Source organism: Bos taurus, chromosome 19, assembly GCF_002263795.3.
Source record: "Bos taurus isolate L1 Dominette 01449 registration number 42190680 breed Hereford chromosome 19, ARS-UCD2.0, whole genome shotgun sequence".
Lineage (NCBI taxonomy): Eukaryota > Metazoa > Chordata > Mammalia > Artiodactyla > Bovidae > Bos > Bos taurus.
Window position 1 is genome coordinate 33,153,482 of NC_037346.1, and position 117,320 is coordinate 33,270,801.

Below are 117,320 nucleotides of genomic sequence, written 5' to 3' on the forward strand. Positions count from 1 at the left end.
TTAGGATTCTTCAAAAATCCTTTTCCAACACTAGATTTATAGTGGAGAAAGCCTTATGGGTTTCCCCGGTGGCTCAGATGGTAAAGAATCTGCCTGCAATGTGGGAAACCTGGGTTTGATCCCTGGGTCAGAAAGATCCCCTGGAGAAGGGAATGGCACCCCACTCCAGTATTCTTGCCTGGAGAATCCCATGGACAGAGGAGCTTGGTGGGCTACAGTCTATGGGGTTACAAATGACTGAGCGACTAACACTTACTTACTTATGAATGTGTGAGAAAGTCTTCACTTAAAAGGTGGATTTTATTCTCCATGTCATCACACTAGAGAGAGGCTCCATGAATGTAATAACCATGAAAAGTCTTGAATCATAGCTCATCCCTTATTGTCAACTGAGGACTCCTACTACCAGAACAGGGGCACCCTCTAAATATCCCCAATGTGACACAGTTCTGAAACAGAGTGGATATCTTATTAAAGATCAGATCTGAAAAATCTCACTAGAAAAAGATCTTACCACTGTAGAAACTGTAAGGAAATCTCTTCACCAAAATACACAACTTCCTGGATAGTAGGAAATTCATAGTAAATAAATACCTCTTTTTTTTTTCTTTTTGGCTGCTCAGCTTATGCGATCTTAGTTCTCTGACCAGGGATTGAATCTTATGATTCTTAATTAATGTACAAACACTGACATGATCATTCAGCCCACTGTGATCTCAGAAGATTTTCACTGGGAGAAATCTAATGGAGTATGAGCAAAGCCTTCAGCCAAGGGTCATACCTCACTGTGTTTCCTTCATTGCCTGGATATCATCATATTTAGATGATGGAAGGAAATTTTTAAGTGGTGTTGAATGTGAGAAATGCTAAGATTTCCCTCCCCTATAGTCTGTCCCCAGATCGTCGTGAAGTTGAACACATCAGAGGAAAGAGGAGCTGTTTTTTAATGTATAGTCACAAAAATCCAGACTTTCCCTAAAAACAGAAATACATTTGCTAAAACTAAAATTACAACATTTAGTTTAACAAATAAAAATAACCTTTTAGTTAAAAAAAATTTATATCCATTAACCTATAGATGTGTTTCTAACGTTATATTATCTTCCCAATCTAATTACTAAATCTATTTACTCCAATAAATAAATAATAGCCTTTAATCTCATGGTAAATTTTAAAGTTTTGTTTGGCTCCAAAATATAGTAATCAATCTATGTTCTTATCTAGTTCTCTTCATTCTCCAACATCAAGGTGGTTATCAATTTTTAAAATATTTATTTATTTATTTGGCTGTACGGGATCTTAGTTGCAGGATCTTCAACCTTCCTTGCAGGATACAAACTCTTAGTTTTGGCACGCGGAATCTAGTTCCCTAACCAGGGATCAGACCCAGGGCCCCTGCATTGGGAGCAGTCTTAGCCACTGGACCACCAGAGAAGTTCTTCAATTTGTTGCTTTTTAACATCACCTGTTCTGCTTTATTTCTGATTGCATTTTTTTTTTTTAGTTTCTCATTCTCTTTTAAAATGGAAATCATCCCTTTCTCTATCACTCTGAGCATGCCACACACACTTATTGTGAAGTCTTTATCAATCTATTCCAAAGTGTAAATTTGGAGTGAATTCACATTCTATTTTTTTATTTTCTTGGAAAGCTTTTGATTTATTCTTTCCCTGTTACTCTGGGCTCACACTTCTCTGCCTAGCATTCCACACTTGTTTGCACCTGACCCTTGGCCCAGCTAAAGTCCTATAAACGACACTTTAGGCCTCCCCTGCCCCATGCTAGTCTCACAGTCTCGCAGAATCAGGAAATGGGCCAACTGGAGGCTTGGCTGTGAGACTCATCTGTGTCTCATGGTTTCGGAAATGCCACCTCCCCAGGTGGCAGTCAGCAGTAGTTGTTTATTTTTTCCAGCTTCCTTTCAGGACCTGCTCTGCCTCTCAGTTCCAGCAGTGAGCCTTGTGTGGAACATCTTTAGTTCTCTTTATCCCGTAGGATTCAAACTCTAGTCAGTTCTCCTGACTTCCAGACCAGAGCACAGCACATCCCAGGCTGCAGTCTGCTCTGCTTTGCATTTCTGCAGAGTGTATTTATCTCTTTTCTGCTTGATCTTTTCAATCTTCAGCTATTCATCTTATTCTTGGGTTTATCTAGGAATATTGGGTTTTCTATTTCATTATTTTTTCTGTCACTGCTGTATGTTTGGAGCAGAGAAGGTACCTCAAGCATGAATTCTTTCTTATCCCTGGCCATTCTTCTCTGCCCAACCAAGTCTTTATGTCCAGTGGCTACTAAGCAAGGAAAGTTTTATGTCTGTTGATCCAGTGGTGTATCTGGGTACGCGGACTACCATTTACCACATAATCAGCTGCCAGGTCTTTGATGAGACAGATGGGGAAAGTTTACCACAGGTTGATTAGTTCTGAATGACTTAGCAGATTATGAACCAGTTCTCTCCTTCATGTCCAAACCACTAAGAGAGAGGTTGGATTACAAAACCTGAGAGATCTGTTCCAGATTTTAATGACCTCCCATCTGTACTAAGTCATCACTTCAGAGGATATACAGAGCACCCAGGTTGTTTTTGAGAGTTGATTCAGTGAATTTGTAATTACTACCAAACTTGAGTATGAGCTTGTTAGCCGGTCTCATCCTAGAATGTATACCACAGAGCACGTTATGGCCTCACTACAGAATTTCCAGGCCTGTGAAGGACTAGGGAAAAGCTGAACACATCTAACCTCTAAAGCCAGACCACCTACAAGCAAGATGCCTCTTATTTAAGAAGGCCCTTTCGGGACTTCCCTGGTGGCCCAATGGTGAATACTTCACCTTCCAATGCTGGGGGTGCATTAATGTTTGGAGGAACATACATGCTCTTCTAGGCTAGTGCTTTACACACACTAGTTCACTAGTTCAACCCTGGTTGGGGTGCTAAGATCCCACATGTCTCATGGTCAAAACCACCAAAAAACATTTTTTAAAAAAGCAGTATTGTAACAAATTCAATAAAGACTTTGAAAAATAGCCCACATTAAGATCTTAAAAAAAAAAAAAGAAGGTCCTTTCCCCCAACTCAAGGCAGGCCCTTTACCCACCAGAGTGAGGGAGCGCCCCCCACCCACCCCACCCCACCGCCCTGCTGCTTCTGGAAGAAAACAGACCCAGCACAGGGCTCAAAAGCAGGTTTTGGAATCTAAATGTGAGCCTCAGTCCAGCTCACCGCTGACTGACTATGAAACTGACAAGTTAACTTTCTCTGCCTTCATTTCCTCATCTGTCCAGAAAGAAATGAAAGTGTCAGTTGCTCAGTCATGTCTGACTCTGTGACCCCATAGGCTGTAGCCCACCAGGCTCCTCTGTCCATGGAATTCTCCAGGCAAGAATACTGGAGTGGGCAGCCATTCCCTTCTCCAGGGGATCTTCCTAACCCAGGCATCAAACCCGAGTCTCCCGCACTGTAGGCAGATTCTTTACCTTCTGAGCCACTAGGGAAGTCCCACGAGAAAGGACTAATAGTAGTCTTCCCTCCTAGAACTCTCATGAGCACTAAGTGAACTGGTGTGTGTAAAGCACTAGCCTGGAAGAGCATGTATGTTCCTCCAAACATCAAAACACCCAGAATCACCATATGATCCAGCAACCTGGGTACATATTCAAAAGTATTGAAAGCAGAGACTCAAATAGGTGCTGTACTTACACATTCACAGCAGCTTTATTCACTGTAGCCAAGAGGTAGAACCAACCCAGGTGTCTATCGATAGATGAATAAATAAACAAAATGTGGTCTATCCATAAAATGCAATATTATCCAGTCTTAAACAGGAAGGAAATTCTGACACAGGCTGCCCCATGGATGAGCCTTGAGGATATTGTGCTCAGTGAAATAGTTCAGTTCAGTCGCTCAGTCGTGTCTGACTCTTTGTGACCCCATGAAACGCAGCACGCCAGGCCTCCCTGTCCATTACCAACTCCCGGAGTTCATTCAGACTCACATCCATCGAGTCAGTGATGCCATCCAGCCATCTCATCCTCTGTCGTCCCCTTCTCCTCCTGCCCCTAATCCCTCCCAGCATCAGTCTTCTCCAATGAGTCAACTCTTCGCGTGAGGTGGCCAAAGTACTGGAGTTTCAGCTTTAGCATCATTCCTTCCAAAGAACACCCAGGGCTGATCTCCTTTAGAATGGACTGGTTGGATCTCCTTGCAGTCCAAGGGACTCTCAAGTGTCTTCTTCTCCAACACCACAGTTCAAAAGCATCAATTCTTCGGTGCTCATCTTTCTTCACAGTCCAACTCTCACATCCATACATGACCACTGGAAAAACCATAGCCTTGACTAGACGGACCTTTGTTGGCAAAGTAATGTCTCTGCTTTTGAATATGCTGTCTAGGTTGGTCATAACTTTCCTTCCAAGGAGTAAGCGTCTTTTAATTTCATGGCTGCAGTCACCATCTGCAGTGATTTTGGAGCCCCCCAAAATAAAATCTGACACTGTTTCCACTGTTTTCCCATCTATTTCCCATGAAGTGATAGGACCAGATGCCATGATCTTAGTTTTCTGAATGTTGAGCTCAGTGAAATAAGTCAGACACAAAAGCACAAATAGTGTACGATTTCACTTATATGTGCTGTGTGCTTAGTCGCTCAGTTGTGTGTGACTCTTTGCGACCCCATGGACTGTAGCCCACCAGGCTCCTCTGTCTGTGGGGATTCTCCAGACAAGAATACTGGAGTGGGTTGCCACGATTTCCTCCAGGGAGTCTTCCCAACCCAGGGATTGAACCCAGGTCTCCTGCATTGCAGGTGAATTCTTTATCCTGTGAGCCACCAGGGAAGCCCAAGAATACTGGAGTGGGTAGCCTATCCCTTGTCTAGCAGATCTTCCCAACCCAGGAATTGAACTGGAGTCTCCTGTGTTGCAGTCGGATTCTTTACCGGCTGAGCTACCTAGAATGTTTGACCTCTCTATCTAATTCATAGCGACAGGGAGTCAAAGGGCAGGTATTGGGGCTGAGCGAAGAGGGGAAGGGGAGTTAGTGTTTAATGGGTAGACTTTCAGTTTGAGAAGATGGAGGAACTCTGGGCACACACGATACTGATGGTTGCACAAGACTGTGAACATACCGACCACCATGGAACCATACAATTAAAAGAGGTGAAGATGGTAAATGTTATGTTCTGTGTGTCTTACCACAATTTTAAAAGCAAGGAGAATCATATAACATTTGCTATAAAATGACTGTTTGTTTCTTTGATCGCTCTTACTGATCAAATCTTCTCCAGATTCTGTGCTGGGACTGCTGCTCCCACGAGGAATGAGACTCAGGCCCTGCCCTCAGCGCTTGCAGTCCAGCAGGGGTGAGGCATCTGCACAGCGTGTCCTGGGTGATAAAGGCCGGTCAGCGACTTGAGGGGCACCAGGAACAACTGGCCAGCTCTTCTTGAGAGACCAGTGAAAGTCAAAAAGCCTTTCTGGATAGCCTCGCGTGTGACCTGAATCCTGAAACTTGACAACATGGCCGTCAAGCTCTGGGATTTGGGATGGGAGGTGGAGAGAAATCTGGGCACTGGGGTCCTGGTGCATGGGTGGCCATGTGCTTGGTTCTCCTGGGCTCGAGGTGTCCAAAGAGGCAAGACCACGCCAGCAGACAAGGCTCAAGAACAAGGCAAAGACCGGACCACAGAGGGCTCTGGGCTCTGGAGAACCACCCCTCAGCAGCGCCAGATTTGTTACTCGGTTTTTCATTGTTATTTCTCCTGCATTGCAGTCAGATTCTATACCATCTGAGCCACCAGGGAAACCCTGCAGACAAATAGCAACTGGTAAAAAGCCGAAAAGTCTAGTGTTTTCAAGCCTGCTCAGAGAGAATGATCCGCATGGATTTGTGAGACATCAAACACTTATTCAGACCCAAATTGCTCATCCTCAGAAGGACTACTGAGTTATTTGCACACAAACCTCAGTCTAACATAAACTTGTTACTTTGTGCAGCTCCAGGGGCAGAGAAAATGTTTCTCTCTTCCTTTTTCTCGGCAGTGTTTCAAACTGAGCTTTATTGATTGTGACTTGTATTCATTTCAAGTAGCTTTCAAATAAAAGACTTACATAACTAGTTTTACTTAATGTTCAAGAGGGTGCATGTTCCCAGTGAATCAAGAAACTAATATTTTTACGCTGGAAGCTACACACCAATCTAGACCTCATTGTCGGGGACTACAACCCGAAGTTCTCCGTGGGATATGAAGGAATCCCCATCAGCTACAGCCAGGAAATGTTTCCTGTGAAGTCAGAGCAGCACTGTTGGGTTTCTAAGAGAGAAAGCAGACTGTTGGCAGCCTAATGCTTTGCTGGATGGTAGTACTTCTGGTATAAAACAAGCTGCTAGAAATCCTCCCTGCAGCCCACTTCCTGCAAACAAACACGTTCTAGGGGTCTGCCCAGTCCTAGTTCACTAAGTCCATCCAGAACAACTCAGTAGGTGCTTACAAATTTGCCTCATGTTAGGAAAGGTATCAAACAAATCTTATTTCTCCCAGAGATTTTAGGGAATCGGCACCAAATAATTCAGAAAATCTGTTTGTTGCAAACAAGTCAGTGCCCTTTGGGTTTTGAATTGAGTGAAAGCCGTAGAGCATCTCTTTTGCAGGCTGCCTGGCTATGCACGAGGCACCTGCATGTTCTAACGTTGTTCCCATCATGCACTTGAGAGTCTGAGAGTTGGGGTCCATATCACTTTGTTCTCTTTGAAACTTCAAGTCAGCACCTCAGCTAATCTGTCAATGTCAGGAGCAAAAACTAGCATCCACACCATGAGCTTCCCAAATGACAAATGAAGAAAGTGAAAGTGTTAGTTACTCAGTCATATCCAACTCTTTGGGACTCCATGGATTGTAGCCTGCCAGGCTCCTCTGTCCATGGGATGCTCTAGGCAAGAGTACTGGAGAAGCTTGCCCCCTCCATCAGGGGATCCTCCCAAGCCAAGGATCAAACTCGTGTCTCCTGCATTACAGGCAGATTCTTTACTGTCTAAGCCACTACAGAATCTCCAAGTGACAAGTGAGAGGAGAGCAGGTAATTTTGCTGCCTTTCGTCCCTGGTTGACAAACACTCTGACATTGCTCTCAGTGTCTGGAGCAGTGATTCTCGACTAGGGATGACTTTATGCCCCAGGGACCGATGGCAATGTCTCCAGACATTTTTGATGTCATGACTAGAAGTGGGTGGAGGGAGGCTACTAAATGTTCTACACTGCACAGGGAGCCTCCCTCCCACCCTCAAAAAAGTATCCAGTTAAAATGTCAACATTGTCAAGATTAAAAACACTTGAGTGCCTCCCATTTGGTCCTCTCAGAAAGTCAAACTTTTCTGCCCACCAAAATCATACTCCCCTTTGATAGCAATGGGAGTTATAGCAAGGTGCAAGACTGGACTACATTTCCCAGCCCCCTTTGCAGTTCAGTGTGGTCATGTGATTGATTCTCACCAATAGAACAGCACCTTAGCGCTATCCCTCCCCCTTTTGCAGCTGCTGCTAAGTCGCTTCAGTCAAGTCCGACTCTGTGAGACCCCATAGACGGCAGCCCACCAGGCTCCCCTGTCCCTGGGATTCTCCAGGCAAGAATACCAGAGTGGGTTGCCATTTCCTTCTCCAATCCCCCTTCTGCTGGCAAGATGTAAATGACAGCCAAGCTATGCTGGAGCCTCAGTTTGGATCCTGGATCCCTGAATCACTATATGGGAGAGAGCCACTGTCGCTAAAAGCACACACTGGAGTCTGTTATGTGACTGAGACGTTTCTGTTGTGTTTGAGTCAATAAGCATCTTTAGGTCTGTTTGTCGCAGCAGCTGAGCTCATCCTAGCTAAAAGCACACATTCCCCCAAAAGTCCATTTTGGCCCTAGGAGCCTTAGGGAGACGAGACCTCTGAATGAATCTTTGCCTTGGAGTTAGTGTGGGCACCCCCCACCCCCTGCTCCCGCAACGGGGTGGGGGGGTGGGCAGCACCTGTCAAAGCCCACTGCTGGGGCTCCTGCCTTGCTCAGCACAGCCTCAGCTCCAAAATCTGTGGGGGTTTGAGCCCAGCTCTGTGTGATTCAGCTGCATCATAACAGTTGGGGCACTTGAGTTCACAGTGGCAGAACTTCAACTGGGACCAGCTTAGGCAGCAGAAGGAAGAGGCAGCTCAAGTTACCAAAACTCAAGAAAAGCAGCAAGTGGACCTGCCCCCGGGACACCTGGAGCAGCGGGACTCACCTCCTCCACCTCCTGCCTCCGCTGTTCTAGGGAGTTGGCTTAGTTTTGGATTTCTGCAGTCAAGCCTCTTCACACAGGATGGAAAAGGTTTATTCATCCTCGAACTCATATACGCATTTTGAAAAACTCCAGGAGGGTCTTGGGTTGAGCATTCATGCTATGGCTGGAGCTGGGATGTGTTTGGGAAGCAGTGAGATATGGGGCTGCCCCCACATAAACAATCCCATACAAGCATTCTAGTCAGTGGAGATCCACTCATCTTCCCAGTGACCCATCTTTGTCCCCACCCATGATGCTCAGCCAGGGATCAGGGTGTAAGCACAGGGAACGTATCACAGAATTATTTTCCTCACATCTTCACCCCCAACCCCTACCACTGCCAGTTAGGGTTGTCTGAAATGCAACAGGAGACAATTAGAACAGTGCAAGATGTGATCAATCATAAAATATGATGGCACGTGAAGTCTGCTATGTGACTAAAGTTGGAAATTTTTCAGCAAGATAAACTGACTACCATCTGTCTCAAGCAATCCTCTCCTGTTTCTACTGGCTCATCCTAGTTTATTTCATTCATAACATTTATCCCACTCTGGTTACTTGGTTTATCTGTTTACTTGTTTATTGTCTATCCCTCCTACTAGAATGCAAGCCTCTGGGGGCCGGGATCTTGTCTGTCTTGGTTCCTGCTGTGTCCTCACCCAGCCAGGTGCCAGACGTGATGTGTGCAAGAGAGCATTGCTTCTGCCAAAGCTTGGGCGTGTGGGGCTTTGCTGAGGGGCATTCCACTTGTCCTCTGTGTGTGATGACTGAACTGTCTGCAGGCACTTCGTGGAATCTGCTCCTGTTTGCATCACCCCTTGTAGAGAAGTTCCTTGAAGTCTCTGAGACCTGAAAGTGTGTTTTCAAGTGTAATTTCCCATGTTTTTGTAGTTCTGTTTTATTTCTTTCTCTGGTCGCCTAGAAGATGGAGATTTCTGGTACAAACAGAAGAGTCAAAATTAGAAAGTTGTGAATCCATATAACAGTGATTGCCCTTTGGAGATGGTGTTCAGAGTCTCATCTCCCAAGTTTTTTCCATTCATTCCATACATTTTTATTTCTTGGCAGGGTCTCCATTCACTCTCTTGAAATCAAACTTTCAAGTCCTTCCAGTGACCTGTTCTTCAGCATTTGTCACCACTGACTGCTCTTTCTGGAACTTTCTCTGTCCTTGACTTCCACAGCAGTCATCCAAGACCCTGTTTCTTCCTCCTTTGCTGTCTTCCTCTGACATCTCCTCTAAGTTCCCCTCAAAGTTTACCCCCTCCTCCAGTGTGTTAAAGGATGCAGTGCCCACTGGTCTGCTTGTCCTTGCCCTCATCCCCAAACTCACTTGGGTTCAGTTACTGCTTAGTGTGGGGTTCTCAACCTCACACTCTGGTCAGATCTTGTGCTGTGCCAACATGCGTCTCAGACTCAGCATGTGCAGGACAGAAGTCATTTCTTCCCCACATTCTTGCTCCTCTAGCTGCTTCTCTTCCACTCGGCATCTTCCTTCCCCTCTTCCAGCTTGTGACCAACCTTGTCCATTCTGCATCCTCAGCGTCCCTCTCTGACCTGCCTCTCCTGGCCCCGTTGCATCCTGCATCCCTGTTTCCATCTATGAGCCCAGCCTCCTCTCCTCACCCCCAGTTCTGCACCCAGTGGCTCCCCCCACACGTTCTCCAGAATAATCACCCCACGCAGCTTAGCCCTGTCACTGTTCCCTCTCCGCCCTGAGCTTTTTAACACTTCAATACCCTTAATGCAGGATTAAGCCCCATGTCCAGGTCACCTAAGGCCATTTGTGGCCAGACCCCTGCCACCCTTCCCAGCCTCTGCTCTATCCCGGGCACGCTGTATCCCAAATCTGTAGAACCGTTGGCACGTGCCCCATGTGCCAAGCTATAGCCGCTTCCTCTCTACAGAATGCCTCCCCTTAGTCAGTCGCCTTTAATAACCAGTTTATGGGGACGCCTCCTCGGGGCCCTCTTCCCCCTTATGACTCACTGTCCCCACCCTGTGTTTATCACCATCACAAGCCCTATTACACTTCACTGCATTTATCTGATTACAAGTCTGTCTTCCCTGATGGACTATAAATTTCATGACACATGATAGGCTTTCAGTATGCATTCCATAGGTGGCTATCACATAGTAGGCTTTCAGTATGCATTCCATGGATGGATCTCACACACACAAACTCCACAAAAGGGCCGCTTTGTTGTTTTGTCGTGGCTGTATCCTCAGCCTGCTTTGTAGCAGATAGTCAACATATTTGTTGACTCTGTGAGTGAGTACAAATAAAAATACTCCAAGGGTATATAATAGACACATGTCCTAGAGGCTGACTTTCTGGGAGTCTATGAATTGATGGAGTTTTTCCTTCAAAGGTCAAGGAGACCTCAACCACTCCTCCTGTCTGTCCCTTGATGGCCAGAAACCAGCCGAGCAACCAATGGCTTCCTCCCGGGCCTCTGGATGACTCACAGGACGCCTTTCTTGAGGAGGAGTGGGAGGAGATGATGGTTAACAAAAATAACCACAGACACAGGAGATCATCAAGCCTCCGTCTGTGGAGTGAACAATGGGGGGCCCATCCCAAGGTCTCTCCTAAGAAGGGCAAAGCAGGTGTCTGTCCTTCCAGCAGCAGTGAGATTCAAACATGTACACGGTCCGAGAGTCAGCCAGCCTTCCGGTAGAGAAAATAAAACTGCCATGGCTCCCAAGGCACCCGCTGCTGGTGTTACATGTGAGCATTCTTTGTAAATTGTGAAGGAAACACACACTGGTTATTATTAAAGTTAAGTTGATTTTTCCCTCTTTGTGTCTTTTTTATTTTTACAAAAGGTTTTATCTCATTTGATAATGACATCAACCAGGAGAAAAGGGCAATTTTTTAAAAACTTAAAAAAATTTTTTTTAATTAAAAAAAAAATTTTTATTTTGTACTGGAATATAGCCGATTAACAATGTTGTGATAGTTTCAGATGCACAGCAAAGGGACTCAGCCATAGATACACATGTATCCACTCTCCCCCAAAGTCCCCTCCCATCCAGGCTGCCACGTAACATCAGCAGAGTTCCTTGTGCTATGCAATAGGTACTTATTGGTTATCCATTTTAAACATAGCAGAGTATGAAGATGTCCATCCTGAACTCTCTAACTCTCCCTCCCTCCACCCTCAGTCCTCTCTGGCAACTGCTAAGTTCAGAGAAGTGCAATTTTACAGGTGAAGAAAAAGACTCAGAATCAGTATTTTGCTTAGAATATGATTTTCTTTTCTTTTTTTTTTTAAGAACATGATTTTCAAAGTGGTCCAAGGACCTGCAGTAGCAGCATCACCTGGGAACTTGATCAGCACATACATGTGGGCCCCACTTGGACCCACCGAATCAGACACTCTGGCATGAGGCCCAGCTGGGTGTTGTCACAACCCTCCCCTCACCCACCCCTTGACTCAGATGCATGCCCAAGTTTGAAAACCCTTGACTTGGAGTCGTGCAAGTAGCAGGTAACAGACCTGGGCGAGAACCCAAGGATGTCCTCCAAGCTGTTGTTCCTTCCTTGTCTGTTAGTAGCTAACCGTTTCCTGCTCCAACTTGCTCCAGGAGGCCCTGCACACACCCCTTCCAGCTACATCTTCACTTTCCTCCAGTCCACTCTCCCCTCGTTCCCACCAGCCTCCTCTGTTCTTTAGACATGCCTCTCTTTTCTACCCAGGACCTTTGCACAAACTGTTAGGTCTTCCTGGAATGCCATTCCTCCTGCCTCCATTCTCCTCACATCTCAAGACAAGCATCCTCTCTTCAGAGGGACCTCCTTGGGGCACCTCCCAGATCGCTAGGTCCCTCTGTTTATTTTCATCACAGCATTTGACACCTTCTGAAGTTACCTTCTTTGTTTGCTGGGAAGTAAACTCCCTGAGGCGGGGTCCCCGTCCTTCCTGTTTGCTATCTTGTCTCCAGAGCCCACCCCAGTGCACAACACACACTCGAGCATTTATCACATAAACAAACCACAAACTGGAGGCAACTCTGAAGAGGGAAAAGGCCATTTCCTCTGTTCCCAACTCGTGAGAAAGGGCCAGCCTAGGCACTCCCTGGGGAGGGAAGCAGGGAGGGCAGTTAGCGGTTTCCCTGAATACTGGGGGGCACCTGATGAAGTGCCCACCCAGGACTTGGTCCCCAGGGAGAAGCACATCAATGAATTAAGTGCAGTTTCCACAGATGGGGGAGGGGAAAGAAGCTGGTTCCAGATAAGAAGAGTGCAGGGGGGGAGACTTTCCCTAAGACTGGGGAAGGACAGTGCTTTGATTATTCTTATTAATGGTTAAAGACAACATCCTCTCAACAAATACTTCAGTGTACAGTACAGCGATGTTACTATACATATATTGCTTTTCTTCATTGGAGGACAATTGCTTTACAATGTTTTGTTGGTTTCTGCCACACATCACCATGAATCAGCCACAGGTATACATGTGTCCCCTCCCTCCTGAGCCTCCCTCCCACTCCCACTCCATCCCATCCCTCTAGGTTGTCACAGAGCACTGAGTTGAGCTCCTTGTGTCACACAACAAATTCCCATTTGCTATTTTACACATGGTAATATGTATGTTTCCATGCTCTTCTCTCAGTTCATCCCATCCTCTCCTTCCTGCGCTGTGTCCACAAGTCTGTTTTCTATGTCTGCATCTCCACTGCTACCCTGCAAATGGGTTCATCAGTACATTTCTAGATTCCATATATATGTATCAATATATCAATATATATATCAATATATATATGTGTCAATATTTCTCTTTCTCACCACTCTGTATAATGGACTGTAGTTTCATCCACCTCATTAGGACTGACTCAAATGTGTTCTTTTATGGCTGAGTAATATTCCATTGTATATATGTACCACAACTCCTGTATCCATTCATCTGTTGGTGGACACCTAGGTTGCTTCCACGTCCTAGCTATTGTAAAAAGCGCTGTAACAAACATTGGGTATGTATAGATACGTTGCTGTACAGCAAATCTCTAGCACATTTTATCTCGCAGGAGTGAAACTAATGCTGTCAAACAACAACTCCTCTCCTCCCCCTCCCCCAGCCCCCGGCAGCCACCGTTCTACCTCCTGTTTCTATGACCCTGACCACTCCAGGCACCTCATATATCTAGAACCGCATAGTACTTGTCTTTCTGTGGCAGGTTTATTTCACTTGCAGAATATCCTCAAGATTCATTTAATGTTGAAGACATGACAGGATTTCTTTCATTTTTAAGGCTGGATAATATCCTACTGTATGCATAGATTACATTTACCTTATACATTCAGCCATTCATGGACATTCAGCTTGTTTCCACCTCTTTGCTCTCGTAAATAATGATGCTATTAACAAGCGAGTACAAATAGTTCTTTGAGATCCTATCTTCAAGTCTTTTGGATAAATACCCTTCAGTGAAATTGCTGGATCACATGGTAGTTCTTTTTTTTTTGTGAAATAAGTTTTATTTGTTTATTTGTTTATTTTTGGCTGTGCTGGGTCTTCATTGCTGGGTGCGCTTCTCTCTAATTGCTGTGAGCGGGAGCTACGCTACAGCTGTTGTGCATAGGCTTCTCATTGTGGTCACTTCTCTTGTTGCAGAGCACAGGATCTAGGGCCCGTGGGCTCAATAGTTGTGGCACACAGGCTTAGTTGCTCTGTGGTATGTGGGATCTTCCCAGATCAGCGATTGAACCTGTGTCTCCTATATTAGCGGTGGACTCCCTACCACTGAACCACCAGGGAAGCCCATGGTAGTTCTATTTTTAATTTTTTGAAAACTTAGCTACTAGGGTGGGTTTTGTTGTCTTTTTTTTTTTTTTTATGATGACCATTCTAACAGGTTGAGGTGGTATCCCATGGCTTTGGTTTGTATTTCTCTAATAATTACTGGTGTTGAACATCTTTACATACACCCGTTGGTCATTTGTATGTCTTCTTTGGAGAAAACTCTATTCAAGGCTTCTGAAGGGACCACTCTTTTTTGGAAAGGAGTTTTGCAAGAGGTAGAAACCCATTGGTGTTCCAGTTACACGAAGTGCTCTAAATGGGGGGCAGCCAGTGGTTGCCCAAGATGGGAAGGACCAGGTGACACTACCCTAGTGCCCAAGCTTGAAGGAGTATAAGAGTTGGCTCTTGCCTTCATGGGGACCACACAGGCCACGTCAGCTAGAGTGCAGCTGAGATGCTGTGGTCCTTACTCCATATTCTGGATGTATAAATCCTTGGATTCCAGAACAATCTTAAGGAAGGCAAGGCACTGAATTTGACTGTAACTGTGTTTTTGTTTAAATTGTAATAAAATTCACATAACATAAAATTTACCATCTTGGCCATTTAAAAAATTTATTTATTTATTTGGCTGCAATGGGTCTCAGTTGCAGCACATGGGATCTTCCTTCTTCATTGCATCACTGGGATCTTTACTTTTGGCATGGAAACACTTAGTTGCAACATATGTGATCTAGTTCCCTGACCAAGGATCAAACTTGGGCCCCTTGCATTGGGAGCACAGAGTCTTAGCCATTTGACTACCAGGGAAGTCCCAAGATATTCTTTGATACAATTAAAAACAACCAAAATTTAAGAAAAAAAAAAAAAAGATACGCTTTAAGAGCACATACTTCCCTGGTGGCTCAGATGGTAAAGAATCCACCTGTAATGAAGGAGACCCTGGTTTGATCCCTAGGTCAGGAAGATCTCCTGGAGAAGGGAATGGTTACCCACTCCAGTATTCTTGCCTGGATAATTCTGTGGACAGAGGAGCCTACCAGGCTATAGTCCATGGGGTCACAAAGAGTCAACCATAACCGAGTGACTAACACTTTATCACTTTTATAAATGCAATACAACTACCTAAAGTACGTGGAAACAGAGGAAATGGGTAAAACAAGAGTGGGCATGTTTTGCGAAGTTAAAGGAGGACAAGGAGGACATGTGAACTCACTAGTCTCTCTAGCTTTGGATGTGTTTGATTTCTCCATTATGTAGAGAAACATTAAAATAATATAAAGAAAGAAAAAAATTTTTTAAATAAAATAATATAAAGAGATAGGGGGTCAGGCAATGGCATACAGGGATGAAACGTCGCTTATTGCCATTGGTCTGGTTTGGCTTTGTTTTGTTTAGGATGGGGAGTTCGTGGGCGCTTGTTACATAACTAAATAACCAAATTAAAGCAAGCCATGCATGGAGAAATGGAGAAACAATCAGGGAAGTAGAAGGAAAGTGTGCAGTCAGCCTTGTACATGGTTCTCAGAGGCCCTGAGTGGATGGATTCCAGGACGTGCCCTCCTGGAGCTCCGTCTGCAAGGCGAGTGTTGGAACTTCTGGAGCCCTGGGTGCTCGTTCTCCTGATGCAGCCAGCCCTTCTCCCTCCTGGGTCACTTCTCTCACTTGCCCTGCTGACAATCTGAGAGTGTTCTTGCCAGCAAAGGCCTGGGTCAGTTATCCTGGGACTTCCAGCTTCCTAATGAGAGCTGGTCCCATGCCGGGTATGTCACCGGTGGTCTGCTTGCAATTGGGGATTGAAACACAGGGTTTCACGTTCGCCCCCAGCACACAGCAGCATTCAGGGCCCTGAAGACCTCAGCACGTGTGGGAACAGCTGCTGACAGAGAAGTGGGCTGGCGGTATCCTGCAAGGGAGAAGGGTCTTCCTTTAAGAGAAAAGTGGACTAAGAGATAGGGCCCCGCATTATGCGTGCATGTGCCTTCCGCGTTCTCTTGGGGCCAGCTCTTCAGGGACGCCCTCAACTCCTCTGAGCACAGGAGTGGTCTGGCCCCTTGGCAACCTTATCAAGAACTTAGGAGAGAAAAACTCCTGATTGCTTCCTCCCTACACCCAGCTCTTCTGGCTCTTCTCAAAGTGCGGTCCCTGAGCAGAGCCACCTGGCAACATGGGATCCCTGGAAACTCATTACAAAGGCAGCTGGTCCCAGTTTCTTTACTGAGTCAGAAACTCTGAGGGTGGTGCTCGGTGGTCTGTCCCTTGACGAGCTCTCCTGGGGACTCTGATGCCGGCTCCAGTTTGAGAACCGCTGGAGGACGTACATCGTGTCCCATCCCTGGGTCCTGGCATCACCTCCGTCCCTGACAGTACTCCACGGGTCTTTGCTCCCAGGACCTACAGTCGCCCAGTTTGCCCCCAAGGAACCCAAGCACCAGCAGGTCTAATTCCTCACTTCTGGGCCCCAGTTCTTGAGCTGCTGGAGCAAAACCTCATGGAAGCAGGATGCTGCACCAAGCTCCTGTCTCCCACCTGCAGAGGGCTCTGGTCATGCCCGTCCTGCTGGGCTCCCCTCCAGCTGCCCAGAGAGCTCCCTTTCCTTCCCCCAGTTCTGGTCCTACTTCCTCTCTCTCCACAAGCCCCTGCCCTGCCTTCCAGGCATCTTAGCAGGTAGTTACTCACCCAGCTTTTCTTCCATCTGCAAACTATTTATGTCTTTCCTCTTCCTTTCCCAAATCAGAGCCAGAGTCTCCCTGAGGCTAGTCTGAGACTCATCCCTCCAGTGACATCCTAGTGGTGGGACGTGGCTTAGGTGTGCTTCTTCTCCTGTGCCCTTCCTGGCCAACTCCTCTCCCTACATTCAAGGACAAACAGCACCAGCATAACATTTTCAAATAAAATTTTTTACTTTTATTGACCATCTATATTCTCTAAGGAGAAGAAGGCGACAGAGGATGAGATGGTTGGAAGGTACCACCGACTCAATGGGCATGAACTTGGGGGAATTCCAGGAGATGGTGAGGGACAGGGAGGCCTGGCATGCTGCAGTCCATGGGGTCTCAAAGAGTCAGACATGACTTGGCGACTGAACAACAACATGTTCTCTAAAGCAGTGCAGACCTGGGTTTGAATTCTGACTGTCAAGGAAGCACTAGCCAAACTCTGTGTTTTTTAAAAAACATCAGTTTCTTCTGTTCTAAAAAGGACTATCAAAACATTTTTGCATGATTATTAAGAAAAGGCTTCAATATTATAAGTGTAAAATGCATTGCAGCAATAAGAGCTTGACATTGTGGATAAAAATATTTTATCCATGAATTAGATGTTTTTACTTAAACATTTATATAATCTGAAAGATCTTTAATTTTAACTTCAAATCTTACAATAGAAGAAACTGAAGTGAATGTTCAAAGAAAAATCATGATGAGAATTTTGTAATTCCTGGTTTGATGGTGAGAAAAGTCCAATGCGTCTCAAGTTACCAACATTAGATGCTTAAATATAAAAGAACAACCAAAAGGCTAGATTCCTGGGTTCCCTCTAAATAAATGCTCCAGCTCACTTGTAACAAACCACCACCAAGAAGGAACTGCCCCGAGCCAACCAGCCACCAGCCAACTCGATTCCCTGCAGACTGATTTCCTGGAGGTCACCTGTAGCTTCCATGTTAACATGCCCCGCTGGCATCTTAGTGCTCTAGTTCCTGAGCACCTGCCGTGCACGGGGGTCCACACAGTTTTCATTTAGCACATTTATGCTGAGCTCCTCCACTGGCCACCAGTGGACAACCAGCCCTTGAGGAGATCCCAGGCCAGGACAGCAGCATCGGGCTCAAGTAGTCAGACTAGGAGAAACACGAGATGGACACCTATCCAGCTGGTGGGAGGCAAGGGAAGAAGAGGAGCTGAGCAATGAAGGGAAGGGGGGGATGCTCCAGGCAGAAGAGCACCTGCCAACAAACAGTACAAACGAGATGCACGGTCGCAGTCCCAGGGTATTGCAGTCACATGGAGGATGGCGAGGGAGGCATTGAGGAAAGCTTCCTCAGGGAGGACACACCTAAACCAAGTCTTAAGGGAGACTCGTTATCTGTTAAGGAGGTGAAGGAAGATACTGCAGTGTGTGCAAAGGCACAGGAGACAGCATCTCGGGACAGGAGGAAGTAACACAGGATGATGACAGCGTCGCACGTGGGGGAAGCAACGCATGTTGAGTAGTTTTTTGTTTTGTTCTTTAATTTTTTTAAATTTAAACTGGGTCTCTGTTGCTGCATGAGGGCTTTCTGATTGCAACAAGTGAGGGCTACTCTTCATCTTGGTGCATGGGCTTCTCACTGTGGTGGATTCTCTTGTTACAGCATGGGCTCAGTAGTTGTGGCACACCGGCTCAGTTGCTTTGCGGCGTGTGGCATCTTCCCAGACCAGGATCGAACCCATGTCCTTCGCGTTGGCAGGTGGATTCTTATCCACTGTGCCACCTGGGAAGCCCCCATGTTGAGTAGTTTGGACAGAAAGGGATATAAGTCACTGAATCCTCTGTGTGTGAATGTGTGTGTGTGTGGTGTGTAAGTATTTCCCCTTTAGTTAGAAAGAAGTTAAAAAGAAGGCTGTTGTGATGTAATAACTGGGGTGAAAACGACAACAATGTGTGTCCAGCAAGGATCCATGTTTCAAGTCACATTCGTAGCTGGGCTTTCAGGTCAGACAGACTTGAGTGTGAATCCCTGCCTGGCCCATCACTAACATGTCCCAGAGTCCATATGCTCAGCTGTGAACTCAGGCCAGAAGTGAGACTGACCTCACAGCTGTTTAAAAGGATGAAGGTGCACCGTACCACCAGACACAGCCCGAGATGGAGCCTGCAGTGAACGCGCACAAACGAGCGCCACCCCCTGGGCATCTTCACCAGGACTCACCAGACGCAGGTGCTCCGAGAGCACAGCGGCTCCAGGGTTTCCGGCAGCTCACAGGAAGCAGAGCCCGCGGAGGGCAGGTTGGGGAGGAGGCCTGGAAGAGAGATGTGCTCGTTCGTGGAGTATGAAGCGCCCGCTGGCGGAAGAGAGACTCCTTCCTCAGGAGTGAGGGCCTGCCTCACTCCTTCCCATCTCGACTCGTGTGCCAAGAAGCCAGAACCCCTGTCCACCTTACATCCGGATCACTTCTCAGCGCTGTGTTTGTTCCCTCCAGGCTTGCTCATTGCTTCCGATATAACCGGTAGATTCCCCAGCCGGGTATCCTCCACCCTTGGTGATGTAAACCCGCGACAGGTACAGCATCCCCGTGGGACTCGGAGGCCAGGGGAGCCGATGCATATATGCTGATGTTCACACTACGTGTGCCTGAGTAGAAAGCCGTACATCTCTGATCCAGGAGTGTCACGTCTTCCATTGGCATCCAAGAATCAGTGACAGGTTAACTTTTCAGCTTGTGAATTGGAAAGCAAGACTTGGAGTCATGAGCGTGTGCATGTCTCGTGAAGCCATGAGGATAAATAACATTGCCAAGGCAGAGGTCTGTGCCTGCACCCAGGTGGCAGCGACGAGGAAAGGACTCCGCTAACACAGGAAGCCCCCAGAGGGCGTCCCTGGAGGAGAGCAGTATCCCCATAGGCCAAGGGAGTGCAGTTTTCTTCGAAACAGAGTAGGGAATGGGATCAGATGCTGCTTAAGAGTCAAGGAAGACTGAAAGTGGCCACTGAATTTAGCAACTGGGTCACTGGCAAGAGACAGTGTGTGAGGAATGAATGGACGTAAATACTAGGCATTTCCAAGAAACTTGGCTCAAAAGGAAAGAAGAGAGATGGGGCCTTGGTAACAGAGAGACGGGAGCAACTACAAGTTTCCTTTCTAAACAGATGGAAGAGGGCTTCCTTGGTGGCTCAGTGGTAAAGAATCCACCTGGCAGTGCAGGAGACACGGTTCCACCCCTGAGCTGGGAAGATCCCACATGCCGCGGAGAAACCAGGCCCATGCGGGAGCCCGAGTACCACAACTAGCGAGTAGACCCCACTCTAAGGATCGCCTGGGCCACCTTCCACCAAGATGGTGTTGTCCCAGCCCCATGCCCTCCGGCCAGTCAACGTGCCAACTCCAGCTGCAGTGTGCCTCCAGGTGGAGGGAGCCCACCATCCTTGGGAAGGGGCCAGGTCAGCAGGTTTCCTGGTGGCCACCTTGCCTGTGATCCTGCAGGTTAGAGATGAGAGGCACCGAAGTGTCTCCCAGCTGGGGTCCTCTGGAGATGCCCACACACAAAGGGTGGGGATTAATTTGGAAGATGTCACCCAGCCCTGTGAAACCAGCCTTCAGGAAGACTGAATGCTCTCTGCCAGCAGAGCTGGGCATTCGGGAGCCAGACGTCCAAAGGGAAGAGCAAGCCAGTGAGAGGCACACAGGGCCGTCCTCCAGGGACTGGGGGTTGACCCAGCAGTTACTCACAGAGTGGGACACGTGTATCCTCTCGGAGTTTCTGACACCACCACCCCGATCTTAACTCTCCCAATTCGTGGCACAGTGTTCTCATCCCACACGGAAGAGACATACCGGATGCTCCAGGCTCAGGACACAGCAGACCCCAGCTCTCCTGCCCCACAGCCCATGCTGTCCCAAAGCAGCACCCAGGCCCTGGGTCAGAGGCAAGAGACATGACTGCTGCTCCTCCTGCAGCCCCAACCTGGGACCAGGGCAGTCACCCCAGGCCTCTGGTGGTCCGCGGTCCGGCTGGGGAAGGTCCCCAGGTGCCTGGGCCTTCTCTCTGGCTGGGCTGTCCTGGGCGTTCCAAGCACCGTCTGAGCCAGGGGGTGATCGGGTGCACTAAAGACAGGAGGGTTGGTCTGGCCAGGTGGGGGTGGGGTGGGAGGTAAATGGGAACAGTAGGACATGCAGTCGGGCCTACTTGCAGGCATGCTCCTGCTGCTTTGCATGGGGTATACCCCCAGGACCCTTCTCTGGAGGTGTACTAGCAAAAACAAGAGAAAAGGACTCTTCTTTGCCCCTGGATGGTCCAGCTCCTTTGAGACTGGACTGATGCAGGCTACGGGCTCGGCCTAACACAGCCTTGCACCTGGTTTCTGCACCACCACCGGCCCTCACTGGCCGAGTCTCAAAGGAGTGTCCATCAGAATCAGCCAAGAAGCTAAAAATGCAGATCGCCAGGTCCCACGGCGGAGATTCTCACTGACCGGGTCTGGGGCGAGACCGGGAGTCGGCGTTCTCAACAAGCCCTCGGACGACTTGGGAGCGGATTCTCCGCGGCGCCCACTTTGAGAAACCCGACTCTGGGGCTGAGACCCCAGCCCCGCTCCGCCTCGATTCTCCAAACTTTCAGCATGTCTCCGGGCGCATGTCCCCCCACCCCGCTCCGTAGGTCTCATCCACGCGCGATCGTGTAGCATCTGGGGAACGTGGTGAGGACCAGGAGGGGGCGCAGGGCGGGCGAGCGGAGCCAAGGGGCGGCGAGGCGAGGAGGGGCGCGCCGAGCCCGGAGGCGCGCGTTGGCGGGGCCGGGGGCGGGGCGGCCGGGCCGGGGCGGGGCCGGCGGGCGGCGAGCGCCGGGGGAGCGCGCCCGGGGAGCGCGGAGGAGGAGCGCGGCCAGCGCCCCCGCCCGCCCTCCCGCCCGCGCGCAACAGTTCCCCCAAAGTTGCGCCCGGGAGGCGCGCGCCGGGCGGCCGAGGGGCGGGCGGGCGGCGGCGGGGACGCGGAGAGCGCGGCAGCGGCGGCGGCGGCGGCGGCATGGGCACCCGGCAGACCAAGGGCAGCCTGGCGGAGCGAGCCGGCCCCGGCGCGGCGCCCGGCCCCCGGCGCGAGCGGCCCGACTTCTGGGCGTCGCTGCTGCTGCGCGCCGGGGACAAGGCGGGGCGCGCGGGCGCGGGCGCGGGGCTGCCCCCCTACCACCGGCGCGTCGGCATGGTCCAGGAGCTGCTGCGGATGTTGCACCAGGGCCGGCGGGAGGAGGCGGGGACGCTGCTGCAGCACCTGCGCCAGGTGAGCGCCGGGAGGGGCCGCGGGGGCGCCCCGCCCCTGCCCAGGAGGCCCCGGGGCACCAGGGGCACCGCCCGGGCCCCTTCTCGCGGGGACCGGGCCCGGTCTAGCCGCAGGTGCCTCGGCGCTGCCCCTGAATTTGAGGCCTCGGGGCAGGGCGGAGGAAGGCTGCCCGGAGAGGCCCGGCCGAGGGGGACCTGTTGGAATAACGTCCCCGTTTCTCTCCTCCGCAGGTAGCGGAGGAGGCTGGCCCCGGGCGGTGGGCGGGAGGGGACGCCTGCCTGCGCCAAGGTGCTTCTCTTACCCCCTACCCACTGGCAGTCTCTCCCATCAAGGGTCCTCAAGGAATGCGCAGTTGTCAGCTTCCCCAGGGGGAGTCCAAGGGCACAGCTCTGGGACTGGTGAGATTCCAGCCCCCAGGGGCTTCTCTCGTCGGGAGGCAGCCTGGGTGAGAGGGGGTTCAGGTGGGAGACACGTCTTCTCTCCTCTGACTAACTTTGACCGGAGCTCAGCCTGGAGCCGAGCTGTGGGGCGAGGGAGCTGGCCCGGTTCCCGTGGGACCGGCTGGCCGCAGGGCCTTCCAAGGCTGCCTGCACCCTGCCCTCAGCCTGATCGCCCTGGTTAGGGACTGCCTTGGCACCTCTGGCGGGTCCCCTCTGCTTTGGGTCTCCCTGGAGCCGTTGCTGTCCACTTCTCTTGGGCTTGTTTTCCTTCTTCACTTTTTCATCCCTTCCGTGGATTCTGTCCAGTGGGAGAGAGGCAGGAAGGCGCCCCTCCTGCATCCCTCGGGGTTCTCTTGGCCGACCTTTGCAGGGGAGCTGAGTCAAAGCCCCATATTCTGGCTCAGTGGTGGAATCCAGTGGGGATGGGGAAGGGGCTCTGAGGTGGCCTGTCTGAAGTTCTCCCATCACTGTTGAAAGAGGCCGTCAGAGAGCCTTCCTGGGGGGAGCTTCAGAAATCAATCAGACCCTCATCCCTCCTGGAGTCTGTAGCACCCCCCTACCCCACTGTGTATCTGGTGTGTGGTCACCCTGGAGTGTGTGTTCCCAAGGTGTGTGCGCACAGGGAGAGGGAGGCAGAGGCCTGGGGGCTTGGGAAGCCTGGGGTTTCTGCTCTCCCCTTCACTTTCCCAAACAGCATCCAGAAGGCAACCTGAGAGGCCACTGTTTCCCCAGGTTCCATCTCTGAACTGAATCTTCAGAGAAAGATGACATTCCACACTTAGTAACTTTTTAGTGGTGTGTGTTTCTTTGTCTTTCAAGAACTGAAAGCCAGGGTATGGCCTCTGCGGAAACTGTTTTGCTTTCTATCAGAATAATGGGTTTTCCAGACCATCATATCCATTTGCAACCAGACGGTGAGATGCTTTCTCTGATCGTATGCTGTCTCCCGGCACTGGGGTGGGTGCTGCAGAGGGTACAGGACCATGGAGGGGCTGACGGTGGGGGTCAAGGCACGCCCCCCTGGGGCTGAAAAAGCAGAGTGCAGCCCCTGTTCTCGAGGGCCAGTCAGGGCCAGTCGTTCGGGTGGGGCCTACAGGATGAGTGTGATTCCACATCCTGGAGAACCTGAGCTTCCCCCTGGTTTTTGGAGAGTAGACACATCCCTGTGTCCCCCACAGGCTTCCCTGGTGGCTCAGACAGTAAAGAATCCGCCTGCAATGCGGGAGACCTGGGTTCCATCCTTGGGTCGGAAAGATCCCCTGGAGAAGGGAATAGCTACCCATTCCAATATTCTTGCCTGGAGAATTCCATGGATAGAGGCCTCAGTCCATGGAATCACAGAGACAGACACGACTGAGCGACTAATACTGTCTGTGTCACCCACAGCGTCCCTGAGATAGGGAGCATTTCCTGACAGATGGTGTCTCGTTGGTGTCCTGACACTCTTCTGTCCTGACACAGTGGCACAGCTGATGGGGGTCGGAGGAGGTCAGCCAGGCTTCCCCTTTGCTGCGAAAACAGCAGAATAACTTGCCCTCCTGCTCCAGGCACGTCCTGGGCTCTCGTGACCTCTGGTTGAGGTCTGTGGGCTCTGCAGAGCCAGCAACGGACCTGCCTAAGGTGCAGATCAGGGCCCTCCAGGGAGTGGCTGGGAGCCCTGGGCAGCATGGAATGGGAGCCCCAGTGTCCAAATGTCCGTGGGAAGCAAGAGGTGGTTTTCTAGGACCCTGAGGCTGTTTGGAGGGATGAGGAGCTGCATCTGTGGTGTGCACAGAAGTGGCTCTTTCCCCCAAATCTTGTTTTCCTTTCCAGTTTCCTCCTCTAGGCCGGGGGTGGTGATGTTCAGAAAGCGAATGAGCAGTCACTGAGAGACAGGAAACACCCAGGGCTCCCTAGGGTCGGACCAGCAGGGGCGCATCAGTAACAGGAGGCGGAGGTGGGTGTGCAGAGCTCAGGGCTCGGTCATGCTGGGACACCGTTCCTGCCCCACAGAGCACAAGGGTGGGCATCGGTGAGCAGGTGAACAGGCAGAGGGAACGGGAGCCCAGACGGTCACGGTCACGGCCATCCTCACCTTCTCCTGTGTTTGTCCATGTGTGTGGCTGCCCAGAGCCCCGTGGGAGGGGGCTGGAGGTTGTCCTGGTCTCTATGGGCCGTGAGCTCTTTGTAGCCCTGAACGATCTCTCCACACTCTTCCCAGAACAATGCGCCAACATTCACAGTCCTGCAAGAATGTTGGAGGGTTCACAGACCCCAGGTTCAGAATATACCCCCGTCTGGGACCTCTCCTTCCCCACCTGTGTGACTTGCGACTGGCTCAGGATGTGGAAACAGGGGCCTGGGGACCATGTGTGACAGTCGCAGTGGGCTGAAGGATTGTGGCTGCCGGTGCCTCTGCTTCTGAATCTAGGAGTCTCTCTGGTCTTAGATTTGGGGGAGTTTCCTGACTGGAGACTCTCCAGCCTGTCCCTGCATGTCCCTTGCCCAAGCAGTATAGGGAGGCCTCCTTGGTGTTTAGGATGCTGAGCTGTGCAGTGGGGAGGGAAGCAGGCTCCCAGGAAGCTGCCTGCTGAGGGAAGGAGCCAAGGGGAGTCCCCTTCCCTTGAGGAGGTGTGCCATCTTGAGAAGAGCCTAGGGCCAAGGGTCAGCTCGGGCAGCTTGCATTCTGGTCCTCAGTCTGCTCCCACTTGAGACCCAGCCGATAACCTGTGAGTTGTGTTCCTCGTTTCCCTGAGGGTATCTGAGGTACTGAGCAGACCAGATGCTACAACTGTGTGAGATTGCGTCGGCTCTGCAAACCTAAACCCGTTCTCACGGCAGCAACGGCAAGGAACAAGAGAATCTGCTTGGGGTCTGGCTGGCCTGCTGGCAGGGTCTCGGTCCCCTTTCTCAGGCCGGGCCCGGGAAGTTTTAGATTCTGTCTGTCTGACTAGGGCTCAGTCTGGGCCAGAACTCACTGAAAGTTCAGAAGCAGTGTGGGGCAGTGCTCCGGGAGTTGGGGGGTGAAAGAAGCTAATTGTGGATGAAAGAGGCTGCTCCGGTCCCCTCCTCCAGACCTCCCTCTTCTCCAGGTGTTGCTTCCTAAGTCTTCGGCTCACATTTGCAGTCTTCAAGGTGCCCTGGGAAGAAGGACCCATTAGTCGTGGAGAGAGGGCGAGTGCCAGCCCATGTAGGAGGTGGGGGTCATCTCTTGGGTACAGGGGTTGCTCTGAGTCCCCAGGTCCCAGACTCGGTCGTCTCCCAGCCTCATGGAGCACCAGAGTAGGGGCTCAGTTCCCCCAGCACACGCCAGGCTGAAGTGGCCCATCTCCCAGCTTTTCTGTAAAGAGGATCTGATTGGGTTGGTTTATACGATGCAGCCTTGTTGGGCAGGGCAATTCTAGGGTCAGCCTGATGCTGTGGCTCAGGCCATATGACCAGGGTGACTGGGCTGGCCTCACGCTACACCTGGGAACACAAGCCACCCCCGCAATGCAGAAAAGAGCCCTCAGGAACCTAGGGTGCTGGCTGCCCCAGGGGTCTGGATAAGTCTCCCTGGGGACCCAGAAGCTCGGCAGAAAGATGAGCAAGAGGTTGCCTTTTTCATCTGACAGCCCCCAGAATAATCAGGGAGTTCCCCACCCTTAGCCTTGATCTTATTCTTCTCCACCTGGGATGCACGTCTTCATTTCCATGGAATGCTCCTTATGTTTCCAAGGCCACCCTCCTGGGCCACGTCAGCCCATGGACTCTGAGATTCAGTTGCCCGTTAGGCTATATGGATTTAACCGTCCGTATGTACGTCATTTTTCCCGCTGTCCATTTTGTTAGACTAAGTCCCACATTTCCTGAGAGTGGAGACCCCCACCACCACCTCTGTCCCTGGCAGGCAGTTGACACCCACAGGTTGTGGCGAGCTGCAGTGAGTCGTGCGCCAGGGACACGCTGTCTTGGTGTGTCCCCAGCAAGCCCTTGGGTCTGGGCTGTGCACCCCGGGGCTTATTTGCCAGGCCCATGGGTGTGGTCGAGAGATCTGGCAAGTTTGCTTTCGTTTGGTTGGATTCCCAGGAGCCCTGTCCACAGGGCTTGGCTGTTCCTGGCAGCCCGCCAGGCAGTGGTGTTCTTGGAGAGAGGAGTGGCATGGTGCCCGGGCTCCGTGGGCACCACAGGGACCCCATGGCAGGTGCCGTCTGGGGCCTCCGCTGAGGTGGCAGCACGGAGTGGAGCCTGGCGGGAGGGCCCGGCCTCCACGCTCCTTGTGCTGAATCATGTTGATTCCATCCGCAGAGAGACAGCTTCCTCCCTCTGTAAGCCCTGCTGCTCTCTGGCCAGGCTGGGCATTTCCAGTGGTGCCAAGGCAGGGGGAGCCCCAGACCAGGGCCTGCTCTGCTGGTTTCCAAGGCCAGGGATGCGGCCACCTCTGTGTGGCCAGGAGTGACGCCAGGGCCTGAGGCTGAGCCAGCTGCCCTGACTGCAGGTCTGGTGGGGAGAGACCTCCTTCGGGCTCCCCCTGCACCCGCCAAAACACTCCCCCGACCTCCTGCAGGCAGAAGCCACCTGCAAGAGAGTTTCCAGGTGACTCAGGTCTTGGTCTGGCTTCCCCATCAGGATGCTTGAGGGGTGGGGTCCACATCTGAGGAGATCCCCTCCCCAAAGTGGGGGTCTCAGCCTGCCATCCACTTCCTTCCCCTGGCCTGCCAGCTGTGTCCTATCCACTCTCATTAGGAGAAACAGGGGTTGGGGTGGGGGCAGTGGTCAAAAATGGCAGGCTCCATCGCTGCCCCTGGAAGAGGTGGCTGTCCTAATGAGCACAGTGACCTTGGCCGGCCAGGCAGGGGTGGGGGCTGGCCTTCACAGTGCCTGGCTCTCCTCCCCACCCCACTCGCTGGCCCAAGCGGCGCCCACGTGGCTCTCTGGGAGCATTTCCCAGCCTTCTTTTTTTTTTTTTTTTCAACTTTTATTAGCTCAGACTCCTGGCTGCTGCAGCCATATGGAGTTCTGCCGACGGCTGCTGTTCAGGCGATGTGGCATTTCGATGTTTCTAACTTCATCTTCACCAGTATAGACAAGGAGTCAGGCAGGAGTGGAGAAGGGTAGTGTTCACCTGCAGGGTGGCCTCACGTCAGGCCTGAGGGCTGTGCCCCCAGCCACGGCTGCCCCCGCCCACGCTGTCCTCTGCATCCCAGCTTTTCTCGGCCTCTCCCGCTCCCCCTCCCACCGTCTCCTCTCTGTGTCTCTCCCTTTCCCAGGGTGAGAAGCAGACTTTGCATCTCTGTTGTTCAGATCATCTTGGTCAGCTTCCCAGGGCTGCCCCCACCCCCTAGCCTTCATGGCAGGAAGGCAGCCGGGGACCGTGAGAACAGGAAGGAGTGGGGGTCATTTCGTTGTCTAGTCTGGTAGGGGCCAGCGCCTTGAGTGGGGGAAGTTCTAGGGACATCCCTCCTGCCCGTGCCCTGCTTCCCGGTCCATAAAGCATTTTCTCCTGTTTATTTAGCTCTTTAAATAGTCCTATGAGGTCGACAGGATCTCACTTAAAGTAAGAAATGGTAGGTTTTCTTTTTTAAAAAAAAACAGTGCATCATCATTGTTTTGAACAATGCTGCTTTTGAACTGTGGTGCTGGAGAAGTCTCTTGAGAGTCCCTTGGGCTGCAGGGAGATCCAACCAGTCAATCCTATAGGACATCAACCCTGAATATTCATTGGAAGGACTGATGTTGAAGCTGAAACTCCAATACTTTGGCCACCTGATGTGAAGAGCCAGCCCATTGGAAAAGACCCTGATGCTGGGGAAGATTGAAGACAGGAAGAAAAGGGGACGACAGAGGATGAAATGGTTGGATGGCATCATTAACTCAGTGGACATGAGGTAGAGCAAACTCTGGGAGTTAGTGAAGGACAGGGAAGCCTGGAGTGCTGCAGTCCACGGGGTCACAAAGTTGTCATGACTGAGCAACTGAACAAGACAATTGTTCAAAAATGAGAAAATACAGATGAGCCAAAATAAGACCTCGAAGAGATTTGTCTGTCGTACAGTCTGGTGTCTGCCCCTCCAGGCACTGCTCTAGGCCCCGGGAGGCAGGAGAAACGGGAGTAAAATTGTTCCCCACCTCATGGACAGATTATGAGGATCAGGAAGCCAGCATGTGCTCAGCAGGGCCTCGAAAAAGGGCTCCAAGTTGTGGCAGCCTTCTCTGGGGACCGGGGGCCCCTAACTCTAACTCGCCAGCCCCTTTCCCTTCTCTGGCCTCAGTTTGCCCACCAGCACAGTGAGAGGCTGTGTGGCTGAGGTAACCACTGAGGTTCCTGACTGCCTCACAGCTTCTACCAGGCTCCTGTGGCCTCAGGATGGACCTGTTCATTCACACGTGAGCCAGAGTCCCTGTCATGCTCTGATGTCACTCCCTTGTCCCCAGTTTGTGCAAGAGCTAGGACTGATCCCCACATACAGGCACAAACCTCTCCTCCCTCAGGGCTCCCAAGTGGACCAGCTCCCAGGTGGGGCTTTGTCTCACCTGCCCTGACAGCCCCTGCAAGTGGCCCTGGTACTCAGGCCTGAGCCTCTCCTGCCCACACCCCCTCCTCATGCCCTTGGTCCCCATCTGTCCCCCAGCACATTCTCCAGGTGGCACTTTTTCTTTTCTTTATTTATATCGACTACACTAGGTCTTTGTTGCTGCATGGACTTTTCTCTTGCGGAGAATGGGGTACTCTCTAGTTGCAGCGCTTGGGCTTCTTGTTGCAGTGGCTACTCTCGTTGCAGAGCACGGGCTCTAGAGCACAGGCTCAGTAGCTGTGGTGCACGGGCTTAGTTGCTCTGTGACATGTGGGATCTTCCCAAATCAGGGATCAAACCCACATCTCCTGCATTGGCAGGTGGATTCTTTACCACTGAGCCACCAGGGAAGACCTAACTGGTACTTTTTTCAGTGGCTTATTTGTTAAAATAAGATGTTGAGATGGTGGTGGCCAAGATGAATTAATATTGGAGAAAGAGGAGAGCAGAACCCAGCCTGAAGAGAGAGTGGTTCCTGTAAGGGGCATGTTTCATGAGCTCACTGCCGCTCCATGGAGCGTGGCCACACCCCTGCTCCTGGCAGCCAAGGACTGGAGCTGTGAAGGCCATTCAGTGAGGAGTGCAGAGGGCCCAAGGATGCCGCATCCCCTCAGTTGCCTCCAGGGAGATGTAAGGCCACCCCAGGCCCACACAGTGCCTTTGTGAGAAGTAGGAGACACCTGTCTGGTTGGTGGAGACACAGTCAAAGCTCAGCAAGTTCAACTCCACCCAGACACCCTTGTGCAGTGCACACCCTGCACAGCTGTACTTAGCTACCTTGGTGAAGTCATGCAGAAGTCCAGTCTTTATCAGCTGAAGCCAGTCAGGAGGCTCAGCCTTTCTCCCATGTGGGCCCTCGGGCACAGCCTTCCCATGTCACCTGAAGCAGGTAGCAGTGCAATGCCAGCCAGAATGGGATGATTTCTGCCTCTGAGCCGGATGATTGTCCCCTTCCTCCTCAATTGGGAAGCTGAAGCAATTGGGCACCTTCTTCCAGCCTAACATTCCTGCCTCTCCCAGTGGTGTCAAACAGAGTCAAAGATGCCTTCAGTGAGTCTGGAGTCAGGCCCATAGGACTTAGGAGCACAGGGACCTTCAAGACACCTTCTTTGCTAAGCTCCCATCATCTCCAATCCCCACCCATGTCCTGGGGACCCAGGAATTCCCCTCCAGCTTCCCAGACTGTTTATATCCCTGTCTCTGTGGAAAAGGAAATGGCAACCCACTCTAGTATTCTTGCCTGGAGAATCCCCTGGACAGAGGAGCCTGGCGGGCTGCAGTCCATGGGGTCACAAGAGTCAGACACAACTGAAGTGACTTAGCATGAACGCATTCTGGATGCTCCCGTTTCCTGTAAATAACCTCCATCCACCTCTCCAGATAAAAGAACTCCCTTCAGTTGGGTTTTCCTGGAACGAGCCTGTTTTCTAGACTTCCTGTCATTCCCACTTGCAGACCTCATCCCCATTTTCTCCTGGAGTTGTGGAGTTTTGGGGTAAAAACTCCCACGGGGTTTCCAAGCAGCTGCCAGCCTAGGGACCATCGGGAGGGGAAGGTTCTCGGAGATGGAAACAGACACGGAAGATTCCAAGTTACCCGTTGTGAGAATTCTCACGTCTCCAGAAATCGCCTGCTGGCTGAGAATAGGCGCGGTTAGGCACGGGGAGCTTGATAAAGGTATTTGTGCTGTGACGTGTCTCATTGGGAGGATGATCCATGAGCTAGGGCTCAGACGTGGGGGCACTCTGGGGGGCACGGGGCTCTGGGAGGTGGGGGAAGGCCTGGAATAGGAGAGCGGGCAGTGGGGTGGAATTAGAGAAACAGCTTTTGGAAGACTGGTGGCAGCTGGCCAGGAAACCCAGAGGAGTGGGGGCAGCTGGCTGGGGACGTGCGAGCAGGTGTGTCACACGTGGGCCCTGCTCTGGAGGGAGTCTGGCTGCTGAGGAGAACCTGTGGGCACAACCCAGGGACCCTGGGATGGGAGAGAGCCTGAGACCCTGGCAGGAAGCTCTGGGCCTTCGTGGGCCTGTTGCTTGGGCCCTTTCACTCCACCCACCTCCACCTGCACGGCCGCCCTCCCAGAGTCCCTGGAAAATGAGGACAAACTCTGTGACTCCCGGAGACGGGCGGAACCGCTCCCTCCCCAGGGACGCTGCCCTGGCCCTGCAGTCTCTGGGACTCACCGATACCTCTCGGTGCTGCTGGCTGTGGCCCCAGGTTCTTCCACTTGTGGGGCAGTGAGGCCCCGAGGAGGAGTGGGGTGGGGCGGAGTCTGCCGGCCAGAGCTCCTTCCCTGGTCCACTCCTGCCCTCCCCACTGCCCAGAGAAAAGGCCTTGGGGAAATGGGCAGGGCTCACCCTCAGCCAGGAGCCTGGGGGGCCTTTTCCTCCTCTCCCTGCACTTCCCCCCGAGCCCCGCACCTGGGTGTGAGCTGGATTCAGCTGGACTTCCCATCCCGTGTGACTCATCTCTGCTCTTGGAGGCTGTGCCTGGGGCCTTGCCTCTGACCTAGAGATTGAAAGTGGTAAAGACCCTTTGGGTTCCCTGGTGGCCTAGTGGTTAGGACTTGGGGCCTTCACTGTGGAGGCCTGGGTTCAACCCCTGGTTGGGGAACCATCTTACATGCCAAAATAAAAAAAAAAAAAAAGTAAAGTGGTAAAGACTCTCAGTGTGCGGGGGCGGTTGATTTTATGTGCCTTCTTGGTGAGGTCATGGTACCCAGTTTCTGGTGAGATGTGAGTCTAGATTTTACTGCAAAGATATTTTTAAGATGATATTAGCATTAAGTCAGGCTTTCCTGGTGGCTCAGATGGTAGAGAATCTGCCTGCAGTTTAGGAGACCCAGGTTGGATCCCTGGGTCAGGAAGATCCCCTGGAGAAGGGAATGGCTCCTTACTCCAGTATTCTTGCCTGGAGAATCCCGTGCCTGGTGGAGCCTGGTGGGCTACAGTCCATGGGGTCACAGAGAGTAGGGCAAACTGAGTGACTAGCACACATGCAGCAGCAGCGTTACATCAGTCAACCTTGAGTAAACAGGCGGCCTTCCACACGTGGGTGGGCCTTGTCCGATCGGTTGAGACCTTGAGAGGAGAGGCTGGGGGCGGGGGTGCTGTATTTAGACTGAGGAGGTGGTGGCAGCAGCTCTTCCTGGGGTCCCAGCCTGCCGTCCAGGTTTCAGATTTGCCAGATCCCATGGTCACTATTCCTTACACCTCCCTCCCTCCTCTCCCTCTCATCCACTCACACCCTATCAGTTCTGTTTCTCTGGACAACCTTGACTTACATATGTTCTCCAAGGGCTGGCAGCTGTGGGAGGTGGAGTAAGAAATTCCAGGGCCCACTCCACCCCTGTCTCTGCCACTTGCTCACAACCCTCAGGTCCTTGACTTCTCACCCTGAGAAACAGGCTATTTCCATGAGATGTGTCCTGCTTGGAAAGCAGGTTGTCAGGGAGCCAGATAGAAGGAGCCTGGAAGTCACCCCCGCCACCTCTTTGTCACCTACATTTCCCTCCACAATGGACCAAACCTTTCATTTAAAATGGACAACATTAACCACAAGAGAGACAAATGGGCTTAAGTGCGCTTCGGAAGGCTTCAGCGACAGATTATTTCCTAAGTAGAGATCTGGAGGATGCAGGATGGATGACAGAGTGCTGAGAATCCATCGAGTGTAGGAGCCGGTAGACCTCAGGGACCCGCTGGCCCCAGTCTTTCTGTAGAATCCCAGACCCACAAGATGCGGAGCTGGTTGGGACTGGAAAGGAAGATTGGGGAGTATAATAGTGGGAATGCCACCAACCTTTCAGAGTCATAAAGCACAGTAGCTGAAAGGTCCGATGGGGGGAATGCAGTGCTATTTGCTGAATTTCTTCTATGGGTTCCAAACCCTGGTGATCCAGGCCTCTTCTGCTGTTCTCTCCCACTTTCTGGGAAGAAAGAGCTGGTGACAAGCTCACTTGTAGGTGGGGGTGCTGTCGTACAGCGGGACAGGAGGGTGCCCAGGGCCACACTGACCTAGGGGCTAACTCAAGCCTGGGTCTGGGGGCTCCTATCATGCCCCAGCAGAGCCTGGGTGGACCCGTGACCACAGAGAGCAGAGCAGACCCCCTCAGGCCTACTGGGCCTCCAGCTGATTTTATGATTTTCTGAAGAGAAAGCATCCTTTTGTTATTTATTTGTTGCTACTGCTGCTTCTTGGATTTTAATTGAATTGCACTTGGCAGTGGTCAGACATGTGTTTTCCAGAGGCCTGCTTTGTGCAAAGGGTGTCTATTTTAAAGACTTCAAAGTTAAAACACAAACAGCATGCAGCCATGAAGCCACCCTGCTGCATCCTGGCGGGGAGAGCAGACCCGCGGGCACTTGTCACGGTTGAGGAGGGGTGCCTGCCCACCTTCAGACCCCACAGGGCCAGTGGTCATGGGAGCACAGGAGTCACCAGCCACCCCTGGGGGATGAGAACGGGCCCATGAGAGCCCGTTCATGAGAACGGGGGATGGGACCAGAGCCCATCCTTGCCCCTCAGCCAGGTGGGTCAGCAGGCAGGGGGCAGTTTTGACTGGGGCCTGTGGGGAGGCCTGCCAGCAGTGCCCGTGGGTATCTCCTGGGCTCCAGCTCCTCCCCTGCACCCGGCAGGAGTGGTCTCGCCAGCAAGCAGGCCAGCACTGGCACGTTTCCTTCAAGGAGAGGCCAGGGCAGAGATTGCTTTCGTGACTTTTGCTTTGCTGTTTGGTGTTTCCAAAGTCTGAGTGTGTGGGTGTGGGTGTGGGCACACTCAATACCTCTTTCCCCGGGGACACAAGGACAAGGACAGCTGCCTGCCAACCGACTTCGGCCTCGTTGTTGTGTCCCTGGGAGGTTTACAGGGTCCTTGGGGCCTTTTTGTGCGGACACCACACGCTCCACACACACACACATTAATATATACACACATACAAACTGCACAAACATACACAAACACCCCATTTACATATACACACCCATCCAAACACATATACACACATGTACATACACACTTGCCCTACACACATATATGTATACACACATATATATACACACATGTACGCACAGTGCTCATGGGTGCTTGATTTTCTCAGTTATGATTCACTATATTGAACTGAAAAACTTAAAGCCTACCATTTCCCTAACATTTTAAGTTTAATCTACAAATGCCATTATTTTGTTTATGAATCTAGTAGATTTCAATGGTCACATTTAAGGGTAGGAGGCTTATAACTTCATTAACTAAATGTATTTAGATATCTTAGTGTTCTTACAAATTTAAATATGTCCAGTTTTCCTAAGTTTGTAAATAGCCATCCTAAAAAGCAGGACTTTCCCAAGCTCCTAAGCAGTTCTTAAAATGTAACATATTAAGCTTATAAATAGGGTAGATATGAAGTTCTGTTAAACATTTCAAAACTGTCACAGACTTGGCCAAATCCTCCCTTGGCAGGCTGCTTAAAATCATAAGCCCAACTTCAGTTACTCACTCACCCCTTTCAAATTGGAATGCAGGTCTCATTTGTTAGGTTCTCTGACTTACCTGATTCTCTGTGTATGGGAGCTAAATCCCTTCCGTTGTGTCTTTGCGATCCCATGGACTGTAGCCCACCAGGCTCCTCTGTCCATGGGGTTCTCCAGGCAAGAATACCGGAGCGGGTTGCCGTGCCCTCCCTGAGGGGATCTTCCGGACCCAGGGATTGAACCGGAGTCTCCTAAATCTCCTGCTTTGGCAGGCAGTTTCTTTGGGAAGCCCACTTGATCCTCTAAAAGGTTACAAATGTGTAAGATGCCAGATTGACACATTTCTGAGGTATCTGAGCTACTTCACTCCCGTTATGTTCTGGTTGATTCAACCCTGTCTGAGTTAAGGACACTGTCAAGGGAGCAGGGGAGCCACAGGCCCAGTGCCACCTCCAGGGGGTGGTCTCCAAAATCCTCCAGTTTCCTCCTTCTGCAGTCCTCCACCTCCACCTCCCACCCCCAGACTTTTCCTCCTCCAACTCCCCATCCGGGTGGCTTCCTCTCTGGGTTGGGTTCTGTCTGTCGTTGTTCCTCTCATGGTCTTTCCCAGAGCTTTCCTCCCTCAAGGCCCCACCTCTTCAGCTTCCTCCTGGATGTCCTCCTGGACAGCGCACGCTGCACACCCTTGGCTCCAGGATCTTGCATCCAAGGCCACACTAACGATGATTCCCAGGGAGCCAGAAGGGAGAGAGAGTCCTTAGAGAGCCCTTCCCTCCTGGTACAGAAATCCTGCCACCACTGAGCTAAGAGATCTCTCTGCTTCTTACATACCTCCAGGGCCTGTGAACTCATCACTTGATTTTTTTTTTTAGTTGTAGTAAAGCATAGATGACATAAAACTTCCTTTAACCAACGTTGAGGAGTACAGTTCAGTGACATTAAGCACATCCACATTGTCATGCAACCGTCCACCTCCAGAACTCTTCGTTTTCCCAAACTACAACTCTGTCCACATTAAACACCAGCTCTGCACCACCTCCCCCAGCCCCTGGCAGCCTCCATCCTACTTCCTGTTTCTATGGATTCAGCTCCTCTAGGGACCTCATATGAGTGGAATAATACAGTCTGAGACCCTTCTGTGATTGGCTTACTTCATTTAGCATGATGTCCTCAAGGTTCATTCTGTTGGAGCATGTGTCAGAATGTTTTTTTCCTAATAATCTATTTAATCATTTGTGGCTATGCTGGGTCTTTGTTGCTGCACGTGGGCTTGTCTGTAGTTTCAAAGAGCAGGGACTACTCTATAGTTGCTGTGCTTCGGCTTCTCATTGCACATGCTTCTCTTGTTGCAGAGCACGGGCTCTGTAGTTACGGCTCCCAGGCTTTAGAGCACAGACTCAGTAGTTGTGGGGCACTGGCTTAGTTGCTCCACAGCATGTGGGATCTTCCCAGACCAGGGATCGAACCCAAGTCTCCCACACTGGTGAGCAGATTCTTTACCACGGAGCCACCAGGGATGCCCATTGATTTCTTTTACCACTTGTTTTTTTAAATATTCTTTCTTATATTGGGCTTGGAGCCATCTCAGGGAGCATCTCTGACCAGCCCAGTCCCGCCTCTGGGAGCAGACAGCAAGGGAGAGTGTGTTGGGGTACACTCATCCAGAGAGGACCCAGGACCGGTGAAAACAGCAAGGATGTTTCTGCTGGTGATGCTCCCAGGTGCCTGCAGCTGTGCTCTTGCCCGAGGTCAGCAGCAGTCAGAGGAGAAAAGGGCTCCAGCCCACTTGGCCTGACCTTTTCTTTTCATCCAGGTGCATCACTGAGAAACACGTCACCTCCTTTCCATCTGTTGTCTCCCAGGACTGCTAATTTGGTGACTTGTTATTGTCTAGTTGCATCTGACTCTTTGCCACCCCGTGGACTGTAGCCCACCAGGCTCCTCTGTCCATGAGATTATCCCCGGAAGAATACTGGAGTAGGTTGCCATGTCCAACTCCAGGGTATCTTCCTAACCCAGGGATCAGACCCAGGGATCAAACCCATGTCTTCCTGAATTGGCAGGTGGGTTCTTTACCACTGAGCCATCAAGAGAAACTCTTTGGTGACTTGGAACAACAGAAACTTATTCTCTCACAGTTCTGGAGACCAGAAGTCTCAAGTCAAGCCCAGTCTCCCCTGAGGCTGACGGTTGTGGCTGCATCACTTCAGTCTCTGCCTCCATCTTCCTGTCCCCTTCTCCCCTGTATCTGTCTCTTATCAGATACCTGTTGTTGGGTTCAGGGCCCACCTGGATAAGCCAGGATGATCTCATCTTGAGGACTTTAAGGTAATCAATCTGCAAAGACCCTTTTTCCAAATGAGACATCATTCACACATTCCAGGGACTGAAATTATGGACTTGTCTTTCAGGGGCTACCATTTAACTAGTGCATCCGTTTCGGTTTCTTGCACTCTGTGTGTGCTTGGCCCCAGGTGTCTCCTCCATCCCCATCGGCATTTTAAGATCTGCCCACCTTCCTTTTGTATTGTTCTCATGGCAAGAATACTGGGGTGGTTTGCCGTTCCTCCTCCAATACTTTGGCCACTGATGTGAAGAGCCGACTCACTGGAAAAGACCCTGATGCTGGGAAAGACTGAGGACAGGAGGAGAAGGGGGCGACAGAGGACGGTTGGATGGCATCACCAACCCTATGGACATGAATTTGAGCAAACTCCGGGAGATAGTGAAGGACAGGGAAGCCTGGCGTGCTGCAGTCCACGGGGTCACAAAGAGTCAGACACGACTGAGCAACTGAACAACAACAGCCACCTTCCTTGGAGGCCATTGTCTTCATTCAGCGAGCAGCTGCCTGGTGTCTGCACGGGGTCCCTGCCTGTGGAGATCCTCTAGCTTCTTCTCCTGGTGGGTACCCGACAGTTCCAGTCCCTCTCCTGGGAATCCTCAAGGCGGCTAGAATGTCAAGGGGGAGGGGAAACAGAGCTGGCTACCCAGGCGAGGCCAGTACCCAGTCTGTGTCCTTCCCCAGAGGAGTGACCTCTGATGCACTGGGCCCAGGAGGAGACCAGCAGCCTGCCGGCTCCCTGCTTGCCCTCTGGACTAATTACTGTCCTCAAGAGGACCCTGTTTGCTCACAGCCTCATTACCCACCCCGAGCACGAGAGCACAAGCGCACAGGCTCCGGCGGCTCCAGTGCCAGCTGTCCGCTTTTGCTGGTTAATATGCGGACCTGGCCGCCCGCTCCCTCCCCAGACTGTGTTACTGCAGAAGCCGCAGCTTCATGCCTGGAAGAGAGAGACAGAAACAAGCTCGCTTCCTGCAGGGCCTCCCTCCTGGGAACAGGCTTGAAACCTGGAACTTAAAAGGGAAGGGGGTGGTTGTGGTTTAAAATAGCATGTGCGTGGCAGCCTCCTGTGTGGCTTCCCCCAGCTTTCCCCTAAAGTACCTGAGGAGACACGCCAAAAAAAGATGAAAATTCCTGAAAACAGAGACAGGTGGGCAGCTTAGGAGGATCTCCCTCTTGCTCTGTTGAGACAGACGGAGCCACCCGGCTCCCCCAGGAAGCCAAGGTCTCCTGGGGGAAAGGGAGCCCTTCTCCCCAATCTGAGGAAGTCAGGCGGCCACCCTTCCCCTTGAGAGTGACGGTTTGGGGGTCGACAAAGCACTGCTGGAGTCCTCCCCTGCCTGCACCCTCCCCGTGCTTCTCTGAGTGTATTCAGAGAAAGTGGCCCTCAGACGCCACCTCCACCAGGCAGGCAGAATGGGGAAACCCGAGAGCCATGGCCACCGGAAGTCCACTGTGGCCCCTGGGCTTGGCCAGGGACAGGGAGGTCCTGGGATACTGACCACATAGTGACTTTCCGCAGACCTCATTTTTGAAGTATGGGAGACCCAGTCCATGGTGATGGGCAAAGACACCCCTCCCCAAGGTCAGAGTTGCACTGGCTCAGTGTCCCGAATGTGGCCTTCAGCCAAGCTGGCCTCCTTACAAACCAAAACCTGAGAGGTGGACTCAGCTCTTCCCCCAGGAAGGCAGCCATGGGACAAGGTCAGAAGTTCGGCGTGTGGGTGTGGTTCACCACAACGAACAGTTATCCCACGCATGTTGGGTGTCCTACAGTTCAACTCAGTTCTGACACTCACCCAGCGAGAGTGTCCAACCCCGCAGATAAGGGCTCGGTCCCACAGGACAGCCCCCACTGCAGACTCTAGTCACAGGTCCAGGTGGTCAACTGTGCGTCTGACCGCCCAGCTCTCGGCCGTAGGTTCCCACGACCCTCTCCTCAGGTCAGATGAATTCACTTCAGTGGTTCACAGAGCTCAGGAAAACATTCTACTCATTAGTTTAACATAGTGGATGTAACTCAGGAGCTGCTCGACGGGAGAGAGGCACAGACCCAGCTGTGGGGAGGGGCAGGACCTTCCACACCCCCCTGGTGTCCACTCTCCACACCTCCCGTGCTCACAGACCCAGAAGCTCTCTGGACCCTGCACTGTGGAGATTTTCCTGAGGCTTCATCAGTCATGCTGACTGATGACCTTGCTGGCCACTGGTGACTGACTCTCTTCATCCCCCGTACCCTCCCTGGAGGCCAGGGGCTGGACTGAAATTCCCAACCTCTAATGACAAGAGCTTCCCTCGTGACTCAGATGGTAAAAACATCTGCTTGCAATGCGGGAGACCCGGGTTTGATTCCTGGGTGGGGAAGATCCCCTGGAGAAGGAAATGGCAACCCACTCCAGTACTCTTGCCTGGAACATTCCGTGGATGGAGAAGCCTCGTAGGCTACAGTCCATGGGGTTGCAAAGAGCTGGACACGACTGAGCGACTTCACTTTCACTAATGACAAGATTGGTTCCCCTGGCTACCAGCCCCATTCCCAGATGACCAAGGGACTTTCCAAAAGTCACCTCGTTAACAAAAAGCATTTTAAAATGTCATCTCATAACAAAAGTCACCTTTGTCTCTCTCATCATTGAGGAAATTCTGAGGGTTTAGGAGCTCCGTGCCAGAAAGTCCAAGTATGTATGTATTGTAAATCACAGCATCACACTAGACTTGATAGGTGGGGGGATCTCACTAGATCGCCCCTCCTTCAAGGGTGAACAAGTGGGGAAAAAATCCTGTGCGTCAGGGAAATGTGTGGAGGCCGGACCCTGACTCTGTAATGATCTATGGCAGGTTCCGGAGGAAATGAACTTTGTGAAAAAAGCACAGAATGTCATGAAAAGAGGCCAAGCTGAGATGGAAAGAAAACAACAGGGCGAGATGAAAAGGGAGATTAACGAGGAAAATAAGAATTGCAAGGATTCAGAATGCTAGCCAGCACACAGTCCTAACTAGGGGCAGTGGGAATGGGGTTGACGCTGCAGGACACGAGGTCAGTGACTGAGCAAACCCGGGCCCTCCACGGGAGGGCGAGGTGGGTGGAACACGGGAAGAGAGAAAGTCAAGAGATACTCAGAGCGCGGCTTTCCTGGTGAGGAGACAGGCTCCGAAAAGTCCATGTCCGTAGATGGAAAGACCCCGACATGGAAGGAGAATTTAAAGAAAATACCCACAGCTAGAAATACCCATGGTGGGAAAAACTGTAATAACCAGGTGGGACAGGCAGGAAAAATAATTGCCACGTAAATATGCCCCCTTCTGCTCCCTCCTTTCCCAGGAAGGTGTCTGTGTTTGTCCCCTGTGTCTTAGGATCTTTTTTAAAAAGTTGTTGTCTTTGCTGTTTAGTCAGCCAGTCATGCCCGACTCTTTGCAACCCCATGAACTTAGCCCGCCAGGTTCCTCTGTCCATGGGATTTCCCAGGCAAGAATACTGGACTGGGTTGCCATTTCCTTCTTCAGAGGATCTTCCTGACCCAGGGATCAAACCGGAGTCTCCTGCGCTGGCAGGCAGATTCTTTACTGCTGAGCCACCAGGGAAGCCCATTAAAAAAAAAAAAATGCACATCACATAAAATTTACCACCTTAACCATTTTTATGTTTCAGTATCATTAAGCTCATTCACATCATTGTGCAACCATCACACTATTGTTTCCAGAACTCTTCATATTGCAAACTGAAACTCAGTCCCCTGAAACAGCAATTCCCCGGAAGCCCTTGGCCCCCACCATTCTATGCGTCTATGAATGCATAGACTCTGCATCTATGAATGTGACTGCTTCACATGTGTGGAACCCTGCTTTTGTGACTGATTTCTTTTAGCATAAAGTCCTCAAGGATCAGCCACGGTGTAGCATATGTCATATTTTGTTCCTTTGTATGTCTGAATAACATTCCATCGCAGACATATCCCACGTTTTTATGCATGTGCCTATGGAAGTTGATGGGCGCTTGGGTTGTTTCCACCCTTTGACCATGGTGAATTGTACTGTCTCCTAGGGTACCGCCTGCTTCCATCCCTGCAGTTCCCCAAGTGTCTTTGGCATTAAGAGCCCTCTTTATACGTTCTATCTCTTTTTAAAATTGAGATATAACTGACATATGACAATTTTAAGGCATATACTGTATTGATCTGATACATTCATACTGCAGTATGGTTACCATTGTAGCATTAGCAAACACCCCTGTTTTTGTCCCATAAATAACATTTCTTCTAGTGTTGGTAACACTTAAGGTCTTATCTCTTAGAAAGCTTGATGTTTATAACACTTCTGGTGTCTTTCATGGCTGACCTGCGTGCATTTCTTTAACAGTGTACTGTGGACTTACTCATCTTCTTGTTGCAAGTACGAACCTTCAGCACCATCTCCCATTCCCCCACCCCCAGCCCCGGCGCACTGCGTTTTTCAGAGTTCAGTTCTTTTTAGATCCACATTTAAGTGCAGTCATGCAGTATTTGTCTTTGTCTTTGCCTTATCTCACTGAGCATGATGTTCCCAAGGTCCATCCACATTGTTGCAAATGGCAGGATTTCCTTCTTTCTTGTGGATGAATAGTATTCCATTGTATATAGAGACCACATCTGCCGTATCCAGTCATCCCTTGATGGGCATTTAGATTGTTTCTGACTTGGCTGTCGTGAGTAACTTCTCGGTGAACATGGGCGTGCAGACATCTCCTTGGTAGTATGTTTTTGTCTCCTTTAGATGTACATCCAGAAGTGTGACTGCTGGGTTGTATGGCAGTTCTGTTTTTAATGTTGTTTATTTATTTCTGGCCACACATGTGGCTTACAGGATCTTAGTTCCCTGACCAGCACTTGAACCCGAGCCCACGGCAGTGAAAGCACTGAGTCCTAACCGTGGACTCCCGGGGAATTCTCTACTTTTAATTTCCTGAGGAATCTTTACACTCTTAAAATTATGGAGGGCCTCAAAGAGGTTTTTTTATGCATGGGTCATATCTAATAAAGGCTGTCTACCTAGAAGAAATCAAAACAAACATTTAAAATATTTATTTATTCACTCATTTAAAATTAATAAGCTCAGGACTTCCCCTGGTGTCCCGTGGTTAGGACTTCTCCTTCCAGTGCAGGGGGTGTGGGTTCCACCTCCTCTGGTTGGGGTGCTGGGATGCCACGTGCCTCATGGCCGGGAAACCAAAACCCGAAACAGAAGAAATATTGTAATAAATTCAATAAAAACTTGAAAAATGGTCCACATTAAAAAAAAAAATCTTAAAAGACTTTGATGTTTCTAAGCCCAGAAGAAATTCTTTAAAAAAAATAAATAAAAAAGTTAATAAGCTTGCATGTGGAAAAAGTAAATTTTTGTGAAAATATATTTTCCAAAAGAAAAAATACAGTGAAGAGAGCCACACTGTTTCAGAGTGTTGTGAATCTCTCGTGTGTGGCTGGCTTGGAAGACAGCTGAACCCTCATACCTGCTGCTCTGTGTTTAATCTCTTGCAGTAGGCTGTTTTGGTTGAAGTCGACAGAGAAAATTTTATCATGCCGATTTGGAAAAGAGGACCTCACAGAACCCCTGAAAGGGTCTTGAGAGTCGCCCCTCATGCTTTGAGAAACGCTGTGTGAATCTCTGGTTGCTTTTTGGAAAGCCATACCCCTCACCTTTCCCACTGGAGTGAGCCCCCAAACCTGGTTCTTCAAGCTCAGGTGGGGGCCCCACCTCTTCGAGATGGCACATGCTGGCCATTGACCCGCTTGGTCCCAGGTCAGGGATAGTCTCCATGCCAAGCTGCCCACAGCAGTGACTCTGGGGTACCTGCTGATGTGCCCAGGTTTCCTGATGAGGAACCTCACATGCACAGGTCCTAGAGATGGCACCATTTAGACCCATAATGAGGAAGCCAGGATTCTCCTCACTGCCTGGTATTTGCAAGGCAGACCAGCCTCTCCCAGGCCAAAGCTATGCCCTGGGCAGCCTGGAGGAGCCGCATGTGAATGTGATTCTTGCACCCCCCATCCCCCCACCCCCACATGCAGCCAGAGCAGAGCGTCAAGGTCCCTGGTGGGCAGGGTCAGTAGGACTGTCAGTGCGGTCATGACACATTTGTCTCCAGTACACTGGCTTGGTGGGGGACATGGAGAGGACACCAGGGATGCCGGAAGTGGCCCAAGGTCCTCGGGATGTGTGAGGTGCTCTGAAGTAGCACAGGCACCCCATGGACCTAGGTGGGGTCGAAAGTGTAGTGTTAGTCGCTCAGTCGTGTTGGACTCTTTGCGACCCATGGACTGTGTAGCCCACCAGGCTCCTCTGTCCATGGAGTTCTCCAGGCAAGAATACTGGAGTTGGCGGCTATTTCCTCCTCCAGGAGGTGGGGTCCAAGTAAAGAAATAAAGCAATAAAAGCGCAGCAACCTCTCTCCAGCCCCGTCTGGTCTTTCCCTGTTGCAGCTTCTCATAACCCGGCGCCCCGGGACCTCGGGAGCCCCACCCCAGCTGGAATTCACAGGGCGGGGTGGCCGTGACTCACTTACCCAGAGCGCGTGATCAGGGCCACGTCTGCCTTCCTGGGGAGACCCCCTCCCCACCCCCTTCCTTCCTTCCACCCTCGGCCCCCTCCCCAGCGACAGTTTCATGACTCCAGATAAGAGCTGCCCAGAGAGCCACTGTCAGCAGGCTGGGAGGGGTCCAGACTGACAGAGAGGATGGGGACGTGGCCCTGGGGGTGGGGGGCCTCTGGGAATGAGCAACTTACATCCTCCCACACCTGCCCCGGCGTCCTGGGTGAGTAGGTCGGGTCTTCTTGGTCCTTCCAGGATGGGATGACTTCTACTGGCCTGGAGAGGACGGGGGTGGGAAGATAGGGTAGGGCTGGTAGGAACCCAAGAAACCCAAGCAGCCATCTGGTCCAGGTTTTTCAGAGTTTGGCATTAGAACTGCCTTAAAAAAAAAAAAAAAAAAAAACTGAAGGACAGCGAGCAGAGCAGCTCTTCTGAGAGCTGGGCCCAAAGATTTGCTGACCCTTGGCCTCCCTCTTGTCTTATCAGCCCCAAGACCTGGGGACACGGTTTGGTAACTGCTGGCATAGTCCATCTGCCCATTTCACAGGTGGGGAAACAGACCCCAGGAGGGAGGAGGTCTCTCATCAACATATGGACAGTCTGAATTCCAATTCCTACCTTCCCAGCCTCGCCTGCCACACAGAGTGAAAACGCGCTCAGTCGTGTCTCTTTGCAACCCCAGGGACTGTAACCCACCTCCACAGGCTGCCCCGGGTGTGCTGGGCGGGGCTCCAGGGCAGGGCAGGGGGACCTCGCTGATCTCTGGCCATCCTCCCCTCTTGCAGGACCTGGGCATGGAGTCGACCTCGCTGGACGACGTTCTGTACCGCTACGCCAGCTTCAGGAACCTGGTGGACCCCATCACGCACGACCTCATCATCAGCCTGGCCCGCTACATCCACTGCCCCAAGCCGGTAGGGAAGCCATGGTCTGAGCCAGCCAGGTCTGGGGTGTGAGGCGAGCGCCTTCCTGGGCAGAACAGCCCGGTGCCTGGGGTGGGGGGCTGGTCAATGCTGCCCAGGCCCCTCATGCAGGCACCTGAGGCCCAGCGTCCATAGTAAAGGCTACACGCCTGCACCCTCAGTACTGGCTTTGTTTGGCCCACCAGGTGCATCAAATCTGGATTCATTGCCAACATTTCAAAGGATTTCACACAATCCCCATATTGGCTGCCCTTGGAAAATGGGGTCTAAAGCCTGGAGCTGAGTAGCTGCCCCTGTTGTCTGGGGCCAGGGCTGCCATGTACAATTGTATAGTTTGCATCCTGCACAGAGACACGTGCACAGAGTGGGTGGGGCAGGAGGAGACAGCTCAGTCCAAGCCCTCTCTCTGCCCACCAGCCATGGGCACAGGGGCAGGACCACGTCCACCGAGAGGTGAGCTCTGTCTAGTTTGCACAAAGGTGCTGTGTGAGGGTAGCCGCGGCCCTGCCCGCCGTTCAGTTCACCACACTCCCCACCACATCCACTGGTCTTCCTTTCTGGACCGAGTGTCATTTTACACGCACCCGCTTCACTCAGGTCCACTTCCTGCCTGACTCCGCGGCTCTCCAGGCTCTGTGGGCGCGGCCCAGCCCCTTGGGGTGAGAGATCCGTTCCCCTTCCCGCTGGCTCCACAGTCCAGGCCGGGACCCGGGCAGGGAGGGGACAGCCACAGCAGGAAAGCTGCCCACTTAGGCTTTACTCTCTGTTTTGGTGTCTTCTCTCCCATCCCTCAATTTCCAGCAGTTTCTAAAAAACATGCTTCCTTGTAGCAGGAGGAAGAAGCAGGAAGCCAGGGCAGGGTGGAGGAGTACTGGGATGGGCCCCACTTTAGGGTAGAACCAAGATCAGAGCAAGAGGTGGTTCCCAGGTCCACCCTGCACCTGGCCTGGGTGCCCAGGGGCTGAACCTTGCTCGAGGGCGGCACCCCCATCTGGAGCTCTGTCTAGGGCCTTTTCTTTGGCTTCCAGAGTGTCTGGTGCCAAGACTCCTAGGTGGAGGGCTAGACGAGGAGGGCTGGGGGTCAGTTGGGGCAGGTGTGGGGGCGGCCGCCGCAAAGCCGGCAGGTTCTGGTTATCCAGGCAGGGGCACAGCAGAGAAGGGTCGGGCACAAAGTTGGGAACAATGGACCCTGGGCGATTTGCACGGGGCACCTGTGTTGTCCACCTGTCAGCACGTCCCGGCAGTCCTAGTTCTCTAATGTGTCGGGGCCGTGTCCAAGGCCCTCCTCCTCAGGCTGCTGGAAGAGCCTCCAGCTGGACTCTGGGCTCCGCTACTGACTCTAGGCTCCGCTCCTGGCTCCATGCCCTCTCTGCCCTTCTGTGCAGAGGTAAACTGCATCACCAGGAACCTCCTGAAAAGCCTTCTGTACGGTGCTGTGATTTAAGGAACTCGCGGATCCCTCCTCTAGACCCACCTGAATCTCCCCTCCCATCACTCCCCACTCTGCTCCAGCCCCCACGCTCCTCTCTTCCTGCGGCAACCAGATTCTCTCCAACCTTCAGGACTCTGCTGCCTCCTGCCCCAGCTCTCCTCTCCTCCTTTCAGACTCAGCCTAAGCATTGCCTCTCAGAGGCCTTCTTAGCCCAGCCTCCCTTCAGTAGGTCTCTGATCAGCATCTACCTCACGCCCCGTTTATTTTCTCATTCCGCTCACTGGCCTCTGAAATTATCCTGCTTACATGTTTGTTGGCTTAGTGGCTGCTCTGCCCACTAGAATATAAACTCCGGAGGGGCAAGAGAGGACGTCCGCCTGTTCACAGTCATCCTGCTCCTGGCACAAGCAGGTGACACATTCCACTGTGCATTAGAGGATGAGATGGTTGGATGGCATCATTGACTCGATGGACACGAGTTTGAGCAAGCTCTGGGAGATGGTGAAGGACTGGGAAGCCTGGCATGCTGCAGTCCATGGAGTCTCAAAGAGAGATTTGACTTAGCGACTGAATAGCAACAATAAGAGATTATTTCCAGGGTTGTGGGCAGGAAGAAGGGAATGGACCATGGACCGCGGCCACTGAGACACCTGAGACCAGCAGCAGGAAGTTGTTACTGAGGAAGGGCTGTGGGCAGAGCTGTTTGCTGGAGCCGGGAGGAGAACGCCTCTCCCAAAATCACCCTGTATCTTCCTTTTTTTTCTTTCTTTGTTTCTTTTTTTATACTTTATTGTGTTTTCTGTTGCTGCATAACAAATCACCCTAAAATGTGGTGGCTTAAAGCAACGGACTTATATTGTTTTACCATCTCTATAGGCGGGGGATTCAGGAACAGCAGCAGCTCGGGGTCTAGCTGGGGGCTCGGGACACTGGCCGAGGCTGCAAGTGTCTGGAGGCTGGAAGGGGACTGACAGGATGGCGCGCCCCCCATGGCTAATGGCGGGAGGCCTCAGCTTTCTGCCCGCGGCCCGTCCACTGCTTGAGCTCCCTCATGTCAGGGCAGCTGGCTTATCCCAGAGCGGGTGATGCCCGAGAGCAAGGGAGAAGCACAGTGTCTTCTGAGCCAGCCTCAGATGTCACATGCTGTCACTGCCGTAGTGGATCGTCCCATCAGCCCTGACGCGGGTGGAAGGAGGCTGTACACGCCCAGGAGTCCGGCATCTGTGGGGCTGTCTTGGAGGCTGACTGAAGCAGGGCAGGAACAAGAAGAGTTAATCCCAGGCCTTTCTCTCCTGCCCTCAGACCTCCCTCCCATTAGCTGATCACACTGGCAGTCAGGAGCAAGAGGGCCAGTGATGCGGTCTGTCCGTAAGAGCTCAGCCTGTCCAGCACAGAGAACAGAGAGTGGATAGGGGGAGGAGTAGACAGAAAGCCCAGCACAGTCTCAGTGTCTGGAGCAGCGTCCAGCACACAGTAGGCAGGGCAGCCGTGTTTGATGAATGAATGAGGAAGCCTTGGGTGCAGAGTGGTGGAAGGCTCTGCTTGTTTTGCCCTGGGGTCGGGGGTGAAGACAGCAGATGGCATCGGAAGGGGCCTGACCCCGTCTGGAGGGGCCTGCAGGTCTGCCGTGGGCCTCTCCCCTGACAGGTCAGTGAACCCCTCAAGCAGGGTCTTTTCTGGGGCCTCCGGTCAGCAGCACTGGGCAGGTGCCCAGTCACCCCAACTTGTGCCACACCCCTCCCCCTCCTTCCTTTTCCACAGGTGGGAGGAAAGCCTAGAAAGCAGATTCCGCAACCTGCCTGCCACAACCCTCTGCTGTGGGTTAAGACTCTTTGCAAGTAACAGAAGCCCATGCAGGCTGCCTCAAGCCAGGAAGAGGGCTTATCCTTCCTATACTGAGGGGGCTCGTGGGGCCCAGCGGCAGCACAAGCTGGGAAGAGGCCCTGGGACCCCAACCAGCACAGACACCTGCCCCCCACCTCTGCTCCTGCCTGCCTCCTCACCCCCTCTCCCCATGTCTCAGGGTTGCCCGGGGCTCCCGAGTTGACTTGTCAGGGTTGAGCCCCTGAGGAGTCTTGTCTGAAGTCAGGATTCCAGCGCCCCCTTCTGGACCGTCAGCGGTGGCTTGGGAGTGGGGTCTGGTCCCACAGAGGGGCTGCTGGGCCTCACGGCTTTCAAAGAGGCCTTCTTCCTTGCCTCCCCGCTTCCCTCCTCCGCCAGGCCAGTCCTGCTTAGCTGTTCCTGCAGGCAGAGGCCTGGAGTGGGAAAACAAGTGAGCTTGCTTGAGGCTTTCCTAGTTGCAAAGGATAGAAGCACCCTGGACTCACTTTGGAGAAAGATTCATTACCTGAGGGCAGAGCAGAACCCAGCCTCAGAGTGACTGCGGGGTTTGTGTCCTGATGCCAGCCTTCACCTCGCCTGGCCGGCCATCCCCTCGACTTCTTGTTTCCGCATTTGTCAAGCCGGATTACAGGGGCACCCATCTCATGCGATGGCTGTGATTACAGGATTGGGATGAAGGAGAAGCCAGAGGCAGTGCCCAGTGTCTAGTAGATAATATAAGTCACTGAATCTTAGTTCAGACAAGCGGAGGCGCTCTCACCCCTGACGACTCGGGCTCACGTTTGGCCTCAGGCCCCGTGCAAATTGACCACCTCTCCAGTCCCTGCTTAGTAAACAAGAGCCCAGGCCCAGCTTGGAGGCCTCGCCCTGTGCGCGGCTGCCCCCTGGTGGCGATGCCGGCGCAGTGCGGCGGCTGCTTTGCCGCCTCTTTTTCTGTTTCTTTGCCGACAAAGGTCCGTCTAGTTAAAGCTATGGTTTTTCCAGTAGTCATAGATGGATGTGAGAGTTGGGCTATAAAGAAAGCTGAGCACCGAAGAATTGATGCTTTTGAACTGTGGTGTTGGAGAACACTCTTGAGAGTCCCTTCGACTGGAAGGAGATCAAACCAGTCAATCCTAAAGGAAATCAGTCCTGAATATTCATTGGAAGGACTGATGCTGAAGCTGAAACTCCAATACTTTGGCCACCTGATGCGAAGAACTGATTCATTGGAAAAGACCCTGATGTTAGGAAAGATTGAAGGCAGGAGGAGAAGGGGACAGCAGAGGATGAGATGGTTGGATGGCATCACCGATGCAATGGACATGAATTTGAGCGAGCTCCGGGAGTTGGTGATGGTCAGGGCAGCCTGGCGTGCTGCAGTCCATGATGTTGCAAAGAGTCAGACAAGACTGAGCGACAGAACTGAACTTTCTGTTTCTTCCTTCTGGCCAAGAAGTTTGAGGGACAGTCTGTGGCTCCCAATTTTGGAACCCCTGAGAAGTGGTCAGAGGTTAAGGTTAGGGCTAGGAGCTCGTTTCTCAGTTTTGGAATAGCCCGGGTGGTCCCGGGGGTGATCCTGGGCAGACTACCACATCCCACCCCACTGGTCCACCTGGCAGCACAGGGGAATCTCGGCTGAGGTCGGGAGGGGAGGCGTTAAAAGTCCCAGTGCCCACCCATCACTGGGGATGGCCCAGGCAGCTGTGTTCTCTAAAGCTCTGGGTGATCCTGATGTACAAGGGTCCTAGGGACAGGGAACTTCCCTGGTGATCCAGTGGCACAGACTCCTTGCTCCCAATGCAGGGGGCCTGGGTTTGATCCTAATCAAACTAGATTCTGCATGCCACAACTAAAGATCCCACATGCTACATCAAAAGTCGAAAATCCCATATGCTGTAACTAAAACCCAGAGCAGCCAAATAAATAAATAAAGAATTGTGAAAGGATCCCACATGCAGACCCTTGGCTGAGATGTGCCACCCTCCCTTCTCCCTTTGGCCTAGAAGTTGGCCTTCACCCCGGCCAGCACTATGACCACCATCCCTGAGCCTGTGCTGGCCAGCACCTCTTCACTGGAGTCTCCAGTGAGGTGTCTGAGCCCACCAGCCCCTTCTTCTTGGTGCCCAGGGCTCTGCTTACTCCTGCTTCTCTGGCCGAGCCTTCTCCGTTATTTCATGTCCCCTGGGCCTGCCCTCTGCCTCTTTGATATTTGACTGATCCCCCTGTCTGCCTGTTCTGCTCATTCCTTGGCCAGGGGTTTAATCAGATGCTGGTGATTGTGTCCAGGCCAGACCTGTCCTCACCCCCAGCCCATAAATCCAATCACATCCCCCAGCTAGAGGCCCCATAAGTGAGATAAGTTGCTCAGTCGTGTCCACTCTTTGCGACCCCATGGACTGTAGCTCACCAGGCTTCTCCATCCATGGGATTCTCCAGGCAAGAATACTGGAGTGGGTTGCAACTTCCTTCTCCAGGGGATCTTCCCAACCCAGGGATCGAACCCAGGTCTCCTGCATTAGAGGCAGACGCTTTAACTCCATATGGCCCCATGTGAGCTGGTTTCTCCCCCATCCTACTTAATCCTTTACAGACAAGGATCAGCAGCACAGAGAGGTCAAGTGATGTGCCCAAGGTCACACAGAAGGTGACAATGCAAGGATTTGAATCCACACAGTTTGGATCAAGTCTATACTCTTAACTACTCAATACGGTAGATCCCACATTATCCTCGGGGAATATGTTCCAAGACCTTTGTGTGTGCCTGCTAAGTCGCTTCAGTTGTGTCCAACTCTGCAACCCTATGGACTGTAGCCTGCCAGGCTCCTCTGTCCTGGGATTCTCTAGGCAAGAATGTTGGAGAGGGTTACCATGCCCTCCTCCAGGGTATCTTCCCAACCCACGGCTCCAACCTGAGTCTCTTACAGTCTCTTGTGTTGCAGGCAGATTCTTTTCCACTAGTGCCACCTGGAGGCACTCCAAGACCTCCAGGGGATGCCTGAAACAGATGGTACCGAACTGCATAAAACTGTGTTTTCTATACTAACGGTATAGGTAATATATACAGTGTGGGTTACACCACACAAAGGAATGATTTATGTCCCCAACAGGACAGAACGGGGCAACATGAGAGTTCATCACGCTTCTCAGGACAGTGCAGTTTTAGACTTATGAGTTATTTCGGGAATTTTCCACTTAATATTTTCAGACCAAGGTTGACCACAAGTAACGAAAACCTCGGAAAGCCAAACGTCAGATGAAGGGGGAGAGCTGTGTGCTGCCTCTTGCTGGCAGAGTAATGATGACAATGGTAACAATCAAGCTGGTCTTCACCGAGCACCCACTGTGTCAGGTGCCCCACTGGGCACTGGCCACTGTAAGGTTTGACCTACCACATCGCGTTGCCATCTGCAAGTGGGTTTGCATCGACACCTGGCACTTCGTGGCCTTGGTCCTGGGCCCTGGACCGTCTGGTGAGCGCACAGGCTTTGGGCCACTCAGTCTCTCAGGCCGGAGACTCTCTGTTGAACTGACTTCCCTTGGACAGAGCAGGAGTCTCTAAAATCTGCCCTCTGCGTCCTCTAACCTAGCGTGTTTGTTTGCTGGGGCTACCGCGACAAAAATACCACTTAAACAGCCCAAATGTGTTTCCTCACAGACCTGGAGGCTGGAAGTCCAAGATCAAGACATTAACAGAGTCGGTCTCTTCTGAAGCTGCCCTCCTTGGCATGCGGATGGCCGTCTTCTCCCTGTGTGCTCACATGGTCTCTCCTCTGTACACAGCTGTGTTCTGGTCTCTTCTCATGAGGACACTGGTCATATAGGATTAGGGCCCATCTCGATGAACTCATTTTATCTTAATTACTCTTTCAAAGCCCTGTCTCTGAATACAGCCACATTCTGAGGTGCTGGGGATTAGGATTTCAGTTTAAGAATTTGGGGGGACACAGTTCAGGCCATAACACCCAGGGTCTCGAGCTCAAATGCTAGAGGACCAGACAGGAAATGAAGGGGGATGAACTGGGTGGGGGAAGACTTGGCCCTGCATTCCTTTATTTTCCCACTGCCGATGCGGGCAGAAGAGACGTGGTAAAGGATGTCACTGTCCTCTTTGTCTTGTGAAATACGAGGGCAAGGACATTTGCTCCCAGCGTCCAGAGCAAATGTCCAGCACCTAGGAGGGGCCCAGTGGGCATTTGTAAGGAAAGCCAGTGAGCAGGACAGCCCTGGGCATCAGGAAGCGGCAGGGACCGTGGTGACCCTGGCTAAGGGGTCACCTGTCACATCACCTGAAATCAGGCTCTTATAGAAATCTCAGGTTTATTCCGGAGAAGGCAGTGGCAACCCACTCCAGTACTCTTGCCTGGAAAGTCCCATGGACGGAGGAGCCTGATAGGCTGCAGTCCATGGGGTCGCTACAAGTCAGAAATGACTGAGCGACTTCACTTTTTCACTTTCATGTATTGGAGAAGGAAATAGCAACCCACTCCAGTGTTCTTGCCTGGAGAATCCCAGGGACATGGGAGCCTGGCGGGCTGCTGTCTGTGGGTCGCACAGAGTCGGACATGACTGAAGTGACTTAGCAGCAGCAGCAGCAGGTTTATTCACGACAGCAACTAATTCACAGAAACCAGTGTGCAGATGAGTCAGCAACCCGTGCCCCCTGCTTCGGGCAGCCACGGGGGGCCAGCGCAGCAGGTCTCCACACCGAGCTCAGCCCGGGTCGGGTGGCTCTGCTAGTCCCGTAGAGGAAGGAGGCAGGGAGAGGGGCCTGGCTCCCCACCTGCTCCAGCGACTCAGGGACCTGTGGTTGGTCTGCAGGAGGGCGATGCGCTGGGCGCCATGGAGAAGCTGTGCCGGCAGCTGACGTACCACCTCAGCCCCCACTCCCAGTGGAGGCGCCACCGTGGGCTGGTGAAGAGGAAGCCCCAGGCCTGGTGAGTCCCGCCCCCGCCCAGCCTCCTCCTCCAAGGGCAGCTCCCAGTCAGCTGTGCCGGGCTGGGCCTGCGGGGTGCAGCACCCCCTCCCAGGGCAGTGGGGAGAGGACACGACCTGCTTGCAGAAGAAGGATTGATGGGGGTGGGGAGGGCATTCCAGGTGGGCATGAGCCCTGAGAGGCACTGGCATCCAGGCCCTGATCTATGCAGTGGGGGCTGAATGTGGGCACTCCTCCCACCCATCACCAGCCCTCCTGATGTCTCCCAGGGTCCCAGACCCCAGCCACGTCCCTGGCTCATGCAGCTCTGAGGACCCTCAGAGGTTGTGTGGCCGCCTGCACCCTGGGGGCAGAGGGGACACTGGGGCAAAGAACCAGGGCCAGGACAGCATCATAAGAGGAAGCGGAAGGGAACATACTGTGGATGAATCACAGGGCAGAATGGCTGGGGTCCTGGTGCGCAGGCTCCTCTCCAGCTCCTGCAGACGGGATGCGAGAGGAAGCACAGAGAAGAGCTTTGGTCCCCCTTCCCTTCCGGACACCGCCCCCACTTTCCAGCCAGGGGAAGACTCCTCAGGGCCCCTCCCAGAGGGAGAAAGTAGGCACAGGGGGCTCCAGCTGGGCCAAGGTGAGGCCAAGTGTGGGGAGAGTGCAAGACAGGACCCGTGGAACCCAGAAGGCCAGGAGATTTGAGCTGGTTGCAGAGGGAGAAGCTGGGCTGTGAGCTCTGCTGGGAGCCAGGGCCTTCTGTCTCCCCAGGGCACGGGCATGCTCGGTCCACTCTCCATTCAGAAGCCTCCCTCCTGCCGGGGGCTCCCCGTCCCCCTGACTCACACCTGCTCAGCCCCGAGTGTAGGTCTGTTTCCCCCAGGGTGGCCTTCCTCCTGGCTCACAGACAGGCTGAATTCCAACAGCCTCGGGGCCTTTGCCCCTGTGGTCCCTCTGCAGGAACTCCTAGTGAGTTCTTACCTCGGCCTGGTTCTTTCTCCTATGAGGCCAACAGGAAATCCAAGCTGCAATCTGGGGCCCCTCCACCTCCCTGTCCTGCCAGGGGTTGGAGCCTTGGGTTTACCTGGGTACCTGGAGACCAGGAGATCTGGGTCCGGAGCAAGAGGCAGGGCAGAAGAGCAAGGGGTGGCGGAGGTGGGGAGTGGAAGTGGGTAGAGAGCCGCCCCCACCAGGCTCCGGGCCCCTGCACCCACCCCCAACCCCTGCCTGCTGTCCTGAGGGCTCTCGCTAAGGATCCTCCTTCTGGCCTAAAGGTGGTCCCGAAGAAGGGGCATCCGAGATCTTATTTTGCTCTTGGGTGGAGTAGGGAACTCGCCCATTCGCCACCTCCTCTAAAGGGCACTGTCCTGAATGCATTCCTATTTCACATGACAACCTGTGGTACCCAGTTGGCTCCATTTTTCAGCTAAATAACTGAGGCACAGAGGTTAAGGATCTAAAGGTCACGAGTAGGAAGAAAGGAATCCAGGGCAGACCCAGACATTTGGCTGTTGAATGTACCCTTAGTCACTGAGGCCTACCCTGGGGTCTCCCAGCCTCTGCCCGCTGGGCAGCCAGGTTGAGAGGTGGGGCAGTGCAAGGGGCCTGGGGTCCCCGGCCTCTTGAAGTCACAAGGATGAGTGGAGGCTGGCTCCTGGAGGTGACCCACTTCGGCCTCCTGAGAAAAGCCTCCTGCTCTCGCTCAAGCCCTGCTGTCCCATTTCCCCTTCAGCCTCAAGGCAGTCCTGGCCGGGAGCCCTCCGGACAACACCGTGGACCTGTCAGGCATCCCGCTGACCTCCCGTGACCTGGAGCGGGTGACCAGCTACCTGCAGCGCTGCGGGGAGCAGGTGGACAGTGTGGAGCTGGGCTTCACGGGCCTCACGGATGACATGGTTCTGCAGCTGCTGCCGGCGCTCAGCACACTGCCCCGGATGACCACGCTGGCCCTCAACGGCAACCGGCTGACGCGGGCCCTGCTGCGTGACCTCACCGACGCCCTCAGAGACCCCCGGAAGTTCCCCAGCGTCACGTGGATCGACCTGGGCAACAATGTGGACATCTTCTCGCTGCCCCAGCCCTTCCTGCTCAGCCTACGCAAGCGATCCCCCAAGCAGGGCCACCTGCCCACCATCCTGGAGCTGGGCGAGGGCCCGGGCAGTGGGCACGAGACCCAGGATGAGACCCTGGGCCCAGAGGATCCCGGAGGGGGCCCCGAAACCCCGGCCAGAGACCAGGAGGGCAGGGAAACTGTAGGTGCAACCCAGACGTGACAGGGGAATACAGGCCAAAGTCACTCCTCCTGGGATAGGATGGCTGGGGCTCCTGAGGAGGAGCTCCACAGTGGGCCCGGGCAGGGCCTCCCCCCACCCCCATGGGAAGCCGGATGGTGCCATCTGGGAAAGGAGCACTATAACTCCTCTTCGGTCCTTTCCCTCTCCCCTGTCCACCCACGTCTGCCTCTGGCTCCTGAGAAGTCATCCCTGGCTTGAAAGGAATCCACCCTTAGCCTCCCTAGACCTGTGGTTGCAGCAGGTTGAGGATGCTGGAAGCCTGAGCTACTGTGAATCTGGAGACCTCTCCTCCAGGAAAGGAGTGTAGCAGGGGCCCTCCATCTAACCCAGGACTTTCCAATCCTGAATTACAGATATTCAGGCCAGCAAACCCCAGCCAGATGCTGACTGTACCTCAGGTCAAGGGCTGGGATAGGGGACTGGCTCCTAGAGACCCCCAGGAGTCCCCTCCCCATCTGGACTAAAGGGTCTCTCCTTGTGGAGCCCTGGGCTCCTTGAAACAAACTTCCCATCATCTACAAAGTCTTTCAGCCTGTGATGTGACCCCAGGGCCTACCCAGGGGACCAGCTATTCCCTAAACCCGCCAGTATTTATGGCAGCCTGCCTAGCAAGCCTGGGGCAGACTAGCGCATGCACAAAATATGACCCACTCAGAAAACAAACCCCATCCTCTATGCAGATTGCCAGACCTTCCCATGGGTGATTGTTGCTAGGGTACAGGCCACAGTGAGCCTTGCTTCCTTTTAAAAGGACCATTTCTCATAAAATTCCTTCCCATGTGGTCCCCAAAATTTGAGCACATTCCCCAAACCCCAGGACCACAAAGATGAGGTGCCTCCGAGCAACCACAGCTGGGAGGAGGAGAAGAAAATCTCCACCCCACCTTCCCTACACCCAAAGCCTCCCCATTAAGGCCCAATCAAAAAGCCCAGCTGATTGCTGAATTGGAGAAAATTATCCATGTACCCATGATGTTGGTGAACCAGGGCCCCTCAGGTAAACAGGGTGAGGGAAGCTTCTAATCTGATGCCAGGGAGCCAAGACCTTTACAGACCGGGGCTTCAGATGCTGCAGTCGGTGCGAATGGGGGTGGGGCTTCAGGAGAGAGGACGCTCAAGCCAGTGGACAGAGCCCAGAGGAACAGGACTGTGTATAGATGCCTTAAACGCTTGGGGATTTCTGCCCCAAGTCTCAAGAGGGGAGAACACCTTAAACTGACCATAAGGGAAGGTTACAAGGAGTTAACTGGACCACTAATATTGACACGACTTAGAGACCGAACAATATTTGTCAGCAGTGATCAGACTTGACTTTTTCTTCAAAAATATACATTTCTAAGAACTTAATACAAAAGAGCATCCTTTTATTACCTCTATGGTAACTGCATGGAGATACAAATTTCAGGAATTTTCTCTCTCCCAGTATAACAAATGCATACAATACTTACAAGTACAAAAAAGCTACTTTTGCTTAAGGGACAATACTAGGAAACTATGAATTTAATGACTCCGCTGTCCTAGAAAAAAGGTGCCAAATCCGTTTCTTGGCTCTTTAACATTAAGAATGTCCTCTTTGATACTCGGCACAAAACAAAACATTGAAGCCTGTATTTTCCATGTCCAAGTTGATGGCTGCCACTGGTCCTTGCAACTTCCAAATTCTGCCCCTGCTGCAGCTTAGCCTGCAAGGAAACTAGTATCAGTGAATCTTACTTTATACTCCCCAGAATAGTCATTCACAGCATAAAGATATCCTCAGAAAACCGTAGGTTCACCACTACACAATCTGCCGGTAATTCCAGCTTCTTTTGGGTGATTTCATCATTGATATCCTTTTCTGCAAAACCATTTTAACAAAACTAGCTGCTCATCCATTCTACCATGCAGAATGGTCATGGTCCAGATCAGTCTTACCTTGTCTTGGGCTGGGGTGTTCCTGCCATTGCTGCCGGCTCTAAAACTCTGCTGGTCACCACTCTTCAGAGCTCAGACCCTGGAGGGATGAATAAGGCACCTGTGGACAGACAGCCAAGGGCAACTGGAAGCAGTTCCCACTGTGCTGACAGCCACGACTATACAAATGCACATCCATCCTCTCAACAGTCCTTAGGAACTGAGTCATAACTGCCATCTTTAGATGTTTCAAATTCCATTCAGTCACATTATTTTAAACATTACACACCTAACGCTTTCGATTTCCAGAGCATCTCAAAGCAGAAAGTTTGCTCAGGGCTCTACAGCCACGACATAAAAAGGAACTCCTGGGCTCACTCTGCAATCTAGTCCACACACAAACCAAAATCATTCTCAGATACTCGGTCGATAAAGGTCAAGGTACTAGGTCAGCCACGTCAAACTGCCAACATATGGTCCAATAGCAACTTAATGATTCAACACCTCGGCCTCCTCAACTACAGTCCAAAGTTTACTCACCTCGGTCCAGGCGCCCATACTCGGTGGCTGGTGAGCACGCGCTGGCAATGCATCACTAGCTGGCAACCTGGGTGAATATAGAAATTACGGGTCACAGTCCAGACCACCCAACTCCTGGGCACCGGCAACTGGTGAGGATGCCTTGACTGCAGTCAGTCGGGAAAACTATCGTCAGTTATCGCTTCTGACGGCACTTCCTATTAGTGATCTCATCAGAGCAGCCAAGCACCTCACCACTCCTATTACCGGCCCAGGGACCTGGGCTTTGGCTAAACCCGCCTGAAGGCATCTGTTTCTGAACACAGACGCGGTTTAGACAAAACTCGTTTCAGGTTAGGGGCCGCAACCTAATCGTCCCAAACAGGCCAAGGGGCCGTGCATAATTATATCAAATGCATGAAAGTGACAACGACAAGTCATCAAGCAATATCCGTGCGTTTAAGGGTGGAAGAACCTTAGACACAGCTAAGTTAACGTTATTAAGTCCACAGAGACTGGTTCTTACCTCGAGGAGGGCTGCTGCTCCCGTCTACAAAACTGAGTGGGCCGCCATCTGAAACAAGGATCAGGACGTGCATTAAGGGCAGACTCTGGCAGCTACGGGCACCTAAAGCGTCAGGTGTCAGCGACCGCATCAGATTAGCGTAAAAGTCGTCAGTTATCGCTTCTGACGGCACTTCCTACGGGATCATCAGGACAGCCGAGCAAGCCTCCCTCGCGACCCCCCTACGAGCCTCGCCCCGCGCCCTCGGGTGCAGGCAGCTCCGCTTTACCCAGTCCTCCTTGGGGTCACTCACTCCCGGCTGCGAGCCCGGGGGGAGAGGTTCCCAGACCGCGGAACCCTGCCAGACAAAGATGCACGCGCTCCTCCATTTCGGTCCCTAGATATGAACACAGGGCCAAGGCGCCCGCCCCCAGGCCCGCCTGGCCGCAGCCGCCTGCCGCACTCCAGTTACGCTTCCCGGGAACATCGGTCGAGAAACTAACAAGCTCTGGCGCCCTCGCGGCCGCGGACAGGCCCTAACTGAGTACCCAAACCAGCTCGCGACACCAGCAGTGGAAAGGCCAGAGAGTCTGCGTCCCAGCCCCTTAAGGAGTCGGAACATTCCACTCCTCAGGATGGGAGGGGAGTCCTGGCAAAGACTCACGGGAACTTCCGGTCCTTTTAACGGCACAGACGCCGCCGCGCCGGCCGGACTCCCCCCTCCTCCGGAGCTCATGGTCTCTTCCGAGGCCCAAGAATTCTGGGTCACAGGCACGCGGCTAGCCCCAGAGCGCTTGCGCAGAGCCAGACTGTCCCGCCGCACCGCCCCTGGGTGGTCGGGAGTAGAGATTCGGCCATCGCGAGCTTCCGGTTGCTTCTCTGGAAGGTGGAACGGCGGAGGCTACAGACCGTGGTTCTGCGCGTTACATGCGATCACGCCCTCGAAACCCTACAGAGGCTGGCGCGCGGCAGGCGTGCACACACTGTGACCGCTCCTCGTCCTGGGGACCGGGGCCGTCTGCCCTCCCTGCACCAGCCCTTCCAGCCGCTGCGCCCCGACCGCCCCCCTCACTCCCCTTCCTCCGCCCCCGCTCCGCGCCCCCCCTCGCTCACCCCCAACCCCCGCTCCTTCGGGACTCCTCCAGCCGCGCCCGCGTTTCACCAGCGGTGAAGCCTTCCTCCCTCCCACAGCGTGGGAACAGGCTCGGGTCTGGCCACTTAAAAAACATTCAGCCCGACCACGCACGTCCTGTGAACAAACACACAGGACCCCAAGGGAAAATGCCGGAAACGCGGTGGTGACCCATCGGTTACTGAACGGGTCTTAGAAATAGGCGTGGGGTTTTAATGTAGGGAGGGGGGCTTCTAGAGGGGCCCACGCCTAGGGGTCAGACACCCACGAGGTCCACCGTCATGCGCGAAGGATTTAGTGTAAATGCCAAGGAGACCAGGAGGCGTCCGGAAATGCTTGGGGATGCCGGCTAGGGACCCCGAGGGCGCCCGGAGCCTCGCAAGCCTTCAGAGGCCGGTAACCTTGCTCTCGTGTCCCAGGGAGGTCCCTCCGGCTTGCAGGGGTGGGAACTGCTCAAGAGGAATCGGTAATCCACAGCCTGAATGAAGTTCAGCCCAGGAGCGGGCTAAGAGACGTCCTGCAGGTGACTTTAGCAGGTGTCTGGAGGCTGGAGTAGAGGTGGCCCTACTGGCCTGTGTCCACCACCTCGCTTCTGCGGTGACAGCAGGCACAGCGCCTCGGCCAGCTGCCTGCACCCCAAAGAGGGCAGTTGGGGGGCTGCAGGTGAGGGTCCCTGTGCCCAGGAGACTGAGGGAGCAGCCCGGCCCCAGACACAGGTAAACTCGCAGAGAAATGTCAGATGCCAAACAGGCCAAGGGCCCAATACCTTTACTCAACTAACGTTTCCAGGAGAGTTAGCCACAAGAAAATATTTATTCATTTTTGCCACCAAAGACCCCTGGAGCCCCAGAGCCAGCAGGTGGGACTGGAAAGATATCCATCAGTGGGATTCCAGGGGCTGCAGGGGCACATGGTCTTCCTCCACCGCGCTGTCCTGGCTGGACTGGGAGGCCAAAGCCGGGCTGGTGATGGCGCCTGTAAAGGGATGAAGACCACGGTGGCCTGGTCCTCAGGGTGTGTACCCCAGGAGGCAGGCGCCAGCAAACAGGAGGAGGCCACAGCTATGGCACCACCCCTGCCTGTAGACAGCAGGCGAGAAGTCCCCGGCAATGCCTCCCCCCACCACGTGCCCATCAGGGGCCTCCTCCCAGGATCTGAGAGTGCCTGCAGGTGACAGGCTTTTGTGTTAGAAACCGGAACACCTGAGATGATGTGCTGAAAAGCCAGAGGGTGGCGAGAGTCAGGTGCTCAGAGAAGAGAGGAGACCCCCCACCCCAAGGAGAAGCTGGGAAAGGTGGATGCCCAGAGAATGGAAGGGCACTTGGGACAGAGCCAAGGAGAGAAAGGAACAGGGAGCACTGTTGAGGGACTGCTGTCACATGGAGGGAGGTGCAGGGAGGGGGCTGGACAACAGTTTGGGGCCTTGACCTGAGGAGGAGGAATGTGGCCTTCCAGGCAGTGGGAGGCGTTGTGTGCTGGGGGCTGTGTGTGGTTTTTGTCTGTATCAGAGGGACTGGAGTGGGATGAGCCGGGAGCCAAAAGCCTCCTCTAAGGTCTGGGTGCAGATGTGGGAGGGAAGGGGCAGGGCAGAGGGTCCCAAGGACACTCAGCACCAGGAGGCAGGGGGTGGTAGAGACCCACAAGTCCTCCCGCCTGGGCGAAGAGGGGCGGGCTGACAAATGTGGTCCTGGCAGGGCAGTCCCAAGGCTGTTCCCGATGGTGATGTCCAGTTAGAGGTCACAGCAGGCAGTGGGGTGTGGAACGACAAGGGGATTTTCAGAGTCTTGAAGGGAGGGGACAGCAGGGCTCAGAGGGAGGGAAACACACAGACGAGTGGGCAGGAAGTTATCAGTGAGGGCCGTGTGGTCAAGGACCCAGGAGCCCTGGAGGCCAGAGGAGACTCCACACACAGGTTTCTCGGGCGATGGGGAGGCTGTTGTGGGGAGGGGGCCAGGGCACAGCAGGTGGAGTCTGGAAAGAGCATGAGAAAGGAGAGAAGGGCAGCCAGAAGTCTTGAAGTGGGAGCTACAGAGGATTCTAAAGGGGCCTGTCCTGCAGATAGCCAGTCCTCAGAATAGGCCTCTGGTGGGGATCATTCTTGGAGGGGGGCCAGCACCACCCTAGAATGGAGGGGCCTTTCTATGGAGGGGCCTTGAACAAGCCTGGGCCATGAGGCAAAGGCAGAGGAAGTGGCTTCTCAGTCAGGTGTGGGGGTGGCCAGGCTGGCCTGTCGGGGTGGAGCCATTGGGCACTGGGGGCTCCCTAACTTGTTCCTCTGCTGGGTCCGCCCAGAACCCATTGAATGAATGGAGAGTGCAGCAGACAGACAGAAACCTAGACAGGAAGAAGCAGGAGAGGAGGGTGCACCAGGAGCTAGTTGCCCAAGTGATGGTGAGGAGGTGGGGGACAGACTGGGGAAGGCACCACTTTATGGGACAAAGCCACTCCACGGATGGAGCCTGGAGCCCAGACTCTCTGTGCTGTGGGTCAGGCAGACACTGACACACACCCCACAGCCACTCACCAGGGCCGCCCCGCCCTGAGGGCTCCTCGAACACCGTGGGCAGCGTCTGCTCCCACGCAGCCCAGTTCACTTCCTCCACCCTGCAGGAGACAGGGTAGCTGTGAGGCTCCAGGAGGCCAGGGGTGCAGGAGAGCGGCTGCCCCAGAGGAGGGCAAGGAGGGCGAGTCTTCTCTGCGGGACTCTGGACCATCCACCAGCCCACCTGAGCCTGTGCTCCCAGCTCTCAGACCGTTGCCCCTGCCAGGGGCCCACAGGGAGGAACGGGCGTCTCTCCCCTCTGGCTCTTCACAGTGACCTGGATTGTCCCCAGCATCCAGAGAGGAGTTTAGAGGAGCTGGGTCTTTGTGGACCCAGGCTCTGGAGTCTTTTCACAGCTACTCCACGTCTTAAGACCCACCCCCTTGCCGGGCTATGCCCTCAGAAAAGTGTGTTTCTGGCCGTGCACTTGTCACCAGGCTCCCTCTCTGTGGGGAGAGTCTGCTCTCGGGGGAAGGGTTGCAGCCTCAGGGTCAGGATCGGGGTGGAGGGTGGAAGGGCAAAGCCAACCAGTCACAGCAGGCTTAGCACGCTCTGACCCCAGGATGCCTCTGGCTTTTGACCTCCTGACTGTACCCCATTTCAGGCCTGAAGGAGTTAATCAGGACCATCGGGGAGGGACCTTCAGTTTCAGTCAGTGGATAGGAAGATGAACTGATAGAGCGGCAGGCCTTGGAGCTCTGGGTCTAATGAGGTCTAGCAGCACTGACCTTGCCGGCCCTGGCCAGAGTCCTCGGGCACGCAGACCTTGCCTTTCCCTCCCGACCTGGCTTTCCTTCCTAGCTGCTCCCCCGCTGGTTTTCAGCAGGGCCCCCAGGCTGCCCCACCCCCCTGCTCACCTGAAGCACCAGCGCTCATCGGGGCTACCATCTGGCCTGGAGCCAACTGTCAGCTTCACCCCTGCCCGCTGCTGCTTCCTCCTGCACCACCAGTAGCCCTTCTCCATCTCTAGGACAGAGATGGCTTTCTGGGAACAAAGGATTCATCAGACAGCGTGGCCGGCACTTCACAGTGTAACTCAGCATCTGTGAAGTGCGTGCATCTGAATCCAGCCCCACAGTTCACATGCCTGTGTGTCAAGCCCTGCATCCCCTGAATGTGTTCCCACTTAGAGACTGAGGATGATGCGTCCTGGGTGATTGCTGGGGAGCCCGCAGGTGATGCATGCCCTGCAGTGACTTGCAGTCACATAACTACAGCTTCTAGAACTCCAGCAGGTGCAGAACTTCACAGTGCCTGCCCCTGGCACTCAAGCCAGGTGGGGGCGGCATGGAACTTTGCAGGTGAGGCTCAGAGAAGATAAGTGGCTTGCCCAAGGTCAGCAGTGAACTGGTCACACAGTTCAGCACCCCCTCACCCACAAGGCTCTCCCCGCAGCACCTCTCCAGACTCACCCTGACCCTCCCAGGTCTCATCAGCTCCCAGCTACCCCAGCCTCTGCCCTCCCCCTCAGCTCCTCCAGGCTAGGCCAACCCAGGCCCCTGCATCCCACATGTGTCGCCCACCAAGCTAACCCCACTGAACACTCGATGAGTACAGAAGCGGGATGCACGAGGGTGGAGTCTTCATCTCGTTCTCTGCCATATGCTTGGAGCCTAGAACCATGTCTAGCCCTGCACTGGGCACTCGGAAAACACTTAGTACTAACGATGATGGCAGCTAACACACAGCACCTAGTATGTGCGAGGCACCTCCTAAGACCTGATCTGTCCTCAAATCAGCCCTGTGCAGGAAGGAAGGAATGGACAAGGGAGATCCCACTCGGGGGCTCAGGACGCAGGAGGCGATGGGGACCCTCCCCAGGTACCTGCAGCTTCCAGATGCTCCAGCTGTCAGTGGCGACGCTGTTGACGGTCTCGCTCATGAGCGCAATGAGCATGTTGAGCAGCAAGACATAGGTGAGAAGCACATAGGCCAAGAGCAGCAGCAGCACCACACCGCGGAAGTGCAGCTGGTCTTGGAAGGCCAGCTCGCCCATGCCGATGGTGAACTTGAACAGCTCCAAGGAAGTGTCCAGGATGCCCCGGTATGGGGCCTCCTTGTCCTCCTTCCCCGCCACCTCTGTGGTGTTGGAACCCGCAGGGGCCCCGGTGTCCTGGGGCTCCCGACTCAGGCTCACTAGTGCTGCGCGGAGGGGAGGGAGGCAGAGGGTGCTCAGCCCAGGGGAGACCAGCGGGCAGCCTCAAGGGTGGGCAAGGGCTGGGTAGGGGAGTGAGGGCCTTTACCAACAGCGAAGCCGAAAAGGAAGACTAAGTAGACCCCCAGGAAGCGGAGCAGGTCCCGAAGGATGACCTAGAACATATGCCCCAGAGTTGGTGGGGGGGGCCAGGTCACTAGGTGTGACTCCAGACCCTGCCTCAGCCCTGCACATGTGCACACGCACATGGACAATGTGTGCATACACAGGCCCTGTGGAGCCACAGTGAGAAGGGGGGTCTTTAAAAAAAGTCTATATCAGATCATATCATTTTCCTGCTCAAAACCCTCCAGGGCCAAAAAATTAAACCACAGGCTCCAGCGGCTCCACGTCTGGACATGCCCTCGAAAGAAGGAATGGAAAACAAGGATTCGAACAGATAACCTGGGCACCCGTGTTTGCAGCAGCGTTGTTCAAACAGCCAGAGGTGGCAACAACCCAACTGTTCACAGATGGATGAACAGATAAACTAAATGTGGTGTCTACATACAGTGCAGTATTATTCAGTCTTAAACAGAAAGGGAATTCTAATGTGTGATAGCAGAGATGAACCTTGAGGACATTATGCCCAGGGAAATAAGCCAGACACAAAAGGACAAATACTGTATGACTGGCACTTACGTGATGAGGCACTCAGAATAGTGAAATTCATAGAGATAGAAAGTCATAGTGTGGTTACTAGGGGCAAGGAAGAGGCAAGTAACGGGGAGTTCGGGTTTCGTGGGACAGAATTTCAACTGGGGAAGGTGGACAAGTCCTAGAGATGATGGAGATGGTTGTACAACACTGTGAATGTATTTAATGTCACTGAGCTTCCCGGGTGGCTCAGTGGGAAAGAACCTGCCTGCCAATGTGGAGATGTGAGAGATGCGGGTTCCATCCCTTGGTGGGGAAGATCCCCTGGAGGAGAACATAGCAACCCACTCCAGTATTCTTGCCTGGAGAATCCCATGGACAGAAGAGCCTGGAGGGCCATAGTCCATAGGGTTGCAAAGAGTTCGACATGACTGAAATCCTCCAGGGGCCTCCCCGAGGTCAGCAAAACCACTCCCTTCCCCCCACTTCCTCCCATACCCTCCCAGCCTCTGTCTGTCCCTAGCCATCCCAGCTCGCTCTAGCTTCTGGCCTCAGTCCCTTTGCCTAGATTTCTACTTCCTTGAGTCTGTGGTGGCTGGATCATTCTCTCAGATCTTAACGTACACGCCACCTCTGCAAAGAGACCCGCAGAACAGCCAGTCTACAGGGCCCATCACTGTCCCTCACACCCCCTTACATGTTTCCTTCAGAAACATTAGTGTAATGCAGCATTCTCATTTGTTTTCTTATGCTGTCTCCTCGGCTAGAATGTCAGCTTCAGGAGAGCGAGATCTATTCTGTTTGTGAACAAAATACTGTGTTCCTGACACTTAGAACAGGGCCTGACCCATACCTAGCATCCGCTTCCTAAATGTTTGTTGAATGACTGAATGAATGCAGGCACCTCCACATGCCCAGACGACCCAGGGCACAGGCACACCGGTGAGCTTCTGTGCTTGGTCCCTGCTACTTCAGCAAGCAAGGACGCGCGTGCTCCTGTGTGGACACTTGCCAGCACACACGTGCATATGTGCTTACCTGTATGGAGGGCAGCCTGTATGTGCGCCCTGATGCTGACACTCGGTGAGCCTGCCTGCTGAGCCCAAAAGGAGTGCCCCTGGGGTGCAGTGTCCAGCTCTGCCAGTCTGGCTGCACGGGGCTGCCCCTGCCTCTCACCTTCTGGATCATGACGCTGTAGATACCCGTGTACTGGAAGCCACGCATGTAGTAGAGCAGGTTCAGCCAGCCCAGCACCAGAGAGCACACGAGCAGCGGCAGGTATCCCTTGACGGCCAAGAAGCGCAGCACCTGGGACAGCACGGTGAGCAGTGCCTGGACCAGGCTGGGGGGGCAGGGTCGGTCAGTTCGCGGGCCTCCCCTGGCCGGGGCAGACCCCCCTTGCCCCTCAACCCTGCCGCGGTCTCAGAGATGAGATGTCCTCTCCGTGTCCAGACTGGACTTGAGCATCCTGACCTCCATCTTGGGTGAGGTCCCTGAGGGCCCCAGTTCCCTCCCCTGTAAAATGAGTGTGACAGTAACAATGCCTGACTTGGCGGGTGTCAGCGAGGATTCAGTGAGACACAGTAGGTAAAGACTTCAGGCTCCACTGAGGCAGAGCGAGGACTCGGTTGACGTGACTATCTCAGTGATGAGCTGGACCCAACAGCAGCCCAGCTCCTGGGTCCGGCCTGCATGCTGGTCCCAGCCCCTGGAGCTCCCTGGTCCCCAAAGCTAGCGTGGTGCCCAGGCCAAGATGGGGGAGGAGGGGTAAGGCCTCACGTACAAGAGGATTTCAAAGTAGCTGTCCATGAAGGAGATCCAGATGAACAGACGACGCCTCCAGAAGTACCACAGCTGCAGGGGGGCAAGGGGGCCGGGAAGACAGGCTGTGACACGTGGGGGGTCACAACACAGCCCCACTGCCCTCAGGGCTGGATCACCACTGCCATGCTCTCCTCCCGCCGGCCTGTCACAATCCGAGCAAAACCACCTCGGGGGCTCAGGTGGCAGCTTTGACTTTTGGGGTGCTTATGAATCTGGCTGGTAGCTGAGAAAGCTCCAGACCCTGTTTCCAAACTGTCAAGACACCCAGACAATGCCAGGGACCCCCTGGCTCCCTGTGGATCCAGCTGGAGGGCTCACGCTCCATACGATGAGGGGGGCTCCTTTCCCTCCCCCTCCCTGGCTGCCCAGGGACCATCCAGTGCTCCAGCCACCCTGGCCTCCCAGAGAGTCTCCACACCATGGCCCAGTCTGTCTCCTGCAAGCTGGCAGCATCTTCCCCTGAGGATGTCCTGCTCAGGCCCCCAGCCTACCCTTCTGTGCTCCTCAAGTGAGGAATGACCCAGCCAAGGGACCGTGGGTTGGGGGGCATCTAGCTCCATTCACAGGAGAGCAGAGCTGGCACTGCTAGGGGATCACAGGAGTCATTTGCTGCCCTCAGGGCACCCCAGCAAGAACAGTAGGGTTAGGGCATTCAGCCCAGAAGGCAAGGCTGCCCTGAAGCTGGTCAGCACGGGACCAGGTATGGGGCTCAGTCTCCTGAAAATGCAGGGACTTGGTTAACCTGTGCCCAGGCTCCTCAGAGCAGGATTCTGGGTTTGGAGCGGGGTGGTCGGAGGAGCCCTCACCTGGCCCATAAGGAGGTTGACCCCCCCGAGCAGGAGCAGCACATGGCCCAGCAGCAGCATGGTGTTCCCAGCCGTCACTTCCAGTGGGAGGAAGTCCTGCTCGAAGAGACACTTGGCTCAGCCTGGGGTGCCCTCCCAGCAGCCCCCCACTGATAGCTAGGCTGGGGGCCCATTCTGAGTGTGAGCAGTGGGGAGGCCCCCAGAGCAGCAGAGCAAGCAGGGGCTCTGGAGCCAGACTGTCTGGTTTCAGGCCCCATCTCCTGAAGCTGCTTAATCTCTCTGTGCCTCCCTTCCCTCACCTGTAAACCAGCGATGATGAGAGTTATCATCTCAGAGACTTGTTGTGAGATTAATTAAATATGTTAACACATGTCAGTCATGTGGAACACTTTCTCACATATGGTGCACACTCACTAAGTCCTAACTATTGTTGTTACCACTATGCTGTTACTTCCATACTGTGACCAGCTAGGTTAGCGCGTGGCTGCAGCACCCAGCAGTCAGCATCTGCAGGGTGGGTGCTAATCCTTGCCCTGTCTTCTGCCAGGGTTGTTTCCAGCAAGCCTCCCCAGGACGTGCCCCTCCCCGCCTTGCCTTTTCCAGGGCAGGCTGGTAGTAGGTGACAGCGGTGAAGATGAGCATGTAGGTCAAGTAACACAGGAAGTTGAAGAGGAACCTGGGGATGAGCAGATTCGACTTCGCCTTCAGCAGTTTGTTCAGCGGCTCCAAGACTACCATCCGGTGCCGGAGCTGGGACGGCAGGTGAGAGTCAGAGGCGCGTTTGGTTCAGCAAGTACAGTTGGGGGCACCAGGGGAGGGGGAGAGGTCGGGGAGCCCCGAATGACCCCTCCCCACCCTCACAGCTACAGAGTGACCAGTCCTGAGCAGGTGCTTGGCAACAGAGAGGACACCCTGGCGTGATCCCCAGGTCGGGTGGCACCAGTGTGTGGCGTGAGCATGTGCCCAGGGGCTGGGTGAGGACATGAGGCCACACCTCCACATCCCGGTTTCAGGGCCCACGTGGTCCAGCAGGCTGGCCCGAGCGGTAGACCTTGCAGGAAGCTCTGCCAGGCCCCCTAGGCACACCCCCGCCCCGCAGGCTCACCGGGCTTCGGGAGTGAAAGGCGATGATCTCCAGCACTGAGTTTTCCTCCCAGCTGTCCACAGAGGCCAGGTCATACAGCGACACCCGCACGGGCCCATAGGACCACTCGGTGAACTTTCGGGAAAGGGACTGGTATGGCTCCGGAAGCTCCCGCTGCAGGATGTGTCTGAAAATCTACAGGGCCAGGCACGTGAGCTTGAGCTTGACCCGCATGGCCACCACCCTCACTGATGGGAAGCCTTGGACTCAGTGTCCTGCAGAGCAGACACACGCATGTGCCCTGCACACACATGCACTTGCACATATGAACTGTTACACACGTCCACATACTAAGGCACTCCCACCTACCCACCTATGCCAGGGCCTGCCAGCAACCTTGGCTCTTCCTTCCCCATTCCTGCCCCAAGGCCTCTTTCCTGGACACTCTTATGGCCAAGGGACCCCCAGTTCAGGGGTCCTTAATGCCCCATGACATCAGAGGCTGCCAGCTACACACATGTGTGCATGACTGTGGCCAGAGTCTAGAGCTCTCAGCAGGCTAGAAAGTGTCCCTGACCTGAACAGGTTCCGAGCAGTGTGGTTTTACAAATGAGGAGTGGGGGCGGGGGTTCCTGTGTTGGGGAGCTTCCACAGGTCACACAGCCATGCCTCTAGACACAAAGGGAGGTCCCCACACCCCAGGGGCCTTGGAGGGCAGGAAGAAAACGTAAAACTCCCATTTATGTTCAGTTTGGTCTTAAACTTTAAAGACACCTATGTTCTAAGCATGGGGCCCTGTGTCAACTGTGTAGGTTGTACACCCATGAAGCTCCCCCCGATAATAAGGATCAGACAATGAGAAAGTGTTTTGAGGAAAAAGTAAATCTAGATTATGTTTATTCTTTTTTTTTAACCACACAGCTTGTGGAATCTTAGTTCCCAGATGAAGGATCGAACCTAAGCCCTTGGCAATCAGAGTCCTAACCACTGGACTGCTTGGGAATTTCCTCATGGTTATTCTTTGTTAGAGTAACTTATAACTTCCAGATAAATCACCTTTAGGCATTAAAATTGAAACTACAAAAGAAAAGTCTGGAAGAAGATATGGCTATGGAATACACACACATGCATACACACACACACACATGTATACTCATGCACACACACAAAGTTTTAAAATCTTGTAGGAGTTAAGCAATAGCAAAAATCAAGAAAAAGATAATTATACTCAGCTAATAAAAATGTAAAAATTCTGTGTAGCAAAAAATGCCATAACAATTTTTTAATGTTGAACTGGGAGAAAAATTTGCAACTATGACAAATTGTAAACAAAATGCTGTTATATTCATGATCAATAACACTTATGGGGCTTCCCTGGTGGTCAAGGGGTTAAGAATCTGTCTTGCAATGCAAGGGACACGGGTTCGATCCCTGGTCCGGGAAATCCCATATGTCGCTAAGCCCCATGTGCCACAACTAATGAGCTCTGGAGGCTGTGAGCCCCAACTACTGAGCCCACACGCCACCACAGAAGCCTGCGTACCCTTGAGCACACACTGCTCAACAAGAGAAGCCCCCACAATGAGCAGTTCTTGCATTTCAGCCAGAGAGTAGCCCCCACTTGCCACAACTAGAGAAAGCCAGTGTGCAGCAACAAAGACCCAGCACAGCCAAAATTTAAAAAAATAAATACATAAATATTTTTTTTAAAAAGAACACAACAATCAATAGGAAGAAGACACAACAGCAAAGAATATGAGACAGCTATTTGCTAATCAAGAAACCCAAATGACTTTAAAAAGAATCCCTGGGATTTCCCTGGTGGTCCAGTGGTAAGGACTCAGGCTTGCACTGCCATGGCCCAGGTTCAAGCCCTTGTCGGGGAACTAAGATCTGGGAAGCTGCACAGTGCAGCCAAAAATATACAATCCCTGCTTTATAATGTAATATATTCATACTGCAGCTCCTGGATAATTTATCAATAATAAACACACATGTAGGAGAGGTGCATGCCGAAACTGCTCTGAGCTAGACACCACCCCAGGCTCTTTCTGCAAAATTCCTGGCTGAGTCCTCCTGCTTCCTGGAAAGCGTGGCCTGGCCGCTCACCTCGATTTTGCCCTCCTTGGCGGCCAGCTTCAGGGGCGTGAGGCCCTGCAGGTTGGTCATGTCCTCCAGCTGCAGGCCCCCCACCTGGAGGAGCCTGTCATACATGTGGGTCACTAGCATGCTGTTCTCTGGAGAGTTGTCTGCGATCATCACCAAGGCATGCAGCACCGTGTTGCCCAGCGAGTCAGTGGCCTGCAGGCTAGCGGGCTGGTGCGTGTTCTTCAGGAGGTAAGTCACCACATCCCACTGCTGGGTGCAGGCAGCCAGGGAGAGGGGCAGCTCGCCTGGGGGCCAAGGAGACAGCTTGGGCCTTGGATCTCTCAGCTTCCACCCATTGGCTCGTCATGCTCCCTGGACCACCTTGAGGCAGCCAGAGGAGGAGATGCAGTATTATATCAGGGTCCCCGGCCCAGCCAGGCCAGGCAGTGAGTGCGAAAGGTCCTGGACCCACCCAGGCCAGGCAGTGAGCGGAGAAGGTCCCAGGCCCAGCTAGGCCCGGCAGTGAGCAGAGAAGGTCCCAGGCCCTGCCTAGGGCAGCTGCGCCTTCTCTCAGGAGCTGGTTGAGGTGGCTCTGTCCAGCTCCGACCCAAGGGAGAGGACCTGGAGCTCTTTACCATCTAAGGGATCAGAGTGTGGGCTTGCCCACCAGGCTTCCCACCCCTTGCCTCTGTCTCCTTTCTTTGCCAGGGCCCAGACCCACTGCCGCTGGGCACAGATGTCCCTTCCTCCATGCCCTGTCCGGTCGAGTCTCATCACACACCAGTGCTAGCCTCCCGCTCCCCTGGCCCTGGTCTGAGCTCGTGTGTAGTGAGTGAGCTTCCTTGGCCAGATAAGGGTAAAACATCTCTTAGACAAGCTGCCTTTGCAGGTAGCCGAGCAATTAGAAGCATGAGGGGTCAAACAGGTCTGGGTTTCAGGGTCACATTAACCCTGTGACCATGGGCAAGGCCTTATCCCCTCTGAAGTCCACTTTATCCAAAAAGGCAGCTCACCGAAGTAGAAGCAGGTCTCTTCCCTCCTCTTCTGAAAGAACTGGCCGCAGGCCCGGGCATGCACATCGGCCCCATTCTCCACCAGGAGCTTCACGCAGACCAGGCTCCGCTTCTCGATGGCGATGTGGAGGGCGCTGTGGCCTCGGTAGTACTCATCCATGCACTGGGCGTTGACCAGAGGATGGGGATTGCCCGAGTCCCGGTCAATCTGCAGCAGCGGCTCGATGCAGGCGTTGGCCCCATCCCGAAGGTTCAGCAGAGCCTTCATCAGACAGGTCTTCCCTGTGGAGCCCTCTGCGGGAGGAGGGGAGGGAGCACTGTGGTGTTCAGGCCGCCCACCCACCCATACAGGGAGCATCCCAGCCATGCTGCAGGGTGACACGGCTCAAGCCAGAGGTATTAGAATACCAACAGGTATGGCTGCAATTTTCTTTATTTTTTAGTTGGAGAAAAGCTGCTTTACAATGTTGACTTGGTTTCTGCCATACAACAACTCCAATCAGTCATAATTATATACATAAATCCCCTCCCTCTATAGCCTCCCTCCCACTCCCACATTCCACTTCTCTAGGTCATCACAGAGCACTGAGCTCAGCTCCCTGTGCTAGACAGCAGCTTCCCACTAGCTGTCCATTTTACACATGGTAGTGGATACACGTCGTAGACACAGAGAATGGACTTGTTGACACAGCAGGGGAAGGAGAGGGTGGGACAAATTGAGAAAGTATCATTGACGTGTATCCACTGCTGCCTTGTCCACTTAGCAGCAGTGGATACACGTCAGTGATACTTTCTCAATTTGTCCCACCCTCTCCTTCCCCTGCTGTGTCAACAAGTCCATTCTCTGTGTCTACATCTCCATTCCTTCTCTGCCATTAGGTTCGTTAGTACCACTTTTTTAGATTCCATATATATGCATTAATATACGATATTTGTTTTTCTCTTTCTGACTTACTTCACTCTGTACCACAGACTCTAGGCTCATCCACCTCACTACAGCTGACTCAAATTTGTTCCTTTTTATGTCTGAGTAGTATTCTGGTATGCTATACTTTCTACCCTATAAATTAAGTTTCTAAGATGTGTAGGCAACGTTCTCTACACAAGAACGTTTGGAGCAGTGTTTGTTAAGCGGCTTTACCGCTTAAAAACTGTCTCTTCTGGGCAAGTCATTTGGCCTCTCTTAACCTCAATTTTCCTCACTGTAAAATGGGACCATCCTAGGGTTCTTGTAAGGATCACGTGGAATTATATACAAAATTCTTTAGTACACAGAAGTGTTGAGGCCAAAAATTACAAACGATATAAATGGCCACCAGTAGGGGGTTAGTTAACTGAACTGTGGTCAATGTGCAGGGTGGGAAACTCCGCCGGTTGTTACGGTGACTGAGTTAGAGGCCTGTGCACTGAGATGGAGCGTGCTATAAGATGTAGTAAGAGGGGGAAAGCACATTACAGATCAGCACACATGGCACGGCCCCACTTCTATAAATATACACCCCCTGGATTTAAAGTTTAAAAAGATGTATTCCATATCATTATTAGGAGCCAGGATGATGGACTGTTTCTACCCTCAGCTTTATACATTTCATTACTATTTGAGCCTTCTAGAATGCACAAATGTTCTTTTCTTCATCAGCCCAAATATTACAGGTACTTATATTTGGGGCAAAGAACGCTCTGAGATGGATGAAGTGTGTGGTATGTGTGTCAGATCTTGGTGATGCTATTACTGAAAAAGGGGCAGGGAAAGGCCACACTGAGGAAGCCTGGGAATATCCGTTCGCCACTGACATGGCTGACGGTGGCCGAGGCAGGCCCAGGTCGGGAGCCGGTGGGGTAGGTGGACAGGGTAGCGGGCTCTGTTGGCAGGAGAGCTGCTAGGAGCACTGCCCCTCCTTGCCTCTCAGCTCCTGACCATGGTCGAGACCCACCCAGGGAGCTCAGTCTCGGCCCAGCTCATGAGTCCCTGGCTCGAGCAGTAGCCTACCTCTGTACTCCGAGTCTGTGAGGTACTTGCTGGTCCGGCGCAGGTACTCTGGTAGCCCCGCCAGATCCTCGGGGGCCCCCCGGGCCACAGCGCTGAAGAGCCGGTCTCGGCCAAAGCGGTTTGGGTCTGGCTGGCTGTGGGAATGTGGTTTGTGACTGATACTGCAAGAGAGCTCTGGGCCCCCAAAAGAGGGGAAGCTCTTCCCCTTCCCAGGGAGCCCCATGGGAGCCTCTTGAGGGCCTCTACCCTCCCTGTAGCTGAGTGGTAAAGAATTCACTTGCAATGCAGGAGACACGGGTTCAATCCCTGGGTCAGGAAGATCCCTTGGAGAGGGGCATGGCAACCCAGTCCAGTACTCTCGCCTGGAAAATCCCATGGTCAGAGGAGCTGGCAGGCTACAGTCCATGGGGTCACAAAGAGTTCAGAAATGATTGAGTGACTTAGCATGCAGCATGCACTCTCCCAGGCTGACCAATGAGACCCCAGGTGCTCAGACCCCTGGAGGAGGAGGCTGTCCGGGGCTGTGGTCTCTGCGTCCCCCGAGCTCAGGCATTTGGGAGATCTGCTCTCACTCTCTAGGTGCCCTGAGGGTCTCACAACAAGCTCACTGTCCATTTCAGCACAGGAACTCATCATGGGCCTTGAACTGGGGTTTGGGTCAGCACAGGGCTACCGGAGGTGCCCACAGACTTGGGGGCTGTCTGCACCACTGGTCCCCACCAAGGAATCAAGAAAAGCCCCTCGTCTTCTCAGACCATCCATGGACTAACAACAGAGCAGCTGCCCCCCCGACCATCACTTCTGTCCTGGGTGAGCAATCTCTATCAGACAAACAAGGAGATAAAGTAACCTTCCCAAAGTCACATGGTGCAGAATTCATGGGGCAGGGGGGTGGGGTGGGGGGCGAGGGCTCAACTAACTCCAGACCCCGACTCCAGAGAAACTCCAGCCTGGACAGAGTTTCCTCAGAGAGATGGGTCCCAAAATGGAAACCAGACACTCAGAATTTTACTGAGAAGCCACACTTCGGGGAAAATCCCCAGAAGGGGCTGGTAACCCTTCTGAGTCTAGCAGTGCTGTGTGGGGTATCCCCGCCTGGACCCGTCCCTACTCACAGAGGGCCAGCTCGCCTCTGGGCTCCTGGCACCATGACCAGTCAATATGAAGGGACAAAGGGGGGACTAATTGACATTTTGGGGACCCTCAGGTCTACCATGGAGTGGATCAACCAAGAAAGGGTTGGAGGCTCTGATGAGTGGGGGGTTGCTGGGATCAGTCGTGTTTTAAGCTGTGATCGCATGATTGACGCACCATCATTCACCCAGCAGACCACGTGGATGCAGCATGACCAAGAGGGCTCTGCGGCTGACTGGGGAGCCCGGGGCAGTCTGGCTAGGGGAAGTGGCTATTTGGACAGGCACTTCCTGTCACAGGGCAGCATCAGAGTCCTGGGACAGGGAAGCCCATGGGGCACAAAGGGCACCGAGGGGCTGGTTCTGCCTCGGGCTGGTGGCCCAATCCCACAAGCTTTGCGAGCATCCTCTCCTGCCCTGGTGTGAATGTGACCTCGGTCCTGCAGCACAGACAGGAAGGGGGCTCTGGGCTGGGAGGCCAAGGCGGGCGGCAGAGTCCCAGGGGTCAGTGAGGCGGGAGGGAAGGATGGAGGAGTTTCACTTGCAGAGTGCTGTCTGGCCCATGCAGATATGGCAGACCTCACCCTGGGGCATGCCAGGTGCACCCCTCCCCCACACCCACAGGGCTCCCCGCCAGAGTGGTGCCCAGGGTCTGAATTAGTGGACATCACAGGAAAGTAAGAGTGGAGGTGATTCCAAGAATAAGCCCACTGTCCTTAATCCCCAGAGTCCACGTCCCCAGGGCAACAGGTCCAGCCTCGGAGGAGCCTGGGAGCATGCGGGACATTCCTGGATGTCCTTGACTCTTCTGGACTGGGGTGTGGATCCTGCTACCACCCCTCGCAGGGACTGTGACAAACAAGGAACATGCCAGGCTCAGTTGAGTAATTGGAGCTGAAAGAATATGTCCCTACCAAGAGAAATGCAACCCCAGAAGACAGAAAGGCAAGAATGGGGAAAGTTTTGGAAGCAGCAACCTCAGCGAGCAGAGCAGAGTTCAGCCTGTCGGCCCTGGAGCCATCAGAGCCAGACCGAGGACCCCGCAGGCTGTGGGGAAGGGGCGCTGGTGTTGGGCCAGGCTACCCAGTTTGCTTCTGCTAGAAGTGAGGCCCCAGGCTCCATCCACACTTGCTGCCTCACCTGGCACCTGCCGCCCTTCGGAAGTTGAGGTTCACTCTGATCTGTGGGGAGGAGTTCCGGTCCTCACTCTGAAACCGGGACTCCATGGGGGGTGGTTCAGAGCTCCGGCCCCCATTTCCTGTGTCTCCCTGGGCACCATCTTCATCGCCTCCATCTGAGGTCTCGAGTCTGAAAGCAGGAGAGCTGGAGGGCGTGGTCATCCTCAGGGAAGACGGCTGCCCCTTCTGACTGGAATCTCTGTAGGGGTGGCGGGGGACAGAGATGTCAGAGGAACCTCCTTCTCCCAGTAGGAGCAGGACTAGAAGAGCTGGCTGGAGCCTGGGACCAGAGAGGCTCATTAACAGAAGCTGGGTACAAGCAGACTTTCCCTGGTGGCTCAGCAGTAAGAATCTGCCTGCAGTGTGGAGAAGCAGGTTCAATCCTGGGATCGGGAAGATCCCCTGGAAGAGGAAATGGCAACCCACTCCAGTATTCTTGTCTGGGAAATCCCTTGGACAGAGGAGCCTGGAGGGCTACAGTCCTTGGGGTAAGCACACACAAGTAGACCAGCCCCCAGGGCAGGGGCTCAGCCCAACAGGAGCAGGGAGAGGAGCCAGAGGAGGGAGGACCGAGAGGGAGGCCCTGTCAGAGAAACAGGGATGGATCATCACTGTCCCTGAGTGTCCCTCTGGGACTTCCTGATCTTTGAGAAGCCACAGTCCCTGGTCCCAAAACGTTTGTGTTAACAGCACAACCCTTTCTCGACACAACCTCCTGCCCAGCAGTCAACATTCACAGCAGATGAAAATGCAGTTTCGGGTGGGGGCAGGTCACTCCACCTCCCACGCAGAGTAGGGGCGCTCAGGGGAAGTCTTCGGAAAACCACGGGCCTATCAAAGTCTTTATTTTGCTGCCAGGACGACCAGGGCTCAGAAGGGGGAAGTGACTTTCCCAAGGTTCCAAGCTGTGGGCAGCGCCTCGCCCCACCATGCCGCTCCTCTTCAGTTCTCAGAATCCTTCAGGGCCTGTCTGTATTTTCAGCCTTAGTGTCTCTTAGGGGCTTCAGAGCCAGAGGGAGACACCTCGCTGCGCCCAAGCTGCCCCAAGCCTGCAGCCCCACCAGGCCCCAGGCTGGGCGGGGAGTTCAGCTCCAAGCTCCACCTCACCCTCAAGGGGAGCGCTGAAACCACAGCCGCCATCACATGGTAGGGTGGGGCCCCAGTGTGGGGTGGGGGAAGCCCCTGGGCCCCCCATTGGGTGAGCAGAGAGAAGGGAAAAGAGCCCAAGGTGGGGAGAGTGGAGAGAACAGTGTGGGGAGAGGGCGCAGGGAGCAGAGCTTGGGGACTTGCGGACGGGCAGCGGAGGGCAGCAGTGGCAGGGTGGACAGTGGCTGGGCCTGGACCATCTTCCTTGCAGCTTCAGCCCCCGGAGGGGGGGCGGCGACGCCGGGGCATCTTCCCACAGAAGCAGGGGAGGCGGGGGCCTGTCTAGTCCTCACGACGCAGTGTTGAACCAGCATCTTTCTGCGCACCCCGGGGGCGTCTTTCCCATGCCACTCGCCATTTAACCTGGCTAAGGTCCCCACCCTCGCACCGTTCTGCCTCCTGGCCCACGGCTCCCAAGCCTCCGCAGCAACAGCTGTCCTGCCCAACAGTCCCTGCCCTGCCCATCGCTGCCCCCCACCCCCAGCCTGGACCCCCGCCCCACCATCTTCCCAGGGAGGAACGACCTGGGTGGTCAGGTGAAGGAGGGAGCCGGAGCCCCGCGGAGACCCTGGCTCAGGGCTGGGCTAGCAAGAAGCCCACTTGGGCTTCCTAGCCGCCACCCCTAGACCTGGGGGTCCGGGCCCCTGGGACGCCCGCATCATCCCAGACTCACTAGCTCGGCGGAGGCAGCGCGAGGAGCGTCCGGCTTGGGGCTGCAGAGGAAGTGCAGCCGGGAGGGGCACTTGTCGGCGGGGAGCCCCGAGAGCCGGCTGGGTCCCCCTGCGTGCCGCAGGTTCAGCCCGCCTGGCTGCAGCCGGATCAACGCTCTCGAGGCAGGACCTGCTGGCCGGGATACTGACCATACGGACCGAGGGCCACACCCTCTCTGGGGAGACACGCCCCGCCTCCCGCCTCGCCCCACCCCCACTGCCTGCCTCTGAGGCCCCCGGATGCCGGGGGTGGCGCAGTCAGCGGCCACCCTTGGGTGCGGGGTCCTATTCGGGGGAGAGGGGAGCTGGCGGGTCCTTGGGTCAGGGAGGGACTCGGCCCCTACACTGACCCCCACCCCTCCTCTTCCCCACCACTGGTCCCCCAGCGGCCATGTGGCTCAGACGGGGCAAGGAAAGCTGATTTGGACGCCCCCAGAGAGGAGGGACTCCGCCCAGCACCTGCCCGTGGAATGCACCCCACCACCCCGACCTCCCGACCTCCTGGGACGTTTCCCCAGTCCCCGAGATCCCCAGCCTGAGGGCAACAGCCTTCCTTCCCTGAGCTAAAGGAGCTTCCAGCACCGGCCAGCAGGGGCGGCTATGCTTCTGAAATTAGACAACTCCCTTCCAAACCAGCCCTGGTCCAGACTGGGGACACAGCCATCATCCTAGTAAGTAGCCAGCCCTAGGTCATCTCCCTCTCCCTCACTCCTAAAATCCACCCCATCAGGAACCCCACACCCCTAAACCTCCCAATTTGTCTCTATCTCTGCCTGGTCCAAACCACTGTCTTTCCTGCCAGGGAGACCACAGCCAGCTTCAGGCTGGTCTACTTGCTTCACTCCTGCCTGGCACTCCTCCATAATCCATTCTCCTTACAGCAATGAGAGTGGTATTTCAAAAATGAAAACCAGATCACCTCACTCCCTGGCTTAAACAACCCCCCATACCAAGCCCGTGCAGCAGGATACCCTTCTCCACACCCCATCTCTTATTGCAGTCCTGCCATTCACATGACATTTCAGTGTATACACCTGTGCTGTCCAATGTAAGGTCACCAGCCACAGTGGCTATTTAAATATGTCAACTATAGTAAAATTAAATTAAGCATTCAGTTCTACAGTTCCACATTTCAAATGCTCATAGTCACATGTGGTTAGTGGCTACTATAGAGGACAGCACAGATACAAAACTTTTCCATCATAGCAGAGAATTCTGTCGGACAGTCCTGCTCTAGACATTCTGAACACATTTCAATCTCTCCAGTATACCAGTATACCATGCTCTCTTCTGTTGCCTTCAAGTCTTTGCATAAGCTGTTGCAACTGTCAGGAACACACACACACACTGCCTTGCTTTAGCCAATTCCTACCTCTCTGTTTAAACATCACTTCCTGGGTTGCCTTTCCTAGACCCTGGATTGGTTTGAGGGTCCCCTCTCTGTGTTCCACTAAGTGTTAGTTGCTCGTTTGTGTCCGACTCTTTGCAACATGATGGTTTGTAGCCTACCAGGCTCCTCTGTCCATGGGATTCTCCAGGCAAGAATACTGAAGTGAGTTGCCATTTCCTTCTCCACAGGGGATTTTCCCACCCAGGGATTGAACTCAGGTCTCCCACACTGCGGGCAGATTCTTCACTGTCTGAGCCACCAGGGAAGCCCCTGTGTTCCATGATACTTTGCCTTTCTCTGACAGTAACTCATTGTCCATTATGGTTAACATTTAATTGTCTGGCCTCATCTTTAATAATAATAAGAGCCTCCTGAGCAGTTACTATATGCCAGATACTGCTCAGTGCTTTGCATGTAATTCTCAGAGCAACCTTATTTCACAGATTAGGAACTGAAGCTGGGCAAGACTGGACATACTGTCCAAGGCCACAAAGCTGGGAGGTGACAGAACAAGTATTCGAATCTGGAGCCGCGCCTTTACACACCAAGCTCTCCAAGAGGTGAGATCTTGCTTATTTTGCTGTATCCTCAGCACCTAGCACAATGCCTAACCCCAGGTGGTACTCAAGAAACCTTTGAATTATTATTGTAATGCAGAGGACATTACTGTGCTGTTGGGGGAAAAGTAAAGAGTAAGTGGAGACTCTCAAGTCCTTCAGTGACAGTTGGGTAGACAACCCTAATTGCAAGTCAAGTTTATAAAAAGTCCTCAGATTATCAATCATCAGGAAAATGCAAATCAAAACCCACAATGAGATACCACTTGACACCACTAGGATAGCTATAATTAAAAAGACAGATTATACACTACCTTTAAATCAACTAGAATACAATAAAAAATTTTTAAAAGACAGATAATGATATGTATTGGTGAGGATATGGAGATATTGGATATGGATATTGGATATGGATATGGATATTGGAACTCTCATACACTGCTGGCAAATTATACAACGGTGCTGCCGCTTTGGAAAACAGTCTGCTTGTTCCTCAAAAAAATTAAACATAGAATTACCATATGACCCAGCAATTCCACTCATGGGTATATACTCAAAAGAAATGGGGAATGTCTAGAATAGGGGACTCTGTGGAGATAGAAAGTAGATCCCTACAGATGTGGGGAGTACTGGGGAACTGAAGGGTACAGGGCTTTTTTTTTTTTTTTTTTGGCTGTGCCTATGTGTAACTTTTGAGGATCTTAGTTCCTCAACCAGGAATTGAATCTGGGCCGCAGCAGTGAAAGCACTGAATCTTAAATACGAGACCACCAGGGAACTCCCAGTACAGGGCTTCTTTGGGGGGAGAGGGTGATGAAAGGGTTCTAAATTTGATTGTGATGATGGTTGTAGATATGCCAAAAACCATTGAATTGTACACTTTATGTTGGCAAACTATATCTTTAATTTTATCTTTAAAAAAAAGAGGTCCTCTGAGCAGACTGCCTGTGTTTTTAGTCAGAAATGAATCAAGCAGAGAAACACAGCTTTCTCAGTCCCAATGCTACTGAACTCATATTTGAAGAAGCTTCATCCAGTCCAGTTTCCATTGGAGGAAAATCTCCCCCAAGCAGTCTTTATGTTTGGCCTTTCCATATGTTTCAATTCCATGTGTTACACTTAGTAACTTTTTATAAAGACATGTTTTTCCACTTGAATTTGTTTTCAGAATCAATTTTAAGGAAGACAAGTGATTCAAAGCAAGTTCAGCAGAGATATTCTTTGGAGAGGGTGGGAAGGCAACTGCCTTTTTGATGTGTATCATTTGAACCATTTGAGTTTTTCACCACTGACTTAACAAAAAAAGGGCATCTCTTGCAGAGCTAAAAATGAAAAAAAAAAAGACACATAGTTGAGGCTTTCCTCAACTATGCAAGAAGTGTCTAAAGCCTGTGCATAATTAATGTAAATTCTAAAGAGATGTGGAAAGAGAAGTGCAGAGTGGGAAGGCCAGAGCTGCTCTGGCCTTAGAGAGAAGGAAAGGTGGAACTTGGGGGAAGTCAGTGCACAACCAGAGTTTGCTCCTTTGCTTCTCCCAAGACTTGGTCCAGAGCCTGGGCTGGGCCGGTGTCCTGGCTAGGTGGAGCCTCTCTGAGCAGCTCTGTGTCTGAGACTGACAGAGAAGTAGAAATAAGCCAGTTTAGGAGGCTGAACAGGCTTCCTGGAACAAGGGAGGAGACTAGAGTTGAGCAGGCTGGTACTGGAAGAGAAAAATACTAGCTGAGGTAGCCAGGAAGGCCAAGAATGCCTCCTGCAGGAGGGATGTCCTGCGAAGTCCTGCGAGTGTGGGTGCAGTCTGCCTGGCCTGGGAGATCCTCGCTCTCAGCAGAAGCAAGCTGCCCCTTCTCACGCAGTCTCTGCCCCCGCCCTGGGAGCACAGCTCAGCCTGGCCCAGATGTGGGCCCTCTGTCCCAGGACCCAGAATAGCCACAGCCAGGCCCCGGGCCAAATCTGGGAGCCCAAGTTCACAGCCTCTGGGGAATTTTCCGGACCTTGGGCTGGGGCTGGGCCCGTTCTCAACAACCCCCAGCTACTGGCTTATGGATATCCGATTTTACTACTGCAAAGACCAGAAGGGAAGGATATTCTGCCGTCTGGGAGACAGGAGAGAAAGGGGAGTGGAGAGGCGGAGTCGAGATAACGATGGGGCATTGAGAGGAACCGCTGGTCAAAGGTCCTACAAAGTCAAGGCCGGTAAGGGAGACACAGCCTGAGACCAGAGATCCAGACAGTCTGGCCAGAACCAGCGACAGCGATAGGAGAAAGACCAGACACAGGCAGAGTCAGCCTGGGCCAAGGAAGCATCACATAGCCTGACTGAGGCAAAGGATTACCCAGGGTGTGTCCAAAGTCGAGCCGAAGAACACGCGATAGAGCACGGAGGGGTGAAGGCGAACCAGGAGACCAAGCACAGAGACGCAAAGGGCCTGCCTTTACGCCTCAGCCACGCCAACACCCAGGACGCCTCTGCAGTGCGCCTCAGCCACGCCCACACCCCACGACTCCTCCCCTCCGCGCCTCAACCACACCCCTCGTGCGAAGGCTCGGCTCCGCGCCTCAACGCCCCACTCACACATACCCAGTTTCCCGAGGGAGTCCCTCCTCCCAGTACTCCACCCCCCCCCACCCCCCGCCCCGTTAATGTCACCTCCGGCGCCAGCCCAGGTGAGGCCCCGCCTTTTTCCCCACATGCCGCAGGACGCAAGTGTCCGTGGTTCCCTGGGGCTCCCCAGGGAAGGAAGCTGTAGGAGCGCGGCAGTGCTTCCCAGCCGACTGCCCCACTCCCCTCCTCAGTCACAGCACAGCGAGGGAGTCGGGGCGTCCAGGCTGGGGCTCCTGCTTCTCTCCAGGGGAGCGGGTGTGCGCCCGCTGTGTGGTGCACCCAGGGCTGGGGAGGCACCTGCCTCGCACTCTCTGGACGCGGGTAAGGTTGGAAACGCGCTCTCGAGCCGGGCCTTCACAGCATTTTCTTTTTCACTCCTGACCATCTTGGGAGGTAGATCTGTGATCTCCATTCAGAGAAGGGATCCAAACACGAACTGGCTTGCTCTGGATCACAGCATAGTTCGCAAGTGACGGTGGTGGGATTTGAACACAGGCAGTCTCGCCAACTTGCCTTCCCATCTCTTTTTTCAAAGTCACAAAGGTTTATTGTATAACTTACACCCTTAAAATTTTTAATGTGCTTGGTAATTTTTAAGACTGTACACACTTTTAAAGCTAACAGTTCTAGAATTTTGACAAAAGTATATAACCATATGACCATCACAGTGGTCAAGATACAGAACGTTGTCATCACCCCAAAATGTGCTCTGGTGCTCCTTTGCCAGCCCCTCCTTCACTGCCATACTCTGATAACCAAGGATGATTTCCGTTCTCACAGCTTTGTTTTCAAGAATGTCACGTGAATGGAATCGTGTACTGTGTCATCCTGTCTTCTTCTAAGGGCCCACATCACATGTCTTGCTCTTGCTGCAGTTCCCCCTGGCAGTGTCTGACCCCCCTCCCAGGCCCCTAGACTTTGAGGAGAGTTTGTCCTCACTGCCTGGGGCTGCTGCAAACCTGGAAAAGGAAGGATGTTGTAAAGCTGTCTTAGTCCATTCAGGCTGCTGCCGCAGACACGGTAGCTTATAAACAATAGAGGTTTATTCCTCTTAGTTCTGGAAACTGGGAGTTCAAGTCAAGTCCCCAGCATGGTCACACTGGGGAGGCCCTCTTCCTGGGTGGAGCCAGCACCTCTTCCTGGTGTCCTCATCCTAACTCACGGAGTCTCCTTTGTAGGAGCATTGATATCATTCATGAGGGCTCCATCCTCCTGAACTAAGCACTTATCAAAGCCCCCCCTCCTAATACCATCATATTGGACATTAAAATTTTGACCTGGGCTGGAGGACACACAAATATTCAGACCATAGCAGAGGAAATGACAAGGTGACTCAGGAATCAGGGACAGGAGCTCAGAACAAGACTTGGAACATTTCAGAAATACCACTCACATTTAGACTTTGTTGGGTAAGTCATGGAGAGTGACTTAGATTTGAACGTTAGACCCTCCCTCAGACCCGCATAGTGCCCTGGGAGCTGCCTCTTTGCTAAGAAACCATCTCAGAGGAGAAAGGTTGTTGGCCAGAAACGTTGGGTGTCCAGGCCAGCACGGCTTGCAAGCGGCCCTTAGGTCCAGAGAGTTGGAGAGAGAACAGGAAAGCTTATGCATCAGGGTTTCCTTTGGTTCTCTGCATTGTCTCCTTTGGTCACAGGTCTACTTTTTCTGTTTGCTCTTTGGAGAACTGCCTTTCACGAGAGAGGCTTTCCTTGAATGTCTTTCACCAAAAAGCCAGCTGTGTGGATGGGGCTTCACTGAGCACCTCCAAGTTTAGCAGACAGGTGTCCACTTCATTGCCCCCCTCCCCAGCTCAGCAGGGGCATTAGGAGGTCTCAGCTTCTGCACTGAGTTGCATGTGTTCATCCACCATCCAGGGCCAAACATTGCTGGCCGTGCCCTGCCTGGTTTCCCCTCCCACTCTCTTTGTCCATGTTGACATACTTTTTAAAAGTTTATTTTTGGCTACACTGGAGCTTCCTTGATGTGTGTGTGCTTTCTCTAGTTGCAGCAGGTGGGCTTCTCATTGTGGCGACTTCTCTGGTCGCTGAGCCCTGGGTCTAGGGCTTACAGACTCAGTAGTTGGTGGCGCATGGGCTTAGTTGCCCCAAAGCCTACGGAACCTTCTGCGTTGGCAGGCAGATTCTTAACCACTGGACCATCTGGGGAGTCCTGCACCTTTTTTTTTTTTTAATCTTCTATGATCACTTTAAAAGAATTTGGAAAGAAACCATTTTAATACTGGAAGACCAACTATGACTGTGATGTATTATGTCTATTTTCAAGACAGTCTGGAGTCATCCCCATGTCCTCACCCCCAAAAAACGAAGACATTGAAATTGAGGAAATGTGCAGACCACCTTTTGGAGGCGTTCATGATATAAGGAAGCAGGGAGTGGCCAGTACCTGGAAGGAGATGTGGAGTCAAGGTAGGAGGGATTACTGTTTAAAGATCAGTTATCCATGTAGTGACAGATTCTGTTTATACGCTAATGAATGATCCAACAATGGTCAGTGCAGGGGGAGGGTACCTGCACCAACAGAGACCTCGAGAAGATCAGAGGGGGCCCCAGTGAAGGGACTCATCTGTTCATGTAGTGAGAAAAGAAGGCAAAATGGGTCCAGTGCAGACAGGTTTCAGGTCAAGGGTGGGAAGGTTCAATGGCCTGTGTTTTCTCTAAGAAACGTTAAGCCAAGGCCACCATCTGGGAATGAGGGTGTGGCAAGTTTGAAGATATAGAACCTATTACCTCTTAGAGAAATGGAGGAGGACTTGAGTTTTGTTAACATTAATTGAAAATGAGGAGTCTGTCCGCCATTGTGGACCCGAGAAGTGAAGAGCGAGAGGGGAAGAGGAGCGTGCAAGCGGAAGAGACGAGCCCCTTCCACCAACTCCCGAGCGCGAGGCCGTCTTTATGGCTTCTCAGCGAGCGGCGGCGGCAGGAAGAGCCTCTCGGCCGAGGGCGGCAGCCAACTACAGTGAGTGCACAGGGAGAGGCCCAGGCGGCGGCGGCGGCGGCGGTAGCAGCAGCAGCAGCAGCTCTCGGGTTGCGGTGAAGAATGTCAGCCACTAGCGTGGATCAGAGACCTAAAGGGCAAGGAAATAAAGTTTCAGTACAAAACGGTTCGATTCATCAAAAAGATGCTGTAAATGATGATGATTTTGAGCCATACTTAAGTACCCAGACAAATCAGGGACTTAGAAGATTAGTTTTTTGGCATTCCACAGAGATGCTTCAAGTCTGCCTAGGGGAGACCTGGGGAGGGTAACCTGGATCCCACCTGTGTAGCAACCAGAGCTGTGCTTTGCATTTTATGTGATTTATATGTTGGAATTCTGCATACAATTTCACATAAAGCATTGGAAAGTCGTGTTTTTTTGTTTTTTTTTTTAAGACTGTAAGGGCATTTACATTAGTGAATCCAGTTTTTAAATTGTATCATAAAAGTTTCCTTATGTTGGGGCAAAAACATCTATAAAAGGTTTGTTTTAATGGGATGTTTAAATGAAAGGTCTTATGCTTTCTATTAATTAAATCACTTAAATCAATGATGAATCAATGTAATGTGCTGTTTAAAGAGATGTCTTAAAAGTTTGATACCAGTGAGACTATATTTTACCACCTCCTCCTTGCCAGTACTAATGAATAGGTTTTTACCAGTTACCTTTCTGTAATAACTAAAAATAATGATCTAATCAGGGTAAATGGTACTAAGACTTTCGCGGTGGCTCAGCAGGTAAAAGAATCCATCCACCAATGCAGGAGACAGGGGTTTGACCCTGGGTTGTGAATGTCCCCTGGAAAAGGAAATGACAAGTCACCCCAGTATTCTTGCCTGGGAAATATAGTCAGAGGAGCCTGAGGGGCTACAGTCCCTGAGGTCCTGAAGAGTCGGACACGACTTAGCAACTGAGCATGAACATGAACACTATAGAATATTGAAAACTGGCTTTATTGAGAGCAAAATTGAAAATTATCTGAAATCTTAAAGATAAGCCTTACAAAATTTAAATTTGTTGTGGTTACTTAGCTGAAATAGAAAATACAAATTGACCTTTTAAAGTAGATTAGTGAAAACTTGTATTGGTGAAATATTTGACGTAATTATTGGGAGATTTAAAGTTATGCAAGTATTTATAGCTTCTTGCACTGACCTAGCCGAAATAATTGTTTAATTAAATTTTCAGCGAAAAACACAGTATGTCTTTAAAATGAAATCCCTTCATCTGATTTTGCTATTATAAATAATAAAAATTATATTCTTTAGTCTGGAAAGGTTTTTACTGTTTGTTTTATATACTTAGAGCTAAATCAGTTCAAACTCAGAGATGCTTTAAAAACAGATTGTTGGTCTTTTACTTCTGTGGCAGTTTATTTCTTCTATTTTCCTAGTGCTCAATATCTTAGGAAATAATTTTCATAGTAATTTAAAAAGTAAATGTCCTTCAAGACTTAAAATTAGTTCTCTATAGTTCCTCAAAATAGTCTAACAAGGAAGTTGATTGAAAATTCAGGTTTAATTACTGTTAAAATATGCCATGTGATTTATACGTATAAATTTGAAGAATAAATTGAAAAACACCAAAAAAAAAAGAAAATGAAACCAGTCAACTTGACTGTGTGGTACACTCCCGCTGGAAGGTGGGGGAAGACAGGTGCAGGACTCTTCCAGGCTTGGGGTTTTACTAGGTGACTAGGAAGGAGGAAGAGGTGTGTTTCCAAGGGTGGGGTTATATGGAGGAATCAGACCCTCTCCTACCTCCCCACCATCCATACACTGGGGATGCGCAGCAGCTCCTAGGACCCTGGATACCCCAAAGCTCAAGGGGTTGCTGGCCTCTCTTAAAAATAAGCCAGAAACCACATTACAGCTGGTGCACAAAACTGCCTGAGCCTGAGAAACAGGGAAAATGTCAGAGAAGGAAAAAGATGAAAGATGCTCTCCAAAGGCTGAATAGGGGGCCTTGCTCCTGTGCTAAAGTCATGTCCAACTCTGCGACCCCATGGACTGTAACCACCATGCTCCTCTGTCCATGGGATTCTCCAGGCAGGAAACTGGAGTGGGTAGCCATGCCCTCTTCCGTAGGGATCTTCCTGACCCAGGGATCAAACCCACGTCTCTTATGTCTCCTGCGTTGACAGGCAGGTTCTTTACCACCTGCTCCACCTAGGAAGCATGAAGGAAACTCAAGCTGACCCTGCCAAATTAAGGGGCTCTCCTGCCAGGGACTGGAATGGGGCTCTGAGTTCATGTCTGTACCTCAGACTTGCAGATGTGCAAAGGCCTCTCCTTGGTATCTACCAGCTCTGAACTCACACGTGCCATAGTTAGTTTAATTCTGACTTTATTATTTTTTAATATTAATTTATTTTAATTGGAGGCTAATTACTTTACAATATTGTAGTGTTTTTTTTGCCATACATTGACATGAATCAGCCATGGGTGTACATGTGTCCCCCATCCTGAACTCCCCTCCCACCTCCCTCCTGACTTTATTATTTTTAAAATTTTATTCATTTGATTTTGGCTGTGCTGGGTCTTCATTGCTGTGTGCAGGGCTTTCTCTAGTTGCAGTGAGCAGGGGCTGCTCTCTGGCTGTGGTGCACAGGCTTCTCATTGTACTGGCTTCTCTTGTTGCAGAGCAGGGGCTGTAGGTGTGAGGGCTTCAGTAGCTGTGGTGCACGAGCTTAGTTACCCCAAGGCATGTTCAATCTCCCTGGACCAGGGACTGAACCTGTGTCCTCTGTGTTGGCAGGTGGATTCTTCTCTTTTTCTTTTGGCAGGTGAATTCTTAACCACTGGACTACAGGGGAAGTCCTAATTATGACTTTGAGGGCTGGTTTTATGGAAATATTTCTTCTTTTTCTTTGCTCTTAGCTATATATATAATTTTCACCACATGGCTTGTGGGATTTCAGTTCTAATTAGAGTTTTCATCTTTTTTGGATATATGCCCAGAAGTGGGATTGCTAAATTAAATGGTAACTCTATTTTAGTTTTTTACCCTTCATACTGTTCTGCATAGCAGCTACACCAATTATATTCCCACCAACAGTGTACAAGTGTTCCCCTTTCTCCACATCCTTTCCATCATTTGTTATTTGTAGAATCTTTGATGATGCCCATTCTGACCAGTATGAGGTGACAGCTCATGGTAGTTTTGATTTTATTTCACTAATAATTAGCAACATTATTAATCAGCACATTTTTCATGTTCTTCTTGGCCATCTGTATGTTTTCTTTGGAGAAATGTCTATTTAGGTCTTCTGCCCATTTTTTGACTGGGTTGTTTGTTTCTTGTTATTGAGCTATACAACCTGTTTATGTTTGGAAATTAAACCCTTGTTGATCATATCATTTGCAAATATTGTCTCCTCCTCCATAGGTTGTCTTTTCTTTTTGTTGATGGTTTCCTTTGCTGTGCAAAAGATTGTAAATTTCATTAGGTCCCATTTGTTTATTTTTGCTTTTATTTCCTTTGCTTTTCCTCTCCTCCATTTTTATCACCTTCTACCAAGGACTCCTATTGTCTGTATGTTACTGCTTCTACTTTTATCCTCTGTATCTTTTAGCTTCTCTTTTATATTATCTGTTCCTTTTTTCTGTTTTACTTTTGGGGAATTTCTGTCATTCTAGTTCATTAACTCACTCTTCAGCTAATTCATCCATTCAAGACATACCTTGAAAGTACATATAACACGTGTGCAGGCTCTTTAGGGTGACCCTGGAACACAAAAGGTAAGGGGCAGAAGGTGGAGATGCAAACTTTGTGTGGGACATGTCCCACAATATTTGAATATTGTTCTTTAGTCCAACTATTATATATTTAACCTAGTATCTCTTATTGGTTCTTTTTGATGTTTTTGTGTTCTTGTTTTGTAGTTCCAATTTCTTCCTTGTATCTTTTAACATGTTCATTAGTCTAATTTAAAAATCCTTATTCTGAAGATAATTCAGTGTGTAACTTCTCTCCTGAAAGTGGTGATGCCCTTAACCCGTGAGATCTAACACTGTCTTCAAGTCAATGTCTCCCAGCTGGTGTCACTGAAGTCAAAAGTGAAGTACTGAGAGCAGAGAAGGCTGCCGTACTACATCCTCTGGGGCATATTCTGTTCTGTCCATAGGTCCTGACAATTTCAGTGCGTGGGGAGCAGATAAGCCCCAGAGGGAGGCACCAGAGAAGCAGCCAGCCACTCCTCACCCCACAGAACAAGCTCTCCAGGCCTGCCTTCACACTTTGCTCTCCAGAGGGAAGCAGCATTAGAGGGACTCTGCCTTGCAACGTCATCCCTAAGGTCTGGGTGTTTGGAGCAGGAGATGATTAGGCAACTGGCAAAATCAGTGGGTCCTGACCTGTTTTTTCCAGTATCTCCCAAACACAGGAGATCTGGGCTGCCCTGATTTGACTCCAAAGACCTGGAGCAGAGATTAGAGTCCCTGCAGGTATGGGGCAGGTCCTATGGGTCCTAAGGGAATGGTAGGGGAGTACAGAACCCACTCCTCCATTTCCTTGTCCCCAGCACCCTGTAGACTCTCACACCCTCTCCTCTCTTGGGGAGGAGCCCGCAGGGTGCCTGACTGTGACCTGGCTTGGTATTTATCACCATGTCTGTTTACCTGTCTGTTCTGCTCCATGACAAAGCATATTTGTCTGGGCAGCCTCAGCACTTTGCTTAGAGTAAGAAGGACCAATCCCCGCCTCCCTTTTTTTCCTTCCTTTTTTTTTTTTTTTTTAAATTGAAGTATAGTTGATTTACAGTATTGTGCCAATCTCTGCTATACAGCAGAGTGCCTCAGTTATATATATACTTTTTCATGTTCTTTTCCATTATGGTTTCTCCAAGGAGATTGGATATAGTTCCCTGGGCTATACAGTAAGACCTTGTTGTTAATCTATGCTATATATAATAGTTTGCATCTGCTAATCCCAAACTCCCAGTCCATCCCTCTCCCTCCCTGCAAGAAGGACCAGTTTTATTTCTACAGACCATGAGGCTTTAGAGTAAGGCTCAGAGTAACATTCTCATCCTCAGGAGATGTTGGGCTCAGATTTACACATAGCTGTTTGGCCCACCTTCCCAGATGAAAGGGGTTATATTTGCTGATTTCTGGGCAAACCCAAAGCGTGTCCCATAGAAGGTTCTGCCTCTTACCTTCTGTGTTCCGGGGTCACCCTGGAGAGCCTGCATACGTGTTATATGTACTTTGAGTGTATATCTTTAGGCATGGGCCCCTTATTTCACTATAAATTTTCACATGTGTGCGTGCTAAGTTGCTTCAGTTGTGTCCAACTCTGTGACACTGTGGACTGTAGCCCTCTAGGCTCCTCTGTCTATGGGATTCTCCAGGCAAGAATACTGGAGTGGGTTGCCATGCCCTCCTCCAGGGGATCTTCCCAACCCAGGGATTGAACCTAGGTCTCTGATAGTCTCCTACATCGGCAGGTAGGTTTTTTACAACTAGCGCTACCTGTGAAGCCCATAAATTTTCACATGAGAACACCCATCTTAAGACACCCGCTCACTGAGCCCACTGGTCAGAGCTTGGAGGCATGCTGCACAGCGCTGGCCTGAAATAGGAGTGGGGAGGGCAGAGCTGGAAGTGAGACAAGTGACTTATTTTGGGTGGGTGATGTGAGTCTGCGGGGGCGGGGGTGCGGTGGGCAGCCCCTTAGAGGAAATCTTTAGCACTTTACTGGAATCGGGCAGTCTCCACCTGCCTTCTTGTGGCTTTACAGAAGACAGGGGGGAGGTAGCAGGTGTATCAGCAGCTGGGGGAGGACCTGGAGGAGTGGAGGATGAGAGTGCAGACTCCTCCAGCCCCCACTGCCCCCCCCCAGCCCCCACTGCCACACCTCAGCCCCTGCTGCCCCTCCCCCATCACCACCTGTCTTCTGGCCTCTGGAGTTCTTTCTCTTTCTGAGCCCCCTGCTCAGGCCCTTGGGTGACTCAGGGCCTTCTTCCTTCCAGAGGTCCTGGCTGGCATGGGGGCAGGAGCCATACATTCCCAACTTTGCCAGCTTCTTCCAGGAAAAGCTTGGGAGAGGAGTAGAATTATCTAACAGGCCATAAGAGCGTCTGAGTTAAAGTATTGGCTGCAAAAAGAGAGCAGACTGCTTCAGCTTCTAAAGGAGATTATGCTCAGGCCTGATGTTCAGAAAGACAGCTTTCACAGGAGTGGAGGGGATGGGGTGCTGCTTCTCAGAAGCCAGGGGCAAGCAGGAGGGTTGGAGCTGCCAGCTAACTTGCCAAGGGGTTGGGGGGAGCCTGGTGTATGCAAAGGCTGAGGGTTCTGGTTGGTGGGCGGGGGGCATTCTCCCTGAGAAGTGAGGCCTTCTGTGGAAGACCCCTCAAAACCCTCTTTCCCCGCAAACACTGAAGCATCGCCTTCTGGACACAATGGTCAGTAGTTTCCACTCTGCCTCAGGGTGAGCAGAGCAGGTCTGAAGACTGGAAGTTGGAACACGGGCAGGCTCAGCAGACCCTCCATCCCAGTTCCTGCTCCAGAGCCTGCTGTGGGCGCCACGAACTTGCTCCTGCTTGAGGGGCAGGGTGCATGCCCAGCACCTCCATTCCTTCAGCACGTCATCTGTGCCTCCCAAACACTGGCCTTGAGGGGAGGGAAGTCTGCTAGTTTTCAGCTTTGCTCCCTCTCTTCTTTGGCCTGGAAATCCTAAAGAAAAAGATTGCCAGATTCTTTTTCAAATTCCAAACTTAGGTTTTTATAAAGATACCATAAACAAAAGGCGAAACAGCACTCTGAAAGACACTATTTATTGCAATCATAAAGAAAAATGATTACTTTTTAGAATATATAAAGCAACATTACCAGTTAGCAATATGAATAGGCAATGATGTGAACATGTAAAGTGAAGTTGCTCAGTCGTGTCAGAATTTCCTTCTTTTTCAGGGCTGAATAATATTTCATTGCATATGGTACAGTATTTTTGAAGGGTGACTTTGTAGTAATCACAAATTTCAGTGATGGCATTCTTTGATATCATTCCACTTCTAGTTATAACCTGAAAAAATATTTGCACATTTGAGATGAGACATTTACAAAGATGTTCATTGCAGCATTATTTATTTTTTGGCTGCACTGTGCAACATGGCCTTCCCTGGTGGCTCAGTGGTAAAGAACCCCCTGCCAAAGCAGGAGACATGGGTTCAATCCCTGGATTGGGAAGATTCCCCTGGAGAAGGAAATGGCAACCCACTCCAGTATTCTTGCCTGGGAAATCCCATGAACAGAGGAGCCTGGCAGGTTTCAGTCTATGTGGTCACAAAAGAATTGGACATGACTTAGTGAATAAACACCACCAACAATGAGGGATATGGGATCTCAGCTCCCTGACCAGGGATGGAATCTATGGCCCTTGAAGTGGAAGCATGGAGTCCTAACCACTGGCACTCTTTCCCTTGCTAAGTTTCTGCTATACTGGCCTTCATACTGCTTTTGAACTTAAGCTTTCTTCTCTTCCAGGACCTTTGCACACTATGTTCCCTTTGCCTGGATTGCCCTTCCTCCAGATTTGTGAGGCAAGTCCATCATTTCCTCCAGACCTTGCTCAAATGTCATATTATTTGCGGGGCTTTCCCCGATCATCCAGTGCCCTGTATTCTACTTTGTTTTCTCACTATAGCACTTTCCATTGCCTAAGAAATGATGTACTTATCTATCTATCGGTCTCCTCTCCTCTTTAAGTTTTGTAAGGACAGACTTGGTCAGCTTTGCTCATTGCTGCATTTCCAATGCTGTAAACAGTGAAAGTGTTAGTCGATCAGTCGTGTCTGACTCTTTGCAACCCCATGGACGCACGAGGTTCCTCTGCCCATGGAATTCTCTAGGCAAGAATACTGGAGTGGGTAGCCATTCCCTTTTCCAGGAGATCATCCCAATTCAGGGACAGAACATGGACTTCCTGCATTGCAGGCAGATTCTTTACCATCTGAGCCACCAGAGAAACAGAGTAGATATTTGTTGAATTAATAGATGAGTGGATAAGTAGTCTTTCAGTGGTTTCCTCTGGGGAGTGAAAGAGGTAAGAGATTTTTCACTTTTTACTGGATATTCCTGTATATCATTAGATGTATTTTTATTGAGTTTGTATCACCTTTTTATTTTAAAAAATCAGAAAAAAAATTAAAAACCACATCCAAAATTTACTAGTATTTTCTCTGTTAACAGCTGCTTGAAGACAAGCTATAGTAGGTACCACCTGACTAAGAACAACTTATAGAAGAAACATCTAACCTGGAAAGTTTTATCCATCTCCTTGTGTTTGAAAAATATTTTCATTTATATTTTTCTCTTCTGTATTCGTGTTGCTCTATTTTTTTTAATTATTTTTTTTGATTGCACTGTCTTGATTGTGGCATGGGAGATCTTTAGCTGTGGCATGTGGGATCTAGTTCCCTGACCAAGGATCAAACCTGGGTCCCTTGCATTGGGAGCGTGGACTGTTAGCCACTGGACCACCAGGGATGTCCCTGTGTTGCTTTATTTTAGCAGTAGCATTTCCAGGCCCAGTTTGTGGCAGTCTCTGAGGCCATGGCAGCAGGTTTCTGTCCTGCAGAGGCCGGGAACAAAGCACAATCAGTAGTGCTGGGCAAGGAGATGTGGATATGAGGAGTTGTGGCTTAAACAAGGCTTCTCAACGTGTGAGTGATGGTAACTGATTGAAAAGGAAATTGAAAAAAAGAAAAAGTGAAATTGGACATTGGAACACACTGGACTGAACCACACTAAGCTGGTTCCTCTAAGGCAGAACTTCTTGGAGCCTTCAAGATGGCCCCAAAGGGGAAGATAGCAGACAGCTAGCTTCCTGAGCTCCTGTGACCACAGCATCCTTCTCAGAGGTTGTAACGTTTAGAGGACAAAGCTTGCAAAACACACGTAAGTTTCTGCCAGTAAAGATGTTTCTTAAGAGGAGTCCTGGCTGGTGGTACATGGTCCAAAGAATAGGTGCTAGAATAAGCTACAGGGGTTGGCAGAGACCTATCAGCTGGAGCGTGAACCTCACCATTCAACTTCTGATGACCACAAAAAAGGTGGGGGGGGGGGGGCGGGAAGAGGATGGTGATAGGATCAAGGTACAAAGAAAGGAAAATCTCAAAAAACTTATTTCAGCAGTTAATATCATTACACTCAGTGCAAGATCCTTTCCCAGAAATCAACATTTGTCTAAAGCTTCTATTTTTTTAAAAAGAAAATATTTATTAGTATTTATTCAGCTGCATCGGGTCTTAGCTGCAGCATGTGGACTCTAGTTTCCTGCTGCTGCTGCTTCTAAGTCACTTCAGTCGTGTCCTACTCTGTGCGACCCCATAGACGGCAGCCCAACAGGCTCCCCCGTCTCTGGGATTCTCCAGGCAAGAATACTGGAGTGGGTTGCCATTTCCTTCTCCAATGCATTAAAGTGAAAAGTGAAAGCAAAGTTGCTCAGTCGTGTCTGACTCTTAGCGACCCCATGGACTGCAGCCTACCAGGCTCCTCCATCCATGGGATTTTCCAGGCAAGAGTACTGGAGTGGGGTGCCATTGCCTTCTCCGCTAGTTCCCTGACCAGGGATCAAAACCTGGTCCCCTGCATTGGGACCTCAGAACCACCAGGGAAGTCCCTACAGCTTCCATTTGGAGTTGGCTGGGCCTGATTGAAAGGGCACCATACCTTTGCCCCTTCGGATTGAGGGATAAACGGACTATATCTAAAATGCAGCCTGTTGAAATTGGGTAAGTCTCATGAGATATAGTCTCCATAAAGAATGAAACAGACACTTCTGCAAAGTAAGTCTACTGAGTGAGTGTGGCCCGACTTCACGGAACAGAGACTGCTGGCCCCAATTCCCAGTTGATAGCACAGGTTGGTGAAGACCACACAGAGGTTTCCTTGTTCAGACCTCCGGTTGTGTGCAGTTTGCTGAGATCCCTGAATACTTTGAGGGATCCCCAAGGACAGGAGGAAATCCCATGAGAGAATTAGAGCAACAGCTGAAAACTTTTTCCCTCAGGGAATTCACAGAAGTGCAGACCTCAAAGCCTGTCAAGTCAGGGAGTGATTTTGGGGAAAAGGACATTCTTATCCTATTGCCCAAATCAGCACTAGTCTTCACTACAGCTATTCTGGTAAAATGCTTTTCTCTCAGGTTACGTGTAGAACTTTTAATCTTCAAAATTCAGGTTTAGTTGCAAAAGGCCTATTTAAAAATTCAAGCAAGACTTGTTCAGCAAGCACTAGTTTGGGGACATCCTGAAGGGTTAGGGGAAGGAACCGATGAAAACTTCAGGCATTTTCTGAGCTCTGCGAGAGTTGACACTTGGATCCCAATCCCTGCCTGGCCTGTAACAACTAGGGGCTTGGGCAAGTCAAACACTGGACTGGGAAGGATATAATCTTCCAACCTGACAGCAAATCTAATCATTCCCTTAAGTCTAAGGAAAGCTTTTAAAAGGCTTAATGTTTCATTACCACCTCTACTGGTTTAATAGTTTCTTTTTGGCTCAAGTTTTTACCACCACTCAAGCTGAAGCATTAACAGGCTAAAGTGCTTATTTCCAGTCTCTAACTTACCCAAGAAAATCAGTCAAGTATTCCAATTTAGTGTATGTTCAAAATTAAGTGGGTTTCTAGGACAAAAGTTCAAACAGCTTTTGCTGCTAAGAGTTCCTGAAGTTATGCACCAAGCTCTTCTCAGGTACACCTCGACTCCTGTGAGGCTTGGCTTTCTACATTTGTATATCACATCTCTGGGTGATTCTTACCCCTCATGCTATGCTTGTGGTTACACTAGTTTTAGTACCAGAAGTGATTTTCTTAGCAGTGTAAAGCTGAGAACCAGGACTTCCAACTCTTCCCCTTTACTTCCACACCCAGCCCCTCCCCTTCCTATTTCCAGTTGAGAACCACCACTGAAGAAATTTATGAAGCAGGGGAATGGTAGAGGCCTGTGCCCCCAAATATTCTTACACCACCTTCAATTAGCACTGGGAGTATACTTCCTAATGCTTAATTAACCGTGTTACACCCTCACATCCAACTCTGAAATCCCGTGGAGCCCACTCCACTGTCCCATGAAATTTTCCAGGCAAGAATACCGGAGTGGGTTGCCATTTCCTTCGCCAGGGGATCTTCCCAACCCATTGATCCAACCTGCATTCTTTGGTTCTCCTGCAGGCTTTTTACCCCTGCGCCACCTGGGATGGGAGCATAAAATCTGCTGTGTAGGGCTTCCCCAAGATTCTTACCACCCAAGTTACAGAATCTCCTTCACTGGAGCAATCTCACCTCTACAAGGAGGCAAAGCTGTTAAGTCATTAGGAACCAACGTTAGTAACCACCTTAACTCAATTTTTCTCCTTACCCTTGTTGACCAAGGCTCCATTTGGTTCTTGGCTCAGTTTACTTACGAGAAAATTATGGTTCTATTATCTAAGGCTAAACACCTGTAAGTGTAAAGCACCAGAGGAAAAAAGGACAATAGCCAACCAATAATTACAAGATTTCAGAACACAATTGAACAGCCTCAAAACTTCATTTCTCTGTAATAAGTCTTGTTACCCACTATTTGAGGAGGCAGGAAAGTGCTTTCCCTCAATATGCCTCCATACTCTTACAATTTGAAATAGTTTTAATTATACTAGAATCCTATTAATGACCTTGAACAAAGTTCTATACTTTGCACACGGGATGTTTGCCAATGACTTAAAATTTGGTCGCACAAACCTCAAATGCCTTCTTTGAATACCATTTTAACCTGTTGAGTACCCACCATTACCATGTAATTTCACAACAGACACCAAAAATGCATGCAACAAAACTTTTATTAATATTTTGAACAGGTTCAGCTATTACTGAAACTGGTAATTTCTAAACTTAAATTGGGGTAAATGGCTAGAGTGCAGAAGGATGTCATCATTGAACATTATGAATAGAAGACTGAAGAATTAACAGCCACCCCTCAGACGAAGGACCAGGTGCAGGGTCGACTCTTTCTGGATGTTGTAATCAGAAAGAGTGCGGCCATCTTCCAGCTGCTTGCCGGCAAAGATGAGCCTCTGCTGGTCAGGGGGAATGCCTTCCTTATCCTGGATCTTGGCCTTCACGTTCTCGATGGTGTCACTGGGCTCCACTTCCAGGGTGATGGTCTTGCCGGTCAGGGTCTTCACGAAGATCTGCATACCACCCCTCAGACGGAGGACCAGGTGCAGGGTCGACTCTTTCTGGATGTTGTAATCAGAAAGAGTGCGGCCATCTTCCAGCTGCTTGCCGGCAAAGATGAGCCTCTGCTGGTCAGGGGGAATGCCTTCCTTATCCTGGATCTTGGCCTTCACGTTCTCGATGGTGTCACTGGGCTCCACCTCCAGGGTGATGGTCTTGCCGGTCAGGGTCTTCACGAAGATCTGCATACCACCCCTCAGACGGAGGACCAGGTGCAGGGTCGACTCTTTCTGGATGTTGTAATCAGAAAGAGTGCGGCCATCTTCCAGCTGCTTGCCGGCAAAGATGAGCCTCTGCTGGTCGGGGGGAATGCCCTCCTTATCCTGGATCTTGGCCTTCACGTTCTCGATGGTGTCACTGGGCTCCACTTCCAGGGTGATGGTCTTGCCGGTCAGGGTCTTCACGAAAATCTGCATACCACCCCTCAGACGGAGGACCAGGTGCAGGGTCGACTCTTTCTGGATGTTGTAATCAGAAAGAGTGCGGCCATCTTCCAGCTGCTTGCCGGCAAAGATGAGCCTCTGCTGGTCAGGGGGAATGCCTTCCTTATCCTGGATCTTGGCCTTCACGTTCTCGATGGTGTCACTGGGCTCCACCTCCAGGGTGATGGTCTTGCCGGTCAGGGTTTTCACGAAGATCTGCATTTTGACCTATAAGGTTAAAAAGGAAAAGGTTAAAAAGGAAAAGGTTAAAAAGGAAAAGGTTACTGTATCATTTTCAGAATCTTTTACCGCTTTCATAGTTCATTGGTTATTTAAAACTAACAGATTATATTCTAAAACGCTCATTGGTTATTTAAAACAGATTATATTCTAAAACGCCTTATTTACGTCAAGATCTCTCACAAATCTCTCCTATTCTTTTACTAGACAATGTATCCATCACTGGAGGCAATATTCCTTAGTCAAGATGTCTCCCTAACAGGCTGGAGACTCGAAAGTACTTTCCGAGATTATCATCCAGAACTGTTCAGGTACTTCGTTAAGATCCCGCCCAATTCCCCCCAAACCTAGTCATCATGTCAGCATTTAGATAAGAAACTTTTTTAAACGCAAGTGGGGACCTACACCTCCTCCACGGCAGAATTCGAATTAAAAACGTTTCCAGAAGCCCCCGCCGACTACCTCTCTTCCACCTTTCTCCCCTGAAGCAGACGCGATGGAATCTCCATCGGTTAAGTGTCCGTTGACCTGTGCCGGCGGGCGCGCGCGCCAACCGCCCCCGCTCCCGACACGTAAACACGGCCTGCTCTTCCGGAAAGGCCGGGGCCGCGTCACCTCGCTTCCCCTCCCCCACACCCACCCCCACCCGCCTCGTCTCGCGGACTCCCAAGGCCTCTGCGGCTAGCCCTCACGGAAGCCCCCTTCTCCGCTCCTCCCGACGCTCATGGCTGCGGGCCAGTACCTGTGAGTGAATGCGAAGATGCCGCAAATTCAATCACGCCGAGTCACCTCCAAGACGACACAGGAACCCAACAATGCCAGCCGCGTCTAAGCGCTCCGGCTCGGCGGGGCCGATATTTATACAACGTCTGTTGCGTCATTTATCACTCTTACGTAGGCCTAGTGTCCCTGCGCCGCTGAAAGTAGTTCTCCCGGCCCCACCTCTCGCGACGCAGTTATGTCCTTCGACTGAGCTCTAAATTCCTCAGAACCGAAAAAAAGGATCCTAACAAATCAGCTCCCCTCTCCTCCAGATGATCCTTCTCCTCCTTTAGGAAAAGGTAGGAAAATTATCGGGCGGATGAATTCGAGTTAAGGGGCTCTTCCTCGAAAGCTCTGGAAACTTCCTTGCAGCGCCGGCGCTGATTGGTGAGGGGGTGTGAGGCGAGCCCGGCTCTGATTGGTGGGGAAGGCAGCGGCTCGGCTGTTGCTGGGCTCCCGCTGGGGTGATTCGGCGACGACGTTGCTTAGTAACTGAGAGCGCGTGCGCGGCACAGGCGCGCCTTCACTAGAGAAGCATACTTCCGGCTGGGGGTGGAGGAGGGGTCTTTTCCTCCCGCCTCTTAGGCCCGGACTTCTCAAATGTGTTGTTGGGTTTTGGGTCAAAATATAGCGGGTTCTGCGGTGATTTTCCCGAGAAAGTGGTGGTCTGGAGATGCCCAGGAGGTAGGCGGCGGAGCCCGCAGTTTTTCTGGTGTCTGCTGTGAGGCACAAGCCCCTCTCACGTCGGCCGGTTTTATTTTTTACGTCGGCCGGTTTTATTTTTGTTGTCTGGAACACAGTTGCGGAACTTTAGTCACGTTGTACAGTTAGGGTGCTTTGGTCGTGCTTTGAGGAGACGAAATCTAGACTTGGGACTCCGTGCTGGGCCCGAGTATCCCCCAAACCCCTCCGCCCCACCGACCGAGGAGGACCCCTCCTCCACCGCGGAGGCGTTCCCCTGACGAGGAGGTTCCTCCCGACCTCCCTCCCTCCACGCGGGGCACTCCTCCCCGCAGCGTCTCCCACGCGGAGGCCTCCCCCCACTCCCCATTCCTCGCCACGAACCGTCACCCCCCGCGGTGGAGGCCTTCTCCCCCTTCCTCATTGCGGAGTCCCCACACTGCTCCACTGCACAGCCCCCTCTCCCCCCAATCCCCGCTCCAGGTACCAGGTGGCCATGCTTAAAAATGCCTCCGCACATCCCTTTCCCTCACTGCTGTTTGTCCAAACCCCAAGTGAAAAATGATGTGGATCGGGGAGCCGACAGCCCACATGGAGAGACAGAATTCACACACGAGAGAATTCGCGACACTAGCGTTTTTAGTGTCCCATCAATAGGTTGGTTGTGCCAGCGACATTACGGGTGGTTTAACCAGCTAGGACCCCGCCGCGGGTGTGGCCGCTGGTCAGCAACGAGATAACCGGGGGACCGTGACTAAGACAGACGTGTTTGGGTCCGCAGCCACGCAGCCCGGCGGCTGAGTCATGCTGGTGGGGGTGTAAATAAACATGGGAGTGGTTGTTGCGTAGCAGCAACCTCGCGAAGTTAGGAGGTGGTCTGGAGATGTGCACCTTACTACAGAGTGGCTAGTTATCACGTAGAAAAGGTCGTGAGTCTAAATGACAATCCTTCAACGCTTAACAGTAAGAGGAGGTACAATGTGACAAGCATTTGAGTTAACGCCCAGACGGTAATAAATTTATTATGACTTGCTAAAATCTATTTACATGAATGGTAGGAGATAGAAATAAACAGTTTCTTGAAAATAATTTGGTCGATGATGTAGTTGATAAAACGTTCATGGTAAAAAGTATGGATTTTCGTTTTTGTTAGTCTGACAGTCAGTAGTCTGAGCTTGTTTCACTAACTGACAGCTCCTCTTAAGTCATCCCTGTGAATTGGTGGAATGATCTAGAATGGAGATCTCATGGTTTGATATGGGTACGGGGCCTGAAATTCTAGCAGTTGCCAGAAGTTAGTCATACAGCTTCCTGGTTTAATGTTTGAACAAAGGGCATTTGGTAACCTCAGCACAGAAAAATGTTTTCAGAAAACAGGCGTATGCGTGCCATGTTTAATAGACAAGATGAGTTTTTTTTATGGTGTGTTTTTTAATGAAACTTTTAATAATAGCGTCATTTCTGGTGATTGTAAAAGGTAGTCTGTAAACACATTAAAGAACAGACTGACAAAAATACCTGAAATCACAAATTTGAAAATCTAGCACAGTACTTGGCCTTGAGCTTAATAAATGTTTGTTTAGTGAACTGTAGTTTCCCTTTTGTTCAACTTGGGGGAAAAAACTGTTGACAGCCTTAGACACTTAAAACACAAAGCAAAAAGACTATTTATTTAATAACCATGTGCAAATGGTTTTGCCTAGGCAGTTCCTTTGAAAGAAAGAATTTGATTCTAAGATTCAAAGTGATTTTTTACTTAGCTAGATGTCTTTTAATAAAAATCTGTGAGAAAACTGTTTCCAATTACAAATTCACAATTGTTTTCTTGACATTATCAGCTGACATTTAAAATACAGAGTTATTCTGTGGTTTGTCATTTCCTTGTTTGGCAGTGTATTGCAACAGAATTATAAGACTAATTCTGATTTCTTACCAGCAAGTTAGAAACTTTGATGTTGAGTGCCCAAATGAACACAGAGCAAAATTCTAAATTGTCTTAAAAGTGGTCCTCAAAACTTTTTAAATTTGTCCGTTTAAAAATAGCTATTCAAGGTATTTCTCTGGTGGTGCAGTGGCTAAGACTCCAGGCTGCCCATGCAGGGGGCCAGGGTTTGATTCCTGGTCATGAAGTAGATTCCAGTACCTCAATAAAGACTGAAGATCTGGAGTGATGCAGCTGAGACCCAGAGCAGCCAAATAAATAAAAAATTTTAAAAGAACAGCTATTCAAAAAGATTTTCACTGTGAAAGATTATATACGTATATGAAAGTTGGAGATAATATAACAAACACCATATAACCACCACCCAACTTTGTTAATCTTAACAAAATAGCAAAAGCTGTTTTGCTTAAGCTTTTAAAAATATTTTAGTGAAAAAAACATAGGGTATAAAGTTTACTATCTTACGAGCTATGCACTTTTTAAAAAACATTTAAAAAAATATTATTTATCTTCGGCTGTGCTAGGTCTTTGTAGATGCGTGTGGACTTTGGTTGTGGCGAGCAGGGCCTACTCTCTAGTTGGATTGTGTAGGCTTCTCCTTTTGGTGGCGTCTTGTTGTGGAGCAAAGGCTCTAGGCACTTGGGCTTCAGTGGTTTCAGCCCACAGACCAACTATACACTTATAAATGTACAGTTTAGTAGTGTTAACTGTGTTCACATTATTGTATAACATATCTAGAATTTTTCCTCTTGCCAATCTGAAACTCTATACCCATTAAATAACAACTCCCCATTTCTCCTTCCCCTAACCATCATTCTACTTTGTATGATTTTGACTATCTTAGGTAAGTTATGTAAGTGGAATCATACAGTATTTGTGAGTGTGACAAAATTTCCTTTTTTAGGCTGAATAGTATTCCTTTGTATGTATGCAGCACATTTTGTCTATCCGTGTATCTGTCTATGCATATGTGGATTGCTTTCACCTCTTGGCTTTTGTGAATAATGAGCTGCTACAGTGAACATGGTTGTGCAAATATCTCTTTAAGATCTTGCTTTCAGTTCTTTTGAATATGCACTTACAAGTGACATTGCTGGATCTTAAGGTAATTCTATTTTTAATTTTTTTGAACTGTTTTTCACAGAAACTCCACCATTTTACATGCCTCCCCAGTGTACAACTTTGATTGTTCCACATCCTCACAAACATTTGTTATTTAAAAAAAATGATTGTCCCCATTGGTCTAAGATGACACCTCACTGTGGCTTTGATTTGCATTTCCTTAATGATTTTTTAATATAAAAATAATTACAGATTCATAAGAACTCACAAAAATATAGAGACGTCTCAATGTACCCTTCACCCATTTTCCCCCAATGACAGCAGCTTACACAGTTGTAGTACAATGTCAAAACCAGGAAATTAACATTGGTGCAACACACAGACCTTATTCAGACTTTAGCAGTTTTACATGTACTTTAGTATGTGTGCAGTTGTATGCAGTTTTATCACGTGGGTAGTAGATTCATGTCACCCCACCACAGTCAAGGTACAGAGCTATTTTCATCACTATAAGGATAACCTCTTATGGTCAGTCACAGCTGCTCTTACCCCTTCCCCACAAGCCCAGGGAGTCATCAATCCATTCTGCATCTTTTATAATTTTGTCATTTTAAGAATGTGGCATAAATGGAATCGTACAGTATGTAACCTTTTGACATTTTTCATGTAAATTTCATCTGAATTGTTGAATATATGAAGAGTTCATCCGTTTTTGCTGCTGAATAACTTTCTGTGGTATATGTGTCCCACAGTTGGTTTATTCATTCACCTACAGATGGACTTGAGGGATGTTTCCAGTTTTTGGCTATTACAAATGTTAAGTAACAAAAACTCAACTGAATAAATATAAGGATCACATGAATGTATTCAACAATTTGTAAATCAGGAAACATCCCATCTAGCAATAGAGCTCTGTTGAGCTGCAGAAAAGAAGATTTTTAAAGGCAGAGAGGAAGCAGAAAAAAGGAAAGAATTAGCAAAGAATACCTTCTTTTTAGGCGAGGCTGCCTTCCTTGCCTAAGGGGAAGGGCAGAGGTATCCACTGATCACAGGGGTGGATCCTAGTGCTGACCAGGACATTCCAGGTTGTCTGGTTAAAGGTCAGTTTCCTGGGGAAGCTTGTAACTGCAGTTGGGTTAGGAATGAAGTCTTAGATTGTTTCCCTGGGGCCTGACACAAGTAACTCCTCTTTGGGCATTTTGTCTCAAAACACAAGGTTCTCTGATCATTCATGTATATTTTCATGTAAGCAGATGTTTTTCTTTCCCTGGGATGAATGCCCAGTAGTGTAATTTCTGGGTTATCAGGTATGTGTATGGTTAGGTCTTTAAGAAACTGCCATTTCCAGAGGGGTTGTATTATTTACTGTCCCACCTCCCCCCCCCCCCCACCCGTGTCTGGGAGATGCAGTTTCTTTGCACCCTCACAACATTTGGTATTGTCACTTTTTTTTAAGTTTTAGCTATGTAATTCTTGTGCAGTGTTTAGATATTGAATTTTCGTTTCCCTAATGATTAATGATGTTGCATGTATTTTCATGTGCTTCTTTGCCATGTGGATTTTGTTTTTGCTGAAATACCTGTTAGTCTCTTTTGCTCATTTTGTAATTGGATTGTTTACCTTTTTTACTGTTGAGTTTTGAGAGTTCGCTATATATTCTACATACAAATTCTTAGAAAATACAGGTATTTTCTTCCATTCTATAAGTTGTCTTTTCACTTTCTTGGTGGTGTCTTTTGAAGTACAAAAGTTTGTTATTTTGAGATGTCTTAACACTCTATCTTATGCTTACCTGATCTCTTCCACATTCACCTCCATTTCACCTAAGCAACAAACCTCGACATCACCTAAAACGATCGCACTCTGCTTCCTGAAACCCCAGTACTCAACTCTCAGAGCCCAACCTCTTGCCCATCTACCTATCTTTCTGCTTTGTTACATCCGCTCTGTAAACCTTCTAAGACCTGCAGTTCCCCAGTTCCCTGTTTTCCCCTCTTCACAGCATCTTTTATAGAGCAAAATTTAAAATTTTTGACCAAGTCCAGTTTGTTGGTTCTTTAATGGATTGTGCTTTTGGTGTCATGTCTAAGAGTTCTTCACTCAGCCCTAGATCCCAAAGACTTTGTCTGTGTTTTCCCTACATGTAAATCTATGACTCATTTTGAGGCTTAAGTTGAGGTTCATTCTTTCACTTTTGGATGTCAAATTCTCCAGTTTCACCATGGAAACACTATCTTTCTTCCATTGAATTACTTTTGTACCTTTGTCAAAACTCAGTTGGCTGGACCTGTATGGATCTGTGTTAATTTTTTGTTTGTTTTTTGTTTATCAACTCCAGGAACTTTTTAAAACTAATAACATACATTAATGTTTCCATAAATACTAAATGTTACTATAGATTGAATGTGACCCCCCAGAATTCATGTGTTGAAACCTAATCCTAGTGTGATATTTGGAGGTGAGGCCTTTGGGGGTGATTAGGCCACGAGAGCAGAGCTCTTAAAAATGGGCCTAGTGTCCTTATGAAAGAGAGCAGAGCTCTTAAAAATGGGCCTAGTGTCCTTATGAAAGGTCCCAGAGAGCCCCCTTGCCCCATGTGAGGACATAGGAAGTGGCCCCTCACCAGACACTGTATCTGCCAGCACCTTAATGTTGACTTCCCAGCTTACAGAACTGTGAAAAAAATAATATGTTTCTGTTGTTTATAAGCTGCTCAGCCTGTGATGTTCTGTTATAGTAGCCTGAACAGACTAAAACACCTGTTTTTAAACTTTATGTAAATGATGTCATACTCTAGCTATCATTCTACAACTTCCCTTTTTTAATATTGTTTTTTGTGGCTTAGCTGTGTTGATAAAGCTAGTTCAATTGCTTTAGCTGCTGTGTAGTATTCTCCTATGTGAAGATATCACAGTTTAACATCAAGATATTCCTAGTTTTCACTGTTACAAACAAAAATGCTAAAATAATTTAAAATTTTTATTTTATGTTTATTTGGGTTTTTTCTGTTTATTTGTTTTTATAAAAAATATTTATTTGTTTTTGGCTGCATCAGGTCCTAGTTACAGCACTCCAGATCTTTGTAGTGGCTCATGGACTTAATTGTCCTGCAGTGTGTGGGATTTTAGTTCCGTGACCAGGGATCGAACCCGTGTTCCCTACATTAGAAGGCAGATTCTTAACTACGGGATCACTAGGGCAGTCCTTTGAAGTTTAATGTTGAGCCAAGAGAAAGACTAGGTTTGTTGGTTTCTTTGCTCATTCAGCAGGCATGTCCAGCAGCTTCTGGGTATGGAAGGCTTTGGGGTTGCTGACTTGGGTAGGACACGGGCCCCCACCCAGTGGGGTCATGGTTTTAGTGCGAATAAAGGGCATCATTGTGATCCTGAGAGTATTTATCTTAATGAGTTGTTGGAAGATTCAATGAGTTAACTCATGTAAAGGGTTGAGAAGAAAGCCCAGTTTATGGAGGGGTGCTTGATCAATGCTAGCTACTGTTGTCAATCTTGAAAGGCAAAAATGGCTTAGTGGTTAAAGCACAGACTGGATTGGGTTGAAATCTTGACTCTACCATTTACTCACTGTGACTGTCAGTGAGTTATTCAACTTCTCTGGGCCTCAGTGTCTTCATGTATATAGGGCAGAGATAGTAATAATACCTAGCTTACGAGTTTTTTTTAAATTATTTATTTGGCATCATTGCGTCATGCAGGAACTTTCTGTGTGGCGCCAGAGCTTAGTTGCTTGGCAGCATATGGGATCTTAGTTCCCTGACCAGGAATCGAACTCAGATCCCCTGTATTGCAAGGTGGATCCCTAACCATTGGGCAACCAGGGAGGTCCCCCTTACAGGGTTTTTGAGGGTTGAATGAACCTGCCTTGCAAGGTTAGTTTCTACAGGTAGAATGCTTAGAACAGTTTTTGGTACACAGGAAGCACTCAGTAAATGTTAGCTGCACAAACAAGGACAAGTACATAGACTTCTCTGGGGCATAGAAGAGGAAGGAGCTGTCTAGCTGCCTGGAGGAGGGTAACAGAGCAACCCAAAAGTTACCACAAAGGAATTACTTAGAAGCCCAATCTCAGGGAGGAGTCAGGATTGTCCAGAGAGAGAGGAGCAGGTGAAAAGTGAGAAGGCATAGTGTGATAAAGAACAGGTGTTTACGTATTTGTGTCTGTGATTTAGGGGGACTGCAGGTGGAAAATAAGCCTGGAGAAGGAGGCAGAGCTCAACACTCCAGCAGCTTCACTACCTCTAGCAGTCCTGCCGTCCCAGGTGTTTCCCACTTCTGGACCTTGGCACTTGATGTTTCCTTTGCCCAGAACTCTTCTGTGGCTCTTGCTGTCTCCTACTTTATGCAGTGTAAACATCACATCTTCATAAAGGCCTTCTCTAACACCCATTCCTGCTCCCGGTACTCAACTGCAGCACCTTGGTTATTTCTTTCAAAATGAGTTCATGTTTACATAATCCATAATTGTATTGCTTACATGGTTGTTTATCTCTTTGTTTCCTCCACTAGAATATAAATTCTATGAGGTACAGACCAGGTCCCTCTGGTTTATCACCATACCTCCACTCTTAGCCAGCTAGCATGCAGCCTAGTGTATGGTCAGCACTCAGTAAATATTTGTTGAAAGAATGAATGACTAATGAAGGACCTGGCTTACTATGCTGAGGACTTTAGATTCTTCTTGCAGGTGTTCTGCATAGGAAGGACATGTTCAGATTGCTACTGTAGAATGATAACTAGGTGACATCATAGCAGGTGCATAGAAAGGGGATGAGATCAGAGATCAGCACTCCAGACGTGGTGGCCATTGGCCAAGTAGGAGATGATGAGCATCTATGAATAGACCAGATCAACAAAGCTCAGCATCCCTGAGCAAGTAGCAGGAAAGAACTAGTCAAATCAAAGCAGAGCACTGTTATTTATTGTTGTTGTTCAGTCGTGTCTGACTGTTTGCGACCCCATGGACTGCAGCGTGCCAGGGTCCCCTGTCTTTCACCATCTCCTGGAACCTGCTCAAATTCATGTCCATTGAGTCGGTGATGCCATCCAACCATCTCATCCTCTGTCATTCCCTTCTCTTCCTGCCTTTAGTCTTTCCCAGCCTCAGGGTCTTTTCTAATGAGTCAGCTCTTCACATCAGGTGGTCAATATCTGAGCTTCAGCTTCAACATCAGTCCTTCCAATGAATATTCAGGACTGATTTCCTTTAAGATTGACTGGTTTGATCTCCTTGCAGTCCAAGGGACTCTCAAGAGTCTTCAATACCACACTTCAAAAGCATCAATTCTTTGGTGCTCAGCCTTCTTTATGGTCCAACTCTCACATCCATACATGACTACTGGAAAAAGCATAGCTTTGACTATACAGACCTTTGTTGGCAAAGTAATGTCTCTGCTTTTTAATATGCTGTCTAGGTTGGTCATAGCTTTTCTTCCAAGGAGCAAGTGTCTTTTAATTTCATGGCTGCAGTCACCGTCTGCAGTGATGTTGGAGTCCAAGAAAATAAAGTCTCTCACTGTTTCCGTTGTTTCCCATCTATTTGCCATGAGGTGATGGAAGTGATGGGACCAGATGCCATGATCTTTGTTTTCTGAATGTTGAGTTTGAAGCCCGCTTTTTCACTCTCCTCTCTCACTTTCATCAAGAGGCTCTTTAGTTCCTCTTTGCATTCTGCCACAAGGGTAGTGCCATCTGCGTGTCTGAGGTTATTGATATTTCTCCCAGCAATCTTGATTCCAGCTTGTGCTTCATCTAGCCCAGCACTTCACAAGGTGTACTTTGCATAAAAGTTAAACAAGCAGGGTGACAAGTATTGTTATTTGATCCTTGTTTCAGAGTAGTACCTAGATGACTGACCTAAATGTTTATAGTGTAACAAAATAAAAGATAAATGGATGGGGAGCTTATAACAAAGGAGAAAAAAAGGAAAATGAGGAGTGAGATAAGTATAGAAAATGCTGGCTTTGAAGTCAGTCTGTTTGCTAGAAGTGGGCCACAGATTGTTTTGGTAGTTTTTTTTTCCCAACCAGTGTGGAAAGAGAGAGACACAATCAATTACATACATGATAAGTCCTTGTGATACATTGTAGTACAGCCATGCAATGGAGTACTACTGCTGCTGCTAAGTCACTTCAGTCGTGTCTGACTCTGTGTGACTCCATAGACAGCAGCCCACCAGGGTTCCCCGTCCATGGGATTCTCCAGGCAAGAACACTGGAGTGGGTTGCCATTTCCTTCTCCAATGCATGGAAGTGAAAAGTGAAAGCAAAGTCGCTCAGTCGTGTCCAACTCAGTGACCCCATGGACTGCAGCCCACCAGGCTCCTCCGTCCATGGGAGTACTACTCAGAATTAAAAATAAATTAAGTATTTATACATATATAAACAACTTGGATGAATCTCAAAAAAATTATGTTGAATGAAAGCAGCCAGACAAAAAAGGGTACAGGGTACAGACTGTGTGATTCCATTCCATATAAAATTCTTTGGCTCCTATTCCTGGGCCAGGTATTGGAGAAGATGGTTTTTCTGATGTCTCATGTACATTCTGGCCTCTAGGCCCCAGGCTGAGCACAGAGTGGTCTCGAATGGGCGTGTCCATCGCTGGAGAATCCAGCAGCTCACTCACTGCCAGTCACTCCTCTGCTTCCTGTTCCGGAATCAGATCCCCTTGCTGTGGCTTTCAGGCCCAGTGAGGTCAGAGGGAGCCTCCTGCTCAGTGCCGCCCCCACTGCACTCCCTCAGTCACTCTAATCCTCCCCCAACAGCCTGCCTTCCGTCTCCCAGACCCATCTCGCCCTTGCTGCTCTTGGGGCTTGTGTTCGTCCTTCAGCTTGGACAGCTCTTCCTTTTTATCCTATCATTCAGGTTTCAACTCAGGAGTCTGCTCCTCAGAGAGGTCTTCTCTGACCACATTGTCCTACCCACTGGAATACTCTGTTCTTGCCTTCAGCACATTTATTGATGGCTGAGCTTGCTGTGCTCACTCATTTTTCACCTCCTGTACATTGGAAGTCCAGGAGGTCAGAGACTGTGTTATCATGGTGTCCAGACTGATGCCTGGCACACAGTTGGTGTTCAGTGGGCATCTGCAGGCTGTAACACTCCCGCCCAGACCAAGTGGGTCAATGTCCAGGCTCACTGGAAGGCACTGTGGTACAGGAGACAATGGGCTCCAGTGCACAGCGTTGTCCCTCAGACCCCAGTGGACATCAGCAGGGCAGTGACCTGTTTGGTCACGTCTAAATGAAAAAATATTTTTGTGTGTTCCTCAATTAGGTAAAGACTTCTTAATTATGATACCACAAATGTAATCTGTAAAATAAAACATTGATAAATTGGAATTAATTACATTCTATCTGCCCAGGGACTTCCCTGGTAGTCCAGTGGCTAGGACTCTGCACTCCCAGTGTGGTGGGCCCAGGTTCAATCCTTGGTTAGGGAACTAGATCCCATAAGCCACAACTAAGACTCAGTGCAGCCAAATAAATATTTAAAAAAATAAAATCTATCTCCCAAACCCTCATATAGGAATATGATGATAACATACTTGCAAATCAGATTCTAAAATCATTAGATGGTTAAATCCTATTCTCCCTGGAAGTCTTTGGGGAATGTGGCCATTTAAAAAAAATTGACTAGCACTATATTTTTAAAACTTTGGGTAGCTATACCAACTCAGAGAGCTTGCCTGGGTTTTTCTCCAAACCTGCCTGATCATTTGTCTGATCTTGCTTCTTTTATTCATTCAGCAAATTTACTGAGTGCTTACTTACAGTCCTGGCGTGCTGCAGTCCACAGGGTCACAAAGAGTCAGACACGACTTAGCAACGGAACAACAATGTTCCAGGCATAGGTCAAAGCCCTGAGAACTCGATAATGAACAAGACAGATGGAGTTCCTGGTTCAGGGAGCTCAGTTTCTCGTAGGGAGGCAGATGACAAAACAAAACGATCTTTAACGTATTAGGTAGTGATGAGGGCTATGGAATAAAGCTAAGGTTAGAGAGAGATGCTGCTCTATTAGGTAGCACAATGGCCTCTGAAAAGGTGGGCGTTTGAGCAAACACCTGCTTAAGGTGAAAGAGCCTGTCACACAAGTAAGGCGCAGAGAGTGGAGAGTGGATTCTGGCAAAAACACAGCTGGAGAATGTTTGCGGAGGTCCAGGGATGCAAAGGAAGCTGTGACTGGAGCTCAGAGTGAGAGCGAGTGGCGAGAGGCCAGCCAGGGGTTGGGGAAGGTCTTATGTGGACTGGTTCATAGGCGACGGTGAAGAGTTTGGATTTTACCCTAATTTTGATGGGACGTCCCCTCGTCTGTCTTGCTCACTGCTATATCCCCAGGGCCATGGACAGGACCTGGCACATAGATAGCAGAGTTGTTTGTTTTTCCCAAATCCACCTGTAGATTTAAGCATCTCTGATCAAAATTATAACAGGATTTTATGGGGGACTTGAACAGCAAATCTAAAATTTTTAGGGTGACTTCCCCGGCAGTCTGTGGTTAAGATTCCTCCCTTCCACTGCAGGGGTGTGAGTTTGATCCCTGGCTGGGGAATACAGCGTGCCTTTGGAATGCCCCCCCCCAAAAAAAATTTTTTTTATATGGATGTGCAAAGGTCTGAGAACAGTCAAGACACTCCTGAAGAACCAAGATATCAAGCCTTTATTACATTTTAAAGTTATAATAAGACAGTGTGATCAGCTCAGGATCAGTAAAACAGACTAGAAGCACAAAGAAAAAGCCATGCATATAAAAAAGCCTAATATACATTCAGTAAAGAAGGGACTGTTGGAAAAAATGAAAATAAATCCCTGTTCAGTACCACACCAAAAACTAAATTATGGCCCAGATTTAGGCCTTAACCGTGAAAGGCAAAACTTTATATTTTTTACAAGGACATCTAGGCAAATATCTTCATGACCAAGGAAAAGAGCTTTGGTAGATCTTTCATAAATTCAACTACATTAAAACTGGGCACTTGAATTACTTCTAGTGAAACTGAGAAACTCAGTTTTATTTATTTATTTTTAACTAAAGAACATTTATTTGTTTTTCCCCAAGACTTTGTCTTGAGGACGTAACTAAACTGCGCCACCACTCCCCACCCCAATTTGAAGGAGGATTAGTACAGTGGATGTTATAAATTTATAAAGCAAGCATGAACAGTTTGAGGGACTGGAACCAACGTTAACTGACAAAAACCAACTTCCATCTAAATCATAGTAAAAATGTTTAAGTAATAAAAAGGGGGGGGAGGGGGCAAAGGCGGTTGCAGATTGAACAAGATCATCACATTTTATCTAATACATTCAATTCTGGCTAGGGTATACCAAAATGGAAACAGGATAAATATAATACAAAAGTTCCACTCCAGCACACTGCACACAGCTGTGTTCCAAGCCACCCCTATCCCCCTAATGCTTCCAGACTCAACTGTTTCCCAGCCTGTTGGGCCTGGTGATGAAGGAGCGCGTAGATCTTCTCTTTAATCCAATGTTTGTTATAAGGCTGGTATGTCTGGGTATCAGCTCTGTAAACAATGCAGCTGAGGTCTGCTAGGTCATCAATAAAATCAGACAACTGACTGATATCGTATGTTCTAGAGGGGCTGTTGGAATTCATTTTCTTCAGATGTTCTTCATACATTTTACAAACACCTACCATATACTCATTCACAGATTCATAGCGTAAGTTCTGCCTTCTGGGCTCTTGGTAGGCTTGTGCTAGTAGGATGGTGTGAGACATTGCGCCAAAGTCTCCTGCTGCAGCCCAGAAACTCGGTTTTAAATTGTATTTAATTTTAATTGTTGTCACAAATGACTAGTGGCTGCCAAATTGATAGCACAGATCTAGAGTATATGGAGAAGGAAGTGGCAACCCACTCCAGTGTTCTTGCCTGGAGAATCCCAGGGACGGAGGAGCCTTGTGGGCTGCTATCTCTGGGGTCGCACAGAGTTGGACACGACTGAAGCGACTGAGCAGCAGCAGAGTATATGAAGAATATAGAAGAGGAAATAGGATGGGATAAACATAAAAAGCTGGGGTTTCCCAGGTGGCACTAGTGGTAAAGAACCTGCCTGCCAGTGCATGTAGATGTAAGAGACACAGCTTCGATCCCTGGGTCAGAAAGATCCCCTGGAAGGGAGCATGGCAACCCACTCCAGTATTCTTGCCTGGAGGATCCTGTGGACAGAGGAGTTTGGCGGGCTACAGTTGGGGTTGTGAAGAGTTGGACAGGACTGAAGTGACTGAGCATGTATGCAAACATAAAAAGTTGCTCAAGATGATCAAGAATAAACAAATTAAAACCATGGTGAGATACCACTTCATAACCTCCAGATGTGCAGGAATTAAAAAGTCAGACAATATCCACAGTGGTGAGAGTTTAAATTGGTACAACTCCTTTGGAAAACAAAATTGAGCAAGAATATTTCCTGGATCCAGCAATATCACTTTAGTTATTATAGAAGAAAAATTATCCTCAGTCTGGCCTGTGAATTTACATAATTCACAAACAGGTAGCATTCCTAATAACATATTTGAGCAATTTTATGATAGATTATAACCAAAATACCAAAATAAGATCTCTTCTGAGATAGTAGATACCCGTACTTTAATTCGAGTCTTAAGATTTTTTTTTTCTGGCTGCACCTCATGGCACATGGGATCTCAGTTCCCTGGTCAGGGGTTGAACCTGTGCCCCCTGCATTGGAATCTGGAAGTCTTAACCACTGCACCACCAGAGAAGTCCCCAAGAGTCTAAAGATCTTTTTATTTATTTATTTATTGAATCTAAAGATCTTTAGTTAGATGTTTCTATTATACACAGTCTAACAGAGATTACTGTGGTGATGATTTGTAAGAAGTTGGTCTTCATCCTCATTGCTATCATAGAGCTCCTAAAACCCTGGGAATTTTCTAAGTGGTCAGAGTGATAAAAATTTCTTGTTATTCATAACGAACACCTTTCAACCTTCCAAGAGTTTGTGTTAACGAGGCGACTTTTGGAAAAGCCTTGAATTTGGGGGCTGTTTGTCAGAAGGTTGGAAGCTTAAGCCCTCCTCCCCCACCTTTAGGGAGGAGAGAAGAGCTTGAGGTTGAATCAGTCGTCAGTGGCCACTGATTTCATCAATCACGCCTACGTGGTGAAGCCTGCATAATGACTTACGGCAAAAAACCGTCACAATACTGTAGTTATCCTCCAATTAAAATTAAAAACAAATCTCTAAAGTACGGGGTTTGGAGAGCCTGTGACGGTGAACAGTGGAGCTGGGACTAGTGGCAGTGAGAGTGGTCCCAGAGAGGAATGGAGGGTCTGTATCCCTTCCCACATTCGTGGCCCTGTGCGTCTGCTCCCGAGATACGTCCTCTGTGATAGACTGGGGATCTGGTGGGTAAACAGTTTTCCTGGTGTCTGTGAGCCGGTTGAACAAATCAGTCAAACTCCATGAGGAAGGAGGCCGTGGGCCTGGGTCAGAAGCACGGGTGACAGCCTGGACTTGGAATTGGTGTCTGGGAAAGGGGAGGTGAGGGGACAGTCTGGTGGGACTGAGCCTTTAACCTTTGGGATCTGATGGTGACTCCAGGCAGGTGGCATCAGATTTAGTTAAATTCTAGGACACCTAGCTGGTGTTGGAGGATTCCTTGGTAAAGGACCACCCCCTCCCCGACCCCCACCTTGTCTGTTAGAACCCTTTGTTCTTATAGCAAGACTGTAATAAAACCTTGGCATGTACTCAAATAATTAAGTTATCTGAAAAGATTTTTAAACACTATATCCTAGAGAATCGCTTGCACACCTGCCCCAGGGGATATGAACAAGATTGATCATAGTAGCATAGTAGCAACATCTAAACCTGTATCTTTGTCACCAGTGACATGGATATTGTGGGATGTTCATTCTGTGAATACTGTGCACCAGTGAACATGGATCAGCTCCCACTACACATGTACACAGGGATGATTCACAAAAGAACAGTCTCAGAAGAACGCATACAGTGCTATTTTACTTACATAAAATTCAAAACCAAGCAGGACTAAACACCATCTAAATACATGTACCTTGTTTGTTGTTGTTTAGTCACTAAGTCGCATCTGACTCTTCAGCAACCACATGGACTGTAGCCCGCCAGGCTCCTCTAGCCATAGGATTTCCCAGACAAGGATACTGGAGTGGGTTGCCATTTCCTCCTCCAGGGGCTCTTCCCAACCCAGGGATCGAACCTGCATCTCCTGCACTATAGGCGAATTATTTACCTCTGAGCCACCTGGGAAGCCCATTTAGATGTACATACACAGGTGATAGGGCTTCCCTCATAGCTCAGTCAGTAAAGAATCTGCCTGCAATACAGGAAACCCAGGTTTGATCCCTGGGTCAGGAAGGTCCCCTGGAGAAGGAAATGGCAACCCCCTCCAGTATTCTTGCCTGCTGAATACCATGGACAGAGGAGCCTGGCAGGCTACAGTCCTTGGGGTCGCAAGAGTCAGACATGACTGAACCACCACCACACGTGATTAGATAAGCAGCAGAGTCAGGGTGGTGGTTACTTCTTAGAGAGCAGGGAGGAGGATGTTGGGAATATTATAAAAATGGACAAAAGCTCCATTCGTTAATCTAGTTGGACATTCTTTTTATTAATGTAATTTGACCTGTACATATATATTCCGTAGTTACTGTAACAATGAGGAGCTGCAGCTCGCAGGCACTGGGACCACTGCCATGAGGAAGCTCTGCCCCCTGGCACTCTGGGGTGGGACTGCCAGCAAGTGTGGGTGCAGGTGCCAGCGTGGAGCTCCTGTCCTCGGAGCAGGTCCTCTGGTGCCAGGCCCTGGGACTGCTGCAGCTCAGCCTGTTTACCTGGAAACAGCTGGGCTGTATTTGTGGAGGGTATTTATGAGCAGCAAGGTATGCCCACCACACCCCTGGGCAGTGGAGGGCTGCCTGCCCCCTACCCAACACGGGATGTTCTCGGGACTGCGGGGCCCTGAGAGGTGTCTGGGCGGGGGGCTTTGGTACCGTGTGAAACCCAATCAGTTAAGAAAGGAGCAGCTTCTTCCTTGGAAAAAAGACCATGCAAAACAAAAAAGCTTAAGGAGCTAAAAAAAAAAAATCACTCTTGCTGCTGTGAGGGAGTAGGAGGGGAGGTAGGAGACTTGAACGCAGGGAGCTCATTTGGGAGGGGCATTAGCTGGGGTTCCTGTGAGCGCAGTGGGTGTGGGAGGAAGTTTCAGGCAACCAAGGTCATTGCCCTTCCCTCTGGCATGAGCCCTCCCGCCTGCTAGCTGTGTGAGCATGAGTTATCTACACCCTCAATTTCCACATCAGGAGAATGTGGACACTCACTGTGCCTGCCTGAGTACCCTCAGACACAGTATGTGAAACACCTGTTGGTGCTGTGCCTGGTGCTCAGGACCACCGACCATGTAGAATTGCCCAGAGAGAGGGTAACTCAGGAGCAGTCAGTCAGCTTGCCAGGTCCTATACCTGCCAGCTTGAGTCTGCCCAGAACGGAGACTTCATGTTCTGATCGGCACAGAAGTTAGTGGTGGCCTCGCAAATCCTCAGAAAACAGAAGTTACCGTTGGCATGTCCGTAGGAGGGAGGAGAAATTGATATAAATAGCAGCAGGGACAGCAACAAGCCTGTCACAGGACCAGAGAGATTTGGGTACTCCTCCTGTGGTTGAGAGGGACAGTGAGGCTGGCCCACCCTAACGTCTGCTAGGTGCTTTCTGCACCTGCAGGTAGTCGGAAAGTTTGCAGGTAGCCTCAAGCCTGCCCGTGGGTACAAAATGATGCCTCTAAGAGTGGGCACTAACCCCCCTGAGGCTGTGCCTGCCTGGTCTGTGTGTCACAGGGACTCCTGCCCTCTGGTGGCAGGTGTGGGTTCTGCACACTCCAAGGAGCTGAATCAGCCTAGGCTGTACAGTCCATGGGGCTTCCCAGGTGGCGCTAGTGGTAACAAACCCGCCTGCCAACGCAAGAAACAGACGCCAGGCCAGTTCAATCCCTGGGTTGGGGAGATCCCCTGGAGAAGGGCATGGCAACCTACTCCAGTATTCTTGCCTAGAGAATCCCATGGGCAGAGGGGCCTGGTGGGCTACAGCCCATACTGTTGCCCAGAGTCGGACATGACTGAAGTGACTTAGCAAGCAAGCAAGCAATACAGTCCATGGGGTGACAAGAGTTGGCCATGACTTATCAACTAAACAACAAAAACAACCTTCAGTCTCAAGCACAAACTGTATCAGAAAAGCATGCTTGCCTTTGGAGGGCAATATCATTTACTCTCTTATGCATCTATATTTCTAGCAATTCTGGCCAAAATCATGGGAACTTATGCTTTAGAAAAAAGCAAATCGAATACACTCTTCTATTTTCAGATTCCCTTTTCCTAAAATCCTGTGCAGATTTGCCAAGGGTTTTCATGTTTTTCTTTTAAAGTTGAGTGTTCCCTGTTGTCTTTATGCCAGCACATTATACTCTGGGTCTATCCACATCCTGAGTCACCAGAGACCTCGTTATGTTGATTTTAGGGGCTGGACTAGAACCAAAAGATGCCCACTTAAATTTCATTTATTTATTATTTATTTGGCTGCGCCAGGTCTTAACTGCATATGGTACTTGGGATCTTCCATCTTAGTTGTGACACGTGGAATCTAGTTCCCTGACCAGAGATCGAACTCAGGTCCACTGCATTAGGAGCTTGGCATCTTAGCCACTTGGTCACCAGGGAAGTCATGTGTGTATATAATGGCTAAAAGTAGCCATTATCTTCCAGTTCTGGAGGTCAGAGGTCCAATGCAGATCTTACTGGATAAAATCAAGGTGTCAGTCAGGCTGTGTTCCTTTTTATTTTGGCCGCACCACGTGGCATTTGGGATCTTAGTTTCCTGACCAGGGATCTAACCTGTGCCCCTTGCATTGGGAGTACAGAGTCTTAACCACTGGACCACCAGGAAAGTTCCTACATTTCTTTAAAGAAATTTTTAAAATTGAAGTATATAGTTGATTTACAATGTTGTGTTAGTTTTTGTTGTACAATGAAATGATTCAGTTATGTATATATCCTTTTTTGTATTCTTTTCCATTATGGTTTATCACAAGATCCTGGATACAGTTCCCTGTGCTACACAGTAGGACCTTGTTTATGCATCCTATATCAATAGTTTACCTCTGCCAGTCCCAAACTCCCAGTCCTCTCCTCCCCGCTCCCCTTCTCCTTGGCAACCACAAGTCTGTTCTCTATGTGGGTCTGTTTCCGTTTTGTAGATATATTTTAGATTTTACATATAAGTGATATCATATGGTATT

The 117,320-nt window shown here is 50.7% G+C and overlaps 3 protein-coding genes, 1 long non-coding RNA gene, 3 other non-coding genes and 1 pseudogene across 14 annotated transcripts; 2 read left to right on the plus strand and 6 right to left on the minus strand.

The window, feature by feature from the left end:
- Positions 1 to 21,583: 21,583 nt before the first annotated feature.
- LRRC75A (leucine rich repeat containing 75A) lies at positions 21,584 to 56,111 on the plus strand. Its single transcript, XM_002695816.6, has 4 exons — positions 21,584 to 22,017; positions 44,156 to 44,284; positions 52,368 to 52,483; positions 54,203 to 56,111. Exons 1-4 carry the CDS (start codon positions 21,766 to 21,768, stop codon positions 54,741 to 54,743), a joined length of 1,038 nt encoding a protein of 345 aa, XP_002695862.2. The 5' UTR covers positions 21,584 to 21,765; the 3' UTR covers positions 54,744 to 56,111.
- TRPV2 (transient receptor potential cation channel subfamily V member 2) lies at positions 56,108 to 77,266 on the minus strand. Of its 5 annotated transcripts, none has more exons than XM_059877860.1 (19): positions 77,082 to 77,266; positions 75,225 to 75,461; positions 72,952 to 73,085; positions 70,962 to 71,255; positions 69,970 to 70,253; positions 67,882 to 68,055; positions 67,371 to 67,526; positions 66,777 to 66,872; positions 65,930 to 66,000; positions 65,323 to 65,488; positions 63,599 to 63,665; positions 63,181 to 63,497; positions 62,213 to 62,340; positions 61,338 to 61,417; positions 57,995 to 59,788; positions 57,703 to 57,750; positions 57,198 to 57,264; positions 56,679 to 56,757; positions 56,108 to 56,446 (listed from the first exon to the last, which is right to left on the minus strand). In XM_059877860.1, the coding sequence occupies exons 2-15, from the start codon at positions 75,422 to 75,424 to the stop codon at positions 59,694 to 59,696; spliced, it is 2,262 nt and encodes a 753-aa protein (XP_059733843.1). In that variant the 5' UTR covers positions 75,425 to 75,461; positions 77,082 to 77,266; the 3' UTR covers positions 56,108 to 56,446; positions 56,679 to 56,757; positions 57,198 to 57,264; positions 57,703 to 57,750; positions 57,995 to 59,693.
- On the minus strand, positions 56,518 to 56,591 carry LOC112442827 (small nucleolar RNA SNORD65). The gene has a single exon (XR_003031117.1). It is a non-coding gene; the product is annotated as a small nucleolar RNA SNORD65 (small nucleolar RNA).
- LOC112442806 (small nucleolar RNA SNORD49) lies at positions 57,348 to 57,417 on the minus strand. The gene has a single exon (XR_003031096.1). It is a non-coding gene; the product is annotated as a small nucleolar RNA SNORD49 (small nucleolar RNA).
- LOC112442808 (small nucleolar RNA SNORD49) lies at positions 57,830 to 57,896 on the minus strand. The gene has a single exon (XR_003031099.1). It is a non-coding gene; the product is annotated as a small nucleolar RNA SNORD49 (small nucleolar RNA).
- LOC101907886 (uncharacterized) lies at positions 75,456 to 85,214 on the plus strand. Of its 2 annotated transcripts, none has more exons than XR_238689.5 (4): positions 75,456 to 76,408; positions 77,505 to 77,789; positions 78,952 to 79,068; positions 83,951 to 85,214. It is a non-coding gene; the product is annotated as an uncharacterized lncRNA (long non-coding RNA). The 2 variants fall into 2 exon arrangements; XR_238690.5 differs by having other exon boundaries at positions 83,955 to 85,214.
- An 11,254-nt stretch (positions 85,215 to 96,468) lies between these two features.
- On the minus strand, positions 96,469 to 98,375 carry UBB (ubiquitin B). Of its 3 annotated transcripts, none has more exons than XM_059877709.1 (2): positions 98,008 to 98,375; positions 96,469 to 97,533 (listed from the first exon to the last, which is right to left on the minus strand). In XM_059877709.1, exon 2 carries the CDS (start codon positions 97,525 to 97,527, stop codon positions 96,610 to 96,612), a length of 918 nt encoding a protein of 305 aa, XP_059733692.1. In that variant the 5' UTR covers positions 97,528 to 97,533; positions 98,008 to 98,375; the 3' UTR covers positions 96,469 to 96,609.
- Positions 98,376 to 110,740: 12,365 nt separating this feature from the next.
- LOC100296637 (enhancer of rudimentary homolog pseudogene) lies at positions 110,741 to 113,665 on the minus strand (annotated as a pseudogene).
- Between the last annotated feature and the right edge of the window lie 3,655 nt (positions 113,666 to 117,320).

What these genes read in the sequence shown, in the direction of transcription:
- UBB (XM_059877709.1), bottom strand. Translation starts at nt 97,527, where the DNA reads ATGCAGATCTTCGTGAAAACCCTGACCGGCAAGACCATCACCCTGGAG.
- LRRC75A (XM_002695816.6), top strand. Translation starts at nt 21,766, where the DNA reads ATGGGCACCCGGCAGACCAAGGGCAGCCTGGCGGAGCGAGCCGGCCCC. An exon ending in ACATCCACTGCCCCAAGCCG is followed by an intron (nt 44,285 to 52,367) that starts GTAGGGAAGCCA and finishes GTTGGTCTGCAG; the next exon opens with GAGGGCGATGCGCTGGGCGC. An exon ending in AAGAGGAAGCCCCAGGCCTG is followed by an intron (nt 52,484 to 54,202) that starts GTGAGTCCCGCC and finishes TTTCCCCTTCAG; the next exon opens with CCTCAAGGCAGTCCTGGCCG.
- TRPV2 (XM_059877860.1), bottom strand. Translation starts at nt 75,424, where the DNA reads ATGACCACGCCCTCCAGCTCTCCTGCTTTCAGACTCGAGACCTCAGAT. An exon ending in ACCAGCCTGCCCTGGAAAAG is followed by an intron (nt 66,873 to 67,370) that starts GCAAGGCGGGGA and finishes CTCTTCGAGCAG; the next exon opens with GACTTCCTCCCACTGGAAGT. An exon ending in CCTTTTCGGCTTCGCTGTTG is followed by an intron (nt 63,498 to 63,598) that starts GTAAAGGCCCTC and finishes CCCTCCGCGCAG; the next exon opens with CACTAGTGAGCCTGAGTCGG.